General features: G+C 39.7%; 7 protein-coding genes across 7 annotated transcripts; 3 read left to right on the plus strand and 4 right to left on the minus strand.

Moving 5' to 3' along the window:
- Nucleotides 1-6,844: 6,844 nt before the first annotated feature.
- On the minus strand, nt 6,845-10,240 carry smim13 (small integral membrane protein 13). Its single transcript, XM_065471823.1, has 2 exons — nt 9,782-10,240; nt 6,845-8,003 (listed from the first exon to the last, which is right to left on the minus strand). Exons 1-2 carry the CDS (start codon nt 9,855-9,857, stop codon nt 7,813-7,815), a joined length of 267 nt encoding a protein of 88 aa, XP_065327895.1. The 5' UTR covers nt 9,858-10,240; the 3' UTR covers nt 6,845-7,812.
- Nucleotides 10,241-19,191: 8,951 nt separating this feature from the next.
- Nucleotides 19,192-28,758, minus strand: zc3h12ab (zinc finger CCCH-type containing 12Ab). Its single transcript, XM_065470016.1, has 5 exons — nt 28,400-28,758; nt 22,629-22,768; nt 20,780-21,014; nt 20,586-20,686; nt 19,192-20,138 (listed from the first exon to the last, which is right to left on the minus strand). The coding sequence occupies exons 1-5, from the start codon at nt 28,756-28,758 to the stop codon at nt 19,192-19,194; spliced, it is 1,782 nt and encodes a 593-aa protein (XP_065326088.1).
- Nucleotides 28,759-54,136: 25,378 nt separating this feature from the next.
- LOC135932551 (involucrin) lies at nt 54,137-55,651 on the minus strand. Its single transcript, XM_065470037.1, has one exon. The coding sequence runs from the start codon at nt 55,649-55,651 to the stop codon at nt 54,137-54,139; it is 1,515 nt and encodes a 504-aa protein (XP_065326109.1).
- Nucleotides 55,652-65,922: 10,271 nt separating this feature from the next.
- Nucleotides 65,923-74,877, plus strand: oscp1a (organic solute carrier partner 1a). The gene is made up of 11 exons (XM_065470524.1): nt 65,923-66,256; nt 66,430-66,459; nt 68,581-68,735; nt 70,441-70,608; nt 70,695-70,775; nt 70,883-70,986; nt 71,925-72,053; nt 72,141-72,195; nt 73,948-74,093; nt 74,180-74,240; nt 74,487-74,877. The coding sequence occupies exons 1-11, from the start codon at nt 66,145-66,147 to the stop codon at nt 74,616-74,618; spliced, it is 1,173 nt and encodes a 390-aa protein (XP_065326596.1). The 5' UTR covers nt 65,923-66,144; the 3' UTR covers nt 74,619-74,877.
- A 690-nt stretch (nt 74,878-75,567) lies between these two features.
- lsm10 (LSM10, U7 small nuclear RNA associated) lies at nt 75,568-78,831 on the plus strand. The gene is made up of 2 exons (XM_065471828.1): nt 75,568-75,879; nt 77,246-78,831. Exon 2 carries the CDS (start codon nt 77,252-77,254, stop codon nt 77,663-77,665), a length of 414 nt encoding a protein of 137 aa, XP_065327900.1. The 5' UTR covers nt 75,568-75,879; nt 77,246-77,251; the 3' UTR covers nt 77,666-78,831.
- Nucleotides 78,832-81,275: 2,444 nt separating this feature from the next.
- eva1bb (eva-1 homolog Bb (C. elegans)) lies at nt 81,276-88,248 on the plus strand. The gene is made up of 3 exons (XM_065470525.1): nt 81,276-81,658; nt 86,393-86,533; nt 87,147-88,248. Exons 2-3 carry the CDS (start codon nt 86,467-86,469, stop codon nt 87,578-87,580), a joined length of 501 nt encoding a protein of 166 aa, XP_065326597.1. The 5' UTR covers nt 81,276-81,658; nt 86,393-86,466; the 3' UTR covers nt 87,581-88,248.
- A 5,521-nt stretch (nt 88,249-93,769) lies between these two features.
- thrap3b (thyroid hormone receptor associated protein 3b) lies at nt 93,770-116,377 on the minus strand. Its single transcript, XM_065470526.1, has 11 exons — nt 116,020-116,377; nt 107,851-108,005; nt 101,668-102,504; nt 99,046-99,648; nt 98,306-98,472; nt 98,050-98,161; nt 97,867-97,942; nt 97,104-97,285; nt 96,663-96,894; nt 96,016-96,165; nt 93,770-95,047 (listed from the first exon to the last, which is right to left on the minus strand). Exons 2-11 carry the CDS (start codon nt 107,970-107,972, stop codon nt 94,820-94,822), a joined length of 2,709 nt encoding a protein of 902 aa, XP_065326598.1. The 5' UTR covers nt 107,973-108,005; nt 116,020-116,377; the 3' UTR covers nt 93,770-94,819.
- Nucleotides 116,378-121,339: the final 4,962 nt, after the last annotated feature.

The raw sequence follows: 121,339 nt of genomic DNA on the forward strand, positions 1-121,339 counted from the left end.
GAAAATCAACTTTTAAAAGAGAATACAAAGACAGCCAGACAGCAAATCAAACAGCTGATGGCCCAAATTCCACTGATGCGTGCCAAGCTGGACCACTATAAGATCCAAGCTGGGGAACTCACTGATGAATCAGTATCACGCAAAGTGGAAATGAGCAGCGCCACCAAAGAAAAAGGGGATCAGACAAGTTCAGGTCAGACCAGCAACTTTGACCTTGAGATGAACCGTCTGAAACAGCAGGTTCAGCAGAGGGACAGCGAAATCCTGATCCTGAAACAGGAGAAGGACAGTCTGTCTGCTGAACTTGCACAGCCTCAGACACACGAGAATCCCAAAGTTGTGTGCACTCTGCCAAAGAGTACACTGGACGACCTTGTTCAGGTTAGGAAAGCCTTCCTAAAAGCTCTGTCTGAAAATAAACTTTTAAAAGAGGATTCAAAGACAGCCAGACAGCAAGTCAAACAGCTGATGGCCCAAATTTCAATGATGCGTACCAAGCTGGAACAATATAAGATCCAAGCTGGAGAAGTAAAGGAGGAACAGACTTGTTCAGATCAGGAAAAGACCATCACCTTTGACCTTGAAATGAACTGTCTGAAAGAGCAGCTTCGGCAGGGGGACAGCGAAATCCTGATCCTGAAACAGGAGAAGGAAAGTCTGTCTGCTGAGCTTGCACAGCTTCAGAAACCCCAGGCCTCTCTGAAGGAAACTCTGTGGAATGAGAAAACACACAGAGAGAATCTGGAGCAGGAGAAGAAAGTCCTGGAGGAAGAAAATAAGAAAGTCCTGGAAGAGCAGAAAGTGGTGAAGGACACAAAAGAAATTCAGAAAAAACTGGACGAGCAGACCAAAGAATTAGCGGAGGCTAAGACAGAGACCGAGACAGTAGAGACGGCAACCCCAGAGTCATCCTCATCAGAAACCCTCCAGGCGTATCAGAGCGCAGATGAGATCAACCAAATACTGGAGACAAAGGCTGAAATATCAACACTGGAGAAAACACTGAAAATGGAGGATAAGTTGTGTGTCAACAGACTGATCCAGTTGGTGGTTTCTCAGGCCATAGAAAAAGTCTCCTCTAAATACAAGCTCTTCACAGAGCGCCTCACTCCTGACTGCATCAGCGATCGCCTGATTGAGAAAGTCTGGCCTGAAATCGAGCTGAAACATTTGGATCTGTCCCCAAAACGGTTGAAAAATCTAGACAAGGCCATTCTCAAGGATCTTTGCAAAACACACAACTGCAAGGAAAAATACTTGATTATGAAGCTGAGGGAACAACTTGATAATATTACTGTCCCAGCCTTCACCAAAAAGCTTTTGTCATTACCAAGAAAAGTACTCAGTGTCTCTAAACACAGAGAAGAGTACAAGGAAGTGGTGAAAAACGTCACTAAAGATCTGGTAATGCACGCTATGAGCCAAGTAAATGAGACGACAACATGGCGTCCAGGAACATCAGATTTTATTATAGAGAGGCTTTCCCATAAGATCTGGAACAAAATTCTGTCCAAAAACTACAAAATGTCCTTGGAGAACATTGAACAACTCGCCCTGACAGTGTACAACGAACTCCATGACAGGTGGGATTCTCCAGTACTCTTAATGAAGTCAAGCAACCCAGTGGTTGACGAAGCAATCGTCAAAACCTTCAAAAAACATGCCAAACTGAGGAGCCAAAACATCATCTTTAGGGTTTTCTCGTGTGCACGCTAAAATTGAACTGACACGTACGTGCATGCGACTATGTGACAAAACTCTTAAAGTGGCTTAAAATATTCATTTAAATTGGGCATCTAAATTTAATTTTAAAACCAGAGTGGTTAAAAAGAACCCCTCTTCTTCTCCCAACTTCCTTCCCTCATCACCAACTGGCCGAGGCAGATGGCCACCCCATCCCAGAGCCTGGGTCTGCCGGAGGTTTCTCTCTTTTCAAAGAGAGTTTTTCCTTCCCACTGTCGCCGAAGTGCTTGCTCTAGGGGGTTGGATTTTTTGTGCATTATTGTAGGGTCTTGACCTTACAATATAAAGCACCATGAGGGAAGTGTTGTTGGGGTTTGGTGCTGTTTCTTAGCTCAAAATGTCCAATTACAACAGGACATTTTGAGTTCAGAAACAGCGCCAAACCACAAAACAAAACAAAATAAAAAGATAAAAAATAAAAAAAAACCTCTGAATTTGTGCTTTGTTCTATTTGCTGTAAATTTGCTAAGAATGTCATATCAGATTAGAATTGTGTGTCTCAATATCATGTATCGTAGCATCACCCTGTAGTTCAATTTGAAGTGGATGTCATAGTAATGTCTTTCTGTATGTGTGAAAAAACACGGGAGATACTCAAAGTATAACCAGTGTTTGAGGTTAGCTGGTTACATTTGTTTAGATATTCTACTCTCCGTGTTCCAGATCCCCAGAATTGATATTTGCACCGAATGGTCTTTTCTGCCTGCCAGTGTGTCATGCAGTTTTCAAGATTAAAGACCTTGGCAAAGAAAAGAAAAAAAAAGTTCCCCACTTCTGGAAATGCATCTAACCTTCATAACAATATTATTTACAGACAACAATTATTTTAATTTTGAAGAGTGAAATGCCAAACAGTGAAATGATTTAATGCACAGCAGAAAGTGCATATTCAAATTCATCTCCACATTAAGATGAGTAATACCTTCAGACATTATATCTGTGGCTAATCAGACAAAAGGTTAGAGTGCTACAAAACACAGCCACGTGATCTAGATTAAAACATTCTACATGACTCGGTCTCTTTCTAGTCGTCCTGTGGATGTCAAGTGCACGTCAGGAGTAGAAGTTCTCGGCCAGCTTCCTCATTCTTTTATTGCAGTGTGCTGATGGGGCAGACGGACGATGGTCTGCTATGTTTTCTGCAACTGCAAACATACAAAATCCCACCTCATCTTCAGGTAGCTGCTCTGTGTTGGCTCCTTTCAGCTCATCTTTGTCAGGGTTTGGATGGAAGACTTTATAATAAATAACTTTAAGTATTAGACATAGGACGTAAACAGAGCAATGGCTTATTTGAAGAGTTTCAGTCAGGTTTCAGAGCTCATCACAGCACAGAAACAGCTTTAGTGAAGGTTACAAATGATCTTCTTATGGCCTCTGACAGTGGACTCATCTCTGTGATTGTCCTGCTTGACCTCAGTGCAGCGTCGAAACTGTTGACCATAATATCCTATTAGAGCGATTAGAGCATGCTGTAGGTATTACAGGTACTGCGCTGCAGTGGTTTGTATCATATCTGTCTAATAGACTCCAATTTGGTCATGGAAATTGGGAGTCTTGGGAGGTTAATTATGGAGTTCCACAGGGTTCAGTGCTAGGACCAATTCTGTTTACATTATACTGATCCAGAATTAAAACAGGACTACAACAGTTCAAAATCAGGACTACTTAGGACTTAACCCTTTAAAACCGGTCAGAGCGGGCACGCTCCGTTTTGCGAAACTACTTTTAAATCCCAGTAGCACTGCAACCACGTAAGCTAGCGCAATAATTTTTTTTGCATATGAAACTGGAGGAGTTATACTTACATCTTATGCCATCAGCTTGTCCTAGGTCACAGTTTCCTTCCACATATAGCTTTGCAAAAACTGCATAAAAAGCGCTTGCAGCAACAAAAACATAATATTCCACAAATACGCTTTGCCGATCCGATCAGCTGTTCGTAACACTTCCTAGGTTGGAATAGACGTCACCGCGAACTATCGCATGTCCGCCATTACCTGCCCGAAACCGGAAGTGACGTCATTTTCGCGGAAATGTAGTCTTTTACCATCAGGGCCTCATGAGCCTATACTGGTGTTTTTAAAAGTTATCTGTGACTTTATGACTTTCTGTGTCGTTTCTGGGATCCTTAGGACTCATATTGCACTGCTGGAAATAGTTTATTTTGATGCATATGCTGCTTTTTTGCAAATTTGCACTATAATATTTATTTTTGTTTTTCCTGCAGTATATAAAAATTGGTGTATTTCAAAAATAAAACTATGAAGACACTCAAAATAAATTTCCTCTGGTGGGAAACTAGTTTATGCAACTTTTTTGTATTTACAATTTTGAGGGATAAGCCTGTTAAATTTCTCTAACTAGAAATATATGTTAAAAAAACTAAAACGATATTCAATTTTTTTGTAGTTTATTGCACTTTTTTGCAATTTATGTAATTACTATGCACTTAATGCATACATATTATTAAAATTTGGGCTATAACGGTTGTATTGATGTATAGCAACTTGAAATGCTCCCAAAAATGGCACTACAGCATGTAAAAATATAATATAAGCTCCGGCGGACTTGGTTCTATGGTAGGTCTTAAAGGGTTAAACAAGACAGAACCAGAATCAAACTAGATGATAGTAGCACTGAAAATCACCATAGACCTGCACTACACTGACAACACCTCTTTGTTGTGGTAACATGAGACTGTATCTTCGAGGCTTGAGTTTTGCGAACCTATCAATGACATTTTCAGGGTTGATATTATTCAAGTATTCCTTTTCCATAGATAATATGCTGAGTTAGTAGTTTGTGCCATATTATTTTTTAATTCTACCAAAGTACACTATTTAGATTCAGAAAAGTTTATATAACTATTTAGCCTTGTTGTGCAAACAAGCCTGCATAACTTAATAAATATAGAATTTGAAAAATAACAAACCTAAAAAGATACACTAGGTACTAGATACATGTTCTAAAGATTTCTGGCAAACAACCATTTGACAAACATGTCTGTCTCACCTGGCTCTTGTTCCATCTCTGTTCTGTCCTCATTCTCCTCTCTCTCTCCCTCTCTGTTCCTCTCTCTCCCTCTTTGTGCTGACAATCAAGCCAAACACCAACATCATCAAATATACAGTTGAAACCAGATATGTACATACTCTTCAGATAAAAACACACTTTTTTTTAAAATTGTAAAATATCAAATAAGACTAAATGTTTATTTTTTTAGATTGATAAATATAAAAAACATATTTGTTAAATTTAAGAGTAAAGAGAGAGATGGTCTGTATTTCTTAATTGCAAATGGCACCAAATTGTATTCAAAATTGAGCCACACTTATGGAGGTCCACAATTCTTTTCCTGGTGTTTTGGTTGATATCTCTGGATTTTCCCAAGTCAAAGAAACAGGCTCTGTGTTTTGGGGGTGCCTTATATGCATCCACAGGTGTGCCACCAACTTACTCACATGGACTCTACTAACCAATCAGAAGCTTCTTAAGCTCAGATGGAATCGTCTGGAGTTTTCTTATTAATTAACAATAAACTTAGTGTATATATATACACTCCTAAATTTGATGAAAGTGATAAAAAATAGACAGCTCTCTCTCTCTTTATTCTGACATTTAACTAATTCAAAAGTTATTTCAATTTTTATTTATCTAAAACAAGTTTACTCTAAATTGATGTTCAACAGTAAAAAAATGTTTTTATGTTTTTTCCCCTAAAGTGTATGTAAATATCTGGTTTCAGCTGTGAATATACTGCTGTGTATTCAAATTCCTCTTGTTTTGCATAGAAATATACTGAACAACATACAAAGCATAATCTATAAAATAACATTTACCTGAGTTTTTTCTTTGAAAGAAGCCCCTTATGTCCATTGTTGTATTCATCAGTACATAACTGAAACTGATTTAGAGTGCTTTGTTTAGCCGTGGAGGGTAACAACTGAAAATATGAAATAAACACACATGTAAGCTAAGACTCTCTAAAAAAAACAGCATTGTTGTTCAGCTTTTCATTTCGCCATTTGTTGATTCACTCGAAGACCAAGTAATCTAATATGGGTCAAGTGATCAGTTTGATATCGATCTTTTGTGATACACCATCATATTTACATTATTTGTACAGTATGAATGATTTGCTTTGGTACCTGCTCAAATTTAAGCTCTCCCGTGTCTGCCTTTCTGAACTTCTCCTACAGTGAACTCGCCGGCAGCAGCTTCTCCCCCCTCGCTCACATGCGTTAGTGTTGTGCTCAGTCGCCTAGTGTCTGAGCTTGAATTATACCAAAATTAGGGGGGATTCACGACTGTGCGCTATGTGCTTCAAATACTGTGTAGTTTTTGTTTTATACAGTTGTCAGTCAGGCATCTAACCATGAAACAAATTTGAAGATCCTGGGCTTCTGAAACAGCAACCCGGGCTTAAGCCCAGTAAGCCCCCCCGCCCCACCCTGAGCCTGGCTCTACTCGAGGCCTCTTCCTGTTAAAATTGAGTTTTTCCTCTCTGCGGTCACCAACTGCTGCTCTCTCTCTAATATTGTAGGCTCTTTAGCTTACTGAGGATATGACTGAGAAAAAAATGAATTACTGAAATATGAAGACAAAAACTAATATTTTTTCTATATATATATATATATATTTGAGAAAATTGTGTCTTAAATTTTACATATATTACTACTAATCCCATCTGATTTTACACGATATTCCATAAACATGACATTTGACATCCTCTGCACCCTTAATGATAAGTTTCGACACTTCAGTATATATAAATAAAGACAGTGTGATGATGATTAGAATAGGTTCTAGATTTTTCCAAGGCTAGTAAGCTGATCATCCGCATTAACTTCTGATGCATGACAGAAACCACTGTGCTCAGAAAACAGAAACGAGTTTACACCTACTCCACGAGGTAAGGAATTAATGATTATGAATCTTTTTTAAAAAAAAATGCATTGGTCATCTATGTTTCAAGAATCAGATATTTTGTGTAGTTTTGTGTGTATTTATTTCACTGAGAACTTTCTGTCAAAGCTCATTAGAAGTTTGAACTCTAAATGAGCAACATTTCCAAAAAAAGAGACAAACAGGGAAGAGCTCCACATATATTTATGGCATTATTTATTTGAAGCTACACAGAAGAAAAAAAAAAGACTGCTCGTAAAAAGGTGCAAGGATTACATGTAGGAGAACTGTATTACATAAATATCAACTAGGCCCTGGTCAGCTTTGATCTGCCCTGAAGCGGACATGAAGCTACTTAATACGAAAAGGAGGCCATCGATTAAGAGTGGATGCCATCTAGACAGGCACTAATACAGACAGAGGCACGGGGATCTGGGCGGGGAGGTTCAGACATCACTCAGGCAGGTTTTCCGCTAACTACTGCTCTTCAACATTTCCTCGAAACTTTCTCCTGCCTCTTCAAGTATAAAAGAAGGTGATAGAAGAAATAAAGGTCACATTTTACACAGCTGGAATGAAGCCTCATCATTCGTTAAATTCCTCAGAGGCTTTGGGCATTATCTACTGGGTGAAACCGCTTCTACCTCATGGATGGTACTGCAAGTCCATAATACGTTCACTGTACACTCAGCAAAGACATTCCTTTCATTGCACTTCATGTTATAAAGAAAGCTGTCAGTTGCACAAATCTCTGTTCAGTTTTTTTCTCCTGTTCTTCTTTAAAAAGTTATCTCTGCCTACTTTCTTCAAAGTAGTGCGTTCTTCTGCTAAAAAATACACAATCAAAACACTCCACACCGGTGGCAGGAAGCAGCATCACTACTGCAGATAACCAGAGGACCATGATGTTGCTGCTTCTTCAAGCATACAAACAGGTTACATAAAGAAATGGACAGTTATGTACGTAGATGGCTTTTCCCTTTGAAGCCAGGAGATCTGCCTGGTCAGTATAAAGTGTCCTGTGAGAGTGAGGAGGTGGAGGGCTGACTAGCGAGTATCCACGAGGTCCTTGTGTAGTGTCAGGTGAGCGGGAAATATCTGATGATCGCATACAGGTTTCATGTGAAGATGTGGAGGAAAAGCAGCGGCCGTCTGGATGTTCTATGAGGCGCTTTCTGGAAAGGCGACTCTTTGGCGTGCACTCCGGGGTCGATTTCGCGTCGGGGCGCCGGTTGTACGTTCGCTCTTGGGTTCGGACGGTTGACTTTCAGCCTGCGGGGTGCCGGCATCACCGACAAGCTCACGCAGGAACTTGAACTTGGACAGGAAGAGCTGCCAGACTACATACCAACCTGAGAGGTAAAAGAAAAAAGTGTAAATGAAAATATCTAATGAGCCTATCACATGCATTTACACACTGACACATGGTTTGAGAATTATACATTACACCACTGGTTGTGGTGTAATGTGTGGGGAGATTTCACTGACACACTCTGGGCTCTTTAATACCAACTGAGCATTACATAAATGCCACAGTCACCAGATCTAAAGCCAACAGAGCTCCTTGATGTGATGAAACGGAGGATTCACGTTGTGGACGTCAAGTCTGCAAATCTGTAGCAGTTCTCTGACAATATCAAGTCAACATGGACCGAAATCTCTGAGGAATGAATCTGTGCCACAAGAAATTAAGGCAGCTCTAAATGCAAAAGTTGGTTCCGCTCAATTTAGCAAGGTTTACCTAATAAAAAGGGCTGACAGTGTATGAAACAAACAGTCCTTAAAACTAACTGCTGTAGCAAGTATGTAAAGGTCCTCAGTCATTCAGGTCATAGTAATCCTAAGGATTTTGGGAAGAAAGCGACTGGACTGTTTCTTCATTATCCTGTTTCTTTTCGCTCCGGGACCGTCTGTACATAATTTTGTTCCACCTCATATAAACATGTGATGTGAATGACAATAAAAGCTTCCTTGAATCCTTGGATATCTCTCATCTTAGAGGCTTCTTCAGTTGTAAAACCAAATGGTGGAGAGTCCCAGGTATTTATACTCCAGTGGGGGTTGTCCCTTGAGAGGGCTGTTGACCCACTATTAATCACGTGCCTCATCACATCAGCCTAGGTGTGAAAAAAGGCGGGGGGCATTACCACCAGAGGTTTCCAGAGTGGTGAAACCACTCTGAGACCTTGCCTCACCCCAACACGTGAGGGGTCACCTGAGTGGGGATGCGTGAGAGTAAAATTTTTTTTAACTCAAACACACAAAAGCTTTTTTTCAAACTTCTATTGTACAATTAAAAGGAGGCGAGTGGTGTAGCGTTTACTAAAGGAGCAGACAGAGCAATATGGCCTTCAAAGGATCCTGAATTAAAACTCTGCAGTGCTTTTTAGCAGCAGCTGAAAAAACAGCTTTTAAAACTTTAATTTAAGGCAAAGTCTGCAAACTCCTGAAAATCAGCTTCAGCCTACTTCATATACATGTGCTTTTTATGTCCTGGAGCACACTGTAATTAATGCCATGTGGTAATAAAGGTTATTGAAAGAACTTTATTCGTTTTTAACAATAAATTGCATTTTTCGGCAGTTGAAGTCACTTCTTGGCCTTTTTTTTTTTAACTCAGAGGAGACAAGAAACAAGAGAAAATTCACACTTACTGAAAGAATTTTACAGTTTTTTGCTTTAAAAGCGATTCATTATCAGAATAGTCGCTGATTAATTTGACATTTGACGAGTTAAAGGCTTCAGTAGTAGGCATGAGTTTAAGTTTAAGGTAAACACACACATAAAAGTGAGTGTGAGCTGAATAAGAAAATCCAGGATGAGGCAAACAGCATTTTTCTTCCCTGTAGTCTGCAGATCATATGAGCCACAGTTAGTTAAGGGAAGGAGGCAGTAGATAAAAATAGAAAGGCACGCAGGGGGACTTTAAAGGAGTAGTTCTGCTTTTTTAAAGGAGACTTTTCATTATGCGAGTCTCTTACTTTACACCCAGCTGTTATAGCCCTTTGTTAGCCATGTTGGCCACCGAGAATGGCCACCAACAAAACACCAGACCCTTTAACATAACGTTGGGACACCAATTAAGAGATTTACATAAGTGACTAACGGAGGTTTTCTCATATAAACTTACCAAACAGCATGAAGAGCAGCGCACAGATGAGTGTGGCCACAATGACCAGCACTGTGAGCCCGACACTCTGCCACATCGTAGCTGGACGTCCGGCAGCAACAACAGCATAAGGAGAATGAGGAGGACAGGGGTTTGCTCAACACCGCACGCAATACTGTGGCTGGCTGTGTTGGTGGAGTCAAAGGGCAGCGGGCCGAGACGAGAGGGACAAACAGCAGGGCATCGCAGGTTCGCTGCGGCTTGTTTTGCTAGCTCGTTGGCTAGCTTAGCTGCTAGCAGCGGTTTAAAAATCGATCGTAAAGGCCGGAGGAGTGGAACATTAGCTGACTGTAGCCGATCACAGCAGGGTAAAGTCCTCCTCCTGTTCGCTACATCACTGCAACATACATTTACTTGCGCTTTCGGACCAGACAGACGTGCAGTAAGCCACAACAAAATCGGCGTCGTGAGCCGACTCAAAGTGAGCATGCGCGGGTTTACGTTGACTTCTGGGTGATGTAGTTTATCTTTAATTCCGTGGTTTTTTTTGATGGTTTATTGCATGGTTTATTGTGTTACAGAAGCAGGATAAAGGAAAAAAAACTAGTCTAATAAATAACGAACACAGTTGAAGTAACAGTGCCACCACAGGGCCTTGTACTTTGAGACAGTGCAAACATTTTTATGTACAACAGTGGTTAAAAAACAAAAAACAAATGACGTGAAGTAAAGGAAGTAAAAAGTAAAGCGGAGACTGTACAAGAGTGCAGCTCCCGTAGTTTATATAATACTTTATCAAGAAAATCATTGTCCCTAAAGCCTGTGTGTGACTCTCACTGACTGACCGAAAATTCAAGTGCTTACTTTTGTAAAAGCCATCAATTTTCAGGCCAAAAAAGTGGAATTTAGGCCGTCGGGGTGGATGTAAAGGTGAAAAGCCCCTCACTGATGGATCAGGATTCTCAGCTACAGGCGAGATGCTCATTTCAGGCTGGAATATTATAAATATAATATATATTATATTAAACAGTGTGGTGAGAAGATGATGACACAGTATCAGAGGGATGAATAAAGTGGTGACGGGTGGAAGATGGCTGATCTCACCCTTTATCCTGAAGATGCTTTGAAGTAGAGCATTCATACATGGACATAGATTGTAAATTAGATGGCTGACTTTGACCTCAGCCATGGTGAACATGTAAACTTCCTTAGGTAAGAAAAAGAATGCAACCCAACCTATCATTAATGTTATTATTACTGACTGGATTGAGGATAAAGAAGTGTTGTGATTGGTCAGTGGTTTAACACACAGATCATTCCATCTCAACTGATCAAAAAAACAAAACAAAAAAAAAACTCACTAAAACTTATGTAAAAATTTAATGAAAAATAAATCAAATACAATACAATACAATCTTTGGCTGCTGTACATAAATATGAGTAATTAAAAAAATAATTTTGGGAACATCACAAATTTCAGCTTTATTATTTACAGAGTCTTGGTCTTTCTAATAAAGTTAATTTGGATTTGGTACATTATGTCCCAACTGGGAAATATCTGACTGATGCTGTGAAATAATTTTTTGTTCCTTTAATATTGGTGAAAGAGTTTACCTGATTTGAATTGCTTTAAATAATATTCTGTTCCTCATATATGAGAGAAGTTGTTATCAAAATATCAGTACTTTCCCTACAAGTGGTGGTTTTTACAAACCTCCAAGTGTACTGTCAGTGATCGAGCGTCCAGATATTTTGTATAAGTGTCATGTTGACTCGAACTACACTGCCTAGAATCCATATTCACAGAGCAATGGTACCGTAAAAGGAAAGTGACCCCACAAAAGGAAATACTATATAAATGCCTAAAAATACACAGATCTTAAGAGTGATTTAAGTTTTTATTTCTTATTTTTTTGCATTGATAAAAATGATAGCAGGGATCTGATGTTTTGCATAGGTGCTGTGAAGAAGTGTATTTTCCCCTGGAAATTTTTTAATGCAAATCAGTAATGGTCATCTGGGAATCTTTAAAAAAAAAAAGAAAAGTTGATGAACACAGAGCAACCCGCATGGTCTGTGCAGCCAGTCACTTAGCTCAATTAACAGGTCGTTTGTAGAAAGTAACACAAAATGTACATTTGTCAACAACACAATGTCAGCTAACAACATATTTCTTGTGTGGAAATTAGGTTTTTGTGCTGGTGATCATGATCTAAAAAAATAAACCTCTGAAGATCATTATTAGCATTTATGCAGGATTAATAGTGTGTTATAAAAACTGTCCAAAACATTATCACATGATATTTTATGCTTCATTATGAGGGTTTGTGATTCGCAAAGATGCATACTCTCCTGTAGGCAGAGATGAACCTAAAGCGAGTCATTTATTGACAGACTGCGGCAAAATCCAGGAAGGAAAAAATACAAAGTCCAAAAGGGGTAACTGGGAAACTATAAACCATAAACATAGAGGAAACCACTTCAAGGTGAAAAAACGCTCTGATGAAGGACAAAGGAAAACAATAATTATATAGATTATATGTGCACAGATGCGCAGTTTGGAGAAGGTGAGACGGCTGTTTACAACGACACACACTGAATCACAGAAGACGAGACGCAGGAAGCAAAAGTTAAAACAAAGACTTAGTAATGCTTAAAATAAAGCAGGAAATGAGCTCCCTGAATGGGGAAAAACACAAATCATGTAAATGAAAGTAAACACACACATAAAAAAAACAGGAATCAAATGGATTATTTAAATAAAGAAAAATAAAAAATGCTGGGTAGACTGACCTATGACAGGTTTGGGTTGTGCAGGCTGACAGCTGTCAGATAGTAGAGTAACTAATACAATAGAGTAAATTTACCACCATCACTGTAGAGTATACTTAGCAACAGAGGGCATGTAATTATATTCTCATGAACCTGCCAAATATTTAGATCATTAGTAAATATTATATTATTATTACTACAATTGAAATGTAAAGTATTTGCGACCAGAATCGTTGAACTGGTAATAAAACATAACATTTAGGAGTTTTTTTGTACGTTCTGTTGGCAAACTTCACAACTTTTACAGATGCTGTTCTTTAAAAATGTTGAATATTTCCCTCTGAAATGTGCAAAAGAAAAACCAAATTTATTTTTTAGGCCTTTCTGAAGCAGAAACTGTGATGAGATGCACAAAAAACATATAATCATGGATTTCAGGAAGAAGAAAAAGGACACCTCACCCTGATATTTACTGCACATCCTTTTGTCCCCCCAGTAAAATCATGAAAAAGATTAATATTACATGACTCAATGAATACTTTTTTTCCATTGACCTCTATAACACTGATGAGTTATACCTGGCCTGCACAGCTTTACAGATGCTCTGTTTCTAAGTAGGCCTATACATGCTGGCAGACATTTTCACCCTCTCATTATAAGGGTTAAATGTGCCGTTCCATACTCAAAGATGGCTTTTTTGATAATAAAGCTTGCCTGGATTAGGCTGTGCAACGTTTCTTCACAAGCCCAGCAGGTGGAGTCATTAGCAGCCTCCTGAAAGACATGAAAGCCCACTGATGAAAGATTTTCAGCCAGCTGTCTGTGGGCGTTTTCCTGTATTCAGTCTTTGTTACCAATAAAAGATTTCCAACTCAAAGGTCAGGCGACCTTGTTAGCAGGTCAGATCCTGTGAAGTTTGGTAAGAAACCCCCACCTATGCTTTGTTACGCCCCTGCACTTTAATTTAATCGAGGCCGAGCGTCTAATCTGGAGCATCTAATCCCCACAATGTTATTATGTGGGTGCAGAAAGTCAGAAGCGATCAGATTTGGCCCTGTGCCCCTCAGTTACACTTTCATTTCCACATTGCAAGACTTTAAACACGTAAAGCTCCATTTCTGCCTGCCACTCTGTCTCTCAGCAGATATCTGACATCATGCATTGACATGTGAATACCTGCATTCACTCGTTCACATGAAGAAGCCTCAGTATTTGCATATTATGCTGAGACGTGGACACAACATGAGTCATGCTCCATGGTGGCATTTTAAAACTGGAGGAATGGTTTGTCAATCCAAAAAGGTGCAAGTTTTTACAATTAACTGAAAGCCTCAAGGAAATGCTGTCATGTAAGCATGATAGATTACTCGGGTCTTTCACATGCCTCATTATTCACATTATTCACATCATTATTCTGTATTTTTAAGCAACCAAATCAACAGTTCTCTTACTTCATAATAAAACTTGATTAAAAGCAGTTTTCTGTCATCTGTAGTCCAACAAACCTGCCGAGTCAGATGCTGTTTTTTTTCTCCACAGGAAGGAAGGAGACAAGTCAGATAAAGAGAAATTCCCCTTTTTTTAAAAAAAAAACAAACAAAAAAAAAAACACCCTTTTAATATGACATGACCTATTAGCTATCACTACATGACCTTGTTACCACCATCTTAGCAAGGCATAAATTGCAAAAAACAAAACCCACCAAAAAGGTCATATGCTATGAATAGCTCTGTTTTGTAATTGTGCAACAGTGAAGGAAAAGTGGAGCGCTGCGTGCAAAATTTTGTCAGTCATCAAAAGTACAGGGTCCCATGTTGGGCAGTGAACTTTTCAATCTAACCGTCCGCATCAAATCTTTTGGGTAATATATATATAAAAATACAAATTAGGTGTGTGCTTGAGGTCTTTTGAATGAGCATGTCCCATAATGTAGCTACAAGTTGCTCTCTGCTACCAGTGTTTCCACTCTGTAAAGGACACACAGCAATGTGAGGACATTGATGCTCGTGGACCCTTATGGTCTCTATTGCAGGTGGTAGTTCCTCCTTTAGCTTAGCCTGGGCAAACCCCAGTAGTTGAGGCCTGGCCACTCAGCTCGGTCACTCGAGGAGGACTCTGAGTAGAGCTGCTGCTCCTCAGCGTTGAAGGAGCCAGTAAAGGTGGTTCAGGCATCTTAATGGGATGCTCCCTGGATGTTCCTAGGTGAGGGGTTTAGGGCGCGAATGACATGCTGGAGAAATTATATAAAATTCTATTTATGTCTAAAGAAGCAAATCATTTCATATTACCTTAATTCTTAAAGCTTAACTCTGCTGTCCAAGCTGAATTCTGCAGACCTGAATCAACTTGACTTTTGACAGTTTGGAGGACGGAGCCCAAAGGAAGAGGGGTCCTAATGTGATTGGTCACTTTCAAAGCAGTGATGCCGCAGGTTTACTTTACTGCATTAGTAGCAGCAACACAAGCGCCGTTTTAAACTGTATTTGATTACAGTTTGTATAATGAAGTTTGCTGAATTAACTTTAAAACTTTAAACCAGAGAGGAGGTGACACGTTGTAATTTTTATACATATACTTGTAAGATTGTAACTTTATAATTTTAATATTTTTGTCTATTTTTGACCAATAAATCATTACATTCAGTTTAAACACCTCTGTGGACGTAAGCCGAATTTAAAGGATTGTTAAGATAACCCCACTCTACACACCTGATCACAATTTATACAAGAACTTTCAAGCTATTGTGTTTACAAATTAACAGAATGACACACTACCAAAAACATAACCACATTCGTCACTGACTAAGGAAAAATTTGAATATAAAACAGGTAGAAAATAATATGTCTGCATTAATGTGTAAGTTTAAAGTCCTAAAGTTAACATAAAGAAACAAATAAACTGGGAGTATGTTGTGAACAAAATTTGTTTTCCGGTCTGTTTTCTTCTCTGTGCAGCTGTTTTTTGCTTTTAAGCTACGCTTTACACAAGACCCGCACAACTGTCTCCTTTTATTGTTTTTAATAAGTGGGAGCTAATACCAGTTTAATCCCCACCAACTTTCAAAGAAAGCAGGGAAAGTACAACACGCGAACATCACTGGAAAACTGTTTGGGCTTGAATGAGTCATAAATCTTTGACCTCATAGTCAGAGGTTACTGTTTTCCTTTCCCCAGCAGCTTGTTACCTGAGTTTCCTAACGTCCTGTGGCCAAACAAACTCCCTGTGCAACTGCTGTTCATTTGAAAGGACGGACAACCACGCTGCTCATTAAATTCAGCACCTGCTTGATGCAAATGATGGATGTTCAAGTGTGTTTTCCTGTTTAAGGGCGGTAAAACCTGAAGCTGATTTTGGTGGAAGTCTCAGCACCAACCACATCTGTTACCTAGAAAATTGATTCTTATCTTGTTCGCCTGCGAACAGAATTGACTTTATTAGAAAACAATGTGCGCTTTGTGTTCTCTTTGCTGAACCATAACTCACTTGTGGTTTTTCTGTCCTTACTTTCTGCTACAAAAGCAGTAGTGTGGTTATGTGCTGCAGAACAAGTTTTAACCTGCACTGCCGACACTTTGGTATTCACATTCAGAAAGTACTCCAAAATATACATTGAGTAAACAGCAGCTGCGTGGCTGCAAAATGAAACCAAGAACTGCAGTTTTTCTAATCGCTAAAGAACATTTGTACCGCTTCAGAAAAAAACATTTAATTTTTTTCCACACTATAGCTGTCTGTCTTATCTGAATGTCCTCTTGGTGATATACACTGAAGCTAAACATGCTCCAGACTATACTCAACCTCAAGTCAAGCGCAGTGGTACGGTACACAGTGAAACAAGACATCGTGTGACTGCAGTTGTGTACCCCCATCACCACAAATACAGCACAGCATATGAACTTGAGTGCCATCCGATTCTTAATCCATATGGTTGAATATGATGTTGGTCCACACTTTGCAGCTATACATGTTTCAACTCTTCTGGGATGTCTTTCCAAGGTTCAGAAGTGTGTTTATGGGAATTTTTGACCGTTCTTCCAGAGGTGCATTTGTGAGGTGAGACACTGAAGTTAGATGAGAAGACCTGGCTCGCAGTCTCCTCTCTAATTCACCCCAAAGTTGTTTTATCAGGTTGAGGTCAGGACTCCATCAAGCTCCTCCAAACATCTTTTTTGACTTTGCTTTGTGCACTGGTGGGCATATTGGAACAGGAAGGCATCATCCCCAAATGAATGAAATGAATGAAGTAAATTGGCCAAAACCAGGTGTTCAAAGCCTGGAGGAACTTACCGGAGAATTTTCAAAGCTATAAATGATGCCAAGGGGTGTGAGAGATGAAAGAAAGATCCTAACTTTTGTAAATGAGAGTAAATGATTTCCTCTACATTTGGACAAAGAATATAAAAGCATGTTTTTTCACTTTATAACAGGTTACAGAGTGTACAATGATGGGAACAGTGAAGGGGTCTAAAGACTTTCTAAATGCACTGTGGTTCTAGAGGTTTTTGTTTCTATAGTGAGATTCTACTTGTAAAATTTAAGGTGTTCCAAAACTTGACAGGGTGTGTTTAAGGGTATTTACCTGTGCCGACAAGCCTCTCACAGGCAGCTGATTTCCATCACTTTCAAGAACATTAAATTGGCTTGCATTCACCTCCTGGTGACCTCATCTAACTTAAACCAAACTGAACTAAACCGCTTCTTTATAGAAGCAAGAACTGTCATTATTTAATTTATCATAAACGCTGGTTTTTAGACATATATACCTCTGATGGGCAACTTGAGAGTAAAAATAAGAAAAAAATCAGCATTTTTATTCTGGTACTTCTTCCCGATTTGGTAAAAAGTAGCAGCGCCAACGACCTGCTCACTCAGAAGCGCCAACTTCTTCAATGGACAGCCACTTTCGATTGCAATGCAGTTGCACATGTTGGTTGGTGGGAGCCAACCTGTCTCCCAACAGTTACAGTTCAACTCAGGGACCTAACTCCGCTGATTGTCATCTGATTGTATTCCTATGTAAAAGCGAGGATGCAGAGTACCTATGTCATTTTGCAAGTAAATTACTGTTTTGCAGCAACTACAGTTGAAAGAATTTATGTTTTAGATCTTTGTAGTTCTGGTTGGACTCCAAACGTAAGTAGTTAATGGATTAATGGAATTTCTGCATAAGCAGAATCTACTGGATTTGTGAAGTTTGCCACTTTATCACAGTTATTCACCATATTATTACAAACACATTGGGTAAGTGAGTGGTGTATATATCAAGTCTTTAAAAATGCATGTAAATAAAGCACAATGTACACAGCTGGACTGGTAATTGTTTATTTTTATTTCAACAACTTTCATTGTATCAGCATAAAAAGAACAGAATATATGTAGTAAAATGAAGTGGAATAAATATAACAGTTTTACTGTTTTACTGGAGGTGTGTTTTAAATTCCAGTTAACTTGATATCATAAAAAACACATTAAATAATCTAAACTGAGAATATTAACCATCATAAAACATGTGTCTTGCAGCAATCCAAGTACAGACTTGAATCAGTTCATCTGGATGCAGCTCAGCTTCTTCCACTGAAAACGCTTCATCCAGGCAAACAGAATCCAGTTTCCGGGACTATAAAACTGTCATAATCGGCTATATGGCAGGTTAGGCAGGGCCCAGGTGCAGCACATGGTGACAGACAGAATTAACTATAAAGCAGCTTTATTCCCGTACTTGGAGGCTCAAAAGAAATACAAAAAATAAAACTCTAACCACAAAAACAAAACCACACCGCAGACACACGGACATGACCAACTAAGGAGACAGAAGGGGGGCAACAAACACTGAGACAATAGATAAAGAACCTTGAAAACAAGGCTGACTTAACAGCCTGGAGCAGAAAAACTCTAAGATAACTAAAAACTGAATGCTAACCGATGCATACTTTATACATGTTGTAAATATAATTATGAAACCAGGAATCACATATAATATTCCACAAAATAAACACAAAGTCCAGAAACATAGAAACTCTGGCTCAAAGACCCAGTACCATGTCAAAAACAAGCTTAACTCTGACAATTGAGATCAACTACCATTTTCAGGGAGTGTATGTGAGAACGCAGCCATAAACATTTTATCCTGACACGTTGATTGACAACACTGCACAGTGATGTCTTAGAAACAACAGATGCATAGTGCCAATATGACACAAAAAGGTATTTCAGTACGCAGCTCAGCACAGCACAGCCGGTTCTTAAATACTGTTGAGACAAACACAAGACAACCTTCGCGGTCCTTTCCCAGCTTGTTAGTCACTCTCAGACGTCAGCTTCTTCCAAAAAGACATCAATATCGAGAACATGTTCCTCATCCACACAACACACTGGTGACTGAATCTGACTATATAAGTGTATCTATGAAAGGTAGACCTCAAGAGTGTCAGTTAATCCAATTAAGTAGCATTAAAAGCCACATGTTTGCTAAAATTTATAAATAAAGATACAATTTGTATCAACTGCATCCTGCCTCTAATGTGAGACTGCAGTGAGGCAACTCCAAAGAATTCAAATAGAGTTTTTAATCAAGGTGGATACCACAATACAAAACACACAAACTCATGTTAACCTTCAGTCTTTCCACTGAAAGACGAGTTCTCGGACTGGATTCGTCTCATCTCAGCTGACTCTGCAACTTGAGGATTTCGACCACGAGCGTCTGTGGATCCATCATCTGAGGGAACATGTCCATGGCTGTATCCACCAGCTGGGCGCTGAAGATAGCGAGGAGCTTTTTCCGTATAACCTCTCTCTCCTCCCTGCTGGGATCAGGTTGCTTCATTGGAGGAGGCTCCCAGTGTGAGGGATCTCCCGGGAGGCTGCGGACCACCGCCGGTCGACCGCAGAATGGATCGGACCATTGTGGCCTCTGGAAGCTGTGGGTTTGGCTGCGCTGGAAATTTGTCGGTTGGCTGTACGGATTCATGCTGACTGGGTAAGCGCAATAGTTTGGATAGTGGGGCAGACTGTAGGGCATCATATCAGCGCTGTGGCTGCTCACTGGCCCGATGTTGTGAGTTGGGAAAGCCGACGCACTCCCACAAGAGGCAGTGCCATGTGAGCAGCAGCTGCACGGGGCACTTTTTGGAGGGCAATACTGCTGGCTGCTGCTGTACGGTAGCCCAAACTGGTGATCACTCAGACTCCGAGGAGCTTCCACCGGCTGGCTGTCTATGGAGCCTAAACCAGAGTCCAGCTGCTCCTGAGAGCGACTGTGCTGCACCGAGTTGTGATCAGACAACGCGTGCTTGCTGGACTTCTCCTTCTTTGATGAGGCCTTCTTGCTGGAGCAGTGACTTGCCTTCACCTGAGCTACCTTTTCATTTTTATGAGCTTTTTTTAAGGAGCTGCTCTCGTTGCCCAGAGTCAGTTTCTTCGCCATATCCTCCACCAACAGGAGGCTGAGTCCAGGCACAGGACTGGAGCAAGCTGAAGATTGTTTATGAGGAGCAGTAGGCTGCTTAGCACTCTCCCGAAGCTCGTCAGCAAGAGCACGATTGGACTGTTTGGCTCGCTCGGGATGGTGGAATTTACATTTGATTCCATAAGTACATTTCTTCCCTGGAAAAAGAATAAACAGCAGGCTTTATAACTCCATCAAAGCAGTATTTTTTAATGCAGAGAAATGTCGAATAACAACCCTATATGTATAGTACCCTGCACATAATCTTGTTAAAGTAAGGACGTTTTCTAAAATACTGCCTTAAATAGTTTTTTCTTTATCAATTTTACACAAAGTGCAACAAAATACACTAAATCTGATCAACATTGGGCATTCTTTGAAATTAAAACTGCACTACTGTACTTGGCAGGTAGGTTGTCTCAAGCAGTGTGAAGTTTAACTTGTCTTAGTGTCTCCTCCTTAATACTGGATTCTGAAAGCTGTGAGGGCTGAAACCATCTGCTGGATCAAGATCTCTCTTTTTAACCCTGACCGTGTATTTGGGATCCATGTTTGCTGTACTGTGACCCCTGATGGCGCTACATGTCTTAAAAAAGCTCTCTCACCATAAGGACATGGCTGTTTTTTCTGTGTCTTTGGAACCCTCCGCATGAAGTTCTCCAGGGTTGGTCCATGTCGACCGAGGGGATCATCGGGGGGCATAAACCTGCATCGGGGTGAAATGCAAACATCATCACTCATCGGTTAATCCAGGTTACTAGCTGGTAGGGATCTTGTGTATCAGGAACGCAAAACTCACTTGTTATTAACAAAGGAGTACATGAGCAGCCTCTCTTCGATGAAGCGCTTCCACTCCGGCTTCTCTCCCTGAAGGTCACGGTACATGTCGTTGGACACGATGATACCGTCAGACTCAAAGGCGTGCTTGACAATGTAGCAGTCGTCATTACAGACCACCCGTTTGCCTGCATAGCGCCGCGACGGTGTGAACACCAGAATCCTTTTCCTCTCCAGCTCACGCAGAATTTGCTGATCTGGATGCCAAACATTAAGTCAGAGAAATGATGAGCCACTACAATAAAGCCAGTGACTGATTATTCAAGACTTTGAATGAGGAGAAGGATTCTGAATTTGACTGTGGATTTAACAGGGAGCCATTGAAGGGAAGCCAATATGGGATAAACATGTTCTCGCTTCCCAGTCCTTGTCAGTATACTCGCTGGATCAACTGAAGGCTTTCCAAGAAGCTTTGAGGACAACCTGATAATAATGACTTACAATAGTCAAGCCTAGAATAAGTGAACAAACTAGTTTTCAGCATATTTCTAATTTTACAAACATCCTGTCTTAAAGAAATGCAAGAAAGCAGTCATACATATTATTAATGTGCTCACAAGGACATATCCTAGTCAAAATGACCAAGCTTAAAGCCATTCAAAGTAAATATCTGGTTAGACACTATTTATCTAAAATCTTTAGGGCCAAGTACAATAACTCAGTTTTAGAACCAGGAAATTAAAAGTCATCCAGCTCTTTATCTTTGTAAGACATTCTTATAGTTCAGCTAACTGCTGTGTGTCATTTGGCTTCATGTATAGATTAAGCTGGGTATCATCTGCATAGCGATGACACTGTATGCTATGCCTTGCCTTCCAAGGGAAGCATGTATAATGTGAATAGAATTCATCCCAGGACAGAGCCCTGTGGAACTCCATAATTAGAAAAATTGCAGAAGGAGCACAGTTTAACCCTAAAGGAGTGGCTAGAGGAACAAAACAAAGAGCTTAATCTTTGCGGAGCCGAGAGGAGCCGCAAATTAAGCTCAGGGTCATCACTAAATGCCCATTCAGATCTTTATTTAACTCATTCAGCTATAATAAAGCAAGTCCCGACTGCATATTAGTTTGTGTTTTTTCCCAGGAGGCAGGTTTAAACATCTTGAATAATAACTGCAAACTTGAAATTACACCCTAACACAAAACCGTTTATCTGCATGAGCTATCTATTTAACTACATTATCAGCAGTCACTTCCAAATATAGGTCACCACAGGCTAACTGAAATGATGATTATCATTTGGTGTCACAAAAGCAAAAAAAAAAATTAGAAAAAAATATATTTTGCAGCACATGCTGCAGATAAGCTTTGTGCATGGGGAAAAAACTGTCTGTGGAGTTTCCCCTTTTGAGTTTTACAGTAAACTGAGAATCAGCAGCTGATTCTGTCAAACAATGTCCTGCCAGTTACATGCCTGGGTTTTAAGTCCACTACTTACAAATAATTTCTCAAATTATTTATTGTTCTGCTTTTTTATATTACCATTTAGTTTCAAATCTATCTATCCATTGAGAGTTCTTGCTTTAACTGCCGTTAAAAACTTCATAGGAGGCAAATTGGGAAAAAAATAAAAATTTAAATGTCTTTTTAAAATCCCCATCAAAAGCTTAAAACACGTGCTGGGACATTCTGGGAAATTTTTGCTTAAAAAAATATCAAAGGCGTCAACTTTCTCTCAGCTTAATAAATATTTTCACTAGTTCTGTCATGGAAATTGTACCACAACTTTCAGGTTTCAGTGCAGGTTTCACAGTCGGGCAAAGAAGGAAGTAGAGAAAAAAAAACAAAGCATGTGAATTCCCAGTGTTGTACCTGTGATGGGAACATCCGGCCTGGGCTGCTCCTTCCTCCATGAGGGAACAAACACAGTGATTTCAGTGTGGCCTCTGTCCAGGAAGAAGTTCACAGCCAACTGGATTCCCAGACAAGAGAAAACTTCCTTGTTGCCATGGCTAAATGAAAACCAGGAAAAATGAATAAGAAACCAGAACACATGCCCACACACTAACAGCTGGAGGGAAACTTCCCTGACCCAGTTTAGAACAAGGGTTGTGGTGTTTATAATGGCACTCTTTGATGTTCACTCGGCATCATAGCTCTTATCAGTGCACCTTATTTACATTGATGTTAAAGATTACAATAGAACAAAGCTCTTTGTCTCCAACAGGTTGACCATGATTTAGGCACGAGTGCGTGGACTATTCTTACTAGCCACTTTATTAGGCGCACCTGTTCAACTGCTCCCTAACGCAAATATTTAATGAATGGAAGTAACTCAATACTTTTAGGCACGTACACATGATCAAGATGACTTGCTATAGTTAAAAATAAGTATTTAAAATGAAGAAGAAGGTGATTTAAGTGACCTGGTTGGCCACATTTCAGTATCAGCTGTTGATCTACTGAAACCAATCATCTCTAGAGTTTACAGAGAACGGTCCAAAAAGAGAAACTATCAAGAAAGCAGCAGTCCTCCTCACTTGGACTCACCAAAATCGGTCAATAAAAGACTAGAAACACATAGCCTGATTTGATGAGTCTCAGTGTCAGAATTTGACATGAACAACATGAAAGCATGGAATTGTCCTTCCATTAATCAACAATTGAGGCTGGTGATGGTGGTGTAATGATGTGGGGAATATTTCCGCTTAGTACCAATTTAGCATCGTTTAAGCATGTTCATCTCTTTGTGAACACAATGTTCCCTTCTTCTGAAAACGCTCCATGTCACAAACCTCAAATCATTTAAAACTCAATCCAGTCGAGCACCTTTGGGATGTGGTGGAACAGGAGATGGACGTCATGGATGTGCAGTAACAATGTGATGCTATCATGTCAATACGACCCAAAAGGTTTGCTTAAAAAAAGTGGTCAGTGACACACTGGCATGTGATCCATAACTAGTTCCACAGTGCAAAAAAAGCTGTCACTGGAACAGTACCATAAAAGAAAAATCGATGCTTATATATCCCTTTCATAATCTAGATGTGGTTCCACTTTATTTGATTTGTGGTGGTACCAATACAGGAAACAATGACCATGGAAAGAGCTACCTTAAGAAATTCACGAATGATAGATGGATTGATTCTGCCCACTATGATTTTCCTTCAAAACTACCCCATCATCTGTTATGTCACAATTATTTTTCCTCTATTCTGCAGAAATGTGAACTGGCTTGGAAAAAGCAAGAGGCAGAACTGGCTCCGTGCCAGCATTGGCACCGAGTTGGCGGTAACAAGGTAAACGATTGAATCACTGGCGTTAGTGATTATGCGAGGGATTTCCCCAAGAATGTCTGATTTTTATCTGTTATAAGTTGCCCAACTTTGTTAACATTGTTAACAACGACTTCTAAGACTGCTGTGAAGAAACTGTACTAGCCACTGAGTACTCTTAACATTTATTTCACGCGTTGTATTTTAAAAAGAAAAATGTGTTGCAAAAAATCGTTACGCCACTAATAACAAAAACCAAAAACAGGGACTCAAAGACTGAATGTTCTATAAACCACTCTACATAACAGTCGAAATAAAGCAAAGCATCATAGTTCAGTTTCAGCCAAGCTTCAGCTGTTGGACAGATTGCCTCAAATTTGACTCTAGAAGACTCTGGTGTACAGAGGAGTTCGTGGTTGACTGCAAACTGCCCAAAACAAGCCCAAATCATCACCCCAATGAGCCAATGTTTGATTTTCACCAATTAGTCTTGAGTTTGTTCAGACACTTTGCAAACTCAAGCCCTGTAGCCATACTTTTTATTTGTTTGGTTTTTTAGAGAAGGAATAGTCTTTGTTTTGGCAACCCTTCTTCTAATTGTACTGTGATGAACATAATGAGAGTTTCATGACAGTGAAATGACAGTTACCGATGCCTGTACAAGACATCCGTTAATGTGGCACCATTTACAATTACCATGCTAATTGATGCCTGTAGAAAGTAGCAGTTTCTATCAGGTGAATTTTCTGGGACGTCCACGCTTGGGTAGATTGTGGTATTGTGTTGACACAACTGAATGTTTCAGGCAAGCAAACTGCAAAAACTTTTATAGAGGTGATCTTTAGTAAGGGTGCACTTAGTTTTTCACAGGACAGCACAGAGTCATATGAAAAACCTTCTTTTCTTTTGACTTAGTTTGTTTCTAGCTGGCTCTTATCATCCACTTTCTCATCATCTAAGGTTAAAGGTAAGTTATTATCCAGCAGTTTTATAAAATTTTCACTTATTTAAACATTTACAACACTCAAAGAAAAGCTTAAAAAACTGTAAAGCTAAAAGCGAGACTTTATTTGAAAGGTAAAAATTTGCAATTAAAAAAACAAAACCCCGCCCTAACCCATGACAGGTTTTTAGTGGCTTGATGGATGTTCACAGCTATTAAAAAAAAAATTACATCTGGCAATCGTGTGGCCTAAACAAATTTGGTTATTTCGCTTAGCAACAGCTTCACAACACTTCTATCATCAACTTGCCAGAATAACTGTTTCTAAACAAAAAGGTTCACCTCTACTTAGACTGTGACGATGTAAGTGATTTAAGTCCTTGGGGAATTTCTGAATGACTTTGAAGAAATGCTGTTGGGCCTGCTCCAGAGACATTCGTCTTAAAAAAGAAAGCGTTATTATAGGTACAATCTGATTTGCATACTCAAGAAGCTGCATGCCTGAACCTGTATGCCCGGCTGGGAAAGGCAAATGACAGACGGGGGTGTATACTGTGCTAAGACAGATAGCACCCTAATTCTCTCACCCTTTCTCACGCTTCTGTGTATAATAAAAAAAATGCTTAGCACAACTAAAATTCCCAAATCACAGTCAGTAATCAGAGATCAGTGCCTGCATGCTTTTAGGTAATTTACTAGGGAAAAGGCAGCAGTCTTTGACGCTGCAGTTTGCAGAACTGGTTTATTGTGTTCTGAGTAAAAAGACAAAAAAAATTCCTTAGGTGATGCACGACACAAATACAAAACACACAGTGAGTGTGTAGTATAATCTCTGATGGGCCTAATCACTGAAATTGTATTTAAATCTTCAACCTAAAAGAGTATATACATAATTTATGATATTAAATATTTAATATTATGATTAGCAACTTTAATTCATACTAAAATATTGGAATGACTGTTGGAATAGTTGAAATAAAATGCAATAATTTTAGAAATGTATCTGCTAAAGTTCAAGACTTTTAACGATACGAAACGACGAAGAATATTGGTTTTGAATCAAATGTCTAACAGTATTACAGTTTCCCTGTATGCTGGATTTGGTGCTAATGTTGACACAGTAAACACTATGGGGCAGTATTATCATTATTTACAAAGAAAGCTATGAGAAAAGTCTGTGAGAAAATACTGTACAACTCACTCACTCTATGACTTCAGTAAAAACTTTTGACCTCATGGGCTTAACAGCTAGTTTTAAATCTAACAAAATACAGCACACAGTTCATAAAACCATTAGCATATTAGCATGCTAATGTTAGCATTTAGTTCAAATTGGCTCTCACATATTTGATAATCAAACATTTTGTGATATTGGTAGAAACCAGTTTTTGTAGATATTTCTGAGAACATGTTCGAATGTTGGGTTTGTTCCTGGCAGGGAAAACTGATAAATTTCTCTGTCAGTATCAACCAAGTTGGAAAACAACTTGGAAAATCTGCAAAAAATTTAGTTACTCAGGCTACTGCAGTCCCAAGAACTGACTAATCAGTCACAGACACATGACACGAGAAAGGAAAGCTTGGCTCGTAATAAAAAAAAAAAGAGATTTGAGCAATGCTCTAAATCAGGGGTATCAAATTAAGGCCCTGGGGCCAGAATTTCAGAAAACCTTTTACGTTTTCCAAAGACGCCAATCACTGCACGACTTTCAGAAAATGTGAAAGAGGACATAAATTCTACACTTTTTACAATTGTATTTTCATATTATGTACGTTTCACATATTTCATTTTCCCCACCGATAAAGACCTACCACATAGATCTTGTTTTTTCACTATCTACTGTAAAAAAATAAAATAAAACTTTTTTTATACGGTGGGTTCACAGCAAAAACATCAAAACAAAACAAAAAAGAAAAAACATTCAACATCCAGTGGTCTGACGCACTTAAGATTAAAGTGGGCTGTATTTGGCCCACAATGTAAAATGAGTTTAACATCCATGTTAACAAATGCTTTTTATACCAGTTTGTTAACATTTGACTTTATAATCTTGTATCAGGTTTTAACAATTATTTGCCATCCTCATAGAGGGACCTATTAGTTATAACAATGATTCATTACCCTTACAGCTGAGTAAATAACAATTCATTTATAAATAATCTTTGTAAATATGTAAATATGTTCTGTGTCCTGTGTACTGTTTGTTTGTATGTGTGTTTTTCTTGCTGCTGTTACAACCAAATTTCCCCTTGTGGGACAATTAAATGATTATTCTATTCTATTCTAATCTAAAATCCATGCTGTTTCCACATTGTGGTTAAAAAAAACCAAACCAGAAAAAAAGAGATATGACACCACCTGAAGAGCATAATTTAACCTATTTGTGTTTAAAAAGCTGCTTTTGTTCTGGGTTTAAACGTGCTGAAAGGTAAATGAATCATCTAACTCTACTGGACCCCTGCGTACAGGCTGCCACCAGATAACCTCCCACTCAGTCAACTCCTACTCCTAACTGAAACTGTGAATGAAACTGCAGATGGAAGCTGACTGTCACAATGACCTGATTTCAGCTGATTATCATACAATTAGAAGGAATTGGATCTCTTAAAAAACTGAATTAAATCAGTGGGGGAGTTGTGGTGTAGTTAAATGTCAAGGACTTTATGCCTGTTAACCTCAAAGCCGCACTAAGATTGAAAATAGCTTGTGTAGCTGCTGTGAGAAACACGATAAAACCAAAAAAGAAAAAAAAAAACTAACCAATTTACTTTCTTTGACTGAAAACAGAAGTTATCTATCCTAGTTACAGAAGAACAAAGGTTTTTGTTAGGGCAGAATTGTATTATTAGATTCATTAGAAATAAATCTACAGACTATTTTCTAAGATAATTAACGGTTTTCTCTGTAAAATGACAGAAAATTGAGTAAATACCTGTTATATCTAATTTTCCTCAGTTCAACCCCCAAAATATAGCTTAGGATCATAAACAGAGGCACTAAATATTCTCAAGTATGAAGATGTGATAGGTCGTTTAGCTAAAACAGTTATTTACATATAAAACATTGATTAACTGATTAATCGTTGTGGTTCTACATTATTCAAAACAGACAAGAGCAGCTCATTCATCTGCTTTTTGAGTGAAAACCAACTGAAAGTATTATTGCCTTGTCATATAATCACTGCAGCTCTGATAGATAGAAACTCCATAATACAGAAATAGAAATTCTCTGACTTTTAACCTGTGAATTTTGGACAATACTGCATAAAAAACAATCAGATGATCGGTGGAGCACGCAGGAGCTTTAAACAGTGGATTTGGGAGATTTCTGTTAGAAAATGGACTTGGGTGCCATATTCATGAGCTTTAACCGATATCATAATCAATCACTCAATATCAGTCTAGCTACTGATTAGTTTGCTCACCTCATGGCCACATTGCTGCCGTCTATAACGACGGGTCTCAGAGTCTTTCCTTCCTCGCCAGTCTCCTCTTTGCTCTGAGGAGAAGTACCAGCTACAGGCAGCAGCAGTGTAGGGCCCGATGGCTGGGTTTCTCCTCTGGGCACCAGCACCGACATTGTGGTCACCGGCCCCTGATTGGCCTCCTGAACGGGCCCGGTCCGAACCAGCTCTCCCAGCACTTTATCCGTGTCCATGTTGGGGCCGAACTTCTGCTGAACAGCCTGTACCTGAGCCGTGGAGTAGCCCAGCTTGTGGAAGAAGTCCAGCTGGGACTCCAAGAGCTGCGGGTCCGTGTTCGGGTCAGGTTCACCTGGGTACATGGTCTCACAGAAAGGACGGCAAGAGTGCCGAAGTGGGAGCAGTGAAGGAGAGGCCCATGCAGAGGTGTGGGAGTGTGTGTGGCGATGTGGCTCTGAAATGAGGGTTTTACTCCACGTCTGCACAGCTGGGCAGAGTACAACATCAGTATTCATCTCTTCTCAGTGGGTGAAGCCCACTCATGTCACACCTATTTGGAAAACAGATTAGTCAGCTCATTAATCAACAGAAACGGGAGCCCTGTAAATACACAATCAGCAAAATGTGTGAAGCACATAAACCAGTTAAACATTAGCATTATTATTATTTGGGTATCATTAATAAATTCAGTACAATATCAGTATCATAACTGAGTATCCATGAAAGCAGAGCTTAGAAGTTGCTGTAAGAAAGTTCAGTATAGCTAAATTTAATGTGGAACTATTTACTACAGTTATTAAAAGCATAATATATTATAACATAATATAATATAATATAATATAATATAATATAATATAATATAATGATTTAAATAACAGTAAACATTTCCTTTATTGTAGACAATTAACAGTTAATCTGTTTAGCTTCTTCTCTTATTCCTGTGAATATTTTGTACTAATGAGGTGAATTTCAGTTGTGATCGTTTTTTAAACAATTAACACTTTAACCTTACATTTCCCTTTATCTCAGACTGACTTTATTTGTATCTGAACTACTTTTTGTGTTCTTATTAAAGATGTTCTTACACTAATCCTGTGTTTTGTTGCTGTTGTTTTTGAATGACTTCATCATATTATGACACTAAATTTACAGCTGGGTGAATCTCAAAAAAGTTACTTTTATAATTTGAGGTAAAACAAAGAAAAGCAGCACTTCTACCACACGTTTGGCATTCCTGCTAGAGATGTCTATCTGCCAGTACAGAAAAGATGAGAACACAGAGGCCAAATAAGTTAAAGTCGTCCTGCTTTTATTTTAGTTTTCCGTTTTCACTTCAAAGTTAACAGAAAGAAACTTACCGGTGTATTAAAATGTGCCAAACGCGTCTTTTATCCCTCTCGTGTTGTCAGCAGCTGTCGCGGCTGATGCGAAGCTTTCTCTGTTTGAGTAGTGAGTCGATACAAGGAAGTTGGGTTTTTTCTTTTCTTGACACAGCAAACAGCCAGCAGACGACTAGCGTGCCGGAGTCACATGCTGGGAATCCAGCGAGTTACGACCTGACGAAATGTGACTCCATCCGTGTTCGTCTGATTAATTATGCAAGAGCAAACCAGGAAATACAGGTAATAAGCACATTAACCTGTCAGGCCAGTGTGCAAGAAATAGAGTATTAAAACATATTACCCACCCGGATATCAGTCGTTTCGTAGTAGGTAAGTCAATAAATAATTATAATACAATACGCTGAGTTTTCCTAATAGGCTATATTACATGTAGCCCCCGTTTATTTGTGCTCAGGCAGTGCCCGAATGATCCACTAGAGGGCCTCAGGGACACACCTGTGTGCCAGTCGCCATGTGACAAAAATAAGTTTGTGGGCATATTTGTCGACTTAATTGTAGATTAATAAGTATCCCCTATAATACCCTAATACCTGGCTAATACCAGATTGGACACCCTTTCACCTTCAGAATTGCCTTAATTCATATAGAATCAACAAGGTGCTGGAAATATTCATCAGAGATTTTGGTCCATATTGACATAATAGTGTGACACAGTTGCTACAGATTTGTCAGCTGCACATGTGAAGCCCCCATCCACCACCACTGCGACCTCTAAAGGTCCAAAGGTGCTGTATTGAATTGGGGACTGTGTTTTATGTATGTATGCATGTATTTATTTATTTATTTATTTATTTATTTATTTAGAGTGCAGTTGTTATATTAAAGACACCACTTTGAGATTATTGTGAAATGGGCTGTTATCCATCAGAATATGTGTCTGCTGTGGTCATAAAGTGATGGAAATGGGCAACAACGACCCTCAGGTAGGCTGTAACGTGAAAACAAGGACACAACATCACAACAGAAATTGAGTCTCATTAGAACAGGCAATGTTTTTCCAGTCTTCTATTGTCCAATTTTGGTAAGCCCATGCAAATTGCAACGTCATGGATATTTTACCTTTCTCACACCATTCTCTTTAAAACCCTGAGTGATGGCTGAGTGGGAAAATCCCAGCAGATCAGCAGATTCAGAATTACTCAGACCAGCCTGTAAGGCACCAACAACCATGCAATGTTCAAAGTCACTTAAATCACGTTTTGTCCCCATTATCGTCTGCATGTCTGAGTATGACTGATTACTTAGTTATGTTACCAATCAGAAAAACAGTTTGACCTAAAAAAGTGGCCAGTGATTATATGTTAGTAATGGTTATCATTTAATCATCTTTTTTCACACACAATTGTTAATACATATAAGTGTTGTATTTATTTATTTTTTGCAATATGCAGATTCTTTGCATAGGGTCATAATGGGTTTTCGTGGGTGACACCACACTAACACGCCACAGTAAAGGCTGATAAATATTGACCATAAATACTGACCATGCGGACTGCATACTGACCAAATAATTATTATAAAAAATAATTTTTTAACCTCATTATTGCTTCAATTATTTGTATTTGTGATAAGCTGACTATTCAGTAATTAAGAGACTGATGATATTTCAATACTGAAACAATAATAACTGACCCTTTTGAGGTCAGTTAAGGAATTGTTGTAGAATCCTTAAAAGAATAATCATTCAATGAAGCAACCAGAGCAGCAAAACTTATAAAACCCATGGATATAATATAGATAATACTTTATTTTAAGTAGTCTACCTATTTTACCAATTTAATTACATTTAAATAAAAGAAAGAAGAAAATAGTTTTTTTTATGTATTTTTGAGTTAAAATTTCTCATTTCCAAAACATTTTGTTAGATGAAGCGATTGTATTGGATAACAAAACATTTTTATCGTAAATTGTAATTTATTTTTTATAACACAAAACAATCAGGCATTTTTGCTTGCTAGGATTTTGGAGGATGATTAATTTACTTGATAATATTCATTATCATCATCATCATTTAGCCTCTGTAACACTTGCGCCTTACCCATGGTCTATGTAGCTTGTGCACTTTTTTGGGCAGCATGTTAGGGAAAATAGGGGGATGTATCTCAAGTACTGGTCCAGGTGGAACATCATGATTAGGTTGAGGAAGAACAGAATAATGTGTTGTCGTCAATGATTCAGATGGAGTTGGTGGTTCAGTGCCTGGTTCAGAAGTAATTGGTTCAGGTGGACTGGATGGTTCGGTGACAGGTTCAGAAGTAACCACTGATTCAGATGTAACCACTGATTCAGAAGTAACCACTGATTCAGATGGAGTGGATGGTTCAGTGCCTGGTTCTGAAGTAATCATTGATTCAGATGGAGTGGATGGTTCAGTGACTGGTTCAGTTTCAAGTGGTGTTTCAGATGTGGTTGTTGGTTCACTGACTGGTACAGAAGGAACAATTGATTCAGATGGAGTGGATGGTTCAGTGACTGGCGCTGAAGTAACCATTGATTCAGATGCCGTAGATGGTTCAGTGACAGCTTCAGAAGTAACCACTGATTCAGAAGGAGTGGATGGTTCAGTGACTGGCGCTGAAGTAACCATTGATTCAGATGCCGTAGATGGTTCAGTGACAGCTTCAGAAGTAACCATTGATTCAGATGGAGTTGGTGGTTCAGTGCCTGGTTCTGAAGTAATCATTGATTCAGATGGAGTGGATGGTTCAGTGACAGCTTCAGAGGTAACCATTGATTCAGATGGAGTGGATGGTTCAGTGACTGGTTCAGTTTCAAGTGGTGTGTCAGATGCGGTTGTTGGTTCAGTGACTGCTTCAGAAGTAACCATTGCTTCAGATGGAGTGGATGGTTGAGTGACTGGTTCAGAAGTAACCACTGATTCAGATGGAGTGGATGGTTCAGTGACTGGTTCAGTGTCAACTGGTGTTTCAGATGGGGTTGTTGGTTCAGTGACTGGTTCTGAAGTAACAATTGATTCAGATGGAGTCGATGGTTCAGTGGCTGGTTCAGAAGTAACCACTGATTCAGATGGAGTGGATGGTTCTGTGACACCTTGAGAAGTAACGACTGATTGAGATGAAGTGGATAGTTCAGTGACTGGTTCAGTGTCAACTGGTGTTTCAGATGGGGTTGTTGGTTCAGTGACTGGTTCTGAAGTAACAATTGATTCAGATGGAGTAGGTGGTTCAGTGGCTGGTTCAGTTTCAACCGGTGTTTCAGATGCGGTTGTTGGTTCAGAAGTAACGACTGATTCAGATGCCGTAGATGGTTCAGTGACTGGTTCTGAAGTAACCATTGATTCAGATGAAGTGGATGGTTCAGTCACTGGTTCAGTTTCAAGTGGTGTTTCAGATGCGGTTGTTGGTTCAGTGACTGCTTCAGAAGTAACCATTGATTCAGATGCGGTTGTTGGTTCAGTGACTGCTTCAGAAGTAACCATTGATTCAGATGGAGTGGATGGTTCAATGACTGGTTCTGAAGTAACCATTGCTTCAGATGGAGTGGATGGTTCAGTGACTGGTTCTGAAGTAACCATTGCTTCAGATGGAGTGGATGGTTCAGTGACTGGTTCTGAAGTAACCATTGATTCAGATGGAGTGGATGGTTCAGTGACTGGTTCTGAAGTAACCATTGCTTCAGATGGAGTGGATGGTTCAGTGACTGGTTCTGAAGTAACCATTGATTCAGATGGAGTGGATGGTTCAGTCACTGGTTCAGTTTCAAGTGGTGTTTCAGATGCGGTTGCTGGTTCAGTGACTGCTTCAGAAGTAACCATTGATTCAGATGGAGTAGATGGTTCAGTGACTGGTTCTGAAGTAACCATTGCTTCAGATGGAGTGGATGGTTCAGTGACTGGTTCTGAAGTAACCATTGCTTCAGATGGAGTGGGTGGTTCAGTCACTGGTTCTGAAGTAACCACTGAATCAGATGGAGTGGATGGTTCAGTGACTGGTTCAGTGTCAACTGGTGTTTCAGATGGGGTTGTTGGTTCAGTGACTGGTTCTGAAGTAACAATTGATTCAGATGGAGTGGATGGTTCAGTGGCTGGTTCAGAAGTAACCACTGATTCAGATGGAGTGGATGGTTCTGTGACAGCTTGAGAAGTAACAACTGATTCAGATGAAGTGGATGGTTCATTGACAGATTCAGAAGTAACCATTGCTTCAGATGGAGTGGGTGGTTCAGTGACTGGTTCTGAAGTAACAATTGATTCAGATGGATTGGATAGTTCAGTGGCTGGTTCAGTTTCATAAGGTGTTTCAGATGCGGTTGTTGGTTCAGTGACTGGTTCTGAAGTAACCATTGGTTCAGATGGAGTGGATGGTTCAGGGACTGGTTCAGAAGTAACGACTGATTCAGATGGAGTAGATGGTTCAGTGACAACTTCAGAAGTAACCATTGATTCAGATGGAGTGGATGGTTCAGTCACTGGTTCAGTTTCAAGTGGTGTTTCAGATGCGGTTGTTGGTTCAGTGACTGCTTCAGAAGTAACCATTGATTCAGATGGAGTGGATGGTTCAGTGACTGGTTCTGAAGTAACCATTGCTTCAGATGGAGTGTATGGTTCAGTCACTGGTTCAGTTTCAAGTGGTGTTTCAGATGCGGTTGTTGGTTCAGTGACTGGTTCAGAAGTAACCATTGATTCAGATGCGGTTGTTGGTTCAGTGACTGCTTCAGAAGTAACCATTGATTCAGATGGAGTGGATGGTTCAGTGACTGGTTCTGAAGTAACCATTGCTTCAGATGTAGTGGATGGTTCAGTGACTGCTTCAGAAGTAACCATTGCTTCAGATGGAGTGGGTGGTTCAGTCACTGGTTCAGAAGTAGCCACTGAATCAGATGGAGTGGATGGTTCAGTGACTGGTTCAGAAGTAACCACTGATTCAGATGGAGTGGACGGTTCAGTGACAGCTTCGGAAGTAACGACTGATTCAGATGAAGTGGATAGTTCAGTGAGTGGTTCAGTGTCAACTGGTGTTTCAGATGGGGTTGTTGGTTCAGTGACTGGTTCTGAAGTAACAATTGATTCAGATGGAGTAGGTGGTTCAGTGGCTGGTTCAGTTTCAACCGGTGTTTCAGATGCGGTTGTTGGTTCAGGGACTGGTTCAGAAGTAACGACTGATTCAGATGGAGTGGATGGTTCAGTGACTGATTCAGAAGTAACCATTGATTCAGATGCAGTGTGTGGTTCAGTGACTGGTTCTGAAGTAATCATTGATTCAGATGCAGTGTGTGATTCAGTGACTGGTTCTGAAGTAACCATTGATTCAGATGGAGTAGATGGTTCAGTGACTGGCGCTGAAGTAACCATTGATTCAGATGCCGTAGATGGTTCAGTGACAGCTTCAGAAGTAACCATTGATTCAGATGGAGTTGGTGGTTCAGTGACTGGTTCTGAAGTAACCATAGCTTCAGATGGAGTGGATGGTTCAGTGACTGGTTCTGAAGTAACCATTGCTTCAGATGGAGTGGATGGTTCAGTGACTGGTTCTGAAGTAACCATTGCTTCAGATGGAGTGGAAGGTTCAGTCACTGGTTCAGTTTCAAGTGGTATTTCAGATGCGGTTGTTGGTTCAGTGACTGCTTCAGAATTAACCATTGATTCAGATGGAGTGGATGGTTCAGTGACTGGTTCTGAAGTAACCATTGCTTCAGATGGAGTGGATGGTTCAGTGACTGGTTCTGAAGTAACCATTGCTTCAGATGGAGTGGATGGTTCAGTGACTGGTTCTGAAGTAACCATTGCTTCAGATGGAGTGGGTGGTTCAGTCACTGGTTCTGAAGTAAAAACTGATTCAGATGGAGTGGATGGTTCAGTGACTGGTTCAGTGTCAACTGGTGTTTCAGATGGGGTTGTTGGTTCAGTGACTGGTTCTGAAGTAACCACTGATTCAGATGGAGTGGATGGTTCTGTGACTAGTTCAGTGTCAAGTGGTGTTTCAGATGGGGTTGTTGGTTCAGTGACTGGTTCTGAAGTAACAATTGATTCAGATGGAATTGGTGGTTCAGTGGCTGGTTCAGTTTCAACTGGTCTTTCAGATGCGGTTGTTGGTTCAGGGACTGGTTTAGAAGTAACGACTGATTCAGATACCGTAGATGGTTCAGTGACAGATTCAGAAGTAACCACTGATTCAGATGAAGTGGATGGTTCAGTGAGTGGTTCAGTGTCAACTGGTGTTTCAGATGGGGTACTTGGTTCAGTGACTGGTTCTGAAGTAACAATTGATTCAGATGGAGTGGATGGTTCAGTGGCTGGTTCAGTTTCATAAGGTGTTTCAGATGCGGTTGTTGGTTCAGTGACTGGTTCAGAAGTAACCATTGATTCAGATGGAGTTGGTGGTTCAGTGCCTGGTTCTGAAGTAACCATTGATTCAGGTGGAGTGGATGGTTCAGTGACACCTTCAGAAGTAACTATTGATTCAGATGGAGTGGATGGTTCAGTCACTGGTTCAGTTTCAAGTGGTGTTTCAGATGTGGTTGTTGGTTCAGTGACTGCTTCAGAAGTAACCATTGCTTCAGATGGAGTGGATGGTTCAGTGACTGGTTCTGAAGTAACCATTGCTTCAGATGGAGTGGGTGGTTCAGTCACTGGTTCTGAAGTAACCACTGAATCAGATGCACTAGATGGTTCAGTGACTGCTTCAGAAGTAGCCACTGATTCAGATGGAGTGGATGGTTCAGTGACTGGTTCAGTGTCAACTGGTGTTTCAGATGGGGTTGTTGATTCAGTGACTGGTTCTGAAGTAACTATTGATTCAGATGGAGTCGATGGTTCAGTGGCTGGTTCAGAAGTAACCACTGATTCAGATGGAGTGGATGGTTCTGTGACAGCTTGAGAAGTAACGACTGATTCAGATGAAGTGGATAGTTCAGTGACTGGTTTAGTGTCAACTGGTGTTTCAGATGGGGTTGTTGGTTCAGTGACTGGTTCTGAAGTAACCATTGATTCAGATGTAGTGTGTGGTTCAGTGACTGGTTCTGAAGTAACCATTGATTCAGATGCAGTGTGTGATTCGGTGACTGGTTCTGAAGTAACAATTGATTCAGATGGAGTGGATGGTTCAGTGACAGCTTCAGAAGTAACCATTGATTCAGATGGAGTAGGTGGTTCAGTGCCTGGTTCTGAAGTAACAATTGATTCAGATGGAGTGGATGGTTCAGTGACAGCTTCAGAAGTAACCATTGATTCAGATGGAGTAGGTGGTTCAGTGGCTGGTTCAGAAGTAACCACTGATTCAGATGGAGTGGATGGTTCAGTGACTGCTTGAGAAGTAACGACTGATTCAGATGAAGTGGATGGTTCAGTGACTAGTTCAGTGTCAACTGGTGTTTCAGATGGGGTTGTTGGTTCAGTGACTGGTTCTGAAGTAACAATTGATTCAGATGGAGTAGGTGGTTCAGTGGCTGGTTCAGTTTCAACTGGTCTTTCAGATGCGGTTGTTGGTTCAGGGACTGGTTCAGAAGTAACGACTGATTCAGATGCCATAGATGGTTCATTGACAGATTCAGAAGTAACCACTGATTCAGATGAAGTGGATGGTTCAGTGACTGGTTCTGAAGTAACAATTGATTCAGATGGAGTGGATGGTTCAGTGGCTGGTTCAGTTTCATAAGGTGTTTCAGATGCGTGTGTTGGTTCAGTCACTGGTTCAGTTTCAAGTGGTGTTTCAGATGCGGTTGCTGGTTCAGTGACTGCTTCAGAAGTAACCATTGCTTCAGATGGAGTGGATGGTTCAGTGACTGGTTCCGAAGTAACCATTGCTTCAGATGGAGTGGATGGTTCAGTCACTGGTTCTGAAGTAACCACTGAATCAGATGGAGTGGATGGTTCAGTGACTGGTTCAGTGTCAACTGATGTTTCAGATGGGGTTGTTGGTTCAGTGACTGGTTCTGAAGTAACAATTGATTCAGATGGAGTGGATGGTTCAGTGGCTGGTTCAGAAGTAACCACTAATTCAGATGGAGTGGATGGTTCTGTGACAGCTTGAGAAGTAACAACTGATTCAGATGAAGTGGATGGTTCAGTGACAGATTCAGAAGTAACCATTGCTTCAGATGGAGTGGGTGGTTCAGTGACTGGTTCTGAAGTAACAATTGAGTCAGATGGATTGGATAGTTCAGTGGCTGGTTCAGTTTCATAAGGTGTTTCAGATGCGGTTGTTGGTTCAGTGACTGGTTCTGAAGTAACCATTGGTTCAGATGGAGTGGATGGTTCAGGGACTGGTTCAGAAGTAACGACTGATTCAGATGGAGTAGATGGTTCAGTGACAACTTCAGAAGTAACCATTGATTCAGATGGAGTGGATGGTTCAGTCACTGGTTCAGTTTCAAGTGGTGTTTCAGATGCGGTTGTTGGTTCAGTGACTGCTTCAGAAGTAACCATTGATTCAGATGCGGTTGTTGGTTCAGTGACAGATTCAGAAGTAACCATTGATTCAGATGGAGTGGATGATTCAGTGACTGGTTCTGAAGTAACCATTGCTTCAGATCGAGTGTATGGTTCAGTCACTGGTTCAGTTTCAAGTGGTGTTTCAGATGCGGTTGTTGGTTCAGTGACTGCTTCAGAAGTAACCATTGATTCAGATGGAGTGGATGGTTCAGTGACTGGTTCTGAAGTAACCATTGCTTCAGATGGAGTGGATGGTTCAGTGACTGCTTCAGAAGTAACCATTGCTTCAGATGGAGTGGGTGGTTCAGTCACTGGTTCAGAAGTAACCACTGAATCAGATGGAGTGGATGGTTCAGTTACTGGTTCAGAAGTAACCACTGATTCAGATGGAGTGGACGGTTCAGTGACAGCTTCGGAAGTAACGACTGATTCAGATGAAGTGGATAGTTCAGTGACTGGTTCAGTGTCAACTGGTGTTTCAGATGGGGTTGTTGGTTCAGTGACTGGTTCTGAAGTAACAATTGATTCAGATGGAGTAGCTGGTTCAGTGGCTGGTTCAGTTTCAACCGGTGTTTCAGATGCGGTTGTTGGTTCAGGGACTGGTTCAGAAGTAACGACTGATTCAGATGCCGTAGATGGTTCAGTGACTGATTCAGAAGTAACCATTGATTCAGATGGAGTGGATGGTTCAGTGACTGATTCAGAAGTAACCATTGATTCAGATGCAGTGTGTGGTTCAGTGACTGGTTCTGAAGTAATCATTGATTCAGATGCAGTGTGTGATTCAGTCACTGGTTCTGAAGTAAACACTGATTCAGATGGAGTGGATGGTTCAGTGACTGGTTCAGTGTCAATAGGTGTTTCAGATGGGGTTGTTGGTTCAGTGACTGGTTCTGAAGTAACCACTGATTCAAGTGAAGTGGACGGTTCAGTGACTGGTTCAGTGTCAAGTGGTGTTTCAGATGGGGTTGTTGGTTCAGTGACTGGTTCTGAAGTAACAATTGATTCAGATGGAATTGGTGGTTCAGTGGCTGGTTCAGTTTCAACTGGTCTTTCAGATGCGGTTGTTGGTTCAGGGACTGGTTTAGAAGTAACGACTGATTCAGATACCGTAGATGGTTCAGTGACAGATTCAGAAGTAACCACTGATTCAGATGAAGTGGATGGTTCAGTGAGTGGTTCAGTGTCAACTGGTGTTTCAGATGGGGTACTTGGTTCAGTGACTGGTTCTGAAGTAACAATTGATTCAGATGGAGTGGATGGTTCAGTGGCTGGTTCAGTTTCATAAGGTGTTTCAGATGCGGTTGTTGGTTCAGTGACTGGTTCAGAAGTAACCATTGATTCAGATGGAGTTGGTGGTTCAGTGCCTGGTTCTGAAGTAACCATTGATTCAGGTGGAGTGGATGGTTCAGTGACACCTTCAGAAGTAACTATTGATTCAGATGGAGTGGATGGTTCAGTCACTGGTTCAGTTTCAAGTGGTGTTTCAGATGTGGTTGTTGGTTCAGTGACTGCTTCAGAAGTAACCATTGCTTCAGATGGAGTGGATGGTTCAGTGACTGGTTCTGAAGTAACCATTGCTTCAGATGGAGTGGGTGGTTCAGTCACTGGTTCTGAAGTAACCACTGAATCAGATGCACTAGATGGTTCAGTGACTGCTTCAGAAGTAGCCACTGATTCAGATGGAGTGGATGGTTCAGTGACTGGTTCAGTGTCAACTGGTGTTTCAGATGGGGTTGTTGATTCAGTGACTGGTTCTGAAGTAACTATTGATTCAGATGGAGTCGATGGTTCAGTGGCTGGTTCAGAAGTAACCACTGATTCAGATGGAGTGGATGGTTCTGTGACAGCTTGAGAAGTAACGACTGATTCAGATGAAGTGGATAGTTCAGTGACTGGTTTAGTGTCAACTGGTGTTTCAGATGGGGTTGTTGGTTCAGTGACTGGTTCTGAAGTAACCATTGATTCAGATGTAGTGTGTGGTTCAGTGACTGGTTCTGAAGTAACCATTGATTCAGATGCAGTGTGTGATTCGGTGACTGGTTCTGAAGTAACAATTGATTCAGATGGAGTGGATGGTTCAGTGACAGCTTCAGAAGTAACCATTGATTCAGATGGAGTAGGTGGTTCAGTGCCTGGTTCTGAAGTAACAATTGATTCAGATGGAGTGGATGGTTCAGTGACAGCTTCAGAAGTAACCATTGATTCAGATGGAGTAGGTGGTTCAGTGGCTGGTTCAGAAGTAACCACTGATTCAGATGGAGTGGATGGTTCAGTGACTGCTTGAGAAGTAACGACTGATTCAGATGAAGTGGATGGTTCAGTGACTAGTTCAGTGTCAACTGGTGTTTCAGATGGGGTTGTTGGTTCAGTGACTGGTTCTGAAGTAACAATTGATTCAGATGGAGTAGGTGGTTCAGTGGCTGGTTCAGTTTCAACTGGTCTTTCAGATGCGGTTGTTGGTTCAGGGACTGGTTCAGAAGTAACGACTGATTCAGATGCCATAGATGGTTCATTGACAGATTCAGAAGTAACCACTGATTCAGATGAAGTGGATGGTTCAGTGACTGGTTCTGAAGTAACAATTGATTCAGATGGAGTGGATGGTTCAGTGGCTGGTTCAGTTTCATAAGGTGTTTCAGATGCGTGTGTTGGTTCAGTCACTGGTTCAGTTTCAAGTGGTGTTTCAGATGCGGTTGCTGGTTCAGTGACTGCTTCAGAAGTAACCATTGCTTCAGATGGAGTGGATGGTTCAGTGACTGGTTCAGTGTCAACTGATGTTTCAGATGGGGTTGTTGGTTCAGTGACTGGTTCTGAAGTAACAATTGATTCAGATGGAGTGGATGGTTCAGTGGCTGGTTCAGAAGTAACCACTAATTCAGATGGAGTGGATGGTTCTGTGACAGCTTGAGAAGTAACAACTGATTCAGATGAAGTGGATGGTTCAGTGACAGATTCAGAAGTAACCATTGCTTCAGATGGAGTGGGTGGTTCAGTGACTGGTTCTGAAGTAACAATTGAGTCAGATGGATTGGATAGTTCAGTGGCTGGTTCAGTTTCATAAGGTGTTTCAGATGCGGTTGTTGGTTCAGTGACTGGTTCTGAAGTAACCATTGGTTCAGATGGAGTGGATGGTTCAGGGACTGGTTCAGAAGTAACGACTGATTCAGATGGAGTAGATGGTTCAGTGACAACTTCAGAAGTAACCATTGATTCAGATGGAGTGGATGGTTCAGTCACTGGTTCAGTTTCAAGTGGTGTTTCAGATGCGGTTGTTGGTTCAGTGACTGCTTCAGAAGTAACCATTGATTCAGATGCGGTTGTTGGTTCAGTGACAGATTCAGAAGTAACCATTGATTCAGATGGAGTGGATGATTCAGTGACTGGTTCTGAAGTAACCATTGCTTCAGATCGAGTGTATGGTTCAGTCACTGGTTCAGTTTCAAGTGGTGTTTCAGATGCGGTTGTTGGTTCAGTGACTGGTTCTGAAGTAACCATTGATTCAGATGGAGTGGATGGTTCAGTGACTGGTTCTGAAGTAACCATTGCTTCAGATGGAGTGGATGGTTCAGTGACTGCTTCAGAAGTAACCATTGCTTCAGATGGAGTGGGTGGTTCAGTCACTGGTTCAGAAGTAACCACTGAATCAGATGGAGTGGATGGTTCAGTTACTGGTTCAGAAGTAACCACTGATTCAGATGGAGTGGACGGTTCAGTGACAGCTTCGGAAGTAACGACTGATTCAGATGAAGTGGATAGTTCAGTGACTGGTTCAGTGTCAACTGGTGTTTCAGATGGGGTTGTTGGTTCAGTGACTGGTTCTGAAGTAACAATTGATTCAGATGGAGTAGCTGGTTCAGTGGCTGGTTCAGTTTCAACCGGTGTTTCAGATGCGGTTGTTGGTTCAGGGACTGGTTCAGAAGTAACGACTGATTCAGATGCCGTAGATGGTTCAGTGACTGATTCAGAAGTAACCATTGATTCAGATGGAGTGGATGGTTCAGTGACTGATTCAGAAGTAACCATTGATTCAGATGCAGTGTGTGGTTCAGTGACTGGTTCTGAAGTAATCATTGATTCAGATGCAGTGTGTGATTCAGTCACTGGTTCTGAAGTAAACACTGATTCAGATGGAGTGGATGGTTCAGTGACTGGTTCAGTGTCAATAGGTGTTTCAGATGGGGTTGTTGGTTCAGTGACTGGTTCTGAAGTAACCACTGATTCAGATGGAGTGGATGGTTCTGTGACTAGTTCAGTGTCAAGTGGTGTTTCAGATGGGGTTGTTGGTTCAGTGACTGGTTCAGAAGTAACAATTGATTCAGATGGAGTAGGTGGTTCAGTGGCTGGTTCAGTTTCAACTGGTCTTTCAGATGCGGTTGTTGGTTCAGTGACTGGTTCAGAAGTAACGACTGATTCAGATACCGTAGATGGTTCAGTGACAGATTCAGAAGTAACCACTGATTCAGATGGAGTGGATGGTTCAGTGAGTGGTTCAGTGTCAACTGGTGTTTCAGATGGGGTAGTTGGTTCAGTGACTGGTTCTGAAGTAACAATTGATTCAGATGGAGTGGATGGTTCAGTGGCTGGTTCAGTTTCATAAGGTGTTTCAGATGCGGTTGTTGGTTCAGTCACTGGTTCAGTTTCAAGTGGTGTTTCAGATGCGGTTGGTTCAGTGACTGCTTCAGAAGTAACCATTGATTCGGATGGAGTGGATGGTTCAGTGACTGGTTCTGAAGTAACCATTGCTTCAGATGGAGTGGATGGTTCAGTGACTGGTTCTGAAGTAACCATTGCTTCAGATGGAGTGGATGGTTCAGTGACTGGTTCTGAAGTAACCATTGCTTCAGATGGAGTGGGTGGTTCAGTCACTGGTTCTGAAGTAACCACTGAATCAGATGGAGTGGATGGTTCAGTGAGTGGTTCAGTGTCAACTGGTGTTTCAGATGGGGTTGTTGGTTCAGTGACTGGTTCTGAAGTAACCACTGATTCAGATGGAGTGGATGGTTCTGTGAGTAGTTCAGTGTCAAGTGGTGTTTCAGATGGGGTTGTTGGTTCAGTGACTGGTTCTGAAGTAACAATTGATTCAGATGGAGTAGGTGGTTCAGTTTCAACTGGTCTTTCAGATGCGGTTGTTGGTTCAGGGACTGGTTCAGAAGTAACGACTGATTCAGATACCGTAGATGGTTCTGTGACAGATTCAGAAGTAACCACTGATTCAGATGAAGTGGATGGTTCAGTGAGTGGTTCAGTGTCAACTGGTGTTTCAGATGGGGTAGTTGGTTCAGTGACTGCTTCAGAAGTAACCATTGATTCGAATGGAGTGGGTGGTTCAGTGACTGGTTCTGAAGTAACCATTGCTTCAGATGGAGTGGATGGTTCAGTGACTGGTTCTGAAGTAACCATTGCTTCAGATGGAGTGGGTGGTTCAGTCACTGGTTCTGAAGTAACCATTGCTTCAGATGGAGTGGGTGGTTCAGTCACTGGTTCTGAAGTAACCACTGAATGAGATGCACTAGATGGTTCAGTGACTGGTTCAGAAGTAGCCACTGATTCAGATGGAGTGGATGGTTCAGTGACTGGTTCAGTGTCAACTGGTGTTTCAGATGGGGTTGTTGGTTCAGTGACTGGTTCTGAAGTAACAATTGGTTCAGATGGAGTCGATGGTTCAGTGGCTGGTTCAGAAGTAACCACTGATTCAGATGGAGTGGATGGTTCTGTGACAGCTTGAGAAGTAACGACTGATTCAGATGAAGTGGATAGTTCAGTGACTGGTTCAGTGTCAACTGGTGTTTCAGATGGGGTTGTTGGTTCAGTGACTGGTTCTGAAGTAATAATTGATTCAGATGGAGTGGATGGTTCAGTGGCTGGTTCAGTTTCATAAGGTGTTTCAGATGCGGTTGTTGGTTCAGTCACTGGTTCAGTTTCAAGTGGTGTTTCAGATGCGGTTGTTGGTTCAGTGACTGCTTCAGAAGTAACTTTTGATTCGGATGGAGTGGATGGTTCAGTGACTGGTTCTGAAGTAACCATTGCTTCAGATGGAGTGGATGGTTCAGTGACTGGTTCTGAAGTAACCATTGCTTCAGATGGAGTGGATGGTTCAGTGACTGGTTCTGAAGTAACCATTGCTTCAGATGGAGTGGGTGGTTCAGTCACTGGTTCTGAAGTAACCACCGAATGAGATGGAGTGGATGGTTCAGTGACTGGTTCAGTGTCAACTGGTGTTTCAGATGGGGTTGTTGGTTCAGTGACTGGTTCTGAAGAAACTATTGATTCAGATGGAGTCGATTGTTCAGTGGCTGGTTCAGAAGTAACCACTGATTCAGATGGAGTGGATGGTTCTGTGACAGCTTGAGAAGTAACAACTGATTCAGATGAAGTGGATAGTTCAGTGACTGGTTCACTGTCAACTGGTGTTTCAGATGGGGTTCTTGGTTCAGTGACTGGTTCTGAAGTAACCACTGATTCAGATGGAGTGGATGGTTCTGTGACTAGTTCAGTGTCAAGTGGTGTTTCAGATACGGTTGTTGGTTCAGGAACTGGTTCAGAAGTAACGACTGATTCAGATACCGTAGATGGTTCAGTGACAGATTCAGAAGTAACCACTGATTCAGATGAAGTGGATGGTTCAGTGAGTGGTTCAGTGTCAACTGGTGTTTCAGATGAGGTAGTTGGTTCAGTGACTGGTTCTGAAGTAACAATTGATTCAGATGGAGTGGATGGTTCAGTGGCTGGTTCTGAAGTAACTATTGCTTCAGATCGAGTGGATGGTTCAGTGACTGGTTCTGAAGTAACCATTGCTTCAGATGGAGTGGATGGTTCAGTGACTGGTTCTGAAGTAACCATTGCTTCAGATGGAGTGGGTGGTTCAGTCACTGGTTCTGAAGTAACCACTGAATCAGATGCACTAGATGGTTCAGTGACTGGTTCAGAAGTAGCCACTGATTCAGATGGAGTGGATGGTTCAGTGCCTTGTTCAGTGTCAACTGGTGTTTCAGATGGGGTTGTTGGTTCAGTGACTGGTTCTGAAGTAACAATTGATTCAGATGGAGTGGATGGTTCAGTGGCTGGTTCAGTTTCATAAGGTGTTTCAGATGCGGTTGTTGGTTCAGTCACTGGTTCAGTTTCAAGTGGTGTTTCAGATGCGGTTGTTGGTTCAGTGACTGCTTCAGAAGTAACCTTTGATTCGGATGGAGTGGATGGTTCAGTGACTGGTTCTGAAGTCACCATTGCTTCAGATGGAGTGGATGGTTCAGTGACTGGTTCTGAAGTAACCATTGCTTCAGATGGAGTGGATGGTTCAGTGACTGGTTCTGAAGTAACCATTGCTTCAGATGGAGTGGGTGGTTCAGTCACTGGTTCTGAAGTAACCACAGAATGAGATGGAGTGGATGGTTCAGTGACTGGTTCAGTGTCAACTGGTGTTTCAGATGGGGTTGTTGGTTCAGTGACTGGTTCTGAAGTAACTATTGATTCAGATGGAGTCGATTGTTCACTGGCTGGTTCAGAAGTAACCACTGATTCAGATGGAGTGGATGGTTCTGTGACAGCTTGAGAAGTAACAACTGATTCAGATGAAGTGGATAGTTCAGTGACTGGTTCAGTGTCAACTGGTGTTTCAGATGGGGTTCTTGGTTCAGTGACTGGTTCTGAAGTAACCACTGATTCAGATGGAGTGGATGGTTCAGTGGCTGGTTCAGAAGTAACCACTGATTCAGATGGAGTGGATGGTTCTGTGACAGCTTGAGAAGCAACGACTGATTCAGATGAAGTGGATAGTTCAGTGACTGGTTCAGTGTCAACTGGTGTTTCAGATGGGGTTGTTGGTTCAGTGACTGGTTCTGAAGTAACAATTGATTCAGATGGAGTAGGTGGTTCAGTGGCTGGTTCAGTTTCAACTGGTCTTTCAGATGCGGTTGTTGGTTCAGGAACTGGTTCAGAAGTAACGATTGATTCAGATACCGTAGATGGTTCAGTGACAGATTCAGAAGTAACCACTGATTCAGATGAAGTGGATGGTTCAGTGAGTGGTTCAGTGTCAACTGGTGTTTCAGATGGGGTAGTTGGTTCAGTGACTGGTTCTGAAGTAACAATTGATTCAGATGGAGTGGATGGTTCAGTGGCTGGTTCTGAAGTAACCATTGCTTCAGATCGAGTGGATGGTTCAGTGACTGGTTCTGAAGTAACCATTGCTTCAGATGGAGTGGATGGTTCAGTGACTGGTTCTGAAGTAACCATTGCTTCAGATGGAGTGGGTGGTTCAGTCACTGGTTCTGAAGTAACCACTGAATCAGATGCACTAGATGGTTCAGTGACTGGTTCAGAAGTAGCCACTGATTCAGATGGAGTGGATGGTTCAGTGAGTGGTTCAGTGTCAACTGGTGTTTCAGATGGGGTAGTTGGTTCAGTGACTGGTTCTGAAGTAACAATTGATTCAGATGGAGTGGATGGTTCAGTGGCTGGTTCAGTTTCATAAGGTGTTTCAGATGCGGTTGTTGGTTCAGTGACTGGTTCTGAAGTAACCATTGGTTCAGATGGAGTGGATGGTTCAGTGACTGGTTCAGAAGTAACGACTGATTCAGATGGAGTGGATAGTTCAGTGACTGGTTCTGAAGTAACCATTACTTCAGATGGAGTGGATGGTTCAGTCACTGGTTCAGTTTCAAGTGGTGTTTCAGATGCGGTTGTTGGTTCAGGGACTGGTTCAGAAGTAACGACTGATTCAGATGCCGTAGATGGTTCTGTGACAGATTCAGAAGTAACCACTGATTCAGATGAAGTGGATGGTTCAGTGAGTGGTTCAGTGTCAACTGGTGTTTCAGATGGGGTAGTTGGTTCAGTGACTGGTTCTGAAGTAACAATTGATTCAGATGGAGTGGATGGTTCAGTGGCTGGTTCAGTTTCATAAGGTGTTTCAGATGCTGTTGTTGGTTTAGTGACTGGTTCTGAAGTAACCATTGGTTCAGATGGAGTGGATGGTTCAGTGACTGGTTCAGTTTCAAGTGGTCTTTCAGATGCGGTTGTTGGTTCAGTGACTGCTTCAGAAGTAACCATTGATTCAGATGCGGTTGTTGGTTCAGTGACTGCTTCAGAAGTAACCATTGATTCAGATGGAGTGGATGGTTCTGTGACAGCTTGAGAAGTAACAACTGATTCAGATGAAGTGGATAGTTCAGTGACTGGTTCAGTGTCAACTGGTGTTTCAGATGGGGTTGATGGTTCAGTGACTGGTTCTGAAGTAACAATTGATTCAGATGGAGTAGGTGGTTCAGTGGCTGGTTCAGTTTCAACCGGTGTTTCAGGTGCGGTTGTTGGTTCAGGGACTGGTTCTGAAGTAACCATTGGTTCAGATGGAGTAGATGGTTCAGGGACTGGTTCAGAAGTTACGACTGATTCAGATACCGTAGATGGTTCAGTGACAACTTCAGAAGTAACCATTGATTCAGATGGAGTGGATGGTTCAGTCACTGGTTCAGTTTCAAGTGGTGTTTCAGATGCGGTTGTTGGTTCAGTGACTGCTTCAGAAGTAACCATTGATTCAGATGGAGTGGATGGTTCAGTGACTGATTCAGAAGTAACCATTGATTTAGATGGAGTGGGTGGTTCAGTGACTGGTTCTGAAGTAACCACTGAATCAGATGGAGTCGATGGTTCAGTGACAGTTTCAGGAGTAACCACTGATTCAGATGGAGTGGATGGTTCTGTGACAGCTTCAGAAGTAACGACTGATTCAAGTGAAGTGGACGGTTCAGTGACTGGTTCAGTGTCAACTGGTGTTTCAGATGGGGTTGTTGGTTCAGTGACTGGTTCTGAAGTAACAATTGATTCAGATGGAGTAGGTGGTTCAGTGGCTGGTTCAGTGTCAACCGGTGCTTCAGATGCGGTTGTTGGTTCAGGGACTGGTTCAGAAGTAACCACTGATTCAGGTGGAGTGGATGGTTCAGTGGCTGGTTCAGTTTCATAAGGTTTTTCAGGTGCGGTTGTTGGTTCAGTGACTGGTTCTGAAGTAATCATTGGTTCAGATGGAGTAGATGGTTCACGGACTGGTTCAGAAGTAACGACTGATTCAGATGCCGTAGATGGTTCAGTGACAGCTTCAGAAGTAACCACTGTTTCAGAAGGAGTGGATGGTTCAGTGACAGCTTCAGAAGTAACCACTGATTCAGATGGAGTTGGTGGTTCAATGCCTGTTACTGAAGTAACCATTGATTCAGGTGGAGTGGATGGTTCAGTGACAGCTCCAGAAGTAACCATTGATTCAGATGGAGTGGATGGTTCAGTGACTGATTCAGAAGTAACCATTGATTCAGATGGAGTAGATGGTTCAGTTACTGATTCAGAAGTAACCATTGATTCAGATGGAGTTGGTGGTTCAGTGACTGGTTCTGAAGTAACAATTGATTCAGATGGAGTAGATGTTTCAGTGACAGCTTCAGAAGTAATCAATGATTCAGATGGAATTGGTGGTTCCGATCCTGGTGCTGAAGTAATTGATTCAGGTGGACTGGATGGTTCGGTGACAGGTTCAGAAGTAACCACTGATTCAGATGTAACCACTGGTTCAGGGACTGGTTCAGTTTCAAGTGGTGTTTCAAATGCGGTTGCTGGTTCAGTGACTGCTTCAGAAGTAACCATTGATTCAGATGGAGTTGGTGGTTCAGTGACTGGTTCTGAAGTAACAATTGATTCAGATGGAGTTGGTGGTTCAGTGACTGATTCTGAAGTAACAATTGATTCAGATGGAGTAGATGTTTCAGTGACAGCTTCAGAAGTAATCAATGATTCAGATGGAATTGGTGGTTCCGATCCTGGTGCTGAAGTAATTGATTCAGGTGGACTGGATGGTTCGGTGACAGGTTCAGAAGTAACCACTGATTCAGATGTAACCACTGGTTCAGGGACTGGTTCAGTTTCAAGTGGTGTTTCAAATGCGGTTGTTGGTTCAGTGACTGCTTCAGAAGTAACAATTGATTCAGATGGAGTTGGTGGTTCAGTGACTGGTTCTGAAGTAACAATTGATTCAGATGGAGTAGATGGTTCAGTGACAGCTTCAGGAGTAACCACTGATTCAGATGGCGTGGATGGTTCTGTGATAGCTTCAGACGTAACCACTGATTCAGAAGGAGTGGATGGTTCAGTGACTGGTTCAGAAGTAACCACTGATTCAGAAGGAGTGGATGGTTCTGTGACAGCTTCAGAAGTAACCACTGATTCAAATGGAGTAGATGGTTCAGCCACTAGTTCAGTTTCAACTGGTGTTTCAGATGCTGTTGTTGTTTCAGTGACTGTTTCAGAAGTAACCATTGATTCAGATGGAGTGGATGTTTCAGTGACAGGTTCTGAAGAAACCATTGCTTCAAATGTCGTAAATGGTTCACTGACTGGTTCAGAAGTAACTGTGGTTTCAGATGGAGTGGACGGTTCAGTGACTGGTTCATTTTCAACTGTTCTTTCAGATGTGGTTGTTTGTTCAGCGACGGTTTCAGAACTACCCACGGATTCAGATAGAGTGGATAGTTCAGTGACTGGTTCAGCTTTAACTGTCATTTCAGATGTGGTTGTTGGTTCAAAGACTGGTTCAGAAGTATCTATTGATTCAGATTCAGTGGATGGTTCAGTGACTCGTTCAAGTGTCGCTGTGCTTTTTGGTGCACCTCCTGGTGCAGGTACATTAGTTGGTTTAGCCGCTGGTTCAGGTTGTGTTCGTGTTTCAGGTGAACTGGTGGTATGCTGCTCAGATGACGGTGATTCTGTATTAATCTTTGCCCCAAATGGTTTTTGTTGCTCCTTTCCACTTCCTCCTCCTTCCGGACCTTGGCCACATTCACATGGTTTGAGCTGAATGATGTTTTTAATAAGCTGAGCACTTGGGAAGTTCATACTTATGACACCTAAGCAACCATGGTTTTTAGAGATTTTTTTATGCCGGTCCACAAAGTCGTAAAGCTGCTCATTGACATTTCGAGCCAACGTTTTTGGACTGTTAAAAACTGACGTTGATGTCTCAGTCACCACAATGTGATGTTCACAGATGTGTGACTTGATTTGCTTTAGTCTCTCTTCTACATTTTTGAGCCTATTACGTTCAAAGAAACGTGAGTCATGGTTTTCTGTTCCAGCATGAAACACATCAGTCTGGAGAAAAACAATATTGCCCCTTGCGACCTTCATGTTTGGTGCCATCGTCTGTGTCCATATTTTATTTCTGAAGTTGTCTATTAATTCCTTTGTCAACTGCGCAACTTGTTTCTTGTAAAGACCATGTAATGTCACTTTCAAAATCACTGTCTCACTTTTGTGATCTCTTAAGAAATCAAGAATGTCTCTGAGGACATTATCTAATTCAGTATGCTGCCAAAACATCCAGTGACTATCCCGAATATAAACATTTTTTTTTGTAGGCAACCAAATCCCAGCATGCAAGTCAAAATATCGTACTCCCACATTAAGTTGCTGCTTCAAATTCCAAACTTGACATATAGCAAGTGGTCCTCCGTATAATGTTAAGCTTTCGTGTGTTCCAGGAATGGAGATAGCAGATAGTGGGGTCTCTTCAGGTATAGACTTCATCCAGTCAAGGTTATAAGATCTTGGATCCAGGTCTGGATTTTCATTGAAACCTAACCATGAACCTGAGCAGGAGGTTATTCTGGTGAGAGGAAGACATTTTTACTTCTATTTTTAATTCTTTCATCGTTCTTTCAAAGTCAAAAAAGCAGTTCTAATTGTTTATTTCTACAACAAGAAAAAGGAAGACAGAAATATTTGCCGAATACTCTTTCCCATCACAATAAGTCAGTTTCAAAAGTAAAATAATTATAAACTATTATTATAAAATCAATAATATTGTCTTACTTACATAGAGAAAAAGGAGAGAAAATTATAGATCCCCATAATCTGGTTGTTCCATGAAGCTCAGCTCATTAATCACTAATAAACATATAAATGACTACTAATACATATCACTGAATTAAGCACTTACTAATACCTTACTAATGGTTTATAGTGTGAATTATTCTAAAGTGTTACCATAATTTTTTGTTTTACTTACATAGAGAAAAAGCAGAGGAAGTGATAGATCTCCATAATTCGTTTATAGGCTGGTCTGTTGAGCTCAGACAGTCAGGATGTGTCCAAATTTCTTTCCAACATGCGTTTACATTTTTTTCTCACCAACCAATTTGTAAAAGAATTTACAAAACTCCAAAATGCTTTTACATTTAGCTCCGGACATGGCTGTGACAATAGACAATGGTCTCTGGTAAAGTGAGCTGTTGTAACAGTGAACATAAAGATAACCTTTGATTTGCATGTTTCTGTTCTCTAATCTTATAGTTAGAGTAGTGTAGGAGAGAGAAAGAGAGACACTGAGACAAATGGAGAGCGAGACGTTGTAAAAGAGGTGTGCAGGCCATGTTGTAGCAGTTTATTTAGTAAAATATGACTTTGAAGACAGTCAGGGAGGTGATGAGTCAGCTCAACTGGCTATCCTTTACATATTTTACATAGACTACATATCTACATGCACTACATGCAAGAGTATTCCTTCACCGAATATCTGTTTTTAGGCATCCCCAAGAGTTTTGCGACACTTTAGCTGACACACTTCTACGTTCTTTAGCTGGAACACCTTAATAGTTTTGGATTCAGCCTGTGAGTTATATAAGGAAATCTTCAAGAATTGGTTCATCATTTCACCCACACTCATCAGAGCCACAACACTGTGCTAATGGGGAGATCAATATAAGAATACAATTACATGAAAAGTGGGATACAGTTGTCTTAACTGTAAATTGGAGCTATAAACATCAACCAGGTCACTTGATGAACATAGTTTTAGAATGTTGAATTCAGCCTCTGCTTTAAACCTTTATTCTGTTTAATGACATCAAAAGGACAATGCCTTTTCTTTTTGCTCCTTCCTTTAGGGGTCATCTGCCTCCATCTCACCCTATCCCTCCTCTTTCACACCAGGCTCTCGTCCACCTGCTCTCCACTATCAATATAGATCACAATGTTGTCTACAAACATTGCAGACCACAGAGACTCCTGCCTGATTTAATCTGTCAACTCATCAAATCTTATTTGACTGGATAGTCTGTATATTCTGTTTTTTTTATTAACCTTAACCACTGAAATTAAAGTTAACTTAGGTAGTGCTTCAAAAAAATTACAAAAAATGCCTAGATGGGATTTAGTGTGGCTGCTGAGTACCTGGAAGTGTTTCTAGAAGGATTTTGGTAAGAGTCATCAATATGAATTTAAGACAATGATTTTCTTTATTCAAACTTAACAAACAGCTTTGTCACATAAATTATTTAATTGGCAGGGCACTCAGAATAAAAGGGCTTAAATCAGGGCTAAAAGTTTTCAGCCCTGATTTAAATGAAGATTACTGCAGGTGTTCAGGAAGTTTGTGCCACAACAGGGGAGCATGACTACTCAAATCAGCTACAGAGACATATATCAGCATCAGCAATTGGAATAGAGATACATACAGCATAGTCAATTTTCAATAAACTTTTACTTCACCATAAAGACACGATAAATATCTAATCTAATCCAACAGTTAAGCTTCATTCTTTTAAGCAAAGTTTTAAAGTCTAATGTGGAATGTGGTGACCATTTAACATTTGAGGCATTTTCTTATATTGATATTATTTATTTAGACTATTTTAATGCTGTTTTTTCATAAATGTAGAAACATAGAAAAGCATATCTTTCTCATATTTAGAACCCTTAGCCAGTGAATTTTTCCATGAAAATTTAGTTTTCATGGACATGATACTGGGTACAACAATTACCTGAGTATTACATATTAGTTAAAATGACATAAAACAGAGTAAAGCTTCTATTCCTAATATTTAGGATTATCTAACTAGTAGATTTTGGAAATTTTTTAAGTGTTTTATGATCTAATGTGGATCAGTAAACTAATCATTGGCCTTGTAAATTATATAAATTAAGAAAATCTGTCATATTCATGTCATAAATCATATTTCTTTATAATTTGTTTATGTTCTGCTACTCATTATTATTTATATTCACAGTCACAGCTAATTATTTCGGTATTGATTTGTTTTCCTTTCAATGAATGACTAAAATTATGGTAAAAAATGGTTTGATAATCATAGCTGAATCCCAATGTTATAATTAATAATCAAACAAGATGGAGAAAATTCTTCAGTTTTAAAACCCCCAAAAGGTTGATTCTGTTCATCTGGATGTAGCGTTTCCAGCGGGAGAAACGTCTTGTCACTCATCCAAGTTACGAACCATATGTCCAGATGAACAGAATCAATCTTTTGGGATTTATCTACCTGGACGATTGAGCATGCATCAAGACATTCAGTTTTAACAGTTGAAACCAGGCAATGTTTGGCATTCCTGCTGGGAAAACTTCAGTTTACTAACTTTAATATCACATAAGTAAACAGAAGAGAAAAATAACTGGCAGTCACTGCTACAATTCAATAAATAAAAGTGAAATTCTTCTCCATTACTAATAGGTCTGTTTCTCGCCCAAAAGTTGGCTAAAAAGAGACAAACTTAGCTCCTCGTTAAATTTCTCACACATTTGTTTTGTGGTAAAGTTTTCATTTGCTGTGTGTTAATATGAAGCAGTTGGGCTTTAATCTACTGTAATTAAATACAGACGGTATATTTTTTCTGTATTTTATGGGTTACAATTTAATCACATTTTTTAACACATTCTAAGTTAACATATAAGTCTTATGTTTTACCATGAAGGTTTTTATTGTCTCAGATTGAGTTTGGGGGCTTAGAACCACTTTCTTATGCAGGAGAAGATCTATGGTTGTTTTTTTGTTTTTTTGTGACTTGACAACACAATATTTTCTATTATAATTGAGTAAATAAAACCCATAATGCTTGTGATTTTCTTTTCACTCTGGCTTAAGACTCTTTAGGAGGGTCCCAAAAACTCCACATTTATCCAGACTTATGATAGTGGTTCAGGTGCAGCAGTTCCTTCAGTTGCATCTGGTTGTTTGGGTGTAGTGGATGGTTCAGGTATTGGTTCAGGTCCAGCCGTGGGTTCAGATGCAGCTGTTGGTTCAGGTGCAGCTGTTGGCTCAGGTGCAGCTGTTGGCTCAGGTGCAGGGGATGGTTCAGGTATTGGTTCAGATGCAGCTGTTGATTCAGGTGCAGCCATGGGTTCAGATGCAGCTGTTGGTTCAGGTGCAGTGGATGGTTCAGGTACTGGTTCAGGTGCAGCTGTTGGTTCAGGTGCAGCGAATGGTTGAGGTACTGGTTCAGGTACCGTGGATGGTTTAGGTACCGGTTCAGGTGCAGCTGTTGGTTCAAGTACTGGTTCAGGTACAGCTGTTGGTTCAGGTACTGATTCAGATGCAGCTGTTGGCTCAGGTGCAGTGGATGGTTCAGATCCTGGTTCAGGTGCAGCTGTTGGTTCAGGTGCAGCTGCTGGTTCAGGTGTTGTGGGTGGTTCAGGTACTGGTTCAGGTGCAGCTGCTGGTTCAGGTACTGGTTCAGGTGCAGCTGCTGGTTCAGGTGTTGTGGGTGGTTCAGGTACTGGTTCTGGTGCAGTGGATGGTTCAGGTACTGGTTCAGGTGCAGCTGTTGGTTCAGGTACTGGTTCGGGTGCAGCTGTTGGTTCAGGTGCAGTGGACGGTTCAGATACTGGTTCAGGTGTAACTGTTGGTTCAGATGTTGTGGGTGGTTCAGGTACTGGTTCAGGTGCAGCTGTTGGTTCAGGTGCAGTGGATGGTTCAGGTACTGGTTCAGGTGTAATTGTTGGTTCAGGTGCAGCTGCTGGTTCAGGTGTTGTGGGTGGTTCAGGTACTGGTTCAGGTGCAGCTGCTGGTTCAGGTACTGGTTCAGGTGCAACTGTTGGTTCAGGTACTGGTTCAGGTGTAACTGTTGGTTCAGGTAATGGTTCAGGTGCAACTGTTGGTTCAGGTAATGGTTCAGGTGCAGCTGTTGGTTCAGTGACTGGTTCAGGTGCAGTGGATAGTTCAGATACTGGTTCAAGTATAGCTGTTGGTTCCGGTACTGGTTCAGGTACAGCTGTTGGTTCAGGTACTGGTTTAGGTACAGCTGTTGGTTCAGGTGCAGTGGATGGTTCAGGTACTGGTTCAGGTGTAACTGTTGGTTCAGGTGCAGCTGCTGGTTCAGGTGTTGTGGGTGGTTCAGGTACTGGTTCAGGTGCAGCTGCTGGTTCAGGTGCAGCTGCTGGTTCAGGTGTTGTGGGTGGTTCAGGTACTGGTTCTGGTGCAGTGGATGGTTCAGGTACTGGTTCAGGTGCAGCTGTTGGTTCAGGTACTGGTTCGGGTGCAGCTGTTGGTTCAGGTGCAGTGGACGGTTCAGATACTGGTTCAGGTGTAACTGTTGGTTCAGATGTTGTGGGTGGTTCAGGTACTGGTTCAGGTGCAGCTGTTGGTTCAGGTGCAGTGACTGGTTGAGGTGCACCTTTTGGTGCAGGTGCATTAGTTGGTTCAGCCGCTGGTTCAGGTTGTTGTGGTGATTCAGTTGAACTGGTGGTATGCTGCTCAGATGATGGCGATTCTGTATTAATCTTTGGTCCAAATGGTTTTTGTTGCTCCTTTCCACTTTTTCCTCTTTCTGGTCTTTGGCCACATTTACATGGTTTGAGCTGAATGATGTTTTTAATAAGCTGAGCACTTGGGAAGTTCATACTTATGACACCTAAGCAACCATAGTTTTTAGAGATTTTTTTATGCCGGTCCACAAAGTTGTAAAGCCACTTGTTAACATTTTGAGCAAACATTTTTGGACTGTTAAAAAGTGACGTTGATGTCTCAGTCACCACAATGTGATGTTCACAGATGTGTGACTTGATTTGCTTTAGTCTCTCTTCTACATTTTTGAGCCTATTACGTTCAAAGAAACGTGAGTCATGGTTTTCTGTTCCAGCATGAAACACATCAGTCTGAAGAAAAACAATATTGCCCCTTGCGTCCTTCATGTTTGGTGTCATCGTCTGTGTCCATATTTTATTTCTGAAGTTGTCAATTAATTCCTTTGTCAACTGCGCAACTTGTTTCTTGTAAAGACCATGTAATGTCACTTTCAAAATCACTGTCTCACTTTTGTGATCTCTTAAGAAATCAAGAATGTCTCTGAGGACATTATCTAATTCAGTATGCTGCCAAAACATCCAGTGACTATCCCGAATATAAACATTTTTTTGTGTAGGCAACCAAATCCCAGCATGCAAGTCAAAATATCGTACTCCCACATTAAGTTGCTGTGTCAAATTCCAGACTTGACATATAGCAAGTGGTCCTCCGTATAATGTTAAGCTTTCGTGTGTTCCAGGAATGGAGATAGCAGATAGTGGGGTCTCTTCAGGTATAGACTTCATCCAGTCAAGGTTATAAGATCTTGGATCCAGGTCTGGGTTTTCATTGAAACCTAACCATGAACCTGAGCAGGAGGTTATTCTGGTGAGAGAAAGACATTTTTACTTCTATTTTTTAATTCTTTCATCATTCTTTCAAAGTCAGAAAAAAGGTTCTAATTGTTTATTTCTATACCAAACAAAAGAAGGACAGAAATATTTGCTGAATGTGTTTTCAAATCACAACAAGTCTTACTTGTAAGTAGAACAAATATAAAGCTCACGACTGATAACACTTTAGAATAATGTCACACTATCAAGCATTAGTAAGGCATTAGTAAGTGCTTAATGCATCATTTATGAAGCATTCCTTCTCCTTAGTATGTAACTTATAGAATTTATAAATCTAGATATAATGTTTATTTTTGATTTAAGATCTCATATACAGCGTGTTCATTGTATAATTTAGAAAGTCTAAATAAGTGATCAACAAAGTATTTAGATAAGAATTTATATATATAATCATTAAGATTTTAGATATTAGTTTATTGTTTGTGAGTGTGTTAATAGAGGTTTTATACATACTTATTTCAAACTGTAATCCATGGCTAATTCATACAGTTACTAGTTGTTAAGTATTTTGTGTAACCAGGACTATTTTTGCCTTATAAAGATTTAAAAACTAAAATAAAAGTACCTCAACACCTAAAGTATAAGCTCACATAAAAAGGATACAGGCAAAGCACATAGAAATAGAGAAAATCCAAATCAGTGTTGCAAGCTTAGCAATTTTTTCACTATATTTAGCGAGTTTTTAGACCCCCTTAGTGACTTTTTTTTTCCTAAAAAGTGACTAGCGACAATTCTGGCTGGTGTTACTGGAGACTTATGATGACATTTTGATGTGAAAGCACGTATTGCTCTTACTCTCAACAAGCAGCGGGTGCTGCCGTGGGCTGCTCGCCAGTGCCAAAGTGCTCACAGCCGGGGGATAGTCCTCACTCAGTCAATTCTTCTTTTACTCTTATTTTTTGTGGGTGACAAGATTTAAAACTACTTAAAAACACACACGAAAAAAGTGTGCCAGAGTGCCTATTTTGGGTCACTTTTGCCAGTCCCAAGCCCAGATAAAGAAGGAAAGTTGGAATGGTGACATTAAAAAAAACAATAATTGCTAAAAGAAATTTAATGTGTAGTTCTAAATATATTCTAAATGCTTTTAGGGTGTTTTTTTACTCACTTTATGTCTCTTCCATGATGTTATTTCTCTCTCCACAGAACCGGTTACAATTATAATTATAAGAATGACCAATTATGCAAATTAGGCGATGACATCATTTAGTGACTTCTAGCATCTTTTAGGACAGCCAGTAGTGATTTTCCTTACTGAGGAGTTGACAACACTGATCCAAATCCTCTATTAGCTAACTTTAGCCAAATTGTCCAGTCATTGTCCAGTCAGGTTCAGTTCTAAAGTGCTCCTGAAATAAACTAATTAGTCAGAATATCCAGTCCTGTGCTTTCACACAGGCAAACTCAGCTGGAATGAAAAAAATACTTCATGGCCTCCTTCTCATTCAAAACATTCAGAGAAGTTAGTGTAAGGAAGAGAAATCAGATTAGAGTAGATTAGAGACTCACTCAGTAAAACAAGTTGTGTTACTTGGGGATAACTGTAGTCTGGGACAACAGCTGTGTAGATTGAAAGAGGAGATTCAGAAACGTGCACATCAGAAGTAACTGTCCTGGAACTGTTTCTCTGTGAGTATAGCTGAGCTAAGCTAGCATGGCTAACTAGCCTCTTAGCCATGTTTTTGACCCATTAGCGCCACAGTCTCTGTTTACACAGTCTCTGTTACTGCTGTTATGGTTGTTTTACACATTTCTGCCTTTGTGTTTGATGCTAGCTTACTTCATTCCTGTGTTATTGTTACACTGTGTACATCTGCAGGGGCTGCCTTTCGTTCACCATTAGAGCTAATAATACTAATATTTATTATGGTTAGATTGACTGCTACTAAAAAGAGAATAAAAAGAAGATGGATATAAAAAGGTAGAATACTGCGCAAGCATTGCTGTACCAGAAAAAAAAGTCGGCGCAGTATTTTGAGAATTCAGATTTTATTGTTATTATGGCCATTAAATACGGGTATTTACTGATATTAATGCAGTACCATCCCTGTTTTATATAAATGAGAAGAAGAAGGAGATCTCTTTTCAGCTGAGTTCACCTCTGTGATAACACTTAATTCAGGAGCACTTTGGAAGTGAAGCTACTCGACGCTGACTTATCTGACTAAATCTAGCTAACAGACTACAAACCAGAGGAAAGCTGAAACTCAGGAATGAACCAAAGGAATTCCAATCTCTTAAAAATCCCAAAGACATTTTCCTGCATTATCAGTTTAATATGATGGACACACAGTTTTGTGATAACCTTATTCAATTTTTATTTTAATGGAAGACTGCTCAGAGTATTTTTGTCGATTAAAGCTCTCTTACGAACTCATTTCAGTATTCTTCAGCTCTCAGATAGGTTGTTTTTTTGCATCTGGCTATCAGTATATAAATATATTCTGTATCTCTTTATAGGTTGTCTGTAATTTTTCTATTGTCAAGATAGCTAATACTTGTTTGAGTCTTGACGTACTTTTCTTTTCATTTATAAATGTTTTATAAGGCAATAACAGTTCCCACTTTAGATGAGGTCACACAAAATACTTACCTAATAACTATAAACTGTCTAAATTAGCCATGGATTACAGCATGAAATAAGTATGTATAAAACCTCTATTAACACACTTACAAACAACGAGCTCATATCTTAAGGATTATATATATATAAATGTGCAACACAATCATTCTAATGATACCATGAACGCGTTATATATGAGCTCATTAATCACTAATAAACATATAAATGACTACTAATACATATCACTGAATTAAGCACTTACTAATACCTTACTAATGGTTTATAGTGTGAATTATTCTAAAGTGTTACCATAATTTTTTGTTTTACTTACATAGAGAAAAAGCAGAGGAAGTGATAGATCTCCATAATTCGTTTATAGGCTGGTCTGTTGAGCTCAGACAGTCAGGATGTGTCCAAATTTCTTTCCAAAATGCGTTTACATTTTTTTTTCACCGGCTAATTTGTAAAAGAATTCCCAAAACTTCAAAACGCTTTTACATTTAGTGCGGATATAGCTGTAACAATAGACAATGGTCTCCAGTAAAGTGAGCTGCTGTAACAGTGAACATAAAGATAAACGGTGATTTGCATGTTTCTGCTCTCTAATCTTTTATTTTTAGTAGTGTAGGAGAGAGAAAGAGAGACACTGAGACAAATTTGAGAGAGAAGGAAATGGTAAAAGACATGTGAAGGCCATGTTGTAGCAGTTTTAGTAAAATATGACTTTAAAGATAGTTAGGGAGGTGATGAGTTAGCTCAATTTTCTATCCTTTACATATTTTACATACACTACATGTAAGAATAAGACTGTCCGGACTCTTTAGCTGACATACTCTAGTTCTTTAGCTGGACCAGGATTAATCAGTTAACCTATCCCCACAAACTGCATGTCTTTGGACGGTGGGAGGAAGCCGGAGTACCCGGAAGGAACCCATGCAAACACGGGGAGAACATGCAAACTCCACAAAGAAAGAACCCGGTGTGATGGTGGAATTGAACTCAGGACCTTCTTGCCTTGCTGTGCGGCAACAGTGCTAACCACCATGCCACTGTGCTGCTTATATTATATTATATTATATTATATTATATTATATTATATTATATTATATTATATTATATTATATTATATTATATTATATTATATTATATTATATTATATTATATTATATTATCCCTGTGTCAGGCTGGCCATCTGTCCTGAGCTGGGATAATATAATATAATGAGTTTAGCTCCATTCTTTTAAGCAAATGTTTTGACGCTTCATCACTCCTGGTGCTGACTGTTTAACATTTGAGACATTTTCTTATATTGATATTATATATTTAGACTATTCTAATGCTGTTTAGCATTAAATATAGACACATAGAAAAGCTTATATTCCTCATATTAAGATCCATTAAATGGTGAATTTAATATTCACCATATTAGTTAAAATGACATAAAACAGAGTAAAGCTTCTATTCCTAATATTTAGGATTATTTAACTAGTAGATTTTGAAAATTTTAAGAGTTTTATTATCAAATGTTGATCATTAAACTAACTACTTACTAAGAAGAAAAAAATAGATGATAATAAACGTGAAATTCTTCTCCAATAATAATTAGTTATTTCCCTCTCAAAAGCTTCTTGTTAAATTTCACATGGATTTGTGATAAAGTTCCCGTTTGCTGTAATTGGGCTTTAATATTCTGTAATTAAATATGGACGGTATATTTTTTTCTATATTTTATGGGTTAAAAATTTAATAATATTTCTAACACAGGTGATTTTCTTTTGGCTCTGGTTTAAACCTCTTTAAGAGGGTACCAAAAACCCCTCCATATGTGATATTTATCCAAACTCATATACATTTCTAATGGTTGTTAAAATATATCAGTGACTGCTGGGGATACTGAGAAATCCAAACATGTTTTAAAAGCTATTACCTCACTTGTTAGCCTTGCTAGGAAAGGTCAAGTATGACTGCAAACTTATATTTTACCATGTTAAAGATCACTTGTGAACATCTTGAGTCCTGTTGATAACATAAGTAACTGTGAAAAAATTATGCACCTGAACTCTGAAAGCAACTTAACTACCCTTAAATCTAAAGTACCGTGGTAATTATATGACCACATGTCTGATTATTTACAAAATGTTTAAATTCTCTCTTAAATTCTGTCTACTGTACCGGTACAGCTAAAATAAAAAAGAGAAAGTAAACGAGGATAGTTTAATTCATCACTGACACTATAATATGCGGAATTTTCATTTTCCCATTTCTAAGACATTTGTTTACTGACAATTGTATTCCTTTTCTGTAATTTATTACAAATAATTATTACTTAAGTATTACTATTATTGTTACATTTATTACTCCACTTATCCTCTATAGCACTTGCGCCTTCTCCAGTGTACATCTAATTTGTGTTCTTTCTTAGGCTGTGTGACAGGGGGAACAACAGGATGTGAATCAATTACTGGTTCAGGAAGCACAGAATAATGTGTTGGTCCCATTTTTTTTGATTCTGGTGAAGTTGTTGGCTCTGGTGAAGTTGTAGGTTCAAGTGAAGTTGTTGGTTCAGGTGAAGCTGTAGGTTCAGGTGAAGTTGTTGGTTCAGGTGAAGCTGTTGGTTCAGATGAAGTTGTTAGTTCAGGTGAAGTTGTTGGTTCAGGTGAAGTTGATGGTTCAGGTGAAGCTGTTGGTTCAGGTGAAGTTGTTGGTTCAGGTGAAGTTGATGGTTCAGGTGAAGCTGTTGGTTCAGGTGAAGTTGTTGGTTCAGGTGAAGTTGTTGGTTCAGGTGAAGTTGTTGGCTCTGGTGAAGTTGTAGGTTCAAGTGAAGTTGTTGGTTCAGGTGAAGCTGTAGGTTCAGGTGAAGTTGTTGGTTCAGGTGAAGCTGTTGGTTCAGATGAAGTTGTTAGTTCAGGTGAAGTTGTTGGTTCAGGTGAAGTTGATGGTTCAGGTGAAGCTGTTGGTTCAGGTGAAGTTGTTGGTTCAGGTGAAGTTGATGGTTCAGGTGAAGCTGTTGGTTCAGGTGAAGTTGTTAGTTCAGGTGAAGTTGTTGGTTCAGGTGAAGTTGTTGGTTCAGGTGAAGCTGTTGGTTCAGATGAAGTTGTTAGTTCAGGTGAAGTTGTTGGTTCAGGTGAAGTTGATGGTTCAGGTGAAGCTGTTGGTTCAGGTGAAGTTGTTGGTTCAGGTGAAGTTGATGGTTCAGGTGAAGTTGATGGTTCAGGTGAAGTTGTGAGTTCAGGTGAAGTTGATGGTTCAGGTGAAGCTGTAGGTTCAGGTGAAGTTGTTGGTTCAGGTGAAGTTGTTGGTTCAGGTGAAGTTGTTGGTTCAGGTGAAGTTGATGGTTCAGGTGAAGTTGTGAGTTCAGGTGAAGTTGATGGTTCAGGTGAAGCTGTAGGTTCAGGTGAAGTTGTGAGCTCGGGTGAAGCTGTAGGTTCAGGTGAAGTTGTTGGCTCGGGTGAAGCTGTAGGTTCAGGTGAAGCTGTTGTTTCAGATGAAGTTGTGGGTTCAGGTGAAGCTGTTGGTTCAGATGAAGCTGTTGGTTCAGGTGAAGTTGATGGTTCAGGTGAAGCTGTAGGTTCAGGTGAAGTTGTTAGTTCAGGTGAAGCTGTAGGTTCAGGTGAAGTTGTTAGTTCAGGTGAAGCTGTTGGTTCAGGTGAAGCTGATGGTTCAGATGAAGTTGTGGGTTCAGGTGAAGTTGTGGGTTCAGGTGAAGTTGATGGTTCAGGTGAAGCTATTGGTTTAGGTGAAGTTGATCGTTCAGGTGATGCTGTTGGTTCAAGTGAAGTTGTGGGTTCAGGTGAAGTTGTGGGTTCAGGTGAAGTTGTAGGTGCTGATGTTGGTTCAGGTGAAGGTCTGGGTATGATTATTATTCTAGTTGTGGGTTCAGGTGAAGTTGTGGGTTCAGGTGAAGTTGTAGGTGCTGATGTTGGTTCAGGTGAAGGTCTGGGTATGATTATTATTCTAGTTGTTGGTTCAGGTGAAGTTGTGGGTTCAGGTGAAGTTGTAAGTGCTGATGTTGGTTCAGGTGAAGGTCTGGGTATGATTATTATTCTAGTTGTGGGTTCAGGTGAAGTTGTGGGTTCAGGTGAAGTTGTAGGTGCTGATGCTGGTTCAGGTGAAGGTCTGGGTATGATTATTATTCTAGTTGTGGGTTCAGGTGAAGTTGTGGGTTTAGGTGAAGTTGTAGGTGCTGATGTTGGTTCAGGTGAAGGTCTGGGTATGATTATTATTCTAGTTGTGGGTTCAGGTGAAGTTGTGGGTTCAGGTGAAGTTGTAGGTGCTGATGTTGGTTCAGGTGAAGGTCTGGGTATGATTATTATTCTAGTTGTTGGTTTAGGTGAAGTTGTGGCTACAGGTAACGTTGTCAGTTTAGTTGTTGGTACAGCTGCTGGTCCCTTCTTTCCACTTTGTGCTGTTCCTTCTCCATGTCCACATTTACATGGTTCGAGTTCAGTGATTTTTTTAATAACTTCAGCACTGGGGAAGTCCATACGTATGACACCTAAGCAACCATGATTTTTCGAACTGGTTCTGTGTTGCTTCAGAAAGTTGTAAATCTGTTCGTTAACTTTTTGAGCCAATTTTATTGGTTTCTCAGTAGTTGATGCTGATGCCCCAGTAACCATAATGTGATGTTTACAAAGGTTTGACTTGATATTCTTTATTTTTTCTTCCACATTTGTTAGCATATTATGTTCAAAGAAATGTGAGTCATGGCTTTCTGTTCCAGCTCGAAACACATCAGTCTTGAGAAAAACAATCTTACCCCTTGCATCCTTCATTTTTGGTGCTAGTGTATTTGTCCATATTTTACTTCGGAACTTGTCAATTATTGTCTTCATCAAGTCTTCAGCATCCTTGTTATTATGAAAAAATAACTTATGGAATGTCACTTTTAGAATCACAGTCTCACTACTGTGGTTTTCTAAAAAATCAAGAATATCTCTAAGAACTTCACCCAAGGGAATTTCTTTCCCAATCAACCAGTGACTATCCCCAACATAAATGGTTTTTTTAGGAATCCAATTTCTAGAATGCAAGTCGAAATATCGTACTCCTACATTAAGTTGGTCTTTCAATTTCCAAACTTGACTTTGCAAATAACTTGCAAATAGTCCTTTGTATAATGTTAAGCTTTCATGTGTTCCAGGGATAGCGATAGCAGATAGTGGGGTCTCTTCAGGTATAGACTTCATCCATTCCCGGTTATAAGAGCTTTGACTCAGGACTGGGTTTTCATTGAAAACTGACTGTGAACTTGAGCAGGTTATTCTGATGAGAGGAAGACATTTTTACTCTGTTAATTCTTTTTCATTCAGAAAAAACCCCCAAACTAAGGCATATTAGCAATATTTGCTATTTAAATATGTTTTCGCAATTACAACAAATTAGTCTTAAAAGTAACACTAGTATAAACTATTAAAAACACAGCACAATTTATAATTTTATGTTTTACTTACATAGAGAAAAACCAGAGGAAATGATAGAACTCCATAATAAGTTTGTAGGCTGGTCCGTTGAGTTCCAAATTTCTTTCCAAAATGTGTTTAAATTATTGTTTCAGCAGGGAAATAATTCACAAAAACTTAAAAGGCTGTTAGCTGCAGACATGGCTGTAACAATAGACAATGGTGTGCACTTAAGTGAGCTGCTGGAAAAGTGAACATGAAGATAAACTTTGATTTGCATGTTTCTGCTCTCTTATCTTTTATTTAGAGTAGTATAGGAGAGGGAAGGAGAGAAATTCTTGTGTTACTCTTTTGGATGTATTAGTGATTAGCAGCAGGAGGAGTATAGAGCATGATGCTTTTGTGGAGGAATCATCTGCTTCAGAATGTGAATAAAACTCAGAATATGGTGGAAATAGAGTCTGCTCATCTCCTTTTTTGTACACAACCACTGTGTTGATCTTCCACTTCAGCTTGTTGTCAGTGCAGATACACAAAAGTGCACCGTGGGTATAAAAATGAGTGAAAAAGCAGCCAATGTCCAAAAGAAAAGCTTCAGAAAGTCAGGAGAACTATTTCTCAAGACTTCTTTAAAAATTACAAGAAACTGTGGCTCACTTGAAGTAAAATATAAAGAAGTAAGGGGTGGATCTAGATTTTTGTACAAGGTATGTACAAGATGTCCCAGATCAAATAAGCTAAGCTAGCTAAGGCTAGTTATCATGCTAAGCTAACTATGCTACACACCTAAATGATGAGGTAAAAAGATACCATTAAAGACTGATAAAGCTTTATCATTACCGTTTACAAACATGTTTTGTTTCCATGTTTGGTGCTGGAGGAGACTTGTCTACATGAGGTTTTGAGAGCTTTGAATGAAGTGAGGCCTCATCTCTCAACATTAGTTGCCAGCCGTACTAATTCTCTTGGTTGAATGGGAGCAAATCCAAGCTGGGTTTGGTTAAAGGTCTGGTGGAAATTCTCCACAGAAGAGTGCAGAATGAGATTTAACAATTACACATTCACATATGTTCTTTTAGCACTTTTGGTCTTTGGTTCACTGAATAACCCTTTAAATGTAACCTGCTTATAAAGGGTTAGTTAGTTAGTTAGTTAGTTAGTTAGTTAGTTAGTTAGTTAGTTAGTTAGTTTAATCTTGCACATGGCATACCCATTTACCTTCTGTGTTTGGTTGTAATGTGCTGTAACGTCATCCTTATCCTGTCCAATAAGCTTCTGTCTGTACACTGCTTATCCTCTTGTTGGCCACCTGTCACATCTTAGTGAGCAGAAGAATGATCAGATAAGACCTAGCATGAACAATTCACTTAACAGTGGCAATCCACAAGAGGAACAATCAGTTAACTAGGTGGAAATGAGAAGAGTGGTTTTCAGCTGCAAAGGATTTTTCTCCTTCTAACGCCTACCTCTGCGACAGCTTTGTGCTAAGGAGCTAATCCTTCTTTTCTTTTGACTTTGCAAGATGTCTATGAGAACTCTCCCCCTGGTTTTCATTAATCTGGGTGGAGAGATGCTTTACATACTGGACCAACGCCTGCGAGCTCACAACACCTCAGAGGACAATTCAGAGAAAGGTAGAGGCAGCTGACATCTTTGTAGATGTGTCTTCCCGGTTTGTGTCAAGCTGTAGCAGTCTGATGCCAATTTATAAACTAAAAAAGTGCTTCTCTTATGTCAGATGCATAACTACAAATCTGCTTTCCTTCTTTTTCTTTCTTCTTTTGTTGGAAACCCAACATGGCTGCAGGAGTGTGGTCAGAAAATGACAGGAAAAGAGGTATTACTTGAGCGTAATGTTCTTTAGTCAGCTCCTCCAGCATCTCTGAGCTCTCTTAACAAGTCAGAAAATATATAATTTTCTTGAAAACACATGTGAAATTGTCACACAGAGCCAGACAAGTAGCTAGACACCTACCATAAATTTGTATATACAGTGCACCAGCCACTTTATTTGGTACACTTTTGCACTCTGGTCTTCAGAACTGTGTTAATTCTTTGTGTCACAGGTTCAGCAAAGTGCTGGAAACATTCCTCAGAGATTCTCATCCATATTCCACATTCTCATCTGATCAGGGCTTACTTGCTATAAAAAATACTAAGAGGAGGACTAAGGGTGACAGAGCTTTTGCCAATGTGGCCCCGAGACTGTGGAACTCTCTCCCCCAAGCATTACGAACTGTGGACTCAGTAGCTGTTTTTAAAAAACAACTCAAAACTTACCTTTTTAAAACTGCTTTTGGTTAATTATTTGTCTGTTTTATTTTCTCTTTTTAAATCTTTTTATGACTTTTAATCTTATGTGCAGCACTTGGTGATTCTGTCTTGAAAGGTGCTATATAAATAAAAATTTATTATTATTATTATTTATTATTGACACGATAACATCACACAGTTGCTGCAGAGTTGTCAGCTGTGCATCCACGATATGACTCTGCCATTGCACCACATCCCAAAGGTGCCCTATCTGATTGAGATCTGGTGACTGTGGAGGCCATTTGAGTAAGTGAAGTATGGCATGATTTTAGCTTTGAGACATGGCACAAAGCTGGAAGCAGCCATAAAAAGAGATGGGTATACTGTGGTCATAAGGAAAGTGTCATGGCTGTGTGAAGGCAGGCAGGAAAAGGTGGACCCAAGAGCAGGACTCGCGGAGGCACAGATGAACTCAACAACCCTCAGCTTTATTGAGGGATTACAGATAGAACAAAGAACTAACTAAACTGGAAAGCAACTAAACTGGCAGGCAGGCAGAACACATAGGGAAGTATGAGGGTATGACGCGACAGAGAGCACAGGAAAACACAGGGCTTATATACACAGGGGAGTAATCAGGGAATGAGAAACAGGAGGGAGACACAGCTGGGAGAAATTAGGCTAACGAAACAAGGGAGGAGTAAAACTGAACACACCGACATCACACATGACCATGATCCTTCAACGTAAAAACAAGAAACAAAACACACTTTACTAAGACACGGACTAGACAGAGAGAGACAGACTAGACAGTATCACTAACTAATCAGAACACAAGTCATAATCTAGAAAAACACCAAAACATAAGAAACAGAAAAAGCTGGGTCAAAATGACCCAGAACCATGACAGAAAGGAAATATCCTCCATGTAATTGTGCCATTACACCACCAGCAGCCTGAACCTTTGACACAAGGATGGATCTTGTAATTGGAAGGTTGCTGGTTTGAGCCCCGGCTCTGACAGTCTCGGTCGTTGTGTCCTTGGGCAAGACACTTCACCCGTTGCCTACTGATGGTGGTCAGAGGGCCCGGTGGCGCCAGTGTCCGGCAGCCTCGCCTCTGTCAGTGCGCCCCAGGGCAGCTGTGGCTACAATGTAGCTTGCCATCACCAGTGTGTGAATGGGTGGATGACTGAATGTAGTGTAAAGCGCTTTGGGGTCCATAGGGACTAAGTAAAGTGCTATACAAAATACTGGCCATTTGCACTCAGAGTTAAAACACATATGACAGAGGCTATTTGCTCACAGGAGGTGGACAAGAAAATGATTGGACTAGAGCAATGATGTCAGCAGTGAGTTTGACAGCTTGGGAAAGAGGAAGTGATGTAAAGAATAGACAATCAGCCCAAACACCCAGGAATTCAGGCAGATGAGTTAATACAGATTTTCTTTAACTTACACTTAAGCTTCATTTGAACAGGTGTACTTAACAAAGTGGCCAGTGAGTTTATTTAGACTGTCTCCCATATATATTTGGAGTTGTATAAATGAAAAAAAAAATGCATAAAATAAAAATAAAACCATTTATTTACCATTTTTTCCTTTTTCATCACCTCTGTGTTTATCTACCGCACTAAGAAAGAAGTAGCTTCAATTCAAAAGCAAAATTCTCCACCTTTCTGTTTGGCTGCTTTTCCATTTCACAGTCATGAATGACATCGTTGGGACCATGTTCAGTAAAGCCTTCATGGATGAACTTCTCAAACCTCAGCAGCTGTATTCTCACAGGACAATGAAAACAGTGCTAACTCGGTTAGCGCACGCCTCCATCATGAGACTGAACCCGGCCAGCATGGACAGGGTAAATACCAAATACCAGGAACAGGAGCACTAGATTATAAACAGCAAGTGAACGGAGAAACTTTTTAAAGTAAAAATCTTCCCCTTGTTCACAATGAAAGTTTTTCCCTTTACTGGAAAAAAATGCCAGGAAAAAACAGAGTTGATTCATTAATCTCAAACCTATGACTCAGTCCTTGAAGTTCGGAAATAAGCTTCCACAGTTTACTCATTACCTCTCCCTATAATGCAGGACTGTCAAACCTGCACCCATAAAACTTACTTCACTTAATGGAGCAATGATTTTATACACATCCCGAGTCATTAGGGACTTATAGTCACGTGAAAAAGAAAGAAGTCCTGTAAAACCTTCCTGCTTCCATAGGGAATAAGACTGTATGTAGCAGCCAGGTGCTGCTAATCGAATGCATTTCATAAACTTTATGTGGGCAAGTATGTCCACTTGTCAAGTCTAACAAAATGCATTTGGAAAACAACATTTTGCAGGTCAGGACCATTCAGGTGTGTGTTAACACAATGCCACAATCTTCTCAGGATGAGATGTCCTAGAAAATTCACTCAGAAGTCAGACTGTGCAGAAAACCCAGGAGCTACATCTCAGACTTTACAGGCAACAATTGGCATGTTAAATTTTAAAGTTCATGACAGCACAACTAGAAAAAGACTGAACAAGTGGTTTGTTTAGAAGAGTTGCCAAAACAAAGCATCTTCTCTATAAATCATTCATGGCAGCACAGCACAGGTTGTAAAGTTGTATCTGAATAAACCACAAGGCTTTTGGAAAGTGTCCTTTGTACGAATGAGGCCAAAGTGGAGATGTTTGGGTAAAATGCACAGCTCCACATTTGGGGAAAGCCAAACACAGCATACCAGCAAAACACCTGACATCAACTGTTAAGCACGGTGGTGGACGGGTAATCGTTTGGGCTTGACCTGGACAGCTTGCAGTCATTGAGTCAACCACATACTTCTGTGTATACCAAAGTATTCTAGAGTAAAATGTGAAGCCATCTGTCCATTAGCCAAAGCTTGGCTGAAATTTGGTCATAAAACAGAACGATGATTTCAAGAACAGCAGCAAATCTGCAAAAGAAAAGAATCAAAATGTTGCAGTGGTCCAGTCAAAGTCTAAATCTCATGTGACTGAACTGCTGTGCACAAGCAAATTCCCACAATCCTTACTGAGCTGAAGCAACACTGTAAAGTAGAGTGGGCTGAAACTTCTCCACAACGATGTGAGAGACTGATGAAGTCAAGCAGTTACTACTTATTACTTCTAAAGGTAGTTCAACAAGCAAATGAGTCGTGAGTTGTAGTTAGTTTCTCACAGGACTGTAACTCAACATATATTTTATAATTTTATTATTTGTTTCTGATAGTTCTTAATTTTTATTTAGGGTCAGATGATGTTTTACTTTTTACTTTGTTGATTTGTCTTATTATTTCTTTGCTATTATTATTAGCTTTTAATGTTATTGTTTTAATTGCATCTTTCTCTGTTATATTAGTCATGTGAAGCAGATTGAAGTGCATTAACCTCACGGAAAGTCCTACACAAATTGCTTTCTCTCAGATATTGATTGATAATTGATTGTCAGATTGTTCTGGTATCTTATTAATACATAACATGACACGAAATTTAAACATTTTTCAGCTCTGTTAATTTTTTTAAGGTATAGATTTGTGTTTTGTTTTTTTTCTTGTAGCTTTATGAGCTAATGGTCATGGCTTTCAAATATCAAGTCTTCCTTTGTCTGCGTCCAAAAGACCTGCTGCTCATCTCATACAATCACATGGACACCATCAGGGAATTCGTGAAAGACACTCCCATGGTCGTGAACCAAGTGGATGAGACACACAGGAAAATCATTGAGGTATGACTCAGATAACTGAAGTTATATAAACCTTGTATTTATAAGGTGCAAGCATCCTCTGCACCCATCGTCTCTCTTTGATGTAGGCATACTCGTCTTTATCAGAGGGTGAACTCCAGCTTCTCAGACAGACGCTCCTCATATTTTTTCAAGACATGCACGTTCGTGTGAGTCCCCTGCTTGAAATCCCATCCTCCTCAAACATATTAATATCAAATAAAACATTTCATTTTTCTGCCAGTGATTTCAATTAATGTTCTCTCCTTTTTTTAAGGTGTCACTTTTCCTAAAAAATCAGATCCAAAATCCCAACGGACGGTTCACCCTGATGACATCAGGCCCAGTGCCTCATGGGACTGATGTTCCTGGGCTTATTAGGTATGTAGGTTACAGTGTGTGCAGATGCTTTACATATAGTTTTGAAATGAATTTCAAGGGATCCATAAATGTAAATCAAAACTATGTCCTCAGTCATATCTGTCACTGTCAATGTAATAGAGCATTTTATGCAAAGTAATAAAGGTCAGCTATGCAGCAGCGCCAGCGCATTTATCCTTTCTCTGATAGTAAGCGCTCAGACGTGCCCCCTTTAAGCAGAAATACATTTTGTATACATGCAAAACTTCTTCAGTTGTAAGATTTCTGGGGAGATTTATGCACATACTGCCTGTTTCAAATATATCCACAACATCCACAAGGGTATCAGATCTGCGCTTTGGCCCATATGTGTCTTGAGTGTGCCAAAGTGACCATATCAAAAGACTTCAAAGCAGTCATTTCATCAGTCTTTCACTAATTTCTTTGGATTATTTTGTTTACAATGAAAAATAAGCACAAAAAAGACCAAAATTTAACCTTTGTTTGTCTTTGTTGAATCAGAAAAGCACGTCCTGCCACTGTACCACGTATCCCTTTACTTCTACAATGTGATATTTTTACATAAGTGCTGATTAAAAGCATGTGCTGTAAGCATCATTCATGCAAACTAATACACATGCGAGTACTTTATTAATGTCTGTCATTAATAAGTCTGCCATTGTTTGTCAGATTCTCAGTGTCTTTATCACATATTTGCTTCTAATTCAAGTTTAGACATTATAAGCAGAATGAATTTCTACCATCAATGTTTATACACTGAGCCTGGTTTAACATCTGCCGCTTCATTAACGGCACTAGATGTGGCCACTCGCTGGCCTGGTGGTCTGATGCAACTCTGAAGTCACCGCCAAAAGGCTGACCTATCCCAACTTTAAATTTTCTTTAAAAAAAACGTGTCCACAATCCAGAGTGTCGCCATCTGTTTCCTGTTTTCAAAGGATATTTGACTGTCGCGGCAGAGAAGTGAGACGAAGGGAGTTCCCCTCTGGAGGGAGTTACACCAGCTCCATCAGAGAGGGGTCTTTCGAGCTGCATGGAAACAGAGTGATCAGACTGGGCATGAACATGTATGTAAATATGCTGCTGGACACTACATGGTGAACACACACACTGACGAACCTGTGGGTGACACTGCTGTGTTTCATGACTTAAAGGTACACTGTGGACCATCCAGAGGAGACGCACACATCCAGGGCTCCCTCTGTAAAGGTAATAACATGTCAGGGAGGTCACGGATTTCATTTTACAGTTATATATATAAAACTTGATATTTTCCTGAACTACACCTGAGTTCTTGCTGTTGTGAAACCATGAAATGATGTTTAAGCAATAATAGCAAATCATATCATATGGAGCTTTTTTCCTACAAGGTGATATTTACCTTTGATAGTGGTGTTTAAAGGATGCTCAGGTGGCACCAAGGGGCTCAAAGGGTGCTGAGAAAAATGTCCACTACACGGTTGCACCACTTTCACACACACTCCACTAACCTGATGCTTCCTAGTTTTTTTGGAGCCAGACGTGACCATTTTTGAATCAGATGGTAGGGCACCGAGTTAGCTAAGGTTATCTAGCTGCAGCAATAAACCCAAAAAACAGACATATGCTTGATATATTAACATATTTTTATATATTTTTTACACCAAAGGAACCCAACATACATTTGTTATAGAGTGGGAAACTGTCCATGTGCCTCCAAATCACTTTTTATACCAGGCTGTGAACATGCATTTAAATGCTGTAAATTTGGATATTTTTTAATGGAGGTCTGCGGGGATTCACTCATTTTTGCAGCTTGCATCAAGTGGCCACTCAAGGAACTTTAGTTTGTTTTGTACTTCTGTGTTGGCTTCGTATATTAGCCCCAGAAATTCCTGCTTGCCTGGACATTGATGCATAGTAAAAGCCGGTAAATGCTGTTATGGCAGTGGCCCGTTCCCTGTGGTTTGCACACGCAGTTCTTTATTGACACACTTTTTGCATATACACTTAAACTCACCTCACTTGCCCCGCTGTTCAAAACATCTCACTGCTGTAGGCTCATCACTGTGTGTCTCTCTACAACCTCACACCTTCTATAAGAGAAGAGCTTAATTGGGTGTGTAAGACAGGTGTGCCCAAACCACACTACTGTGGTTTCCTGGCTTCTACAGCTGAGCCAGAAAACCACACCCCAGTGCTACTGCTGTACAATGAGAAGATAGTAATCAGATTAATGAAGTGTCAAAAATAATAATAATAGTGTTTCTCAGTAACTGTGAATGTTTGTGTCTGTTTATATTATCACCATATCAACATTAAATGGCTGGTTAGACAGTGTAATGTTTAATTAGTCAATATTAACATTAATAATGTTTGAAAACTTGTAGTAACTCTTGTGAGTTACTACATTTTATTAAAAGGAACATCATGCCAACAGTCAGACATGGTGGTGGCAGCGTGATGGTCTGACGCAGCTTTGCTGGACGATTTGCCAAAACTGGTGGAACCATGAATTCTGATTTCTACTAAAAAAAAGCCTGAAGGAGAATCTCCAGCTATCATTTCTTGCCCTGAACCTTAAAGAGACTGTTCTTTCTTAAAAACCCTCGAGTTTGGCTGAATTAAAAACATCTCTGTAAGGAAGATTGGACCAAAATTCCTCCACAGGGATGTGAAAGACTCATTTTCAATCAAACGCTTGATTGTAGTTCTTGCTGCCAACAGCGGTGCAACCAGTTACTGGGATTAGGGGGAGTTTTCAGAGGGCCAGGTAGCACTGGAGAACGTTTTCCCATCAATAAATTATATAATTTAAAAACTGCATCTTGTATTTAGTCTGGTTCTCTTTCTCTATTATTAAAATTTGTTTGATGACCTGAAACATATAAGTATAATAAATATAAAAAAGATCAGAGAGGGGGCAAATACTATTTTCACAGCTCTGTTATAACCTGCCTCTGCACCTCCATCGTGCTGCAGACAGACGGCTCTCCCAACCCGCTGGCGAAGGAGGAGCTGAACCTGCTGGCTCGTCTGATGGGCAGCATGAAGACGGAGAACAAGCCCAAAGACGAATCAGGTTTTCGAGTCAACCTATTTAACACAGACGAAGAGGAGGAGGAAGCGTAGGTGTTCTTCTTTTCTATTTTCATTCCCTGTTGTTACATTAACATAAATTCCCTCATCGAGGCCTTTTTATCTTGTTTCACAGAGGAGCATCAGCTAGTGCTGAGGAGTCCTTGTATGGAGTGATAAATATTCAAGCAATGCAGGTACGATCATGCAGACTGTGCTGGGGTATTTCAGTGAACTAAAACTAAACCACAGTCAAGAAAACAGTTTAGTTTGACTTAAAAAAGGGCAACTGCTGACCAGGTGAACAAACCTAACAATATAAACAGAAAATCTGACAAAAAAAGTCTGTTAGTGTGAGTGTCTGGCTACTCTGGACTGTTGTTATGACTGCCATGTCTCTCTTAAAACATCTGTGATGAACTTAATCCAAGTTTTTGGTTCAGGATGAGCAGGCGGCATCGGAGTTGGCTCGCATCGCCGGACAGTTTGCAGAAGAAGAAGAAGAAGAAGAGAAACCCGAAAAACCCAGCAACAACAAGGGAGAAGAGCTCCTGGCCATGATGGACGACCTCTGACTCATTTATTCAGTCTGTGGTTGTATGATGATCGGGTGGTTAATCTCCACTGTGAGCTTCAGTTTAATCTGAAATATGCAGTATTCAGTGAAACAGATGCAAGAACTCAACATTATAACACAGATACAATAGACAGAAACTATTTTCTATGTTTAAATTGCAGCTGAACTGACGTGAATGTTAAACTGTAACACCTGCTGTGTAGGAGGTTTCATTTTCTTTTTAACAATTTAATGTTAAATAAAAGTATTTATTTATATTGACATGATTGCTGGCTCGTGTTTACATGCTGTAAAACAAAATGAGTTGCAAATGTTGCTGTGAGGCAGGGAAGAAATTAAATGAAAAGGATTGATCAAATTTTTAAATACGACATCTAATTGGACACGACCTTGGACTCATATTTATGTCATTTTTGAGAGGAACAAGTACTAATTTAAATAACCTATAAATTAATATTTGGATAATGAAAATAAATGTTCATTGAGACGATTTCGTTTCTGCAGCAGCAACCTGTAGGGGGTGCTGTTGTCTTGGCTTTGTAAGAAAAGAACAATCTCATGAAGGTTTCTTTGATTCGGAGCCTTTGCTTTTTGTTTATCCGGCTTTTTATTTATTTATTTATTTATTTATTTAATACTTATATTTTAAATATGACAACTAGTACTGTATGAATCCAATAAGGTGCAGTGAATTACTAAAAGGGAACAGAGCAGTGAGTTTAGAAAAACAGTTTAGAATATCGTATGATTTTTCTGGTTTATTTCCTTTAAGTAGTTTAGAAGATTTTATGTATAACTTGAATTTATCCAAAAACAAAACAAACAAAAACACCAATTTAAACACATATAAGATTAACATTTGTATTTCTTTTGTGTGGTTTTATATTGGGAATTTTATGATGTTCTAAATCTGTCATTAGAATTTTCGCTTAATTAATAAAATTTTACACTCCAGCGAGCAAATTTATGATTGCTGCTTTGAAAGAAAATCCAGCATATATGTGAAAAATAATGTTGCTGTGATGACGTCCTGTTCTCGGGTTCCTCATTTATGTCCTGGATTGTATTGTATTAAAGCTGGTTGTGAATAAAGTTTTTATTTTTTTTAAACGGTTGACGCAAAGACGACGGTGAAACGTCATCACGTCGCGGCTCCTCCGTCGGGTTTCTGCGGGAAAACGAACGTGTTGAGATGTTTTGAGAGGTTTCAGCAGGCCGGTGTTTCGTTTCTACATGAAACCTGTGTTTAAATAATTCAGGTAAATGTTACAGACATCAGCGGAGGGAGAAGCTTTGATTTACACTCATGTTTTACGCATTTTGGAGCTTTATTTAGTCGCTGCTAAAGCTAAGGAAACGCTAAAAAAAGAAAAGCTAACAGAGAAGACTAACTTTGTGCTTTCAGATACAAATTTAAGTGTCATTTTAAACGTGTTTTTATGTTTTCTGTAGGTTTAGTTAAAGCTAAGATTACACTGCACTATATGACACTATATCTTGTGTATTACCATTTATATTCGGCTGTAATGTGCATATACTGGGGTTAATTTGAAAGCCAAACATGAAAGTGTTTTTGGACCAATAAAGAAAATGCGGTAAAGAGGTATGATAGTCACGAGAAGCAAAACAGACTACGTGTGTCTGAATGAGAAGCTGATGTGACAGTAAAGCAGGAGGAGGCTGACGTGGTTTGGATATGTGCAGAAAGGATGCTGAATATGGAGCTGCCAGGCAGAAGGAAAAGTGGAAGACCTCAAAGGATTCATGTAGTGAAGGAGGACATGCAGATGGTTGGTGGTGACAGAGGACGTTAGGGTTAGGATGAGATGAAGGCGGATTAGCAACCTTCAGTGAGCTGCTGAAAAAAGGAGGAGAAGAAGTAGTTGTTTTGGCAATTAGGATTACCATTAATTGACTTTACGTCAGGTCAGCTGGTATTGATCCCCTGATTTTTAATAAGTGACAGAGGGATAAAATTATTTTGTTTTTTCCTCAGAACTTGTAACAGTTTCCAGAGTTACATTGGATCATCTCTCCAGCACATAAAGAAAATAAGACTGGAAACATTTAATTCACTTCATTCGTTTTATGTGTGTTGTTTGTGAGCTCCATTAAAAAAACGTAGTAAGAAAGTATCTAAGAGAGCCTTTTTGTGGTCCCTACATTGCAGTTTCAGTAGAGCCCCATTAACAGCCTAAGAGGGTCTAACGTCGATGCAGTCACATTGTCTGGGCATGGTGCCCTTTTCCTAAGTCCTCAGAAATTCTTCTTCCTTTACCTTATTTTCAATCAGAAAAGTGATTAAGAAAAGATGGAGGGAGGGAAATCTTTTTTAACGATTTGACCACAGCCTCTTAGTCGTCTGACCTTTATTAAATGCAGGTTTGGTTTGTGACAGATGAGATAAATCACATTTAAGCTGTGCAGGACATTTTCTATTTGACATGTTCCTGTGTTTTCTCATTTTCTGATTCTAATATTCTGTCCACAAGGTGTGCAAGGTTTTGCTAATTTTTGCTTTACTGCTTCAAGGTCAGAATCAGTAAACCACAGAAACACGTCTCAGGTACCAACACTGCATGACAGACTCTAATCCAGAGTTATCAATCTTCTGCTTTTCTGCAGGTTACTATGGAGCCCAAGGGAGCTGAGTCTCAGCCATCCAGTGTGGGGCCGGTTGAGGTGGTGAACTCTATTCGGGAGCGAACGATCACAGAGAACAGCATGGTGATCCTCCTGCAGGGCCTTCAGGGAGAGGTGACCACGGTGGACCTGAGGAACGAGAGCACGGCACGTGGACTCGTGGTCAACGTAGATGCCTTCATGAACATACGCCTAGAGGACGTGTTGTACCGGGACCGGCGGGGTCAGCTCACACAGCTGCAGGACCTATTCATCACTGGCAGGAACATCCGCTATGTCCACATCCCCGACCATATGGACATAATGAAGACCATAGAGAGCCAGCTGGCCAAGATTCACCGCGTCCGCAACTTTGGCAGTGAAGGCGGAGGCAGGAAAGAGTTTGCCAAGAAAACAAAATGACTTTTTTTTTTTTTAAATTTGGAAAAGACGCTGCTTGTGTAAGGTTCAGAGATTAGAGGACAAACACCAGTCTAGACCAGTAGTTTACATCCTGAGGGCCCACAAAGTGACTCCAGGGACAAGAACAGGGAGAGAGATCTCAGGTACAGTAAGATATAGTTACAGTCCTCCTTTTCGTTGTAAAATACTGGAAACTGTCTTTAGTGCTATAAAAACCGAACAGCTTGGAACCTGGGATGAAAGGCCACAATCGGATTGATTTCTTGTAAGGATCACAAACTCGAGAGGCTGGAGTATGATATCAGTAAATTGTTTAAATGTTTAAAAATAAAACTCCACAGACTAATTTTTTTTCCCTACGTAAACACTGTAACAATTCTTTTTAATACATTGCGGATTATTTCTTGGATTAATTAATGCATCTTCCTTGTATCAACTCAAAGAAGCTCTTTGTTTGTCTTTTTTATCTCAACCAGACTATTTAGGGTTTTTTTTTAATGAGACATGATGAAAATGCTAAAAAAAATCCATCTCAGAATAAAGTGAAATCTTTTTGAATATAATTATAACAACTAAGGGATAGATCCTCTTTTGCACAAAGGGTTTAACTTAAACAACGCCACAGCTTCTCTCATATTTTGCTGACTTAGAAACAGTGAAGAGTCTTATCTCTTAAACACAGAGAATACCCTAAAGCAGTCACTTTTTGTGCCTTTTAAGGTGCACCTCCTCATATTTGTACTAAATAGCAAAAATACAGAATATCATACATTTCTCCTAATTTTTATAGTATTTTCTACTCCTCATTTGCAGAATCTGGACACCTACATTTTTTGGTGTGTTCCCACTTTATTGTGACACTTTCCTGCAATCCAACAACAATCTTCCTGCCTCTGGTTCTGAGCGTAGACTGTATATAGAAGGTGGATGTAGCTATTATAACATCCCCGTTTCTGTTTTTTTAAGTAGGTTTCCCTTTAGCAGGATTTAAGCATTAGTTAACTTCTCCCACAGTTGTGGTTTGCTCCCCACAACAAAATGACTCAACTTATTAACCTCCTCACTGTCATTCTCTGCCTTTTGATGTGTCACTCTCTAATAACTCCCTCCAGCCAGCAACTTAATTAACTATCCAGTCATAACTTTTGTGCTATTGCATTATTAAAGATCTCTTTCGTCCGTCTTTTCGTTATCATTTTAATTTAGTTGTAAAAATACTTTGAGCGACTCGTCTTTTCTTACCAAATTATTCCCAAAGGTAACCTCTGCTCCAGCTCGGTTTTATGGGAATTGAATGGCTCATATTGCAGCTGACACTGAATGCGGTTGTGGTGTGAGGGTCAGTGTATTTACTGGTGAATGGTGAGCATCACAAAGCCCATCTTTCTGTGTGTTTTAAAAAAACAGCCCTAAGTTAATCACTGCCTGTATGCAGGAAAACATTAGTCACTGGTGGGGAAAAACAAGCCGACCTGTTTCCACAGCTCCACAAACATCTCTGCATCAGCGAGCAAGTCGCTCTCAGTCACAACAGTGACATCCACTCTTGTTTTTTAGCCAGTGGAGACAAGCGCGGCGGGTATAAGGAAGGTAGTGTTTTGCTTGGTGTTCTCCCCGTGCGCAGTTGCGATCGGGAATCTGTGGAATTTGCAAAGTGCTATGTTATTCCTACACAGCATCAGGAAGAGGACAGGCCTGACATAACACAGGCAGCTGGAGCAGATAAACCCCGCACTGTGGACAAAAAGGGCGGAGGTTCACCAGCCGTTACTGAGTGCATTAAATTAGGAGGAATATGCACGCAGGAATGTCCCTCAGCAGTTGGATCATTGTTTTGGGCTTTGGCCTCAGAGTGCTTTTAGGGACATATTTTTCTCTTGACCAACCCTGAGTGTTTGAATGACAGCAACCACATAATAACCGCTTATTGCTGTGCTAAAAACACCAGCGAGTGCCACATCAACACTCACTAGACTCAGAATAGTACTTTACAACCGCATAAACAGGTCTTTTGCAATACTTAAGAGTCTGGGTTAGTGTTACAGGAAAAAGCACCAGTATAAATAAGAAAGAAAAGCCCTGCTTTCATCGCTGTAGTCAGTCTGTAGAATTATATGCTCATACTTTTAGAAATTAAAGGGGGGCTGTGTTGGTTTTTGTTATTTTCTGTCGCACGTACTGTTAAAATGATGAATGCGCTCATATCCAGTTCTGTGCAATTAATCATATTTTGGCTTCCGCTGAGGTCTAAATTCACTCCCAGCAGGCCACAGAGTCAGGTTCACTTCAGTTCACTTAAATTAATTTAGTTTTTTCAGTTGAATTGAATGGAAAAATATAGACTTGCCTTTTTGACAAAGCTCTCAGTCACACAGGCCTATAGACCACTTGGCAACCCCCTTGCAGTCTCCAGTCGCTAAGAAGAAATGTGTGTATTCCCCTGACCAGTGGTTGAGTATTAGTTAGTTTGAAAATGGTTGCCAACAGGGTGCTGAACCAAAGACCTGCCTGTGATTGCTTTTTGTTGCTTGTAGATTGCTGTGGTTGCCTGCAGTTTGTATGGAAGATGCCAACTTGTCCGCAAACATTCACAGAGTTGTAATGAAACTTGGAAAAGTGCAACACAAACTTGACCTTCAGAGCAAAAATAGTGCTTTACTTTTACTTTGAAGGTTAACTCCATTTCCGGTTTGCATTGCACCTTTACAAGTTTCACTGCTGCTCTGCGAGTAGTTGGTGAGTGGTTACGGATGAGTTGGTGTCTTCCATGAAACCGCTAGCAACCTACTGCAAGGAGAATTTCCATTTGACCTAACAACTGTAGGCAATCAATTGCCAACCAGTTGTGGAATCCTTATTTGTCCCTAGCAACCAGTGGTTTCCAAGGGTCTCCAAGCCTGTATGGTTTTGCTAAAATCAAGCAGGGAAAGTGAAATGATCTTTTAAATGTAATAGAAGACAGAGGAGATTATTTTTGACACACAAATTGACGACCACAGTCCCATGGTTATTCATAAGCATTCAATTACTCAAGTCCAGCCCTACAAAAATCTTAGTGACCATATAGTTTCCATAAAACACGATAACCTGGCATGTAATTATGTTGATTGGGTGTTCTGGACTGCTGGACTGAGTTCAAAGGTGCAAACTGGACTGGTTTAAGAACTATTTTGCTCTTTTGATCAGTTATATTAATAATGTGTTGGCTGTGTGACACTGCAGTGTAGCTCAAATCCACTATGAGCACCTCCTGTTTCGGTTGTTTGATAGGTTTTAAAATTTGTATCTCCTGGTGTCGTGTGGAAAGCTCCAGCTTTGTAAAGTCCAAGTCAGATTTCCCCATAAAGTATCAATCTATTCATCGGTCTCCTCTCCTGCTCCACAAACCTCACTGAGCTCTTTTTACTCCCCTCCAGGCTCAGATTAAAACACAAAGAGCTCAATTAATCCAGGAGCCCCCACAGCAGCGTGGCCCCATGCTCACAGCAGCCACCTAGCTATTTCCTGTTCCACCCTCCCAGCTTAACTGTGAACAGACCTCAGTGTTGGGCATCCAGCAGGAGAGAGATCACCTCCCTCTGGTCAGGAGTGTGTGGGTCATACCTGGAGAGGATAGAATAGCTAAAATAAAAGACTTCAGCGCAGTTTGGAATTTTTATTTTGGAGTTAGATGGCAGTGAAGCATGCATGGCTTTCACTTCTCTCAGGAAAAGGAAAGACCTCCTCCAAAACACAAGTGTGGACCACTGCTGGCTGGTCCTCCTCCCTCTGAGGGATGAGAGGGAGTGAATCACAGTGGAGGGCTGCTCGCTCTTCAGTCCAGCAGCGTCTGCTCAGCTGTCACGTACGCTGAGTGACCCACGACCTCTCGCTGCTGCTTTTCTGCCCGAGAGAAGATGGGAGTCTTATCTAAGTGACCGGCTCCAAACGTGGATCTGAATTCTTTGTTTCGCATTCGGAAGTTTAAAATCTATCAACCTGTGCATGACTGAGGTGAGTGACTTTTATTTAACTTTATCTTTGCAGGGAAATTAGCTGTAAGATTTTTTTTAAAATTTTATTACACCCCTTAACAAATATAAAGCTCTACTGTCATGCAACTCAGTAGTTTATTAGCATGGCCTCCAGTTTTTTTTACAACACCACAGACAATTAAAGGTTTTTACAAGCTGAGGAGCTGCAACATGCCCAAAATTATAGCACAGTGAGTATGCTGTCACCCAGTCTGTCACATGTATTTTCCATCAGTCTTAATCTCACTCTCTTTAAATGTTTTTGACAACAGCTCCACCTCATTTCTCATTTTTTTGACTACTGTTAAAAAGTGATTTTTCCAGCAGTTTCAAGTTTCCTCATTGGACTTAAACAGGATTATCTAAGCAGGAAGAGCCGAGCGGGAGTACATTTTACAGGGTTTCACATAAACAGCTGCCGGGCTATGCTTGCGCGGAGGTTGTTGGACTCATCTGGAAATGTTAGGTGTTAAATCTGTCTGCCCGAGACTGCGGCTGCACGAAATGTGTCCCTCCCTCTGGTATTTGTGTGGTGCTTCGAGCTCACCACAAACTGCCAGTCCTGGAGCCGTGAAGAAAAAAATATTTATACACGATTTCATTCTGTAATCGAGAAAACAGAAAAAGAGACGCCTCTTTGTGTCATTTCTCTGTATAATTAAGTATTAAAAACGTCGCCTTCTTAAAACAAATGAGAAAGTTCATGGAGCGGACTTTTTTCGAGAATTTACAAAGTCTGAATGCTGCACTGAAATAAAGAAAAAATTGTAATTAAAGTGAAGCTGAGATATAAGGTCTCTGGCCTAAAAATAACCTCATACATAAATTGCAAAACCCTAATTCTTTAGTCTTTTTAGCCAAGTGAACAAATGTGACGTGTGTTGATTAGCAAACAGACAGTTGAAACGATGAAGGTTTAAAAGGTGATGCTAACACTAAAGTGCCTTAAACCTGCATTCTTACTCATGACCACCAGGGGGGAAATGTGTGGTTGGAAAAAGACTTCTAGTTCTACAGGTTAGAAGTCTATCAGAGAACAGCCCTTTGTAAACACTAAGTTTATGGCCTCAGTCACTCACTTCAGGTTATATTCAATATATAATTAAGTGAGTTTTGGCAGCTTTCCTTTAGACTTCTCATGGTTACTTCCAAAAGATGAACCTAACAAAAAGCCTATAAGTTTTTGCAGTCGTTAATGTAGTGACTGGTGACATGACCACATATTGTGGATTTGACTATGAAACCTCATGCTCACTGGCTAACAAGCTGTAATCGACAGCCTGTTGTACATACCCTGGATAATCCTCCTCTCTGACTCTTAAAATGACCAGATGGACTTTTTTAGGTTTGTGAAGACATTTAGTCTCTTATCCAAGAGCTAAAATGTCTGATCGTAATGACCCACACCTTTTGTCACAAATTTGCTCATATGATCAGTAGTGGGTCAACAACCCTCAGGACCACCCCCATGGGGACGCTCCTCCCTGTGCTCAGGACTCACACGACCTGGACAACTGAGAACCTACAAATCCAAAAATTTACAAAATTAACGATTTTATTCTGTATGACCTGAAAGTAGAAACATAAACTGAGCAGGAAGGCCTGGGGATGTTTTTTAATTAATTTTTTAATTTTGTGAGTCTTTGATTTTCTCTGTTTTTATTCCATTAATGGTAGTTTAAAAGAATAAGTAAATAAAAAAAAAAATAATATAATAATAATAATTTAAATAAATAAAAAATAAAGGATCATTTAAAAAAATTTAAGTTCATTCTAGTTGTTGTTCTAAGCGGTGCTTGGCAGCATCATGAAAAGTTGGAACAGCGTGGATCTGGATCATCCGGCCTCCTACAGTGTCATCTCACTTTCCCAGAGCTGATAGTGAAAGTCAGTTTGGGATTGTTGTTTGTGCTGTGGACTGTTTCAAGATGCAATGATAAAAATCAGATGATGGAAAGAACTTTTATCCCCACCGGAAAAATAAAAATAACTAAGCAGACACTGAAGGAAATCCTCCCCCAATCCCCGGACAAATCACACCCTGCTGTTGCATAACACATTATAACTGTTTCCTCGTTTTAAAATTTAAGTTAAAAAATAAATAAAATGTAACCTTAATGTTAAATCTCTGTGCAGATGGAGTTATACTAACCCAGCGAATGAGCCTTCAAGTTAACCTAAACTAAGATTTGCTTCATATTTTTGCCCACAGACACGTGAGTGTTGGTCTTCTCATCCAGCTCTGTGAGAAAACACTTTATACTTTAATGTTTTATGATTATTTCTTATAGGATGCAAACAAAAAAAACTTAGAAAGAATGAGGTGATATGTGCACTGTGATAAATGCTGCAGTCTTGATAAACTGTGTAAAAGTACAGGGTGTAAAGTCAGTCTTTAATCGTTTGAATCGAACTAAGCTGAAAACTAAATTGCTCACTTATGTTGTTAAGGTCTGGGGGCAGCAAATTGAGGGTGCAGAAGTAGTCACGCTTCTTCTTTGATTAAATCCCAAACAGAAGGCAGCGTTGGTTGGGAACCACCAGTTCCCATGAGTAAATGGACCCCGAGCCAGCCACAAAGCAACTACAACTTTAATTTGCCCAAAAACAAATTAAAGAAAGCCTTTGAGAGCACACTGGGGCTGCCAAAAGTCACTGGGATAAAGATCAGGGTGGGAGAGCGACCCAAACCCCCAGCAGCAGCGACTGGAACGGGGTACGGTTTGGTCCTCCCCGGAGAGAGAGCAGGAGAAAGAAAAACATTCGGCTCCCATGGAAATTGTTTTTGTAGTGACAGGGAATGTGAGGGGGTGGGAAGTATCAGTCATCATGTTTACGTCAATCCTTACTGTAACCGTGGGACCGTCTGCGAGACGGGTCCGGAGCAAATCCATCTACCGCGGTCTAATGCAGCCCCTCGCTCTCTTAAAGGGTCGATTCACCCAAATAACAGAAGAATGCAGTCGCTCTGAGAAGCTTTTTTTGTATGGGAAATGTCAGGTCGTTTTGTGCTGACATCCGTGGCTGTCCTCAGGATAATATATATATATATTTTTTTTTAACCGTGATTACTCTCTTGAATGATAATTAAATTTGCTAACAATGAATTACTTGTTAAACATCTCTAACAAAAAACAGAATGTGTCTTCCGGAGATTTAGGTGCCATTTTTCTTTTTGTTTTTGTAGGCATCCCTGAGGCTGTTTAACCCCCATTAAAACAATTAGTTTTAAGTTTTTGCAGCTGTGAGCAGCTTCTTTACTTCCTCAATGCATTGCAAAGAGGGACAACGGCGTGTTTGCCATGTTTGTACTCTGTGTTCTCACGGGACACTTTAATTAATTCTTTGTGGCACAGATTCAATAAGGTGCTGGAAACATTCTCAGAGATTTTGGTCCATACTGACATGACAGCATCACGCAGCTGCTGTAGATTTGTTGGTTGCACATCCATGATGAGAATCTCCTGTTCCACCACATCCCAGAGTTGCTGTGTTGGATCACAGTCTGCTGACTGTGGAGGTCATTCAAGTACAGGGAACTCACTGTCATGTTTGCAGTGACATGAGTTTTGTGACGTGGTGCATTGTCTTGCTGGAAGCAGCGATGAGAAGATGAGTGCATTGTGGTCACAAAGGGAAGGTGTCAAGGAAACATCCACCCCACCATTGCACCATGATACAAGCCAAAGTGGATCTGTGTCTTCTGCTGTTGTAGCCCAACTGCTTTAACATTCAGAGATGCTCTTCTGCATACGTTGGTGTAACAAATGGTTATTTGAGTTACTGTGGCCTTCCTATCAGCTCAAAACAATCTGGCCTCCTTTGACCTCAGACTTCAACAAGACATCTTGGCCCACAGAGCTGCTGCTCACTGCATACTTTCTCTTTTTCACTTTCTGAGAAACTCAGACCAGTCTGGCACCAACAATGATGACACATTCCAAGTCACTCACATCACCATTATTCCACATTTTGATGCTCAGTTTGAACTTAAGCAGCTCATCTTGACCATTTAGATATATAATAGATATTTATGTTATAGAGCATTGAACAAGTGTACTTAAAGAAGTCGCCAGTGAGTGTATATGAAAGATAATAAACAAAAGATTATTACGTCCAGTTTAATGACTTACTAAAATCTAACACCTGCCAAAAGATTATCACAAGCTAACAATAGAGAAATGCTCCTACTTTATATAAATACCAATTAAAAAATGAAATAACGTAGAATTCCTTGTTGTACATGTATTAGGCTGTGAAACCTTGTGTGCAAAACAAACACAACTCCTCTCAGCTCCATTGTTTTGGGGAAGAGGCAGAAATTAGAAACTCACTGCTACATTTCTGTGAACCCGACCTTTTCATTTCCTGCCGGTCTTCCATTACGAGTGTGAGTTTCTTGGAGTGAACATGTGAAACCTGACATGCCACTTCTTCTGTGGGAAAAAAATAAAAACTGCGGAGCCGGAAAGGCGCCCCTCTCATAAATATAAACATCCCCATCGGTCTCAGCAGACTTCTCGCTGCCGTCCTCACTGCCTGGCTTGAGTGTCGTCAGAGGAAGACAATGTCTCCTGACCTCTGACACCCATTTAGATCAGAAGAATGACGGGTGGTGCTTTGGAGGAATGCATTTTTTAGGCTTAAAACACTTTTTTTTTCTTTTGAGAACTTTTGACTTTGAAAGCATTTGTTTTTCTTGTTTTTCTGACAGGATCTGCCTCGGGTTATCCAGGAGGTAAACGCGTAAAAGGAGATGGTGCGTGTCTGAACCCACAGTGAACCAAGATGGAACCCATTAAGAGAGATATGGAGCTGCTGAGTAACAGCATGGCGACCTACGCTCACATCAAAGGTAAAATCTTAGCAGGGCTTAAGTGTGGCTTCCAACATGGAGTTGGGGACAACCTCAAGGGGTTATTAGATGAATCTATAAAACCACAGGCAGCTTGCTACACCACACTGTATGACTTTACATAGGTTGTACATGAATATTTCTTTCTAAGCTTCTACACGAGTAACTCTGCATGAGTTACAGTTCAAAGAAATCTTTATTTTACTTTATACTTTAAACTTCACTCTGATTGGCTGCCTCGTGCAAACAGAAGGGTTTAACAACAGTGGGTGGGGCCTTTGTGCTCACACCTAGAGCCATAATAGTTTACTTTAATAATGCTCTGCCTGAGGCGGCCATATTAGGGATATCCTTTCTTAGTGACATCACAAAGAGCCAAGAGTAGAAAATCTGGTGAAAATCAAGCGTTTAGAGTGTGAAACCTGAGTTTTTGGCTCACAGGGGTTACTTTAACATACACTGATCTGAGTATTTGAAACTTTTGCTGTCTTTGATATGAGCATCCACCACTCTAACAGTATAGAGATGACAGAAAATAAAGAAAAGCTTAATAAATCCACTTTTTAATGCTTTTATTTCAGTAAATTAGTTTTTCTTCCCTCTTCTTGTGCAGCCAATCCAGAGAGCTTTGCCCTCTACTTCATGATGGGCGTCTGCTTCGGGCTTTTCATGGCGCTGTGCCTCCTGGTGGCCGGCATCACTTGCAGGGCTCGCCGCCACAGAAAACCACCTCCGTCTCCATCGAGGAGACAGCTCAAGGAGTCCAGTGAAGAGGAGGAGGATGAGGAAGAAGAGGAGGAGAGTGTAGGAGAGGAGAGGGCGGTGGATACGGAGATCCCTAAAGTGACAGTGGGTCCTCTGAGTGACCGCAGCAGCCAGTCTAACGGCACTCTGAGGAGCCTGAACGTGTTCACTTCGGCCGAGGAGCTGGAGAAGGCTCGACGGCTGGAGGAGAGGGAGCGAATCGTCAGGGAGATCTGGAGGAACGGGCAGCCGGACATCCTGGTTACGGGGACCGGGACGATTGGACGAGTTCATTACCACTAAGAGAGACTTGGACTGAGCTTTTAAAAAACCTGTAAGGGACAACCAATGGAGAGAAACGTGCTTTGTATGGAGGCACAAAAATGTCAAAATTAAAAATGGGCGCAAACTAATCGCAACATTAAAAAATATATATATATTATGTTTACCGATTAAAGAGTTTGCAATAACTTAACTTTTATCATGTAAAATGACTGAAATAAAATATAAATTTAGAAGAAAATCAACTCTACTCACAACAAAATACTAGTATTTTTCAAGTCCCTAAATAAATAGCAGTATTACAAAAATAAATATGAATAATAAGAGAGAAAATATGTATGCAAGCAAACCATTTAAAATGCATAAAAGTTTTTTTTTTCATGATTGAAGTGTTTCTCAGTCAAGATGTAGTGGCATTATGAAAAATTACAAATGTGAAGTAAAAAAACAAACAAATGCATACCAAATTATTTTAGAGGTTTGGGGTTGCATGTTGCGTATCTCCTCATATAATTTTTTTATTTCATTATTTTAATTTATTATCATGGAAAATCGGACAATTTGGGCCTCCATAAATGTGGACTGTCACAGATTTTATGCACAAGTGTTTGTTTTTGGGGGGAGGGTTGGCTTCATGTGTATTCATCTTTGGAATGTGAATAATTAAAGCTAAACCACTTTTTAATAAACAAATGGTCTTATAGTCACTGTTTTCCAAAATGAAGAATAAACAATTTTTAAAAAGAAAGAAAGAATAAATGAAGAAAAATTGTTAAGAATATGCTGTTCTTGCTCTATCTGGTGCCAGTCTTAATTTATTTTCATATTTAAGCATGACCGACACAACAGCTGTAATGTGGCATCTGGTTTCCTCCACTGAAATGTTTTTTTTTTCCACAACTGAAAAGTACATTTCAAGTTAATAAGTCAAAGCTGATATAAAAACCTGAAATGATGACTTACAGATGGCAAAAAACATTTCTTTATGTGGTAGAAACAAGCTTCCATATCACAATGATGTGAAATAAGGGAGATTAAAAAAAACATAGTCAGTATAAAAGAAGGGCGTAGCCTCTGATTTTCCCACACATTATGAAGCTTCAATGTTAGCATGGAGTTTTGGGATCATCAGTACCCCACAGCATCCCACACTATTAGTCACATACAGTAAGCTGTTAAAATGCTCCAAAGTACTCCAACAGCACACACACATTGAAGAGTTTATTGATTTAAACTCAGTTATCTAGACAGATGATTGTAAGAAAAATAAAATAAAATTCACTCTATTCATGATTATTATAAAGGAGAAAACTATCCACAGAGGCTACCAGGCAGTAATTTTTCGGCTCTGGGGTTGCTTCATATATATGTATATTAGTGCTGGGCGATATGACGATATATATCGTGTGGACGATAGAAAAGTGTCTATCGTGCCATTTGTCTTCTATCGTTTCTATCGTTTCTAACCCGAATTTTACAAATTATTAGATAAAATATATCATTAACCCTTTACAACCGGTCGGAGCAGGCACACTCCGTTTTCCCTAACTATTTTTAAATCCCTGTAGAACTGTAACCACGTAAGGTAGCGCAATAATGTTTTTTTTTTTGCATATGAAGCCGTAGGAGTTGTACTTACATCTTATTCCATTAGCTTGCCCTAGGTCACAGTTTTCTTCCACATATAGCTTTGCAAAAATTGCATAAAAAGCACTTCCAGCAACAAAAACATAATATTCCAGACTTGCAGCAACAAAAACATAATATTCCAGAAACACGCTTTGCCGATCCGATCAGCTGTTCATAACACTTCCTAAGTCAGCGCAACTATCGCATGTCCGCCATTACCTGTCCGAAACCGGAAGTGACGTCATTTTCGCGGAAAACGTAGTTTTTTAAGCTTCAAAGCCTATTTTGGTGTTTTTAAAAGTCATGTTTGACTTTATGCTTTTCTGTATCGTTTCTGGGATGCTTAGAAGTCAAATTACACTGTTGGAAATAGTTTATTTTGATGCACATGCTGTGTTTTTGCAAATTTGCATTTATTTATTTTCATTTTTCCTGTAGTATATAAAAATTTGCGTATCTCAAAAATAAAACTATGAAGACACTCAAAATAAATTTCTCGTGGTTGGAAACTATTTTGTGCAACTTTTTTGTATTTACAGTTTTGAGGGATAAGCCTCTTAAATTTCTCTAACTAGAAATGTATGTAAAAAAAAATAAAAAAAAGATTTTCAATTTTTTTGTAGTTTATTGCACTTTTTTGCAATTTATGTAGTTAATATGGACTTAATGCATACATATTATTAAAATGTGGGCTATAACGGTTGTATTGATGTATAGCAACTTGAAATGCTCCCACAAATGGCACTACAGCATGTAAAATGTAAAGATAAGCTCTGGCGGACTTGGTTCTATGGTAGGTCTTAAAGGGTTAAATAGCCTGTGGCAAATATATTAGTGTTGTCTTCTCACTATACATACTCTTAACTTTATGCAAGAGAAAATAAAGTATAAAAAAAATGATATTTTTCGCAAAGAAACTCTGTCTTGTGGTTTTGCAACATGGTGCTGCTTTACGTGCACCCAGATTTGCGACATGCTTTACGGTAACTCAAAACAAAGACTGCACCCTCTCCACTCGCTGTTTACAAACTGCATACTTTCCAGATGACCACAGGTCAGGTGGTATATCGTGATATATATCGTTATCGTGATATAAAATAATTCATATCGTGATAAATATTTTTTCCATATCGCCCAGCACTAATGTATATATATATATATATATATATATATATATATATATATATATATATATATATATATTTATTTATTAGTGGTACTTTTGAATTCTTACATGACTATAGGATGAGTCTATGCAGGTTCTTAGTAATTCCAAGTCATGTTACAGTTATGTCCTTAAGCTAAAGGTATCTGGACTTCTTGGTTTGTGAAGATGTTTTATGTTTAGGCTAAGACGCTTCTTCACTTGTAAAGCAACTGATTGAGACTATTGGAGACTTAGAGACGGTCCCAAGGGTTTTTGACCCACTAGTAATCATATGGGTCGTTACGGGTCACCATCATGTGAGTTGTTGAGATCAGATGGGTCAAGGTTGAAATGGGGGCTGAACTGCCTGGGACTGCATTAAAGGGAACTGATAGCTGGTGTTTTAGGATAAGATGCACATATATATAAGATGAATCAGAAGATAATCCTTTTGGGTTAATTCTAATGAGAATGAACTAGAAGTAAAATCAGCCAAAAGTCACTTTTAAAAGCGTAGCTTCTCACACACCTCTAAAGAACTCGTCTTTAGACTTTCAAAACCTTTCGAGCCCATTTTCTCTGCCTCCCAGTTTGAGCAACAGCGCCTTCTCTCTGGTAAAGACGTGTCTGTTTGGAGGTATGAATAAAACCATTTAGCTCAAAAATACTGTAGGTTTTACCAATGCAGACCATCTCAGAGTGGATCCCAGTAAACTCCCAGGAGATCCGTTGGTTTTTTGCTGGCTGAATTTCTCTCGTGCGCCATGAAAAGGTTGATTATGTTACAGCAGGGGAGCTTGTGTCCCGTGTCTGTCAGCTGTCATGTTTTAAGTGGCACTGCCTGAACTGGAGATTGTTTTAGGATGGGGGGGGGGGGGGGACTGCTGGCAAATGGTACTCATTTAGAACAAGCCTTTTCTTCATCTTTTACTGATTTTATGAGTATTTCCCACCCATTTCAGGTTTTTATACTAATACACAGTAAGCAATTATTTGTGCATGTTTGTGTAAATGGCAGTTTAAAGACATATTTTCTTGCTCTGAGACTGATGCGCAGAGAGAAGGTGGAACCGTTTCATCAGATATTATAAAAACAGCCTACTAAAGTACCTGTTAAAGCTGCAACACAACACAATTTTTTATCAAAACTTGTATCAAATCATAGCCACAAACGTCACTTTCTTTTTAATACACATAAGTCTCTTATAAATCGATGTAAAACTATTATATTTTGTGCCCTCGTCTCCATTTACTGAAAAACATTTTTAAAGACAAGATTTCTACTGTCAGGTCTTTTCCTTGTGGTGCTGTCCTAGATATGTCACTGAGAACCTTGAACAGGTGTCTCATTTAAATAAAACTCAGAGCTCCCTTGTCACAAGGGTCACTACAAAAAATATATTTGGTGTTTGGTGCGTTCCATATTTTCACCCTCATTCTTCAGGAGCTGACCCACTCTCACCACTAGATGGCGCCATCTCCTCATTCTTCTCGTTTAGTTGCTGAAAACAATTTATTCTGCAAATTATACTGTGCTGCTAATTTCCAGGCAAATCGCTAAATAAACAGCACTCAGTTAGCTCAGAAATGCAGTCTTGCATCCTAATTTTAAAATTATGATAAACATATTTACGAAAAAATAAATAAATATCAGATGAGATTTAAAGGCTTAAGCGCTGTTAGACTTAGTTAACCATCGATAACGACGGGGGTGGGGTGGAGCGGGTTAAAAGTGTTCATGAAAAATGAGAAGCTTTATAATGTCATTTGAGACTTTTTGCAGTTTTTAATTGATGTCTCTTTTAGATTGATTACTGTACTGCTTTTAGAGTTAGCTGCATAATTTTAAGGGTATGAAAACCAAACCGAGCCGGTCAGAGCGTCCAAGCCAATAATACTTATAGTTTTTAAATGCACAGCAATTACATGAATTTATTAGCACAGAGGCATAAAAATATGCAAAAATCTTAACATGTTTTTAGATGTAGATAAAGTGTAATATCCTAGAGTTATTTATGTGAAGTTTTTGTGTTTTTGTATATTCGATGTGATCTGTAACCCTCATGTAATAAGATATACCCCTGAAACTGTATTTATTTCTCTTTAAGATATCTCAGGCTGCTCGTTATCTGTTGGGTTCATTAAACGTGTGAGAGATATTGCTATATAGATATAAAATTCATGATAGCTGAATAACAAGGCTGTAGACCCAGAGATAAATCTATTTTCATGATGGAACCAGCTCCCACTTTCGATTCAGGAGACAGACCCACTCTCTACTTTTAGGATTAATATCTCACAAAGTTTCTCTTTTTTTCTCCTCACCACCCACCCAGGCTCTGTTGATAGCTGCCCCCCACGGAGGCTTTTTCTGTCTCCCAGCGGCGCTCACAGGGCATCACCTGATAGTGGAAGTTATCGGCCTACAGCTTGCAGTCTGGCTGACTGTTGTTGTGAACTGGGGCTTTATGAAGCTCCGGGGTTTATTTCTTATATTATCAAGTTTATTTTTAAAACTTGCTTGTAAAGTTGTTGTTTTGTTTTGGTTTTTTTTATATACTTTCACGCAGGTATTATAGTTATTTATTTTGTGGGAGGAGCTAAGGAGCTATTAAGTTAGTCGTGTTTTCTCCCACTTTCCACTAAAAGTTAAAGCAGGTACTAGCTTTAGTTGCACATACAGTTTCTATATTTGGTTTGTTTTTCTGCTTTTTGCAAGCATTTTTAAAGCACGTCAGTTTCAGTTCATGTGATTGGTACACGTACACCTGAGGCAGAAATAACTTTACTCTAGCTCTTTACTGTAGGTGTGGCTATAGCTCAGGTGGTGGAGCAGGTCACCTACTAATAGGAGGGTTGGTGATTCGATGCCAGTCTGCATGCCAAATATCCTTGGGCAAGATACTAACCCTACGTTGCTCTCCGATGCATCCACCGGAGTATGCGTGTGAATGTTAGATAGGGAAGCACTTAGAAACAGCGTAGAATGGGTGAATGTTGTGTAAAGCGCTTTGAGTGCAGAGCAGGTTTACTGTTAAAAATGTTCAGTTTAAGTTTTATTGCTTCCAGTTTGTCTTTATAAAATTAATTTTGCTCCAGACAAATGAAAATATTTAAGTTCAGAACAGCAAAATGATCCACTATATAAAACACCAGGCAAATCATTCAGAGCATGTGCACCACAGCCTCCTGAAGCTGTGCTGTGTTGACAAATTTAACAAAACTCCTGAACATCTTGGATTTATTTCAGTTGCAAGTCTGAAATCCTGTTTCAGTTACTTTTAGTTCATTTGGACAAGTCAGTCAACTAAAGTGTTGTTTTTTGTTTTGTTTTGTTTTTTTAAACACAAAGTCTTAGTTACTCAACACAGCCCGTGTAGAGATGATTTAAAATGAAATTTAAAAAATAAAGAAAAAACACTCACAAAAATGCCCCGAATCAAAGAAAAATTTATTGAAAATTAAAAGACGGGTAGTTCAAAGCTCTTGAACAGTAAAAAAGATTTCAGCATCAGACTGAACAAAATCAGTCCTGTTTGATTCATGCAGTATGTACAGTCGAACGTGGACGAGAAGGGCGCGGCGAGATGTGGCCAAACTAGTTCTGCTAGTTCAGGTCGATTCCATTTAAAAATCATCACATTATGTTTGGTTTTTTCCCCACAAATCTTCACATTTCTCTTCAGTTAGTTTTTGTTTTTTTTTGTTTTTTTTACACAAGTAAAACTGCAGGATTACAAAGCTTCAGATCTAATTCTATACATGGATTATGTCATGTAACACTACTGATTTTATTTTAATTAAAAATCTAGACAAACATGGCCTCTTATCTAAACAGATATGACGGCGCCGGAAAAACGTTCACGCGTTTTCTGTCTAAAACACATCCGTGTTACTATGGAAACATCCACAAACCAACGAGAATACGCAGCAGCTGCTGATGAGCTGCGTGTAAAAGCTCAGAAAGCAGAAGTGACGAACGCCCGGGGCGAGCGCCACGTCTGCGAATCAGCGAGCCGGGCAGCTGCCTCCGATTGGTCCCGTTGAGCAACGTATGAATCAAATGTCTCATGCATTTAAAAAAAACAAAACAAAAAACCCCAAAACAGATTAATCAGATTTCTCCTACACGCTTTCACCTTCAAACATATCAGACGGACACGTGACCGTATTATTTCCTAAGGCACAATCTCTTTTCTTTTTTGCCGTGTCCGTGGAAACATTTTTTACCTTTTTGAATCTTTGCTGATGCGATAAACACAAATCAAAACTCACCATTTTACACCTAAACAAAACAAAACAAAAAAAAGCAATCACAGTAACAGTTACGCTCCTCTTTTCACTTCTACACAGAGAACTCACTGAACATGTTAACCGTTAAAACGTGAGATGAAGCAAGATGGAGAAAACAGAAATTTAACCCCTTCATCACGACTCTAACCGCTCTGATAGGACTTCTACATGTAGGTGATGGAGCGAGAGCTTTACTGCTTCAGGCTCGGCGCGTCCCCGGCGCCCTTGGCTTCTTTATGGTCGACTTCCAGGCTGTCGTCTGCCAGCTCCCCCTCCTCTCCTCCCTGATACATGTCGTGGGTCCACTTCGGGCTGCTGCCTCCCTTTCGGTACACGAAGCGGCCTCGGCGAGTGGGGAAGGAGCCGCGGCCTCTGCCCCGGTTATCAACCCAGGTTTTCTCTCCATCGCGATCATCGTGCTGAAAGGGTAAAGATGTGATTTATTTATCCCACAACATTCACACAAGCTTAAACGTCAAAGAAGTCCAAAGCACCTGAAATCTTTTCTGAAGGAGCTAAAACATTTTCAGACAAACTCCAGTGAATTTCTGGCAAATACTTTCTACATTATATTTATAAACCAACTGAACCGCTGAAAACAATAAAAGCTGAACAGGATCGAGCAAACTCACTCAAACTGAACTGAAAACAGAAACTTAAAAAGAAATACAAATAAAAAACATTAGACATCCAGATCAACAGAATCAACTTTGTAGGAATAGCACTCACTCTGTTAGGCACACCTGCTCAACTGCTTTTTAAGACTTATCTAGTCAGCCAATCACATTGCAGCAAGTCGATGCACTTAGGCATTTAAACATAGTCAAAACGACCTGTTGAAGTTCAAACTGAGCATCAGAATAAGGAATAAAAGTGATTTAAGTGACTTTAATTTAAATGGTTATTGGTGGTTTAAGTATTTCAGAAGCTGCACACAACTGTCTCTACAGACTATTTTCTTTACAGAGAATGGTCTGAAAAACAGAAAACATCCAGTGAGCTGCAGTTCTCTGGATGAAAATGTCATGAGTAGAATGGTCTTGGTGAGTTAAGTTGACAGGAAGAAAACAATAACTCAAGCAATCACTTGTTACAACCAAGACGTGCAAACGAGCATCGCTGAATGCACATGACATAGATGGGCTGCAGCAGCAGAAGTACTCAAATGACCCCAGTCACCAAATCACAATCCAGCAGAGCAGCTCTCAAGGCCAAAGAATGTCCCGCTCAATACTGGAAAGGTGTACCTAATAAAGCAGTGAGTATATATTTTGGATTATGCCTTGCACTGACTGAACAGCTGTTGTTCACTGGACTACTTTTTAGGCCTTGTATGTCCTCCATTTCAAATACACCAGTAAATCAATTAGCAGCTGCAGAGACTCACCAGGTAGTACTTCCTGCTCTTGGGGGTGTATTCAGGGTCCCACTCCTCCTCAGGCGGCCGCACTGGAGGATTTATGTTGGCAGGGTTTCCATTGCTGTTGTTGCCGGGATAATTTCCCCTGCTCCAACCTCTTCCTCTGACTCTGGGGAACTGAAAGCAAAAACAACAGGCAGGACTGAAACTCACAGTCTTGAGACAAACTCTTTGATATCTAACAAGATGGAGGAGAAGATTATAACTTGGTCCTGTGACAATGAGACAAGAAAACACACACACACACACACACACACACACACACACACACACACACACACACACACACACACACACACACACACACACACACGGCCAAACTGATGGACTACAGGCATTAGAGTTCAGTGATGAGCTGACTTTCCACTGACTGGCGCTACGTTACCTTTATAAAAACCATGTAGTGCATGGAATATGTATGATAGACTGTCATCATCATCATTTATTATCATCATCCACATTATGATCCGTAGCATTAGGAGGAAGGAACAGAGCAGACAAGCGCAGTCTACTGTGTACTGCCATTAGGATAGGAAATCGCAAGAAGATGACATGTCAATACATGTCAATAACAATAACAGCCAAGGAGACATTCAGAGATGAAGGGAACTTACAAATCCACGGCCTCGGCCTCTCTCCATGCCATGGCCCTCATAATCTCGAGGGCCTCGGTCCCCAGGGCCACCGTAGTCCCGCGGTGGATAGCGTGTGTGGCTGAAGCCCTCCTCAGGGTGCTCCATCCCTTCCCCCATGTAATCTTTGCCTCGGAATGGCGGAGGATAAGGGGACTGGGAGGATGAGGAGGAAGAAGAGGAAGGAGAGCGATCCCGCTTCTTCTTACCCTTCCTGTAAGGCAGGCGACAAAAAATAAAGGATGTGCGTCATTAAAACTAAATTATGAATCAGTGGATATACTGATACTGCTGTTATGAATCTGTGTCAAATAAATAAAAACAAATTCAACTGAACTGAATCACTCCAGTCAGCTGAAGCATACACAGTAAAGAGAAATCTTTTCATCTCAACCTCCAGTGACAATGCTTAAACGGACGTACTTGGATTTCTTGTGGTGCTTCCCAGATTTCTCAGAGGACCTCTCTCTACTCAGTCCCTGGGAGCCTCCCGGGCTCCTGGCCCCTTCACGCTTGAAGTCGCGCTCCTTCCCAGCAAACCTCTTACGTCTTTCAATATCCAGGCGAAGGTCCATCACGTCGCCTTTGAACTTTTTACTTGGGTCCTGCAGAGATTCGATTTTAGCAAACAGTTAAAGCAGCCATTCACAGGGCTGATGGGAAATTTTTGAATGAATGCACAGAGCACCACACTGTATACAACACTGCGTTCCCTCAGGTGGTCAAGAAACATGTTACTGTAATCTGCAACTGTTACAAATGTAGAAAAACTATGATAACAAAATGTTTATATCTTACAGCTATTTGTGGAAGTATCTGTGGAAACCAGCAGCATGCATGTAGCTTATTTAAATAAACTGAATTTTACAGTTTTGTGGCTTGATTTTTTTTCTTTTTAGGAAAAATACTTACAAGGTAAAGGCACTGATAATCGTCCCTTGAGAGGCTTGGACTCGGGATCTTAATTCACTTCCTTTAAGCCTTTGCTTGGGTTCGTATATACCCAATCAATAACCATATCTCATAGGCTGGGGGGCTTGCTTGGCACTTATAAAACACAATTGGGCTCTTTTGATTTAGAAATACGCATCCTTTGAAAGAAAAGCACAAAGCTGAACCACTGCTGCTCTGGATTGTCTCAGATTTGCTTGTTCCACATACGTCAAATTTCAAAAGGGCTCGTCACCTTGTAGCTTGCCTCCTCCAAATCCTCAAACAGGTGAGAGTGCCTCTTAAAAGCACTGGGGGAAACATCGATTCTCCTAAAAGACGAGGGAAAAGCCTCATTAGTGATTGTAGGAAGTTTTCAGAACAGAGATTCTCGGATGAATTAATCAAAAATGATCAGATAGTCGTTTCTGGAGGCTACCTGTGGATTTCTGGGCTCTTCCTTGGCTTCATCATTTCTGCCTCTGCAGCTTTTCTTTGGTACATGGCAAAGCGCTCACTTAGAGTCATGTCAGTGGAGTGGAAGTGTTGAGCTGCAGACAAACCACAGAAAGCTATTATTCCAAATACACAGAAGACTAACGCTGCTAACTCGCTAATATGCAAGAAATGAATCGTTGGAGCTCATCAGTTTGCCCAAACTTTTGCGCGGACGTGACGCTGCAAACACACTGTACCTTTGATGTAGTGCACAATAGAGACTATGTGCTGAGCGAACAGCTCAGACGGGCTGCGACGGAGCTGTGTGGACTGAATGTGCTGGAAAATGGAGCGAAATTCCGGATCCTTCTTAGTGGTATTCAGCAGCTCCCGGGGCAGGTGGCGATCTTTAGAGAGGGAGGAGCTAAGAGCAAACAGGAAGGAAGGCGCAAAGATTAATGCAAACATGCTGAACAAATATATGATGAAATATTTGCTTTTTGGTATCTGCATTTATAATGGCTGACAAATGAAAACTCAAGAGTAAAATAAAGATGAGAGAAACACCCTTCAACCATGTAATTACGATGCACAGCGTGTCCACCAGATGATAGTTTACTACGTTCCTGAACAGTGTAAATAAATAATTACATCTAACAAATGTTAGGGAAGTCTGTTCATTTTTCAAGTGTCTGAAAGAAAAAAATGGCATTGGAATATTGTGTTTTTAAAATCACCAAATTCTGAGATCAGTGTTAAATACAGACGCTATTTTTTGTTTTTAAAGAAGCTGTGAAGTTTAAAATGCAAACGTCACACCAATAAAAATCACCTCTTTCTTTCCTTATTGAGAGATTTGCTGGTTTGGTAGTTTGAAATCTTAAAAATAGAAAACTGTCCAGCTAAGCTTTAAGATTACTGGTGCCACCTTTACTGCCCGTGAGCATTAGTCTGCAAAAAGAGAGCCAACAGCTTTCTGACGTCATGTTGCACATACCTGGGAAGTTCATCTAAAGAAGCGATTCTGAGTTCAAAGTCTTCTTTTGATGCAAACAGACGCGGTGCGGGCGATTGTTCACGAGGAGGAAAAGCTCCAGGGAACAGTGGCCGGTCTTTCTCTCTTGAAGTAGTTGGTGGGGACAAACTCCTTCTGGCCTTCTCCTTTTCTTTCTTCTCCTTCTTCTTGGACTTCTCCTCTTTCTTATGTTTGCGGCTTCGGTACAACTCCTCCTCCACCTCATCAATGGGGTCTATGTCTTCGGGGTCTACACGGACTTTCTCCTTAATGGACGGGTAAGATGTTGGATAGCTTGACTCGTCCCCCCATTTCCCGAACATGTCCCGAGATACGAGGGCAGGTTTTACCTCAGCATCCTCCTCAAGGTCCCTCTCTTTCATCCCGTGTGATTTGAGGAACTCTTCTTCTCCAGCCTCAAAGAAAGGCATAGTCTTGTCTTCCTTGATGTCACCAAAGGACGAGAGGTTGAAGAGCTCTCCAGTTTTGCCACTTTTCTCTTGTTCTCTATCTACAGTGACCTCCTTTTCACGACTGTTCTCCTTTTCAGCTGCCTGCTTTTTGTTTTTGTTCTCAGCCATAAACCTGAAACAGAGAAATTCAAAGTGAACTTTAGCACCCGCACCTCCAAGTGAACCAATAATACGATTTAAATTAATAATTTCAGACTGGGATGAATAATGCAAGAGGGAAAACAAGACCACACAAGTGCAACATGTTCTAACAAGCTGAAAGTGAAAGGTACAATACACACTGGGGATGGGCATGCTTAAAACCAGGTTGTAAAAAGATTATTTACTGAAACATTAGACATTTTCCTGTTACCCAACCATCTGTCCTTCTTTAATGTTTTCATTTTCATTTCTGTTAAACTTTAAACAAATAATCTTGAAACTACCTTTTATTCTGAAAGAAAAATCGCTTAATGACACATAATAAAACAGAATCATGAATCTGAATGTGTATTTATGGGCAGAAATAGCCTAGAAGTAATAAATGTATGAGCTAGTTTGTCAGTATCACTTTGAGACAGGATACTGCTAATTTTAGATACACTGCCCAAATGATATAACAGTCCTACACATTTGTTTAGTTGTTTAATAAACGACTCCAACATCCCTCACAGTGTTACTGGGGACCAAGCTAATGCCATCCACAGTAACTATCTGGTTAGAGATTTTTAGAGTCGCATACAATAACCTCAGTTATCAGAGGTTATTGTACTGCTTCTAAGCAGGAAATTGGAGGTCATACAGAAACTTAATGTTTTTAATATATTCCTGTAGTTCAGCTAACTTGTGTGAGTTCATGAAAAGATAAAGCTGGGTGTCATCTGCATAGCAATGAAAATGTATGCCTTCTATATATATAAGAATATATAATGTAAATATAAATGATCAAAGTCCATAATTAACCTTAATGTGTGAAAAAAAAGACTCTCCATTTACATGACCAAAGTGGAGTCTGTTATTGTAGGGTCTTTAGCTTACAATATAAAAGCACCTTATTTTTTGTCTCCATTTATTTTTACAATGGTCAGTGCTCAAATATACATCGCCAAAGTTTAAAGTCATTGAGGTCAGAATATGAAAAGGTAATTCCTCGATTAAAGGGACAGGAGCTAAAGCAGCTAATTTCAGATCCACTTTAGCAGTTAGGCTGTTTACTAAGCCCCTTCAGAGGTCTATAATTACTGAATTTCATGACTTCATATTCAAATATCCATCAGCAGACCTTGCTTTTTCTGAAGAAAAATGGCTTAAAGAGTTTTAGACAGCAGCATCTCCCACTGGTTTGTGAAGGGGTGGATCTGACAGCATGCTCCATTTGCTAATTACTCGTGAGCCAACAAGCAAATCCTGGACAATTGTCCTTTCTAACTCAAAAATTATTATAATTTACAAATTGGCTTCATATTTTAAAGAGTATGGCCTGAGGGTCGATCATAAAGTCACCACGAAATAACGGAGGCTGAGGCTGATTTCTCACATATTTCTATAGAACCAGAAGTCTATTGCAACCTTAAACATCACCCTTTGCTGGCCATTTAGAACAATAGTGCCTTAAAACAGGTTTAAGGCACTTCTACATTTGCTCTTAAGAACCAGGACCACTAATTTAATTCCCCAGTTAGTGTGTTTTTTAAAATAAAAGCTTGAACGACCCTTCACTTTGCTCAAGAGACTGATGGCAGACAAACACAAGCACTACAACCAAATTTGGAGACCACCTGCCAATTCAAATTTCAGGATGCTCGTCATCATTTGACTTAAACAACCTTATGAAAAAAAAAGCCCATCCCCAATGCAAACAGTACAGACCATGACTCACATTTCCATGGTTATATACTCACGTCAACACCATCGTCTTAAGTAAGTGGGATTTCATACAACTTCCTCTCAGAAAACAGCCGGCTACATTTTCAATTCACTTAAAATCAGGAGTCTTATGTTTCATTCCTTTTTAAACTGTATTCTTCCAAGGATCTTTGAAAAAAGCTAAACATGTTTGAAAGACAAATAACGTTCATGATTTGTTAGGAAAAATAAAAAGAGAAAATAATATAATTACATTTCAATATCTAAAATAAAGTACTGGACATACTTTTTGAAGGCAGCAGAGATCACAGTCTTATCTGTAGTTTTGGCATCATCCTTTGAGAAGAATCCAAATCCGCTGAACGAGGCCGTTTGTCCAGACTTTGTGGGGCTCTTTGCTGGAGGTGATGCACTGCTGATGGTTTTCCACATAGTGCCACCACTGGTGGGCCCTTTGACCTCAGGACCAGAAGGAGCATCCTCTTTCTTAGTCTCTGGGCTGGTTGGTTTGGGGCTTGCGTCGTAGTCAATCCATTTGCCTCCAGAAGCCTTCTCGATGACGCTGCCATCTGGTTCCGGAGTAGACTTCTCAACCTGACTTTCAACTGGCTTGTCTTTAGCATCCTTGTTGCTGGGCTTTCCCTTGCTGCTGCGGTGGCGTGGGGATGAGGAGCGAGACCGAGAGGAGTAGCTGGAGCGCCTAGAATGGCGGGATCGTCCAGAAGACGAACGATCAGAGTAGCGGGAGCGGCTCCGGCTGCCCGAGCGCTTCCTGGGTGTACGGGAGCGTGAGCGGCCCCTCCTCGGGCTGTGAGAATGGTGGTCCTGGTCATGATGCCGATCATGCCAGCCGCCGCCGCCACCACCGCCGCCTCCTCCTCCTCCTCCTCCTCCACCACCACCACCACCACCCTGCCAATTACCCTTATAGCCATAACCTCCTCCACCTCTGTTTTGGTAATGGCCGCGTTGGTAATAGCCTCGGCCTCTACCTCGGTAGTGGTACGGCCTACGGTAGCCTCTGTTGTAACCTCTGAAGCCACCTCTGTTGTTCTGATAGTCCCGAGAAGGATAGTTTCTATAGGACGGAGAGTGCGAGCGAGAGCGGGAACGAGACCTAGAACTGAATAAAAGAGGAGGGGGGAGAGAGAAGAGGAGATACATGTGAAAAGCTGTTCATAACATTAAGAACAAGTCAGTACAGGTAATTCACACAACACCAAATACAAAAAGATCACTGTCAAACTGTTGTCTCCTTAGGAAAGTATCACACATTTCAACCGGGTCTACTCGACATGTGGATACAAGATTTGAATGAAAACTTCTGAAAACCTAAAGGTTTATAATCTTAGTGCATTAGTAGTCTGTGGGTGCTACAAAAAGCTTTGAAAACAAACATCTATGCTGTAGCTGTGTGCTGATTCCTGCACGTAAAAAAAAAAAAGGCATCCACCAAAGAGGTTTAGGTCTTTCACCAGTTAATAAAAACTAAAGGTCTGAGAAATAGGGAATAAAAAAGGAGGACTGAATCATCCCAACACACACAGTAAATAGACATTCCCAAAGGCCCATTCTAAGACAGGAAAAACTGTCTTAGAAAACTTATGTTGCTTAGCCAAAGTTCTGTGACGAGGTGGGCTTCTTTTGTCACCGTTGGTCCTTTTGTTTTAAGCTTGTGCTGTCGAGAAGACAAGAATTAAATTATACTACTGTCACTAAAACTAGACAAAAACGTGAACCACTCAAACATAAAATCACTCTAGAAAACTCTGCCTCGTCTGAGCTAAGCATCAGGAATTTTTTAAAGATTTTAGTAGACAAGCTAAATCTGTTAAAATAACTCATGTATGTAATTCTCTCCCTGTTACAGTTAACCATTATGTTCTCATATAGAAACAGCCTGAAAGAGAGAGTACAAACAACGAGCTTTAAAAATAAAATCCAGGCAAATGTTCTGACTAAACACTGTTTACCACTGATATCTGCCCACTCATCTGCACCAATCAGTGCAGGTTAAATTATTCACGTCTCTCTTTTCTGATTCAAGTCCAGCTTAATATCCTGCACAGTAGTGCTGGGCGATATGGAAAAAATATTTATCACGATATGAATTCTTTTATATCACGATAACGATATATATCACGATATACCACCTGACCTGTGGTCATCTGGAAAGTATGCAGTCTGTAAACAGCGAGTGGAGAGGGTGCAGTCTTTGTTTTGAGTTACCGTAAAGCATGTCGCAAATCTGGGTGCACGTAAAGCAGCACCATGTCGCAAAACCACAAGCGAGAGTTTCTTTGCGAAAAATATCATTTTTTTATACTTTATTTTCTCTTGCATAAAGTTCAGAGTATGTATAGTGAGAAGACAACACTAATATATTTGCCACAGGCTATTTAACCCTTTAAGACCAACTATAGAACTAAGTCCGCCAGAGCTTATGTTTACATTTTACATGCTGTAGTGCCATTTGTGGGAGCATTTCAAGTTGCTATACATCAATACAACCGTTATAGCCCACATTTTAATAATATGTATGCATTAAGTCCATAGAAACTACATAAATTGCAAAAAAGTGCAATAAACTACAAAAAAATTGAAAATCGTTTTTGTTTTGTTTTTTACATATATTTCTAGTTAGAGAAATTTAAGAGGCTTATCCCTCAAAACTGTAAATACAAAAAAGTTGCACAAAAGTTTCCAACCACAAGAAATTTATTTTGAGTGTCTTCATAGTTTTATGTTTGAGATACACTAATTTTAATATACTACAGGAAAAATGAAAATAAATATTATAATGCAAATTTGCAAAAAAACAGCATGTGCATCAAAATAAACTATTTCCAACAGTGTAATCTGACTTCTAAGCATCCCAGAAAGGATACAGAAAAGCATAAAGTCAAACATGACTTTTAAAAACACCAACATAGGCTTTGAAGGTAAAAAACTAAATTTTCCGCGAAAATGACGTCACTTTCGGTTTCGGACAGGTAATGGCGGACATGCGATAGTTCGCGCTGACTTATATTCCAACGTAGGAAGTGTTATGAACAGCTGATCGGATCGGCAAAGCCTGTTTCTGGAATATTATGTTTTTGTTGCTGCAAGTCTGGAATATTATGTTTTTGTTGCTGGAAGTGCTTTTTATGCAATTTTTGCAAAGCTATATGTGGAAGAAAACCGTGACCTAGGGCAAGCTAATGGAATAAAATGTAAGTACAACTCCTACGGTTTCATATGCAAAAACAATTATTGCGCTACCGTACGTGGTTCCAGTTCTACAGGGATTTAAAAATAGTTAGGCAAAACGGAGTGTGCCTGCTCTGACCGGTTGTAAAGGGTTAATGATATATTTTATGTAATAATTTATAAAATTAGGGTTACAAACGATAGAAACGATAGAAGACAAATGGCACGATAGACACTTTTCTATCGTCCACACGATATATATCGTCATATCGCCCAGCACTACTGCACAGTTGGGAAGACAATATTTCAGATCAACTGATTTAAAATAAAATAAATGTCCACTTGACTATCAAATGTTTGCAAAAGCTGAGAGGTTCCCAAAATGCAGCTTTTTTAATTTAAAAACAGAAAATGTAGGATTAGATAATCTATCAGTGCACAAATTATTATTTAATGTGATTATTTCCTGGTCTGCTTTAAAACTTTATATTTTGTTTGGGCTGCTGCTGAACAAATTAAGCAACAATCATCATCTTACAAGCCAAAAACAACCAACTCAGAAAATAGACATCGAAAGCAATAAGTTGAAGCCCTCCAAGTTAAATGCTTAAATTTATACTGATTCATAATACAGGAGTAACACCTCAGCTGCCTGACCAGCAGATGGAGCCCAAATCAAGAACAGGTCTTTTTGCTCTGGTAACCTTTGAGACTCGGATGTCACACAAAACCTTTATTCACTCGTGGATCTCTGAGGCTACAAAATGGACCCTAGTGGTCCACAGACCCTAATGTAGGTGCACACTCCAACAGGAGCTCAGTTACTGATTGGAAGGAGCAGCAGGTTGCTCACATGTAAACTAAAACAGACATTACAGATCTCCGTGATTAAAAGAGTTCCATTTCAGCAAATGGTTACATTAACAACAAAATTACTTAAGGAACTTCACCTACACATTCCAGATAAAATCAAAGTCAAACTTTTACTCATGCAACACAGATTATCTCTCCTGGAAAAAGAAAAATCTTCTCTGCTTACCCCTTGGACCTTTTCATTGAAACAGAGCTGTTGTGGACTCGGCTGCATCAAATACAAGACGGGAAAAAAAACCAACACTTGTTCGCACATGAGGGCCTTAATGAATGTGTCGGAAAAACGAGTAGACCCAGAGGGAGGAGGCATCAGAAAGGGAGGGAGATAACAACAAGGCCAAGAGTGGTGACTCTTATCTTCTATTTCCTGCTTTGACAAATCATTGACATTCAATACGGCAAGAAGAAAAAAGAAAACAATCTAACAACTGTCTGAATGTGTTTATTGGCTCCAAAAACAGGCAGACTGGAAATAGAAAGGCACGCCGGTAGATTTTTAGAGTGAAGGTGCGCTGATGCAAACTGCTTAAAAACAAATCATGCAAATCAAAACCAAACCTAGAATGAGCTGCGTTGAGTCAAGGATGAAGGATCCACAGAGTGAACCTGAGCAAATACTGCATACTACACAAATACATGCAGCTGCAAAACATCTGTATTTGTGAGAGATAATTTAGGAAGAAACGATCTTTACTGAAACCGCTCAGCCCTTTGCATGAGTGCTTCACTGAAAGATGAGCTGAATCAGATAGTGAGTGAAACACGAGCCGAGCATTTCCTTGTTACTTCGTACTCAGTAAACACCAAAGCCACAAAGACCTTTGTACACAAATACACTCCACTTGCACTCATTTTTGACTCCTAGACCTTTCCTTAAATAGTAAATGCCAAAATCTATGACAGCAACTATTACTTGCATCATATGCCAAACATCGTATGTTCCAAAACAAACAGGGTCTAGTTTGTCAAACTAGGCAAGATTACTGGAAATGAATGCTTTGACCTCCTTTAGAAATGGACAGACACTCCCCTCTAAGCCTTCTATCATCTAACCCTCTACACCACAATGGATTTCTAATAGGATAGTCCAGATACCCGAGAATTATGAAGGATAAATGAGATCCGATGAACTTTACTTTACACTAAATATAGCTTTAAAAAAAATGCTATAAAGTGTCAATTATGAGTTCGTTTTTAATTTAAAGATCACCCCTTTTAAATTATATTCGACCATTTAACATTTGTATATTTTATCATGTATTTCTTCCTCATTGCGCTCTCTTCTCAGTCAACTCCACTTCTTCCTCTTCCTCCTCTTTTAAGTCAGAGCTCTAACACAATACATTTATTTATTCCCGATATTGTCGACAATAATTACTGTACACGCAATCTTACTAGACAGCAGAGAAGAGCCAGCTAAACAAAACCAGCTCTTAACTTACAACCAGTAAGTTAAGAGAATACCAGCCATCTTAAGACTCAAGTGATCACTCGAGTGATCATATTCACACATCGTTTGAGAGTTTATTCGCCAAGTGTCTGAGTATGACAATGTATCTTGTGAATGCGTCGTGCTACCATGATATCCCCTAAAGCTCATCTCCTCTTCTTTCTGAAACCATTTGAATTTTGAACAAATCATGGCCATTTAAGGAGTACTTGTAAAATGTTCACACCGCCAGGCTAATTTTTTTAAAATTAAAGAAATCTCCTCTTATACGCTTGTCAGTTATGTTTAACATCAAAACGAAACCACACCTCTTTGACAAATGTTGGTCTGACTTTAGAAGCTACTTAGTAACAATCAGACACCTTTAACATACACAAATATGAATTTCCTGTGGACAGGTATTGTTAAATTCTCATGGGTTAAAATTACTCCATTTTATTTTTGTTCATCTTAATAATTATATTATCTTCTTCATTGTTGGATCTCTCTTCTTTTATTTTCTTTAGCCTCTGATAACTTAAAAGTGGTCTTATCTGACAGCCGGAATGGAAAGAGTTAATATTTTTATCTTATAAGTTTTAATTTCATCTCACTTCAACTTTTTTTTTTTTTTTAAATATACTGTAATTTATGTCTGTGACCTCTTGGCAAGCCTACACTTACAGTATGCTCTTTATATATTATACTCTTATTAGTTGACTCAGCTGGCAGCAAGCATATGCACCTCCTAATGTGTCAATTTGGAGTCATATAAGTGTCAATATCCAGCACAAGCAGCACATATCAGAAAAACGCCACCCTGCTGAGCCATACTGAAATATTTATTTATATTCAACCTAATATATGCTTTCCTTGTTTTTGATATCTATCCATCCATCAATTATTTATTTAATTATGAGGTCAAAGTATGTAAAAACTGATATTTGTGACCCAAAAGTTCAGTCAAATGTTTACCTGTAACGACGTTTTCTGGATCTTGAGCGGCTTCTAGAGTGGGATCTGGAGTAGGACCTGGATCTGGACCTAGACCTGGATCTGGAGCGGGACCGAGCAGGAGAATTTGGAGGCTTTGACATCTTTGATCTCAGGCCAGTAAAAGTATTGCTTTCCTGAAAAAAACAGAACAAGAAAAGGTGTTTTTAACGGCCTGCTTGAACACAGAATGTACTTTCCAGGCGTCACTAAGCAAATGAAACAAGTACCAAAGGTTGTTATGTTAGGCAAACATCAAATGAAACAAACATATATCAGGACTACGCAGCTACACACTTCAAAACCTGCTGACAGATAGACACTGAATAATGTGCGCAACACCTTCTTACCCATCACCAAGACCCTGCAGCCCCCCATGACCTTGAACTGTCATGAAAATAAATCACAACCAACTCATTGGCAACAAACCAAGGCCAATGGGCCAGCTTAGAGACCGCAGCAGACAGCTGGATCAAGGTGTAAACATATACACAAGAGCCGGCAGCAATATGAGACAGGAGGAGAAGAGCTTCTGTGCACAAAAGATATTCAGGCTGTTGCTGAAGAGGAGCGAAAGCTGGCTAAACATCAGACACACTTCAACATCCACAGTCGAGCCACCGAGATGGCAACAAGATACAAACAACATGGTCCAAATGTGAGAGGCTTGTTGTTTCTTTAAAAACTAATTTATAAAATAAATCCAGTCAGAAATACAGAATCAGCTCTGTGGTGAACTTTGCTTCTGTGACAAGACCATGTGTCATAAGATATATGGAGAAATCCTAATATTTGGGCAGTTACTGGGTGTTTTAAGAGTTAAGACCATAAACATGAATATCTTTGGTCAAATGTGTGATCATTTTCAGATTGGACCACTTAGTATTGACAAAGAACAAACATGTCTAGCCAAGTATAGATAAGGTAATGACTCTGTCTTACGTGATTTAACAGATGTAGAAATTTTTTTGTAGCTTGCAAAATTAAAATCTCACAAAAAATTTGCTTAAAAAAGAGTTCTTGCTGGGTTCCATCTGTTAGATGCTTTTAAAATCTGAGTGAAGGTAATTTATTCTCTTTTCACCTTCAATATGACAGGAAACCAACAAGGGCAAAACAAAGTACTCCTTTTATATCATGTCACGTGGATAAGCAGCAGAAAAGGAACATATGGAGGGGTTAAAAAATTACTCAACAATAATTATTTTTTATAATTATATAATAATAATAATAATTATACAAAGAAAGTAAATCAACATCAACTCTGATCACTATTTAAGTTTCTCATGCTTTTTAAAATCTAACATGCTAATCATTACTAGCTACAAATGTAAATATTGCTGCTATTTAAGACTGCAAATTACAAATTTTGAAAAATAACAGGTGACATTTAAAATGTTTTAAGACCTTCCAAACTTTAAGCTCTTTTTTTCCTTCATCGCCTTTTTCTAATAAAGGATCAAATTTCTAGATGTTTAACAACCCTTTAAAGATTTGTTTTAACTGACAGTTAAACACACAGTGATGATAGGGCTGGGTGATTTTAATCTCAAACACGACTGAACTATCAAAGGGTTACGAAAGCCAGAGGGAAATTCACGATTACCACCTGCTCTTAAAATTTTCGTGCAACAGCTGCAGGCCAGGAGAGCACCGGTTGCTCTTGAGGGAGTGGCGTTGCGAACCTGTGACTTCAGTACTTCTTTATTCGAGTTAGAGCTGAAGTTCAAGAAAATCCGCTTTGAAAATTAATCTTTTGTTGAGTTAATGAAAAATCATGTTCAATAATCGAGACTGCACCAAAATAACTGATTGGTAGTTTAATCAAGCACCCCTAAAGGTTGTTGCCATAGTTACTGCAATAATAACAAGGGCTTTTAATGCTTCTGAATTCAACAAGTAGATTTTGTCTTTAAGACAGCTTGCCCAACACTATTCATCGCTGAATTACTTCTTTTACTTCTTTTTTTTTTTTTTTTATCTTACCACTTCTGCTAAACATTGTTTTGTGCGACAGTTAAAGAGCAGCAGTGAAGTAAACAGACGCCGTCTCCTGTTAAGTAACCTCAACTCCAAAAATAACTAATTAATCAACGCTGACAGAAACCTCAGAGGACGTGAGGGATTAAAGAAGCCTTTGGGGGATGCAGATGGTGTTTTATCCCAACACTGCAGGATAAGACGATGAGACTTTCTTTATCTACAGCAACGATTCCTAAACTTAAGTACGCCGTGTCCCAATTTACTTTAATCACAAGCCACAGTTTTATTGTGATGTTATGATGAATTTCTAAGTGAGTTTTTTTCCCCGTTTATGGCTCTTTTTGCTTGCTGATAGCCACCTCTCCATTTCATCCATTTTCCTATCAATAAGCAGAGTTATTATTGGTAAATTTAAAAACAAAAATCAACAGCTTTGCTTTTGTTTTATTACTTTTCATTAGTATTTTTTTAGACGTAAATATTTAATCAAAAATTTAACCACCAACTTATTTATAAAACATTTTTTGTAAGCCACCTCTCTCAGCCCACACTTTGTGAATTAACTCATCTACAAGCCAGTTTCTGATAAAGTAACAAGTATTTTTACCCTCCACTAACTTTAAATTGGATGCAGGGGTGTTTCAGGTGTTTTTCAAACTCTCAGAAAGCAGCAGGCCTGGAGCGGGCGGAGCTGCTTTTGTGCAGTAAAGCGTGGAGAACTCGTTTACAGCAACAGGAACTAAGGAGGATGTTTAAGAGGCAGCATCCTGGGTGATAATGACGTCAAACTGTCATCTCTAAAGTCTGAAGCCTTTAAGATCTCACTTTGAGACACCAATGAAATGACAACTGTGGGGGGATTTAACCGAATGTTGTGGTTTGAAGAGACGCCACTTTCTACCTGCTAAACAATAGTTTTTCATGCAAGTTGTCAGACCACCACTGCAGACCACTTGAGTTTTTTTCATTTGTGCAAATCTAGGGCGCAAAAGGTCCTCACTTGTTTTTTTCCCCAAACTTGTGAATGCTCAATGGCTGATTTTACTTCAAAAGAACCCAAGCCTTTTCCCTTTTCGGGGTTCCTTCAAATTGCAATTTGTCTGGTTTGCACTTTTCCATTTGTCTGTGAAACAAAGATTATTTAGATGGCTGTTTATCTATACTGTGCATCATAAAAAGTAGTGACTAGGTTGAAGGCTGCCTGTCTCAGTCTTTTTTTTTCTGTCTGTGGGACAGACAGCAGATGAAACAAAGCCTGCTTCTCAGTTAAAAGCAGCAATTTCCTGCAGGGTTGTAAGGAGGACTGGGCAAGTTTATTGGTGCATTATTTCTCTGATTCACTACTTTGTTTTCTCTCTTCATTCACTCTATAGATTGTTTTTCTCATGTTAAATTTCTCAGGGCCCAAACCATGGCAATAAGCCCATAAAGCCTTTACTGAGTCAATGAGTCATTTCTGACTTTCATTTTTCATCTCTTCCATTTGCCCTGTTTTTCACCCCTGGCTACCACGAGGTTGCTGGATTTTTGCTTGTGGCAGTCATCTCCCAGTTTAGTCAATCAACAGCTTGCAGCGATGTATGATGATCCAAATAATCAAAGTGACTGGAGATAGCTCATCAATCAAGGTGGTCACTTCCTCTCTTTAACGTGTTAAATTAACATAATTCCTATTTGAATCTACCCAGTACATATAACCAAAACAAGTTCATGCCTGGACCTCTGCTTGCTTTGAAAATTATTTGTGTGTGTAGGAGTGGTTAGATTGACCCATCATCATCATCATCATCAAGTGAGAGAAAACTGACTGCTGGTTTTGACTTTTAATTCAGAGCTTTTAATTTTACTGGACTTGAACAAATGCTTTCTCATCTCACTCGCCTCAACGTTTTTGTTCCCTATGGAGTGTTTTTGTTGGTGGAAAACAGTGTGGAGGAGAGAAAGATGAGCATATTTAGGAAAAAGGAAACAGAGCTGATGAGGTGTAGGACCTTTAGGTCTAAGGTAAAAAAGTAAATGTGAAAAGCTGTCCGTGTAGCAAGCAGAAAGTACCTCCAAACTGCTGCGAGCTCTCCTACTAGTAACCAATGTCCTGCTGCTGGTGGCCAGTAAACACAGAACTGAAATTAAAAGATCAGCACATTGACAGTGATGTCTGATCTACTTTTCCAAGTCAGGATCTGAGTAATATCTGATCCAAATCAGATATTGGTGCATGCTTTGTTTACAAGGCTGCTCCGAAGTATCTACCTATTTTCAGATACTTCTTTGTCCCCTGAATAAACCTATGAAGGAAATCCCACAGGGGAGGTCCCCATGGTTCGAACAAAGATAAATATTCAGGTCAGCCAAAAAATTCCTTCAGTGAAAAAAAAAAAAAAAAAAAAAAAATCAGTCTAATACCAAGGAAAGAAAACAATCTCCTTGCATGAAAGGGTTCCTGTGTAAGCAGTGAGTCTCTCATTAAGAAAAGGGCTTGATTTAATTTTAAAATTCAAACTGTTATGCAAATCTAAGCTTATAAAAGCTGCGACTTTATAAAGAGTTTATATTTGCAAAAGCAGCACCCCTGAGTCTGCCCCCTTTGCAGACTTTATGTATGTTTTGAATGATAATTAAAGCAAGGTGACTCTCACAACATTACCTACTGTATGCTACCAAAGCGTCTCACACTGGCCCAGACCAAAAAAAGGAAGTGAAAACAAGCACAAATAACTTCAGCTCTTTCACCGCACACCATCTCTGAATGTCAAAGTGTTTCTTAAGCCCCGACTCAACTATCAGATAATGTGCAATGAATAATGTAGAAGTGGTTTGGGGTTACTCTGAAAAGCAAAAAGTGCTGTTTGACGGTTATAAGCACGATGAGCGAAGAATGAAACTAACTGAAGCTGCGAGAGGAAAATATCTGTGGGTGAAAACTGGAAGAACCAGAATAACAAATCATGTTAAATTTAGGTGATTTCAAAATGGCGTCTTCACTCTTAAGTATTTCAGTACTGAGCTACGTCAGTATAAAGCTGCTTCTTCAGATACTGGTGTATTTTATTATACAGGAAATGTCTGCATATATTAGAAACATTAAACAATGAAGCATTGCTTCATTGGTATTCAGACTGGGGATGTCTATATGGACATATGTAAAATATGTATGCAGCCATCATTACTGAAGTCCTGTTATTAAGCCCCAAGTATTTTCACCATCACCTTCTTCATGAGATTAATGGCTTGCCGAGCTACGTTAAGCTTTAAGTCAGAGTTTTCTGTGTCTTTTGATCTGGCTAAATCACCATGGTAACTAATGCTAAACACATAACCTGCTCCTGACCAGGTTATGTCCTGAGTTTTAAATAAAAATCATCTGCAAGTGCCATATTTATGCTGATTCTTTTATTTACACCAGGTTTTAAATGCAATATAAGTTATCTGCAGGGGGAATATATTTCATATAGGCAAGATGTTGAGCACTCTATCACTAAAACCACTGAATGAAGTCTTGCTGTGACAAGGTGTTAAATTGGTGAAGGAGGAAATGAATAAATGTCTTTATACTTGATTCTAACTTGCTGCTACGTCTTTTTTTTTTTTTTTTAACACTGCTGCAGCTACTGCTCCTAAAAAACACAGAAAACACACAATTTTTTAAGTTTCAGGGATCTAAGCTGCAGCCACCACTTAGAAATCAACAGCAGCAGACAGAGGGCAGTCAGTGATAAAAATACTTAAATCAAAAGCTTTATTTTACCACTCTATGTGATAAATTTCAAGATTAACAATTTTCAGCAGCATTAATTTTGTCTTATTTGCAACAGAGTTGAATTTTATTGGTAATAATCGTTTGATAGCATATCTGACTGGTGGAGGTGACACTCACAGGGATCATTTTGCTCAGATCAAGGGTCACATGACCCGTAAAGCACCCTTTTTTATGTGAGCATGTACAGAGCCTGAAGCAGAAAGAAAGCTGATAACAACCGTTGTGATACCTGTTCTGTCCAACCGGGGTCAAGCAAGCTAAAGCAAAGGAAGCCTGGCACTGTTGAACGCCCCCACTGGACATGCATGGGGTTGCTCTGACTGTATAACTGAAGACACGACATTCCTATCGGCTAACAACTTGTTATTGACAGGATATTTACCAATGAGAAAATCTTATACCATCCTATTTTCTGACGCTAATAAAAAGTAACTAAATATACTTCATGTTTTATTCACCAATACTTTAAACTAGGGATGTGTGCGTGACTAGTCAACACAATAAACACTAGTCTTGTTAAATAACTGATTCTAATTTTATTAATTCGCAAACAGCAGTTACCTTTTGGTTCACACATATTACAATCCAAACGCAACACCAGACAGGTTAAGCCCCTCCCTCTCTCATTGGCAACGACAGCAGCCATGCCAACTGTTATGCTGTACTATGATAAAGAAAACGATCGGTAGGTTTGGCTCTGTCAGAGTGAGCCAACGGTACCACACAACCAAAGTGATGTATAATCACCATCTGCACAGAAACTTGGATAATAAACCAATTAACCGCACTCAGTAAACTTATCTGACTTTGTGCAATTTTAAATACAAAGTAAATGGTAAATAGACCTGTTCTTATACAGCGCTTTTCTACTCTACCTGAGCACTCAAAGCATGTTACACAACTTTCCTCATTCACTTCTTCATAGGAGCACTTTTTTTCTATGCCTTTTCTACCAACTGCTTTCTAGCTAACATTCACACACACTCACACCCCAGCGGACGCATCGAAAAGCAACGTGGGGTTAGTATGTTGTGCAATGATATTTGGCATGCACAGTGACATGCAAAATGTGATTAATGGTTTCACATATATCCTAAAGACAAGTACAATATTTGCATGCCCTATTTTAAACTTTGTCGAACTGACTGTTCTCGGTTTTCTGTGGGGTTTTTTTTTTTCTTTTAACCTATAATTGTTAACACTTTCACATGAAACACCTGGTTCGACACCTTGGAGGAAACCCAACCTTAATCTCAAGAGGGTCATAAGCTAGTGTGCTCCTAGAGTTTTTTCCAAGCCCCGATGAATGAGAGGACATCTGGCGTAAAAACCTGTGTCAAATCAATCCACTGCACCAAACCCTTTGGGAAATAAGGTAGCAACTGAAAGACTAGCAGACAATGCAGTTACATGCAATGCATGTATGTGCAGTAATGTAAACTGAGGCAAATTTGGTAGTCATTTGTATTGGTGTCACATGACGGCTGACCCCAATAGAGGCGAATACGCATTTAGTGTGGGTTAAAATATTAGAACTTTGGTAAAAAATCAGTTTCATTATGTATATTGTAAACCTACCAGCTGGGGTAAGAAATGGAGGACAAGCTTATTAATACCATTGAGGTTGCAGGAGCTACAGTGCGTGGGTCAACTTTGCTTTTAGATAGAGAAAGGAAAAAAGGGAGGCATCTTTCATAAAAATGAGCCAAATCACAGGACTTCATGGTAAGTCCTGAATATATGTTACTGTGGGTCGACTCTTTGTCATCCTGTTAGCTGTTCATGGGCGAGAATTAATGGGGTTTCACAACATGGCTGGATTTGTGGGAGTAATGCAAGTTGGTAAGAATGCACTCTAATACCCTTGAGCGTAGCCTATAGCCATCTATTTTATACAGTCTATGCTCAGTTACCTTCAAATGGTGTTGGATTTGTGTCACTCTTTGCTTTATACAATATGCACTAATAAGCCCTATAACTACTGACTATAGGGCTTATTAGTGCATAAGCCCTATAGCCAAATTTCATTTTGCCCTTGAAAAAGCGCACTTTATATAAAGGTCAGCGTGGATACCAGCACTAATCTTTAACCTCGAGTTTGATCGGTTCACTAATTTTTTTAACCATTACCATTTAGGACTGCGTTTTTAAGCAAGAAGACTGCCTGAGGTTAGGAGAGCAGGTGTCACAGAGATGGAAAAAAAGAAAGAAAAATCTTTATAAAACGACATTAAAAATCGATGTGTTAATGATTGGTTTGTTTTAATGTGCAACCCCAACCGTGGAGTCCAGTAAAACCGATTGCAGCTATCGATACTTCCCCTGCAGGCAACAACGTTAATGAACACGTTACTCATTTTTCACCATTTAACGCCACCTATTAGCGCAACCATAAAATCAAACTCGCTTACCTTTTTCCCGTTTCCACACGAATGGACGAGAGGCGTTTTTTAAGAATAAATGTCTGCAGAAGTAGACCAACCTCTGAGGCCAGGCTGCCTGGTCGTCGGGTCCCTCCTTCCTGGTTTAGTGCGCTGACCGAGTGTTAGCCACCTAGCCTGTTAGCAGCGGCACCGAAACCAACTTAGCGAACAAAACAGGCGCACCGTGCCTTTACGAGAGGCAAGGCGCTCGGACTACACGCTCACACTACATAACATATTTACTCGGGGACATCTCTCTCTCTCTGTTAATTGTGCTAAATAGTGCGCTTTGTCGACATTCACGGGTAGTTAACGCTCGACCTCACGCTATCTAACGCTAACGTTGAGTCCAGATCACGCGAGACTTTTTGTGACGATGCATAAACGCAGAGAAACCTGTAGAATATAAAATCTAAATATTTTTTTTTTAAAAATTCAAATGTACTATATCTAAAAATTATATATACAGTGAATACATAAATATATAAAAATTAAATAAGTGCACAAAATGCACAAATATATTAAGAAAGATTAAAGACACAATTTAATAAAATATTTATAAAAGTATACTATTTGGCATGGAAAGCAGTAGATGTCTGTTTATATATTAAGACATCGTCAAAAGAATAAAAAATAAAATAAATTGAATAAGATTATTTAATTAAGAAAAAATAGGCTTTTTCCTACTTCACTAATATTTATAGGCTTATTTGTAATATTTACATAAAGATATATATATATAATTTATAACAGCTTAAATAAGGTGAATAGCATGTAGCTCAATAAAATAAACAAAACAAATGTGTTGCAAATGTAAAGCATCATTTGGACACTCAGTTATTTATACCTCCTGTATAAGTTCACGTTTCACACATGTTTTTCTTTTTCTTGTCACAAAGCATTCCTTGCATGTTCTGCACGTATTCCTTGTTTTACTGGAAATGTAACGAACACACTTTTATTATAACCATGTTCCAAATAATGCTTGAAAACAGGTTAAATGGAGTGTCTCCGGTCCCCAGTTTAAAAAGAAATACAAAATGATGGGGAAAAGCAACAAGAAACCATAAATATAGGCTGCACTTTCAAAAGTAATAATGTAGCTTCCAAAAAATAAGAAAAAAACAACAGAAAAAGAAATAAATCCATAATAACTTTAAAGCAAACCAGCCTTGGTGAGTTGCATGCAAATAAAAGGCAAAACAACTGCATGAAGACACAAAGACAAACATGACTAAGATGCAAAGCAACACAAAAGACATGTGAAGTTAACACAAAATTACATAAGAGGACTACAAAGACCCATAAAACCACCAGAAAGTTGCAAAATCACTAAAAATATGAATGAATGAATGAATGAATGAATGAATTAATTAATTAAAAAGACTTTGGTCAAAGGAAAAAGAGATGAAAATGAAAACAAATAGATGGAAAACACGTCTACTAGATTTGTGTGTCTGTTTAAGTCCATGTGTCTGCTTCTCTGTAGCAGAGTTTGAGCCCACTGTGTTTACCTGCCTGTACATGTAGCATGAAATTGCATCTCATGAAACTCAAATATGCAAAACCTTTCACAGTAACCAAAACGCCTGACACTTACCAGAAGACAGGCAAGGGAGAAGCGCAAAGTACTTTATTTCAGATAAAAACCTTATGAAACATTTATTAACAGCATAATCCTTTACATATTTATCTTACCTAAACTTGTAAACTGCATTTATAAAATATACTCTATGCACATTGAGGATACGGGGGAAACTAAAGTAAATTAACACTAACCGTCCACATGAAATAAAGTTAAAATTCACACGCACTAAAACATTGGTTAAACATTTTAAGTTGGTGGAAGCATGAAGTCTTGCACAAAACGAGTGCTACCATGGAAGCAACAGCAACAACAAACAGTAGCTGATCTGAAGAATAAACATCAGATGTAAGCAAACATGATTTACAACAAGATTGAAAATAAACATTAAAAAAACGAACATCGCTGATGTAATAGTACAGTAAGTGAGAAGTTCTGTTGTCACTGGTTGGCTTCACTGCACAAAGAAATTAGCATTTAAATCCACCAAGAAGTCATCGAGGTTCACAAATAATGATATCCAGGACAAATGAATCTGATTTCATTAAAAAATGGGAAATTGGCTGTTAAAAATACAATAATTGTTTGCAACTTTGACTAAGTTCTGATTAATACTGAGCAGGAGTAGCTATTCTTCCTGACTATAAATAAACAAATGATGACAAAATATAATCAAACCATCAAATCTGAAAATAAAAAGTAAGACTGAAAATCTGATTAAATTGTATTTCAGACGATGACAACTGAGCGACCAAAACGATGAATTAAAAACAAATGAGGTGATGAAAATGAATCAGGTTTACATCTACACTCTGTTTACAGTCTGTCTATAATTTCATCCAACACAAAATAAAATAAATTTGGTCTTTCCACTGGTTCATGTTTATATCAGTGAAGTGAACACTGGTTGCAGATTGTGCTCTATTTTTATCAGAGTGAGCCACATAAAGACAGCTAGCAGCTGCTGGTGGACCATTAGCCTCTTTCCACAAATACATTCAGTAAAGTTAGATTCTACCTTGTGTCCTTTCTGCTGGAGATGTCAGAGTTGGTAGTGAACCATGGGTTTGGGATGATCTTTTGTGATTCTTGCAGCTCTGTTGAGGCGGTGAGAACTGAAAGGTTCCTCCAAACACAGCAGTGTGCAGCCAGTGATTTTCTGGGCAGAGTTTTATGACCCTCTAAAGGGCTATCCTGTCTGCCACGGAGCTGCTGGCATACCTCGTAGAGATGCAGTCTGACAACGTGCTCAATGGAGCAGCAGTATAAAGACACCATGAGCTTCTCTAGAGAAACCTCAGGAAGTGGAGTCTCTGTTGTGCCCTCTTAACTACCACTGTAATGTTAGTAGATCAGGACTGATAATATGCAACATGCCCAAAAACATTGATGTGTTTTGGGTTGTGATCTTAATAAATATATTGTGAGTTATTTTGTTTTGGTGGCGTTCGGTCCAAGGTTCTTCTCAGTAGACGATGCTGTAACTGATAGCATAGAAGGGACACAGTTTTAGGTATGGAGAACATAAAAAAAAGGGACTCAGCACACAACGTTTAGGAAGGGAGAGAGGCAGGAGCATAACCTAACCATGTGGGGGTGGTTAGTTGAAAGTCTTTTCTCCAGTGACAGAAAGGATGTGAAAGTCCCAAACCAGGAAGTCTGGGTTGATGGTACTGAAGTTGGAACTGCAGTCAGCTCAAGCTGGGATAGTGGAGTACGGAAGAAAGTGGAGATGCCATTTTCTGAAAGTGGATGGATGGATGAACCTTACTGACCTTAATTTCACAAACTTTGAAATGTTCATGTAATGTTTACAACTGCAGTGTGTTCAGGTGTCTTTAAGAATCCGTTGCATACATCAATAATAATTGGAGAAACTTTAATTTAAGCAACACTAACAGCGTCCCTGTGTGTGTGGAGTACAGGAGGGAGGACTCAAGTACAGGACACGGGTGATGTAAAGTGCAAGCAAAGCTTCAAATGCAAGCACATGATCTAGGGAGATTCCGGAAACACAGGACTATTTATACACAATGGGGTAATTGGACCAATGAGTCAAAACATCAGAGACAACTAACTATCACAGTGAAACAGGAAATAATCCGAGAGATAGTGGGAGAAGGAACGCTAGAATAATAAACTCAAGACCAAAATCCAAACATAAGAAAACACACAACAAAACCTCATTGCTAGTGCAGGAATACTGCATGACATCACTGTATGGGATATAATATATGCGTGCCCAAGCATTGACAATAATAGTAATAATTTTCAAATAAAATTGGCTCTTATATCTTTGAAGCGTGCATGTTAAATATCACTGTGTCACAGCTGATCAAAAGCACCATGAAAAAAGATATAAAGTTGCTGAGATAATAAGCTGTTTTTAGCTCTTATTGAATAACAGTTTACTTCTGATTTTTAAAGTCTTTTCCGTTAAAGAACAACAATTTTCTGTTCTGAGGTCAGTTTTAAGCTCTTTGGTTAAAACTGTGTCTAAAGTTATCATATTTGATTTTGTAGACTGAGCATTGCTGATCCTGATCTTCTTGTTGGACCATTTATGACCTGCTGACCTCCTGCTGGACTTGAAATATCAGGTGGTGACAACAAGAAAAGTCCATTAATTTATTATTTATGGGTTTAGGTGGCACAGTGGGTCAGTGCTGAGCACTGTCGCCCCACAACACAAAGGCTTTTATTTTCAAACCTGCTATCAGCCTTTCTGTGTGGAGTTTGCATGTTCTCCCTGACACAGCGTGGGTTGGTCCCACAGTCCAAAGTCATGCTAAGGATGTTTGGTTAATTAGTGATTCAGACAACATTTGAGTGAATGTTTTTCTGTGTTAGCCCTATGACAGACTGGCAGCCTATTCAGGGTGTAGCCCATCTTTCGCACTAGGGATAGACGGTGCCACAGCTCTGAATGGGATAATCAGTTAAGAAAATTGATGGATGAATGGATGGATGGGTTGAAAAAGCAGTTGGGTCAGGAATATAATATGGCAATAGGTCTGGCAAAATACAGTGTTATTGTACATTTGTGACAGTATTCATTTTATCATTGTGTATAATTGAATTTTTGCATTTAGTTTTTTTATTTCTGTCTTTTTTCTTGCATATTTTGTATCTTTGTTACTTTTTCCTAAAAATGCATTTCTGCAAATGGATAATTGAATTGCATCAACATTAAGTACATCATAACAGAATAAAAAAATGCATTTGCTGAATTATTCTGTAACTATGAACAGTATTGATCCAAAGTTTGGGTCTTTGAGCTGATTCTGATGTGGATGTCAATGCTGTGACTGTTAAACCATTACTTTTATCTGATGACACTTGCTGTTTACCATCTACTGTATTTAAATTATTTATCCATTACATTTAAAACTGTTCTTTAAGAATTCTTCCACACATTCTCAAAAGCAACACGTGGCTCTAAATGGCCCATTTCAAGCTTTTCCTTCCTTTCTGTCATTTATAATCTGCTATAATGGTGGCTGGTCATATTAAATATGGCCAAAAACTCACATAATGAGGTTGGTGCATCTGGCAATAATCCCTACAAGCTCAGACTTCAGACTGCTCTAAATACTCAGTTCCAGGCAGTTTTCCTATTTTTGGCTCTGAATGATGTCAAAAAGAGCAGATATACTAATATGGCTCTGAACACAAAAGCCACACCCACCTGCAGCATTATCAATTTGTGAGGGGTAGCCAATG

The sequence above is a fragment of the Pelmatolapia mariae genome, linkage group LG22 (assembly GCF_036321145.2).
Source record: "Pelmatolapia mariae isolate MD_Pm_ZW linkage group LG22, Pm_UMD_F_2, whole genome shotgun sequence".
In the NCBI taxonomy this organism is placed as follows: domain Eukaryota; kingdom Metazoa; phylum Chordata; class Actinopteri; order Cichliformes; family Cichlidae; genus Pelmatolapia; species Pelmatolapia mariae.

Excerpts from the sequence above, each read along its gene's own strand:
- smim13 (XM_065471823.1), bottom strand. The coding sequence starts at position 9,857 with ATGTGGCAGAGTGTCGGGCTCACAGTGCTGGTCATTGTGGCCACACTC. Across the intron at positions 8,004-9,781 it reads GCTGCTCTTCATGCTGTTTG|GTTGGTATGTAGTCTGGCAG; the intron begins GTAAGTTTATAT and ends TTTACCTCTCAG.
- zc3h12ab (XM_065470016.1), bottom strand. The coding sequence starts at position 28,758 with ATGTACCCAGGTGAACCTGACCCGAACACGGACCCGCAGCTCTTGGAG. Across the intron at positions 22,769-28,399 it reads GGCAGCAATGTGGCCATGAG|CCATGGCAACAAGGAAGTTT; the intron begins GTGAGCAAACTA and ends GTTTTCATTTAG. Across the intron at positions 20,687-20,779 it reads TACTCCTTTGTTAATAACAA|GTTTATGCCCCCCGATGATC; the intron begins GTGAGTTTTGCG and ends ACCCCGATGCAG.
- LOC135932551 (XM_065470037.1), bottom strand. The coding sequence starts at position 55,651 with ATGCACCTGCACCAAAAGGTGCACCTCAACCAGTCACTGCACCTGAAC.
- oscp1a (XM_065470524.1), top strand. The coding sequence starts at position 66,145 with ATGTCTATGAGAACTCTCCCCCTGGTTTTCATTAATCTGGGTGGAGAG. Across the intron at positions 68,736-70,440 it reads ACCCGGCCAGCATGGACAGG|CTTTATGAGCTAATGGTCAT; the intron begins GTAAATACCAAA and ends TTTTTCTTGTAG. Across the intron at positions 70,776-70,882 it reads TTCAAGACATGCACGTTCGT|GTGTCACTTTTCCTAAAAAA; the intron begins GTGAGTCCCCTG and ends CCTTTTTTTAAG.
- lsm10 (XM_065471828.1), top strand. The coding sequence starts at position 77,252 with ATGGAGCCCAAGGGAGCTGAGTCTCAGCCATCCAGTGTGGGGCCGGTT.
- eva1bb (XM_065470525.1), top strand. The coding sequence starts at position 86,467 with ATGGAACCCATTAAGAGAGATATGGAGCTGCTGAGTAACAGCATGGCG. Across the intron at positions 86,534-87,146 it reads GACCTACGCTCACATCAAAG|CCAATCCAGAGAGCTTTGCC; the intron begins GTAAAATCTTAG and ends CTTCTTGTGCAG.
- thrap3b (XM_065470526.1), bottom strand. The coding sequence starts at position 107,972 with ATGTCAAAGCCTCCAAATTCTCCTGCTCGGTCCCGCTCCAGATCCAGG. Across the intron at positions 97,286-97,866 it reads TGGAGGAGGCAAGCTACAAG|GACCCAAGTAAAAAGTTCAA; the intron begins GTGACGAGCCCT and ends GAATCTCTGCAG. Across the intron at positions 96,166-96,662 it reads GAGGCCGAGGCCGTGGATTT|TTCCCCAGAGTCAGAGGAAG; the intron begins GTAAGTTCCCTT and ends TTTTGCTTTCAG.